This window comes from Cololabis saira, chromosome 12 (assembly GCF_033807715.1).
Source record: "Cololabis saira isolate AMF1-May2022 chromosome 12, fColSai1.1, whole genome shotgun sequence".
Taxonomy (NCBI): domain Eukaryota; kingdom Metazoa; phylum Chordata; class Actinopteri; order Beloniformes; family Belonidae; genus Cololabis; species Cololabis saira.
Genome location: NC_084598.1, coordinates 35,263,068 through 35,404,777, shown reverse-complemented (window position 1 = coordinate 35,404,777; position 141,710 = coordinate 35,263,068). Strand labels below are relative to the sequence as shown.

Here is a 141,710-nt window from a genome sequence, read left to right as displayed (position 1 = left end):
AACCTCTGATATAAACACAGCCCCATCATTTCGTTGCCTAAATCTAAAAATACATCACTCAGTCAAAGTAGATTAACTCAACTCCCCGAGCTTTATTTACACGTACATCGCGCGGTATTTGTTGCACCTGAGAAGTGGGTAGGACAAACACCAATTTGAAGGAAGTATATCTCAAGGAAGACGGAGGTGGAGTGGACTTTACATGCCGTCTCCAACCCACAGCGGAAGCTTCTATTAATAGAGGTGTGAAGATGTTTTAAAAAGGAAACGTTCCTCCCTTATCCCTCTGCTATTTCGGCCAAAACATGCCCCAGATATTTCAACAAGATCACAGGAGACTGAGTCAACTTCTAAAAAGGGGTAGGATATGTCTCCATTAGAAATATGCAATTCCTAAACCTCTTTTTTAATTTTGAATGTGTCAAATTCATAATCATAGTCAGTATTTTAAGCCTACTTTCAATATATTGTAACCGTGTCAGTCCATGAAAACCTCAAATCAATTAAGGTGTTGCCACAAAGTCAAAACAGAGCAACAGAATGATTCAGAGAAACTTAATTACAGTGATTGGGATTTGGAGGCGCGGGACAGCGACAAAGGGGGAGGAGGCAGGTTTAAGAGACTAGCGACATCATACTTGACTGAAATGGAGACGAACAAGCGGGAGGACAGTTACTATGAACGAGAGAAATTATGAGAAGCGACAGATGATGAATGCGGCGGAGGAAGAGAGAGAATACAGGTGTGATCCTCCACAGCTCTGGTGTTTGTTTGGTGAAGAGCCGCAGTGGGAGGGCTGGGACTTATTGGATTACGGGCAGATCATGTGAGTCGGCATGGTCGACACTGACCCTGCTTACCATCAATCAGCAAGGAGGCTTAACCTGGCTGTGAAGGTGAAGTCACACACACACACCAATACACACCCCTACCCGTGCTCCTCCGAATCTCCGGATAGGCCTTAAATGCCCCCTCTATCTCTCCTTGGCGTCCTTTCATACCAGTTTCTGCACCTTTCCTCCTTAGGTTTTTACCCTGTCTTACTCTCCTGATGCCTTTTTAATTCTCTTTTTAATTCTCTTGTCTATTTCTGTCCGTTTATCTCTTCCACTCCCTCCCTCTCTTTTCCTATCTGCCTCCTCCGGATGTCAGGAGCCTTTTGTTGCATGTTATACATGCACAGCTTATCCGTGCCCTCGCTAACCCAGCAGGAGTCCTTAAATTTTTCCATTGGAGAGGGTGTAGAATAAAATTGAAGACGGAAGAATACAATATCTGACTGCGAGAAACTTGAACCGCGTTGACCTTGCCCTACAAGCTAAATGCGAGGACCTTCGGTAAGTGTTACTACAGTGTTACTTAGTACAAACTACTACGAGCAAAAGCCAATGTAACATTGTGTCAAATGACAGTATTTTAGCGTAGTGTTAATATAGTGCAGGATTGAAAGTAATACTAATCTGTTTTAAAACATATAGACTGAACAGTACCCATTGTTGGATTGATGCTGTAGTAGCAGGGTCAAATTCTGTCTGCTAGTTTCATTCAAAAACAATTTAGATGTGGGCTGATATTTTATTGTGAAACCAGTCTCAAGTATGTTGTTGTGGAGTTAACGGTGCTTCAGCAGCCCACTTGCCTCCATTGTAGGCTCACAAAGGTCACGGTTGTACCGTATACATCACATAATAGTGAATCAGCACGGTTACGTACGCAGCAAAGGGGTAGTGGGAAAATAAATACCTATTTCTAGTGTGTCAGTTCAAGGGAAAGCCTGGATGTAGCATATGGAAAGCAAGCTTAAAGACTGGAGAGGGGGCTAAACTAATAGAGAGAATGAAATCCATGAATGAACTTAATAGGGGGAGCGGGAAGGAGCCAGGAAAAACAATAACAAAAGAGGGAGCAAACTGAGGCACATGCAGCGCAGAGATAAATAAAGAAAAAGACTGCAGCCAGGAAAAAGACACGACCCAACAGAGACAGAGGGAGGAACAGAAGGTCAACTCGGGAATGGTGAAGAGGTGAAAGCAATCAGGGAATAATAGATGTTGGAGAAAAGCAAAAACTGTAAGTAAACTAAAACAAGCAGGAATTTGTTCTTTCAGAATAAAACAGGGATCTGTTCAATTAAATTGTATTTATATAACATCTATCGAGCAAATATTAAAAGAAACAAGCACCAAACGGAGGCATTTTAAAATTCTTTCCTCCAATAAAAGCAATGCAACAAATGAAAAGAAAATGGTCTGAGAGATGTTGATTTCTTAAGAATAAATGTTTTGCATTAAAAAAATTAACAAAACAGTTACTTAAACATTTTTACTCAATGTAAATGAAGTCATAACAGCACTAGATTAAATACCAAACAATTATTTGTTGTTTATAATGCAGTTAGATATTTTGATTCATTTAGATTTTATGTGCAAAGTTTGATCAAAACTAAGTTTAACTGTGTAATTTTTGCCCCCGAGAATCTACCTTCACGTCAGTGAGCGATGAACGTATAACATTAGAAAACAGCCTTTAAACTTTCAACATATTTCTTTTGAAAATATTGTATTTATCGACGCATAGACCCCTGAATCAGAGCAGCAATTATCATTCTTATTGTTTAATTTTGTGTTTTTTATTTTCAGTGTATCATATAAAGGGCATATATTTCATAAGAAGTACAAATGTTCATTTGTGACTTTGGGAACTTTGTTATGGCTGACATAGTTTTGTCTCCAGATTACGTTTCATCCATATGCAGTGGTGTAGTGCACTTATTTATGGTCAGCGTTGACTATTTTCACATACAAATCCTCACTGGTGCACACAGTGTAATGCAAGGCAGAAGATATGATCCTGGCTTCTACCCTGTCTGGTTACTATTGTTTATGTGCCGATAAACCACTAGACAAATATGGAAGAACCTTTGGAATGATTTTCAGAAGAGTAACATACGACATCCTCCAACATCTAAAGATCTTAAAACTCATATTTAAGTCACAGTTTGAACTAAAGTAAGTTTTAAAGGGCAATGATGCTGCCATCGGTTGACACTGAATGCTTCATTGAATGACCACGATAATACATGTGCATGAAACAAGACTACGACTCTTTAAAACTCAAACTCCAACACGAATCTTTATGACTATGGAAATTTGTCTTCATATTCCTTCGTAAAATCCTGAAATGGGACGTCGACATTAGATGAGCCGGTTAGGTTTCGGCATCACAGTGTGTTCTCCTCAGGATAAGTCTATCACAGGGATGATGCTGCGTGCCTCATTTCATTTACCATCATTTTACAAAGCTTTTCTGGTTTTGCACGAATAATTTTTTGCAGAAAATGTGGCCTTTTATGTGTATTTTACAGATAAAATTAATAGGAAAGATGAGGTGAATGCATGCTGTCAAGAATGGCTTCATAATAAGTGTTTGATGTGCTAATAACTGTCGAAGGCACATAAAGAGGCTCAGTGTGACACAGCATGTTAGAATATGTCGTCCTCCAGCTGGAACATCAGCTGTTTGTTCTCCAGCTCTGCCATGTGTTGAGATGTTTGTGGGAAAACACTGAGCTTCAATACTTCTCCTGATTTCTTTATCGGTGTGGGAATTTGGAAACTACATAGAGTGCATATTTGCAGTATAATAATAAGCGCCGTTTGGATTAATGGTTCGTTGAGTGACTATTTTGCTATGTAAGTTCCTTTGTAGAATCTCAAGATAAGTTAAAAAAGGTATAAATATATATGAGTGCAGACTTTAAAACAGAGTATTTTCATAGTCTCTATTAGTTTAAACACTACTACTGTAAAAGTGTGTGAAAACCTAAAAATATGCATCCACCTTATGAATAACAGTGACCATTTACCAGCAACAAATGCATAAACAAAACTTTTATTTCTGTTTGCTTTTCAGGTTACGTAAACAAAGACAGATTGCCCACGGCAGATATGTCATGTCCACAGAAGAAGACAAGGATGCAGCAAGATGACGTGATTTAAACAACTTCAACTGCATCAGTAAGTGAAGCCAACTGTTGGAAAATATTTCCAGAAAGGAAAGAAAAGCTAAATGTAAAAGAAAAAAGAAAACGACTATACCTAATATAGATGCAAAATGTTTGCATCAAAAGAACAAAAAAACTTAGGAAAAACATTCCAAACAATCACAGGCTCCTCGGCTTATAAAGAGAAAGAGCTTTCCAATGTTTGTAGTTATACAACCTTCTAGTGCCTGGGCCAGAACTGTGAATGTTTACTCCCTGAAGACAGTAGACGTGGATGTGGAAATAACCTAAACCCATTTTTGAAAAACAATCACAACCGAAGGGATAAGCCACTTCTCCAGGGATCACGACACCATCGCACATATTTTCTGAAACTCGTATGATGTCCAGACCACCGTCTCTCTGCTTGTCCCTTTTCTAAGGACCGCCACAGCAGATTATGTGTACTGTACATTGATTTGGGAACCTGCAACACGATTGGCAGGTGCAGTTCTTATAATCTGGGGTCCAGTGGCCGGCCCGCTGACATTTCGGCACGTTACAGGGCTTGTGATCTACTGTATCTGGTAACTTTCTAGGTGGAGGACTATCTAGGTCTAACCCCCTGCACAAACTTATAAAAATGCCTCCTGGAGCCATAACCTCAACCCGGCACGAAGGCATCCATTAAAGATGTTCTCAGTCCCCACAGAGCTCCTGCAGATTCCCTTTGACTGAAACAGTTTCAAATGTATTTACACCAATATTGTCATCCTTAAACTCGTGAACACTGCTAATTTTCAATACTTCAGATTCAAAACGCAGTCTGTAATTTCTGCACAGCGGGGTTGAAATGATTCACCCACAAAGTGGCCAGAGCGACTCCATCAACTCAGTAATACTATACAGTGAAACTTCTCATTAAACAGTGTCAGGATGCCAATGTGGCTAATTTGTATTTACACTTTCAGGCATGTACTGAATTCATTTAATCAGACGGCAGCATAATGTCTTGGCGTAGTCTGAATAAATAAATGAATAACTAAAATACGTGACAGCAAAAGGAACAAATCAAATTCCCAGCATGTTAAATAAAAAGAAATTGTATTTTCTTGTGTAATTGTGTGGAAATGGAATAGCCTGGTGGCTTTCATTAGAGAGGAACAGGCACAGAAATATGCGTGATTAAAATAAGCAGCACAACAAAAACAAAATAATAATAATAAGTAATGCTGGTTTAATACTGGCAGCTAAAGGATTCCTTCTTGAGTGAAGGGTTTAATAATGAATGATTTGCCTTTTTTCCTCAAAGGTTGCCACAATATTCAATGGTACATAATATTGTTCATATTTTTAAGTCAAAGTATCAAATAAATACAGTTATTTTATACATTTTTAAAGCTTGCCTTTATAGTTCTGTTCATAACAGCCAGTTTTAGGGGGAGGCGTGAGACTCCACTTTGCTCCTTCCATCCTCTCCACATAACTGGTAATAAGGCAAGCTTCTGTCACGCCGCTCCTGAGGTACAACAAGTGCATGCGAGATGTGAAGCTGGATGGAGATAAGGATGGGGAAGATGAATAATTCAGCTCTGATGTGACTCTTTGATGTCATGGTACTCAAAAGAAATCTGAACAGCTTTTGGAATGACGGACGGATGAATGAATGATGGATCCAAAACAAAGTGTCGGGGTTGGAATTTGACACATAACACGAGTTCTTTGGAGGTCATTAAAATATATGTCCTCAGATACAGAAAGATAAACCTCAATAATATGGCCCCTATTAATGAAAAAAAATAATAATTTGGATTGTATAAAGAATGAATCAGTATAAATATCAGAGGTATTTAAATCTCAAATTCTTAGAAAGCTCAAATCTGACAGTCGCGTTAAACTCTGATTCTGAGACTCAGTATGGTGTAATGCGACGTGTTTTCCTTTGCTTTGAGCGGTGGAGGTGGCGGACACGGGATCAGCTTCAGCCTGAAGAGAAGAGTAAACACAGAGAAGAGGCTTATCCGGAACAGATTAGCCAGTCCTCACGTTTACCGCTCACTTTGAGCGGTAAGAGAGGGATTACATGCACTATGATGGGATTACAGATATTGGAATAAAAAAAAAATTAAATTTAAAAAAGCATTTCTGAAAAAGCAGGTGCTGCTGTGGATAAAGTGAGATGCTAATTTCTGATTCTCCAAAACCTTCAGACAGAATCAAACAGACCTACGACTGGTTTTAAATGTGACACCTCAAAGAGCATCTTTTAAAAGTGGTTTAAGTTTCTTTTTAGACAAAAGTCTCAACAACTAAAGGAAACAATAGTATTTGGGTCCTATATTACTCCCTATATACTTGTATATTTACCCAGAACATACTGAGTAATTAGAGTATGATGTCTGGCACAACGGCCATGAAGACAATTTTAAGAATAAAGAACGACACAAATACAAAAGTACTCTATCATTCTTTGAATTTTCACGATAGTTTCAATAAAAAAAGCCATATAAAGAAAAGGAAATAATTCAAATAATTCAAACTAAACACTTTAAACACCTGATGGATCATCTACAGACACAAACTCTTTGCCAGTTGTCAGTCTAAAATTTTAGAAGATATCTAACTCTGATGGTTCTTTAAGCGAGGAAAGAAATGTCACATCTTTTGCTTTTTCTACAAGAATGATTGAGAAAGAAAGAAGCATCTGCAAGACGTCGTGAACTTTGAGACCTCTGACGTCAGTGGAATTAGTAGCTTATAATGTTGGTAGGAAGTTTATTCAACACCTGTCAGCATCACTTAAATCCTTATAAAGGACCGAGTAGTACCGTCGTGGGTTACAAAAAGCAGGAAGTTGGTAATCTCCTAAACATCTATTTTCAAATAACACTTTCCTCAGAAATAACAAGACAAGTTGAACCCTTTAAGCTATTAAATGATGAGATAAAGTGGAAAAGGTTTTAAGTACAGATCGTTGGCACATGACCTTCCAGTAATTTCTTTGCTTGAATTTTTCCAACCAATATTTAATCAAACTGTTCATCATCATCTCTGAGTGAGGATATTTGTGCTGATGATGATTCAAAACAATCATTCGGGCATAGAAGGATTGGATTTACTGAATAAAAGCATGATGTGTAATGTTTCGATTGCAGACACTTGTATGCTAACACGGAAAAACTGCCCAGGGCAGAAATTCAGAGGATTTTCTCGTTTTCCTGTAAACTGAAACTGTTTATTTAAGTTAGTTAGATCGAGACTATGTGTTAAAAAGTAATAAGAGAGTTTTCAGTGAGAATGCAGAGCGAAGAATTGGTGGCTACTTTAGTTTTAGCTGTGGATAGTTTTACCGGAAGAGCAGGTGAAATCAATCAAAAGTAATTTAAACTCACCTCACTCCATCAGTAATTGCTCAAAAGACTTGACTGTCAGCCAAACCTCCCGCTGCTGTGTTTTCTTATGTTTTAATTATTTATTTCCCAGAACTAATCCACCCATCGAGTGATCTAACGAGCGGGATAATTAAAAACACCTGTAGAAAAATGTACAGAGAAATGAGAGCAAAGGTGCGCTCGGTTCCGCCTCCCTCGTCTATTTATACACGAGAACGGCAAGCTACGACAGTTAGTGACATTTAAAATTACAGCCACTGTTTCCTTTAGTACCACATCGTTGTGCATTTTCTTTTTTTAATGGCTCGTTAGGGAGCAGGCAGCTTTCTGCCCCCCGAGAACATGCTGCTAACAAGCAACGGCTGGGCGTTTGTCACAAAACATGTGACAATTTTCTGGAGACAAAAATGAGCTCGTGCACACCGAAATTTTGACTTTTTATGTGATTAGTTTGGAAAAATGTCACCAAAAACAGGATTTGAGAAAAAAAAAAAACAACTTCCAGTTATATTTCCATCCAAGAAGTCTCCCTTAATCCGAAGAAATATAGTTGCATTTAATGCAGTTCCATGTCTCAATGTGTCATATCTTGAGCTGGCTGCAGGACATTGTGCTATTTTTCAGTGTCACCGTGGGAAACAGCAGCTATTTCCCTTCTCTAGTAGGACAAACGCTTCTCTTCCTACTTCCTTGTAATAGATGAACTTCCCTCTGTACTGGTGTTAAATGACCTGAACTGAACTTCTGGCCTGATTACTTCCACTGCCACTGTCCTCCTAACGCCTGGTGTGCACATACGTGCAGGTCACATGTTTTTTAATGTCTATATCGCTATAGTGCTTAATTTCTTAACGCTGACCCAAAGCAAAAGGAAAAGCTAATTGCATCCACCGGAAAGGAACGGACCAAAAATCAGGCTCTTGTGCCAGCGGATGCTACGGGCCTTGCCGGCTTAACTAATTTGTTTACTCTTTGCTATTAGGGAATTAAGTCTGGTTCCAGGGAGACAGTACCGCTGGATGCAGAAGAAACTGCCTCTGAATGCCTCTGGATAGACTAACGACCTACCAGAGAAACGAAGCTGAGCTACACAACCAGAGGTGTCAAGTAACAAAGTACAAATACTTCGTTACCTTACTTAAGTAGAAATTTTGGCTATCTATACTATTTTTCAGACGACTTTTTACTTTTATTCCTTACATTTTCATGCAATTATCTGTACTTTTTACTCCTTACATTTTAAAAACAGCCTCGTTACTCTATTTCATTTCGGCCTTTAAAAAAAAACTATCCAGTAAAATTGCTCCATCCGGATAGAGTGAATTTGGTTGTGGTTGTTTCAGATGTTCTTGTCCAGTTTTGTTCTTACATCCGTTCCCTCAGATTCCTGCAACTAAACTTGGATGTACATTCCAATAAAGGTTAGGATAAATGATAACATGCCTCTGAAGTTTGACTTTTTGCACCATTACAATACTTATAGGCAACTAATCATCATATCTTCTGCTCTCTGAAACACATGTTAATGCTCAATAGTACACATATATGGTTCTTTAATATATTTGCATTATATTAAGATGCATTCATTTTCAATGGCTTTTGTCCTTAATGGCTTTTTTCCCCCTTATATTACTTTTACTTTTATACTTTAAGTAGTTTTTAAACCAGTACTTTATACTTTTACTTGAGTAAAAAACTTGAGTTGAGTATTTTTAAACTCTAGTATCTATACTTCTACCTGAGTAATGAATGTGAATACTTTTGACACCTCCGTCCACAACCAAACTGGTACTAACAAAAAGGGTGTGCAGTGGAGTAGACATGCTGGTGACAGTTTTCCAGTGAAAACCTGTTGATGCTGTTCTGCAGCCACCTTGGTGGTTTGAAACGGTCGCTCTTGGATGTTCGCATGTACAGTAGTCCGCCCCACCATCGTTATACGACTGGTTTAGTAGGTTCTGTGCCCATGGAAATAGCTGTGAATTAGAGAGGTACCAGACCCATTTCACCAAAGAGAGCTTTGGTGAAATTTACTGGAACGGCTAACAGGCCGACATCATCGTACAAAAAAAGACCTCAGCAAACATCAAATAAGCATACTAACCAGCCTGAACATAAATTAACAGAATTAAAGTTGCAAAGTGATCCGGTCACATGTTGGGATTTGTAATACTTCAAAAGTTTAGTTAATCTAGAGCAAAGAAGACTTACAACATCAAATAATTTGGTTTTAAATTTGAATTAGATTTTTCTGCATTCGAGAAAAGAGAAAACACACGTTTGTCTCAGTTTAGCTTGAAGTCACAGGCTACATTAAAGCATTCATCTGACCTTCGTTATGATGAAAAATAACTAATTTCCTCGATGGATAGAAGTCAAAATGAGAATCTTTGCAGTAATTGCAGTAATTTTAGAATTAAAGCTATAAATACGACAGTAACACTCAAACTCTCACAGTAAACAAGTCTCTTTTATTAACTGACCTCTTCACTGACACCAGTTCTTCATAATTATACTGATTATAAGAGAACAGTGCAAAACATTTTGCTCAATAAGTTGGGGTTTTGTCTGTGCTTATTTAATGAATTTATTTATTTTGTTGACAGTGATCAATTCTCTTTAAATTTCTGGTTTGTTGAGGAACCTTTTCTCAGAGAAAGAAGGCTTCTACTACAAATCAAGGTAGAAACTGGACATTTGGTCATTATAAAAGAGAAAAGAAACATTTATTTTTTCAGTTCAAAGGAGCTTGAGGCCGGATTGAGGCAGAATTTATGAAAAAAATCCGTATACATTTTAAGTTTTCTATTAATAATGTCAGATGAAGCGTTCCAAACCAAAAAGAATGAGCCCTCTAGTGTATCTCTCCGTTGCCTTGAACAGGCTGTGTGCTGCAAAATGTGCTGCAATTCGGGCCCGAATTTCCCGCGCTGTCCTGCGGATGTGACGTCACATGACGCTGCATGCGCTTTCTCCCCGTTCTCCCGTGCCGGCTTCACTGTTGGCTGCAGTACCCCCAACGGCCGTCGTGGTGAAGGGTGGCGCTAGAGAGTCTCATTTCTTAAAAGGAGCCTCATGCTCCTTTAACGTCTAAAAAAAACAGTTGTAATTTTTTTTTGATAAAAAACAAAAACAAAAAACAAACTTAAGTGGATATCAAGCATGATAAATATAGACAGGGTTTAAGCATTTAAAGCCCTACACAGCCAAACAAATTAGACCCACACTTTGAACCTGAGGTCAGACAAAAGCTGGGGGTTTAGATAAATCCCTGAGAGGGCCAGGTGGTCTTCCATATAAACAAACATCCTCTTTTTCTTTTACATTGAGTATAAATGGATGACCAGGATACTTCTGCTTCCTGATCAGGGTGATCATGACCTTGCTGAGTAACTCAACACTTTACAGACTTGTCAATGTTGGCTCCTGTGTTTTTCAGCAACATGATCGGCTATGAGGGCCTGAACGGGTGAGCGGCTTCAATGGCGTGGACAGAACCGCAGATCCATCCAGACCCACAGCTGCAACCGAAACGGACGTTTGGCAACCTGCTGTCGACGTTCTCCTCCGCCATCGTCCTGCTCACGTCGCTCGGTGCCTTCGCCGGCCCCTGTAGGGCCGGTCCACCTCAGCCTGCCCGCCCCCCTCTTCTGTCCGGACAGCCCTTCATCATCTTCTGGGGCGTCCTCGACTCCTCCTGCCCCGGCCGGCCGGATCCCACGTCCTTTGGGATGGAGCGCGAGGGCCGCGTGGCCATCTTTTATGAAGACACGCTCGGGGATTACCCTTATTTCATAGACAAGAACACCCCGGTCAACGGGGGGCTGCCGCAGAACACGCGCCTAGACGGCCACATCCAGAAGACGCAACAGGACCTGGAGACGGCCCTGACCGCCCCCCGGTACCTGGGCCTCGGGGTGCTGCGCTGGGCCGAGTGGGTGCCCCAGTGGGCCAGGAGCAGGGACAAACAGCCCATGTATCTGGAGGCCTCCAGGAACCTGATGAAGTCTTTCTTTCCCAACTGGACCCCAGAGGAAGTGGAGAAATGGTCACGGGTAAGGAAACTGCCCAGGGGGAGAGGATTAAAGTGATGAACAGAAATGTACTCTACTGGCACAAATTAGAAAACAAGAACTAAAATTAAAGCTGCAAGCAGCGATGAACGGGCCCTTGCGCATGCAATTTTCACCAATAAAAGGTCAAGGACTCAAAACTAAGTCCGATACTAAGTCCGACACCACCCACGAGTCTTTATGTCAAACCATTCAAAAAAATATGGCAGAAAATAGGAACTATCACATATCGATCAATCAGAAGAAGGGACGGGGCTAATTTGCACCAATTAAGGTAAAGGAGTCAAAACCGAGTCCAATGACACCACCCACGAGTCTCCATGTCAAACCATTCAAAAGTTATGGCAGGAAATAGGAACTATCAAATATGGACCAATCAGATGAAGGGGGGGGGTGCGCTTTTTGGCGTCTATCGTTGCCACGGTAACGCTTTTGACTGAGAAAAGTAATGCCCATCGTCGCAGGATCGAGGTGCACATTTTGATGTATAACACACCCGAAGAAGCGGCCGAAGAAATGGCATAAATTGCGCCAAAATGACACGATTAATTGAAAATGGCCGACTTCCTGTTCGGTTTGGGCCATGGCGCCAAGAGACTTTTCTTTAATTTGCGACATGATACAGGTGTGTACCGAATTTCGTGCATGTACGTTAAAAGGTATTGTGGGGCTTAAGGCACAAAGTTTTCTAGGGGGCGCTGTTGAGCCATTAGACCACGCCCATTAATGCAAACCATTAAATATCAAATTTTTTTGCCAGTGCATGCAAAAATTTGGTGACTTTTGGGGCACGTTTAGGGGGGCAAAAAGGCCCTCATTTCGTAGGAAGAAGGAAAATAAAAAAAAAAAACAGAAAAATTCCTACAGATACAATAGGGCCTTCGCACTTTAAGTGCTCGGGCCCTAATAAGGGAAGGATGAGTGAAGGAAAAGGCTGAAGGAGCATAAACAAACAAAAAATTATTAAACTTAAATAAACAGACACTTAGCAGTGGTTACAAGATAATTAAATTCTGTTTTCATTTCATTTCAATGTTAAAATGATGTTTAATTATTATCTTTGCAAGTCCTTGTTACTCCAGGCCATAGCCTGTACCCACACACTGGACTTTTTCCAACCTCTTTCTAACATGATATCCTAAATCCTGAGCGAGGTTTTTCTTGACACTCAGTTGTATCTATTGTGCAACATGACTCATGGTTACGGGTCTGCCGCTAACCCGGCTACTCGCAGAGTCATCGATCACTTCCCAGAAGGAGAGGCAGGTAATGACAGTGTTACATCTGACATCGCCCACTGGTGCGTCACCCGAGGGGTCGCTTCAGGTGGGTTGGCAAAAACAGAAAAAGGAAAAAAACTCTGGCCCTGTAAGGTCAACTAGATGTGGTGGATTAGTCGAGCATGTTTCCAGAAAGTGGTCGATGAGGTGACTCTGTTGATTGTTTTTTGCCACAATGTGACACCGTGTCATGCTGAGGTGTGCCGGTTTGCATACAGATGAGCACCAGCAGACATTTGAGAGGGCAAATTATGACTTGAGTATTTTTTTTTGCTAGAAAATAAATAAATAGATTTTTTAAAATCCTTTATAAAAAAAAGGCATTTATTCTGTGTCAAGAAGTGCTTATGACTCAGGATTTAGGTTTAGATAGGATGCGTTCCATTTAGCTTGGAAATCGGAACTTGGAATTAGGACACCCAGGTTAACACCATTGCAGTTTTAAAGTTGTCAAAACTGCAGACACCATAAACCTTTCCAAATGTCAGATTAGCCATTTAGCCTCTATAAGTTAACTCCCAACAAGGCTGTAAACCATATTTGGTACTCACAACAGCACTGAAACACATGTACTGATTAACAAACTGTGTATATGTGACTTCATGTGATTAAAAAAAGACAGAACTGGCATAAATAGAAAAACTAGGCAATTATTTACTGTTGTAATGTGAGAAGTGCCACTGGATTCTGACGCTGTGCTAGCTGAGGCTACTTCATCTTTCCAAGTATGAATTCCAACCTCAGATGAGGAAACCTCATTTCCATATGAAACTCTAAACTTCTGGGTACAAACAGAACTCACAGATATCACACCCTATCTTGTGAGCATAGTTAGAACTTGTGAGCCTTTCATGTGGTAATATGTGACAAACCCACCGTCACTGCAGGGACACGCCGACACACCGAGCCAACAGCTTGGAAAATTAGCCTTTTATTCAGTATAATGAACGTTTATGCAGATGATGAAGAGCACTTTTGGATATGTTTACGTTAAAATTTGTATATTTTTAAAAAAATGCATGCAAACAATAATGGCCGGGTTTCCCAGATCAGTTAAGTAGTTCTTAACAGCGAAAGACTTCTTTCAAACCTTCTTAAGGAGCCTGTGAAAGAAAATCGCGTTTCCCAGAGTCACTCTTAGCTTAAGTATCTCTTTCATTAAGAAGGAAATGAAAGATGCTGCTGACCCAGTCTTTACAACCATCTTAGTGAACAAAGACTCACAGATCCAGCCGCGTCAGGCAAATCAATATCACAGCAAGCAATGAGATATTAAAACAATTCACCCCGCACAAATTTTGATCTATTTTATACTTTAGATTTATATTGTTTAGCATTTATTGGTGACAGCAAAGGGAAAAAAAAAAAGAATAAGGAATAACAAGTGTGTTCCTGTATATGCTTTATGCATTACGCACAAATAAAACGATCATCATGAATATCATTTATTTGATAATTTGGCTGCTATACAGCATGTTCTCTCTGCAAATCAACCGCGTCGCCGTGCGCGAAGCAGAACTGTTTTTATGAACGCATTCGTGCGTCAGCACTTCAGTCCCCTGGACGTGCTGTCGGACCGGCTGTCCAGGCAGCCGGGACACCGATCCTCCTGCCCGAGCCCGAGCCCGAGCGCACCTATGTGTGTGATGAGAGGGAATCAGCAGCCGAAGAACGGAATCCTTTGATGAATCGTTCAGTCTCAAATATAATCAATGGTGTCGGTTTATATTAAAGAATATTTTTGCCCAGAAGAAAAAAGAGCGAAGACAACGACCCATAACTATTTTCTTCTCTTGAAAAAAACCCACCGCGGGGTTTAGGATAAAAAGACACGAGTCGGGATGCAGCGTCTCAGAAGAGGAGGAATACGTGCGAGGCGGTTCTGATCTCCGCAATTACAAAGCCCTCTATAATTGTAAAAAGAATTTCACTTATCACGGGTTCTTTTTGGAACATAACCCTGCGAAAAACCAGGGATTGCTGTAATTCCACGTTGCGATTTGCGAAACTCGCCTTCTCTTGGCTCATGTTTTTGAACGCACACACACGCCCACCACGTTTACTCCCGGTCTCTGCGTGTGGGGAAAAAAAGCCTCACTGTAGCCAGAAATAACGGAGTAACGCACCGTTTGGATGAAAAAGGGTCATTGAATTATATTTATCATCTTAATTTTTTATTATAACGCACAGGCAGCAGTGAATTAGTGCGTTAGGTAGCAGTGCTGCATGTGAAAATGCGCTGATAGTGATCGGTGATCGATTTGCCTGGCATCGATTATTTGGTTTCAGAACCGGACAGCTGCTCCAAAGAGCTTCTGAAAGAGCGAAACTAAAGAACGGTGTTAAGAAGTCATCTGGGAAACACCCATATCTTAGGGTTCTCTCTTAGTTCAAACCTTCTTTGAACCTCTCTTAAATCCTTAAGAGAGGTCGGATCTGGGAAACCCGGCCAATGTGGACACAACTTTTATAATGTCTCATTATCTGATTCGTCCCTTTTAAAATACTGTATTTTCCGCACTAGGCGCACCTAAAAGCCTTCAATTTTTTCAAAAGCTGACCATGCGCCTTATAATCCTGTGCGCCTTAGATATGGAAAAAGTTTTAAAATACGTCATTCATTGTTAAAATGACATTTGACCGTTTATTGTTAGACAGTTTTTCTCCACAAATTAGGCATACTGGTAGGCCACTCTCATCAGAGCTAAATGCAAATTAATCTGCCCAGGCATCATTGAATGTTCTATTTTCTTCAGATATTTTTCTTTTCTTACATTTCTCCATACTTGGCCTTGCTGGGGTTGAAAGTCGCCACGAATGGATGGCGTTTTGGCGGGTATACCGGCTTTCGCGAGTATGACGTTTATTTTGAGCGACGAAAAACAATAAAATATATTTATTCTAATATGTCAAGATCACAATAATCTTCCAATTTAGAACTAAAATATTAAAGAACTAACACAAATAAAATACACTTCAATTATTTATTCTCCCAAGCCACTCGGAGTCGCAGTATAAGGATGAAAGAGCCGCGGGTTGCCGACCCTTGGTCTAATGGATGCGTAACCCCAGCATCTTCTGTAGCGCCTTATAATGCGGTGCGCCTTATATATAGAAAAAGTTTTAAAATACGTCATTCATTGAATGTGCGCCTTATAGTGCGGAAAATACAGTAACTTAAATCTGAAAATTGTGTCATCTCACCACAGATAGACTTCGAAGCAGCCGCCCAGTCCGTCATGATGGAGACTCTCCGGGAGGTCAAAAGGTTGAGACCCAAAGCATTGTGGGGTTTTTCTCCGTACCCTACCTGCTACAACACCGACCCCACCCAAACCTCCTTAAGCAATTTCACCGGCCAGTGCCCCCCGGCTGACACGGCCCTGAACAACGAGCTGCTGTGGCTCTGGAAACGATGCTCGGCCCTCTACCCTCTCCTGACCCTGGAGAAGGTGCAGGTTGGTGCACCAGGCGTTCATCGTTTTCACACAGGAAGGCTAATAGTCCAGGGGCCAGAACCCAAAATTTCACTTGTCAGCACCACTCAAGGTGACCAAACTTACTCATGATTTTTGAAAAGATCCCTGTCTGTAGATGATATTTTGGTATGATAACCGTTCCTGAGTGGCAGCTGGATCATAGTTATCAGCTCATGAAGTTACCCACCCCCTTCAGAAAATTACATTTTAGATGCTGGTGCATATCCTGGTTTAGACTCATGTACAGGATATCTGTCAATATTTCACAATATTGTCTTTGGTATCATTTTAAAGGGGACCTTTTAAGCATTCATTCAAGCTATGATGTGAATCTTTCTGACCAACATAGAGGTCACTGCAGCTCTTTAAACTATAAACAACACACATTTTTACACAATTTTCGCCTAAATGATATACTATCTTTTAGCCCTGTGTCATCTAGGAACAACAGAGACACAAAATACAAAAATTGGAATACTCACAGGACCAAGGATTCAGGAAATGTATAATATACCCCATAATATATCACTGTTGCAGGTTATTGTGAGCCTTAAACTAGAAGAGCATCATTAGGCTCCTATGAAACTATAACAGTCACGGGGTTAATGTCACAAACTGGTCGTTATCATGCAAATACACAACATAGTCATAAAGGACACCAATGAGATAAAGAATTAGCTTAGTTTTATAAACATTAGAGACACAAAATACAAAAAATACAAAAAAAAATATATACAAAAACTGGAATACTCACAGGACCATAAGGATTCAGGAAATGTATAATATACCCAATTTAGAATCATCAATTAACCTGAAGGGGGTGGGTAACTTCATGAGCTGATAACTATGATATAGCTGCCACTCAGGAAAGGTTATCATACCAAAATATCATCTATAGTCATGGATCTTTTCAAAAATCACAAGTAAGTTTGGTCACCTTGAGTGGTGCTGATATCTGGTCTGGCCCATGGACTATAAGCAATATGACACGTACAGCTTTTATTGTTTAACAACATCCCTCTTTCATTAGGGTGGGACCTCTGGAGCTAGACTGTATCTATCCGGTGTGATAAAAGAAGCGCTACGAGTATCATCTCTTGCCGGAGCCGACTTTGACCTGCCTGTATTCCCTCTGATCAGGAGCGTCTACGCCTCAACTAAAACCTTTTTATCACAGGTAAGATGCTCGCTTGATCCAGCGCGCTGCATGCTTATTTAATCCGATTTTCAAAGTCAGCTGGATTAATATTTAACACATACAGTCATATAAATTGGAAAAAGTGCAGTTTGTCTTTCATAACTTGTAATATGATGTATCACAGGCTGACCTGGTCAACGCTATAGGAGAAAGTGCTGCCATGGGAACAGCAGGAGTCGTCATCTGGGATAGAAGTGAGACTAAAACAGAGGTATAAGAAATTACACTTGCATTAAATGTGCACATGTCCAGTCTCGGATATTTGGAGGAGTAAATAGACTAAATAAAAAGTTGTTTATTGTTAAACATGGACCCAAACATGATGTAGTAAACCAGGGGTCGGCAACCCGCGGCTCTTTAGCGCCGCCCTAGTAGCTTTTTCAAAAATGTTTTACCTTTTTTTCTTATTTTTTCCTTTTTTCCTTCTTTTTTTCCCTTTTTTCTTCCTTTTTCCTTTCCTTTTTAATCTCGACATTTTGACTTTTTTCTCGACATTTTGACTTTTTTCTCGACATTTTGACTTTTTTCTCGACATTTCGACTTTTTTCTCGAAGTGCATAATGAAAAAATAAAAATCTTCCCCCAGTTCTAACTAATATAGAAACATGCAGCATGTGTTGTCTTCATTCTAAGGCTTATACAAGACTTTTCATTTTTTGCAGCTCCAAACATATTTGTTTTTTGTGTTTTTGGTCCAATATGGCTCTTTCAGCATTTTGGGTTGCCGACCCCTGTAGTAAACCAACCTGAATGAAAACCCTCCTTAGATGACAGAATCTGCATCTATAAAAGATACAGGTTTAGGTCTCATTCCCACTTAGTACGAATGCATTTGGGAATGCCCCCCAACACACACATTTTTCTGTAGTGGTCTCAGTTGTAAACACCGTTTACCCGTCTGTTTTCCAGAGAGAGTGCCAGGACCTGGCGGAGTTTGTCCGCAAAGTCTTGGGACCATACTCCTCCAACGTCACCGCGGCAACTCAGCTCTGCTCAGCCTCCCTCTGCCAGGGAAAGGGTCGATGCGTTCGTCAGAACCCCAGCAGCTCGGCCTACCTCCATCTCCCACCGCCATCCACAGCGGCAGGCAAGGTGAGAACATTCCACCTTAACTCAATTTCAGTTTAACCTTTTTAGGCCAAAAGTGACCCGAGATAGGCTACAGCAGGGGTCGGCAACCCACGGCTCCAGAGCTGCATAGCTGCAGAGCTGCTCTTTAGCGCCGCCGTAGTGGCTCCTGGAGCTTTTTCAAAAATGTTTGACCTTTTTTTTCTTTTTTTCTTCTTTTTCTTCTTTTTTTCTTTTTCTTTTTTTCTTCTTTTTGTTCTTCCTTTTTCCCTTCCTTTTTAATCTCGACATTTCGACTATTTTCTTGAAATTTTGACTTTTTTTCTCGACATTTCGACTTTTTTCTCGAGATTGTACTTCAACATTAATCTCGAAATTCTGACTTTTTTCTCAATATTTTGACTTTTTTTCTCAACATTTCGACTTTTTTCTCGACATTTCGACTTTTTCCTTGAAGTGCATGATGAAAATTTTTTTTTTCCCCCAGTTATACAGTAACTATAGATACATGCAGCATGTGTTGTCTTCATTCTAAGGCTTATACAAGACTTTTCATTTTTTGCAGCTCCAGACACATTTGTTTTTTGTGTTTTTGGTCCAATATGGCTCTTTCAACCTTTTGGGTTGCAGACCCCTGGGCTACAGCATCCCTCAAGATGGATGGATGTGTGGATTTAAATTGACACGTATTATTACCAGACTTACAAAGCTGGTTCATGCATTGTATTTTCACTTATCACGATTACACAAATATACTGCATATCCAAATAGCCTACAATAAAATAAAAAACACCTAAAACAGTAGCTTTGAATACTCATTCCTCCTCCTCCCCCATCTAACAGTACGTTTACAGAGTCAACCGAAGCAAATGAAGGACAAAATCAAAGAAAAACAAGTAGAAATTCATGGTTGATGTGTGGGAAGTTGGCAGCAGAAACACTATTTTTAGACTAAGTTGATTAGGCTACTGGGTATGCTTTATTTTAAAAAAATAAACAATCATAAGCAGCAGGCAGATTAATTATCTGACTTTTCCTCCAGTAAGTAAAGCCTGAGAGAAAACAGTAACCAAGATGCAACCGGGGAGGAACAGATGGAGTCTGAACACGCATGATCCCTTTCAGCACATAGACGGGTCTTTGGAAATCCATTCAATAGAAACCACAGCATTCATGACATGGATTTCTGTGACTAAATTTAAAAGTAATATCACGATTGTTTTCTTTCCTCTTCAGGCGGAGGCAGCTAAAGCCACAGAACAGCCAGACACAGACACTAAAACAGTTGAACCAGATCCAGCTGAGATCTGGAAAAAAGACTTCCAGTGCCAGTGGTACAAGACCGCAGACGGGGACGTCTCGGACCGGCAGCCCCCCAAAGACGGGGTGGGAGGAACGACAGAGGGAAACTCTGAAGGTGCAGTGGGAAACGCTGAAGGTGCTGCAGGAAACTCTGAAGTTGCAGCAGGAAACTCTGAAGTTGCAGCAGGAAACTCTGAAGGTGCTGCACCTTCAGCAGGAACGACGACAGAACCCACGAGGAAAAGTTCCTCTGAGACCAAGTTTGCAGGAACTGGTTCACCTGGTACCGAAAGTCCAACGCCTTCACTGAAAGCGGCCACAGACACAGCTGGTATTAGTCCAGTCAGCGGCCCGAACTTGACTATTTTGCTGCTGGTGTTGGCTGCAAGTTTATGCCTGAGTCCTTAAACTCAAAAAAGAAAAAAAAAATACTCCCAGCGTTCACCTGGAAGCTCTGTGGTACATCTGCAAGTATGAGCTCCTCTCAAGTGCCCTTGGAAAAGACACTGAATACCTGATAGTTGAAGGTGTAGCTGAATATAATCCAGATATTACTTTAAAGTTGTTGTTTTTTTTAAAGAAGGGGGGGGACAAACTACTTCCAGAACTGGAATCCAGATCTGATCACTAGCTGTGCCTAGACACGAGGATACAAATACTAACATACTTCGGGGTTAAAGGGAAAGTTCCTGATATTTATAAATAGACAAATAAATAAAGATTTGAACAGGTTTCATAGATACTATTTAATTCAAGATTGTTGAGGGGGGGATGTGTGTACTACCTGAACTGATCCGGGCAATCACCCTTAGCGCACTGGAGTGACAGAAGAAATCTGAGCCAAATATTAAAACCCAAACTAACCCGATGAGAAACTAACGGATTTCACTGATAAATGTAAATAAGATGTGAAGTTCTGTTGTCATGCAGGTCAACTTTAATCCGCCTCACCATCATTTTACGTATGATGAAATTAACAGACTGAATTCATGCAGAGAGGATGAAGAATTGAATTGTTAAAGCCGAACATCTGGTGTCTCAGGACTTTCCTCTTTGCACATGAATCATACATTTTAAACCCAATTTGCTGGTTACAGGACACGTTTTCTCAGATCTCTGGCCTCCCCTGGCGGACATCTAGTGGAATTACAACACTTAACACATCACATTTAAAGGTTTAAATGGCTACATTCCATTAAACTGCTACATTTGGGGTATTTTTCTCATCATCACAGTCGGGAGAGCCACAGTATGTCTGCAGTGAAGACAAGTAAATGTTATTCATGTCTGCCTCTTCCACCTCCTCATCCCTCAGTGCCCCTTGATGCAGTACACTGTAAATAAAATCATTTAAAGAAAACATTGTTTTTTGCAGCTCATGTAAATTTGTTATTTATTTTTCATTAAAATATACACTCAAGACAATGACGGTATCTAAATCATCGTAGTTACAGAAAGAGATCTTATGTACACGGGCGCATCTGATTGTACAACAGAAAATGATCAATATTACATTTACATTTCGTGAACAAGACGATGACATCTCCTCTCGTGGGTCCATCTTCCCCAGAAAAGCCTTTTTATGTCCACGTTAAAAGCAGGAATGGGTCTCCTCACAGCGCTGGACGTGTGCGAGTCCATTTCAGCGTCACTGAGGGGATTCATCCACAACATTTAATGATGCTACTCTTCCCGTTTAAACGTCCACAGTGGTCGTGGAAAATAAGAGCCGATGTTGCACTAGCAGGGAGAAACGCTCGCTCTTATCGTGAATAAAGATTTTGCTCATTATACTGGAAAGACCTCGACGGGTGCAGAGCTGCAAGAAGAGGCGGTGGAGGCCGCGCACGGCAGCGCCTGCCGAGGCTTTTATAACGCGTCTGTAAACATCAGCACTATCCCTCAAGATTAAATCAGTAGTCACGTTGCTTGCACTATTGCTTTTATAACCTTTCCCAAAAATCTGCTCCAGTAATTGCTTTGAATAAATCAGAAACTACAACTGACAAAAAGAAGCAAACCCAATTGAAGAAAAATACATTATTCATGCCATATCAAGTAATGTTGCCATGACGAACAGCCCCATACTCAGTCCAAATATTACTGTGAAAACGTGGTACATGTACTACGATCTACTACAAGAATCCCACCAGTGCAACGACTAAATTACCTCCATATCGTCATTAAATCAAGTATGTTTCATGAGGTGACACTGCAATATTTCTTTAAATCATTGACTAAACAACTTTTGTAATCAACTAAACACGAGTTTGCCTTGCTTTACACTTCTGTTCGAGCTTGTCTTTTTCCAACATCCCAACGCAAATGGAACCAATCCAGAATCACAGCAGACGCTAAACACAATCCTCCATTTCACAAAGGTGAAACAGCAACGACCTCAAACTAATTTATTCATGACGTTAAGCAGCTAATTTAAAAACGGGCAAAGTATCAACAACCACATTTTCAGACCAAGTTAATGACACATTTGAGTCTTTTGAAACCTTATACTGTATCGTTTAAACCGACCGGCTGATCATTTATGCCTGAAAATGAATGAATGAAAATGAACAGCGACGGCTTCAAATTTCATGAAAACTCTTTAATGTGGATTAATTAAGCTTTTTTTCCATGAACTGGTTTCAATTCCTAAGTTCCTCAAGTTATTTATGTTTTCCTTATAGTTTTGCATGTATGCAAGGGTTAGTCGTGGTGAGTGATTCGATTCTAGGAAGTGTTATGTGCAAAATGTCCATGCAGAACTTGAGCAAATTGAATAATCGCTTTTGCAGACAAGACTGTTTGAAGACAGCTTAATTGTTATGAATCAGTTATTTGAAAGCAACACAGCAACCTGTAGACACAACGACAGTCTGTTTGTGGTTATTGGTGAAACGTTAAGACCGAAGAAAAAGGCGGACGTGGAAGTCGGGTCATCCCAGCGAACACTCCTCAGACATCAGGCGGATTTAGACAGAGATTTGTCAGAGACGAGTTTCGCTCACCTCTGGGCCCAAATTAACTTTGAACCTACTTAATAAGGAAAACTTTGCCTCACTTGGTTATCAATGATGTTTTGTTACACATACTCATGTGAACAGATGTGGGGCTTACTTGTTCACCATGAAGAAATTATGCTCCCATGACAGGATCTGGTGCAGCTGCGACATCAAAGTCAAATCAAGTTGAAATGTGGAATCTGGCATCCAGATGTGCAAAAATAATTAAATAAATTAAGTACCTGAAGCTTGTCACGATCTTATTGATTAAACAATACGTTTTAAAAAAGTTGTCTGGGATCACAAAGAAAGGGGATTTGGAGCTGAACTTTCACGTTTCCGTATCAGAAACTAATGTTTTTCAGGCCGACAGCCTCTTCTGAAAGATGTGAAAGCATCTGAGTGGATTAAGTGAAACATTTAGTAACAACCGAGCTCATTAGACGGCACGCAGTACCGTCTGAGCTGGATCCTGAAGAGACAGAGACGCGGCGTTTATGAACAAACGAGCATGCTGAGCCAACTGAATAAATAAAACACATTTAAAAAAAAGACAGACACCCACACTGCTTTAACTTGGCCTGCAGTGAAAGAATCTGCTTGTTGCATAAGGTCAAAAAATAGACTCTGTTCCTGTGCAAAAGTCACTGTCTTGTGAGCAGTTTTTTTTTTCCATCTCATGCCTCTCCAGAAGCAGAAATGCTGCCCCCGTCTGGGGAAGAGGCGCTAGTGCAATCTGAGCAATGCAGGCTGGACGGATAATATCGCACTCCCCGGAACGTGGAAAAGCAAAGCAATCCATCCCAGCGTCTTCACGCATCCGTTTGTGTCCGTCCAGGGAACAACTGCCTTCCAGAACAATATTAGTTGTGAGACTTTGTTTCTTGACGACTTGATTAGATGAAGAGAGAAGTAAAAGCTCACCCCCCAAGAGCCAAGTATGCACAAATCTTTAGAGATCTCACGACACGAACATTGTCATAATAAAACGGCAAACAGATAAAAGGATGAGTGACGATCGTCCAGCATGCCAAGTGGGGATGGCTCCCGGACTCCGGTGCTACCTGCGCAGGGCTGCGTTGCTTTCCGTCACCCTTGCCCAGGATGAGGTCGACTTTGAAGCTTGGATGGATATTTGGACCAGGCTGGCTGGCGTTTACTTGCAGATCCCCTCTAGAGCGTCCAGAGTGCGTTTGATGTCACGGATCTGAGCGGCCAGAGTGTGTATGGGCTGCATGGAGCGATCCAGCTCCTCGCAGCGAGCCATCAGCGTGTACATGCCCTACAGAAACCAAAATAACAGCAAAGAAAATGCTTTGAAATGAAGTTTTGGCGTATAAAAGAGAAGATAAGGTGATGAAAGTATAAATTATGAATAGGTTTCTCTCTGTGGCCTTGGTAGCTATTGATTTTCTTCTCCGAACAATGCTGATTAGCGCTAAAGCTATAAATCTACTGTGCTCCCCAGTTGACTAATGCTTTTCTCCCATAAGAATAAGACTTCCACATGTTGTACAAAATATCCCAAATACTGCTAAACTAAATCACAGCCCATCATGAAATGATAAGAGCTTTAAAAACAAACAAAACATCAGGAACTTTATTGCTTTATGTCAAAAGGAAACCCACAAAGACGCTGTCACCTTTATGCTCATGTCAACAGACTCTCCCAAGCTGTCGACGGAGTCTCTGTAGGTCTGGATGTAGCCCACGCTCAGCGCCGTCATCTGGAGGAGCAGGCAGAGACAAACAACAGGAAAACAAATGGGAGGTAAGGAGAGGGCGGAAACAGACCAAGTAGAGGCAAGCTGTCTGCAGATAAACATGTTTGTGGATGTAATGCATGTGTATGGGTCAATGACGTGACGCCTATATTTTCTGAAAAACGGATTTTTTTTCAATTCAAAAAAGGTCTAAATCGATAAAAAAAATACCATATATATGACCTACCTGTCCCACACATGGACTCACTTGAATTTTACAAAAAATACTAGTTATTTGGGATTTTGTTGTTGTTTTAAGCATCAAAATGTGGTGCGACCGTCCGAACATGACAAATGTGTTGACCATTACAACACATTTGTATTTATATTTCCATCATAATATACAAACAAAGTTTGACTGATGTCCATTTTATGAAATATCATGTGACGCAACCATTAAAAAAACAACAATTTTTGTATAATAGTGAAAACTTGTAAAAAAAAAAAAGATGTCAAGATGTTAAGGAAATTAATGTATTTTAATATGAAACATGGTTGCACCACATGACCTTTTTTAAGGCTAGTGCCAATTCATCTTGTCAAAAAACTCTGAAATCACTTAAAGGAGCATGAGGCTCCTTTTAAGAAATGAGACTCTCTAGCGCCACCCTTCGCCACGACGGCCGTTGGGGGTACTGCAGCCAACAGTGAAGCCGGCACGGGAGAACGGGGAGAACGTGCATGCAGCGTCATGTGACGTCACATCCTCAGGACAGCGCGGGAGATTCGGCCCCACAATTGCAGCACATTTTGCAGCACACAGCCTGTTCAAGGCAAAGGAGAGATACACTAGAGGGCTCATTCTTTTTGGTTTGGAACGCTTCATCTGACATTATTACTAGAAAACCTAAAACGTATACGAATTTTTTTCATAAATCCTGCCTCAAGCTCCTTTAATTTAAAATGTTTATATGATTTTATGTGTACAAAACGTTCTTAATGTTTGAACTACTGTAATTGATATTCTTTTTTTTATTATTTTAAAATTGACCTGTTGAAAATCCTTCCTTCGTCATTGACCCGTATACACTTTACAGGATGTTATCAAAATACTAAATAAATGCAATAAAATGGTAATAGATACATAAAATAACTCAAACTTGGCCCATTAAGCAAAAAAGGTCCAACACTCACATTCTGGATGGTTCCATTGAGGCTCTGCATCATCAGCTCCACACTGTGCGCCACGTCCTGGGCGTGTTTCTGCAGGTCCACTAGGACCGTAGGATCGATGGGTGGGATATCCGCCGGTCTCCGTGACAACCCCCGGTTTCGGTAGATGGGCCCCGAACAGTCCGCTGGTGAAAATTAAATAAGTTAGCTATAAACTCAAGCAGGGAAAAACAGAATAAAGTGAAGGGTAATTGCAGGTGTTACCCATGTGGAGGCAAATATTAAACTTAAAGATATACAAAACAAACTGAATTTAAACAGGTAAAGAATTCTAAATTAACCTTAAAAATGAACCTTAAAACACGTTAAGAGAAGCCTGCACCTCAACTCACTACAAAGGTATCAGTGGATGGGGGGAAAAAAAAGAAAGATCTATGAAAGGAGCTCAGTAATAAATCGTTCCAGTCCACGCGCGCGAGTCATCCATCTTAATTGAATCAGCACGTCAAAGTAATGAGCTGCCACAGCGGGCACGCCGGCTTGCTTTAAATTGAGTGAATTCAATACTTAGTGGAGGTTCTCGTTCAGGCGGGTTTGAGAGTGAACGGCTGCGTTTGAGGCTCTTTTTCCTGAGGAATAAAAACAGGACAAATGACTGCCGACGGCGAGGCTGGAACACCTCAACCTGTTAGCATCTAGAGTTTATTTAATTTCTGAAATAGCTTTATGTAATTCACCTTCTCATTGCTTTATTGTATTACCACAAAACACAATCAACTGAAAACCTTGGATATGTATCCTTGGTTTCTTTGGTTGCATCCACATTTTCTTTTTGAGACTGTTTTTGTCTTTTTAGGACTTTTAAACCAGATACGCCCATGTTTCTGTGCACGGTTGATTGATATCTGTTATTTCGAACCTAAGCGCAAAATAAATAAATAAAACAACAGAACAATAAATCAATAACACAAAAAAGAAAAATAATAATCACTAAATAATAAATGTACCATCAACAAAGTAGACGAGAATTAATAAATATTTTTTTTAATGTGTTATGCTCGAAAAAGTAGTAGGAAGAAGGAAAAAACCTTTTGAACTCAATACTATTTTTTTCAGTTTGACCCTCGTTATTAAATATGAAAAAAAAAAAACCTGACATAGTTAAAGGCTGCACAAATTAATAGTAAGATTTTCATAAATATTAATTGTGGTATTCCCCGAGTATTAATCACCATACATATATTTACACCGTATTTTCCGCACTATAAGGCGCACCTAAAGCGTTCAATTTTTTCAAAAGCTGACCATGCGTCTTATAATCCGGTGCGCCTTATATATGGATCAATATTGAGCCGCAACAGGTCTCGCAACTATGGACATATATGCGTAGACGCCTCATGACATGCTGGAACGTAATCCAGCGTGGCCGCCATATTGGATGGGTCTCCTACAGGCCACCGTTCTCGCACTCAGCAGGCACGCCGATTTTTCCCAGTGGCCAGCCGCGGTACTGCAACAAAAAATCCCATGGGGCCCAAAAAGCTTTTTTCCCATAGACCGCAATAGTAAAAGAGAAGCCTCTAAAACTGTTGACAGGACACCTCCAGCTGTAATCACAGTTAATTACTAATCTTTGTATTCTATATTTTTAAGTCATGGACTTTATATCCATCAGAAATGTTTTATAACAGCCAGAAAAGTCAAAGAAAAGTCTCTTTCTGGGCGTGACGTCACGGCTGTGTCCGTGCACTCCATGGATGTATTATATTAATACATATTATATAATTATATTATATTAATACATTAATAATATATGTAATAATATACATGTAATAATATACATTAATTAATATATTATATTAATACATATTATATTAATACTCGTTCTCATTGCCCCGGGGCATGATGGGAGGCCCCAGAGCATCATGGGAGGTGACTCAACTGCGCATCCTCTATGAGCCCCATAACGCGGAAGTAAACCCGGAAGTCAGGAACGTTTTCGGCGTATGCGACAGGCGAGCAACTTCCATTGAAATGAACGGCAGCCATTTTCCGGTCCAGTATCCAGGTTAATATAATACATCCGTGGTCTCCTCACTCCAGGCTAAATTAACTACACTGGAGTTACAGAGTGCCAGCACATGCAAGAAGCTGCAAAACAGTTCTTTTTCAAGGGTTTTAGCTCCCCAGCCACAGTTGCAAGCCTAACAGGGTAGTATAAGACCCTGGAATGACCTGGATTTATTTTATTTATTTTTTTTATAGATATATTTATTTATTTTGGTCTAATGGATGCATAACGTAACCCCAGCCTCTACTGTAGCGCCTTATAATGCGGTGCGCCTTATAGTGTGGAAAATACGGTGTGTATGTATATATATATATATATATATATATATATATATATATATATATATATACACATACATACATACATACATACATACATACATATATATATATATATATATATATATATATATATATATATATATATATATATATATATATATATATATATATATATATATATATATATATAGTTACATATAGTTATTTACCCTGAGCCCCTGTGTTCATTTATACGTAAATAGTGTGTGCACAGATAAGGGTACAAAGAAGTCCAATATCTCAATCTGTGTTTGTTATACAACATCGAGGGAACATTTGTCCCTGTTAGCTCATGAATTACACCACGCGCTGTCAGGACCACCAACCGGTCCAGGGGGACAGATGTCTGAGCAGGATGGAGTGAGTCTGGACGGACGAGGCAGAACTGATTCTTTGACTGAAATGAGCTCTTCACTTACAGTCACTGCAGTCCAGACTGGGCTTGGAGCTCATCTTGATTTTCTGCTCCAGGTTCTTGGTGATGAAGTGGGTCAGGTCTCCTTCGTGGCTGACTGTCCCCTCTAGCTCCAGAGCAGAGGAGATGGTGGCCCGTCGGCCCTCTGACTGTCCACTCCTGGCCCCTCCACGGGCCCCGGCACCACCTGTGAACGACAACCAAGGCAGGTTTTCTTTCAACTATTTCACGTCTGAAAACAGCAGCAGTCAGCAGCGTTACGAGTCAGACACAAATATGCAGAATGATATTCAGGTTGAGTTTGGCCCGGACGGTTAGAATAATCATTGCACTTTGGAAATTAATATTTAAACACAGACTTTGCTGAACTCTGGGAACCATATATGAACATTACGACAGATGAACGTGCAAGATTTGCCTGAAAATAACTTGTAAATGTTGTGGATTTTTTTTTTCTATTTATTTATTTTATTTATTTTATTTTTCCTCCCTGATTGGTTAATTCAATATATTATTTATATTTCAAATTTAAAATGGTGCAAGTTAAATGTATGCGTGTCTATGTAATGTATGTGTAAATGTTGTATGTCTGAAAAACAAAAAAATTACAATAAACATATTGTGAAAAAAAAAATGTAAACACAATTTAATAATGTATAAAAATACAAAAACTATATAAGTCATAAATACTAAGAAATTGGCTGATTGGTATGAAGATGCAGCAGGAGCCTGCAGTGCAGGCGCCGGTCGTGCGTGACACGAGGCAGCGGATTAAACGCTCGGGGAAACATTGAAGACGGGGGAATTGAAAACAAAAATAGAAAGATAGAAAAATAGAAGATAGAAAAAGTAAAGTCTGGAAAAAATTTGAGGAGATAGTAAACCAGGATGATGATGATGATGATACATGAGCTATGGTCCGATGACTCATCAATATTTGAACGTTTATGTTAAGACAGACCATGATTACTCCTAGCACACGGAAAAAAGATCATGTTGTTTTCTGTTCTTTTAAAATCAAATACCAAGGCCCTTTGCAGCTTTAATCTAGCCAAGCCTCCTCGATGGTCTTTTGTATTCTTATTTGCTATTTTTATCATTAATTCAGCTACAATTCATGTTTAATTTGTTGGAATGTATCATGTTTGAAAGTTCTGGTTAATAAAGACATTTCTCAACAATGGCTGATTTTATTTATGCATAACAGCAACAAAATATTTCAGATCTAGCCAAGAATTAGTCACAGATGGGAAACCCCTTATCAAATCTGGGAAATAGGCCCAAATGTTTGCACAAGCAGTAATGTCTTCCTTATGCGGTAAAATCTTGGACGGACATAGACTCTATCTGTAATGGCACATTAACATATCAACACTTGTGTTTGTTGTTCAAACAACCTTAAGGCAATGATTTATCAAGAGCTTACTTTTATTTCATTTTTGAAAGAAAGAAAAATGCTGCTCACGTAGCGGGTTTTATTCTGTGTTTATCAGAATTTGTGGTTCCACTTGTGGACGAGTTGGCTGAAAACGTCGGAGCGATCGCCGGTCATTCTTACATTTGGCAAGCTCTCTGGACAAAAAAATGACCTATTCCCAGAAAACAAGGCAGGCTCTCGGTGGTGACGGAAACAATAATATTCTGATTCAGCTTTCTGGACAGAAGAAGAACATTTGTTTCTCAGTTATTTTAAAACAGACCTATCAGTGATAGAGCCTGCTTTCCTTGCCTACTGTAGCCTCCCAGATGGCTATTATCTAGGGGTGTAACGATACACTAATCTCACGATACGGTACGATACACGGTATTGAGGTCACGATAACGATATGATATTATAGCAGTATTTTTTATATATATTGTTTGCCCTATTTTTACAGTTTGTAATGCTTTATAACTGTTTAAGTTTTAAAGAGAAAGCCAGGCCAACCATTTTCCAAGTAAATGTCAGGTTTGCATTATGCATCTTCATTTTCATACAAGTAAAAATATAGTTTCTGTCATGTATGATTTGACATTTTTCTTTTCCAGAAATTTAACAACTAAAATTAAATAAATAAAAGCAAATAAATACATACAATTTTACATCATAAAAAAGATTGATTCATGCTCACCGTAAGAGGAGATTTATTTTTGTTAAGAAGTTTATTTTGGTAATTCAGGGTTAATTATTTTATAAATATATTCTTTATATTCTGATGTAAATCAGGGACTATAATGACTCTAGTCAGTTTATCTGTAGTTGTTAAAATGTTTTAGATTGGGCGGAGTGATACAGCACTAGGTGCTGTGTTGATGTTCTAAAATCCTACACTGTTGAGGGACATTAAAGTACACTGGAACTCAGCAGAAGTTGTCCCCGTGTTTATCCTACTCACCCAAAAAAGGTTTAATTTAATAAGGTAAGGCTTAACTCTACACCAGCCTTACATAAGTAAAAGTTCAGAGCTCAAAACAGGACCGCAAAACGGTACTAGTTTCTTCTGAGCGGAGTAAGATTTTGGTCCGCGCGGTCGCGGTCGGATGTGCGTTACTAGTCAACACACAATAGATTAATATTAATAACCCAATATCGCGATACAGTTTCCCACCTCCACGACACGTATCGTGACGTTTTTGTATCGCAAAATTTCGTGGTGCGATATATTGTTACACCCCTACTATTATCTGTCTTACCTAGATGACTGGTTCAACTGTACATTTTCCTTTTAAAAACAGAAAACGTGCAAATTTCAATTACTTGAATGGGGCATGACTGGGGCGTGAGGTTCTAAGGTTATGCCACATTTTCTTCTTCCCGTCTTGTGATTTCAGTGTCTTTTGTACATCTCGTCTTATATGTTCCCAGCCCTGGCCTGGACCTTCTACTGGTGAATGGACTTTCAACCAAGACAGGCCACGAGGAATGTTTAAAACTAGCATTTAACCTGTCATGTCCCTCTCACACAGGATGCTGCAGGATGCCACGTTCACCATGGGGAAGAGGTTGACAGAATCCACTATTTCACTTAGCATCACCAATTAAAACTACTTCTAATCCAACCACTCTTGTTCTGTCAATTAACAGATTTGTAATTGGACTAAATGCAATTAAGTATAAAAGACACATTTGGATTTAGTGAATGAACATTCAAATCTTAAAATGGACATTTAACATACATGTAAACATATTTAAATATGTAAAATTAATAAATGAGACAGCCCTGGACTGGCATGTGTTTCAGAGAGATTTAGAGAAACTGGGTGGTGGGAAGAATAGGGAATGGAACAAGGGAGAGCAGTTTTGTCATCACTGTTGTGGCTATATCAGTAAAATATCATTTGAAAATAAATAAATAAAAAAATAAGAATAGCCATGACAAGCAGTTCTACTTTTGGGCCTAATAAAATGGTCTTTGATGCTGCTGTAAGCAGTTCAAGGCAAGGCAAGGCAACTTGGGCAAGCTTATCTGTATAACATATTTCAGCCACAAGGCAATTCAAGGCCCTTTACACATTGAAAATGTAAAAAGTTTAGAGAAAAAAATAAATATTATGAGCAGCGCAGTGGCATGATCAAGAAAAGTTACACTTTAGCTAGTGACGGGTTAGTATTGAAATAACATGGTTTACATTTAAAGTCAAAGTGGCTTAAATAATTCAGTCAAAGCAGCTGTAAACAAATGAGTTTTAATTAACTCAACCCAACCTCAAGAACATAAAGCTTACAAACTACTGCCAATAATATATTAATTTCCAAAGCAAATATGCAAATCCTTGAGTTGAGAGATCCAATCCTTGAGAGTTTTTCTGTTATTCCATATATCTACACCATCATAATGGATTTGAAATAAAATGATCAAGATGTGATCCAAGTGTAAACTGTCAGTCTTATTGTAATTTTACAAAAATGTAGCATTTAGGAATTGCGCCAATTAGGACCAACAGGAAACACCTAGAACTGACCTCCACACGCTTGGCTGATTTCGTCCAGGCTCTTGCTGTCCTGCATCCCCCGGACGTTGCGAACCCAAACCTGGGCCATAATGTGTGGGGGACACGGCACATCGTCGGAGGGAAGAAGAGCGGGCGGCGGAGAGGAAGAGGAGGACGCACTAGGACCAGGGGCGGAGGAGGAGTAGTGTCGTGAAGACTGGAAATATGAGCGAGGTGGAGGGTTGGAAACAAAGAAAATCAATAAAAGGGGAAGTGAAGAAAACAAGTAGAATAATCGTTAGACCAACTCAAGAGCTAAAAATGTCTCCAGTGGTTTGTTTCAGCCATCTCATTTTGAGGAAGTTTACTCTCTCAGTTTCAGGTTCATAGGCTAAACGCGACCATGATGACCTTTTTGAAATTCATTCTGACGAAAGCCTGAACAAAGAGTCTATTTAGAAGATAAAAGTTAACTCCCACTGACCGAGTGACATTGATTTTCAATTTTAGTTGAAATCAAGCTCAAAGTAAAAGTTTACTGTTATTGTAATTTGGTACTTTCATGATGTCATCCACTTCCTCTGGAACTGACAATTGAATAAACTTGAAAATAATCCAAGAGTCCACTCACCCCGGTTTCCGTTCTCCGTCCTGAATGTTTTTTCCTTCCCTTGTTTTTACTCTTTTCATTCTGCTTCTCCCTCTCTCCATACTCCTCCTCCTCTGGGCTGTCAGGGCAGCCCTCTCCCCTCTCCGGCTGCGTTTGCCATCTGTCTGCAGAGACAGGGCCTCCCTTCTGATAAGAGTCTCTGGACTCTCCGTCATGTGCTGAATCCCACATCAGATCTTCATCTGGTGTGTTTGCAGTCTTAGAGGCCTCGGGAGGGGCGACTGTGTCTTTGGATTCTCTTGTGCTTATCCCACGGGGCAAGGAGTGTATTGATAAACTGTGTGTTTTCTCGTTAATATTCGTCTCTGTTTCAAAGTGGCTTTTTCCATCATACGTTTTATTTTCCACATCGACATGATTCTCTGTGTGACGGTCCACCGATGCCTCCCCAGAACCAAGTATTGTGCTCCCCCCGCATTTCACAGAGGCTGGTACAAGAGGCCCATTCTCCACAGCGACAGGTGTTATCACCCCATTAGCTGTTTCTGGCACCTCTGTGCCGATGTCAGGGGAGAGACTCATCCCTCCACCTGCTGGAGAGGAAGAAACAATCTCATTGGAAACCTTTTAAAAGATGTGTTTCCAGTTCTCAATTCTCAAAGTAAAACTCCTTTTAGCAAACACTAATTCAGCATTCAATTATGTAACAACTGAAATCTCACATTCATTAGTGAACAAGCAGATGAATACACTTCTTTTTTACACATGTTTTTAAAATGGAGATTAGCTAAAGCAAATTCTTTTTGCTTTTTATGTTCTTTAAAATACATTTAGCCAGAAAGCATTCCTCTTCACAGAACACAATTATTTGGCAAAGACGTTTTCTGCCCAAATCATTAGTAATATGCACATATTTCGCCTCCTACTTAAAAATAACTTTGGACCTGGACTGCATCATTTGAACCCTTCCAATGAAATAATGGAAATTTCAAAATTTCAACTCAAGAGTGTTATTGGAGAGTATTAAAGGACCTCTATTGACCTCATCGTAACCTCTTTTAGTAATAACCACAGACTGTAGTTCTCCGGAAGTGGCCACACATGGTTATTTGCCCTGCAAGTCCCCTGCATGATACATTCCATTTCAATTGAATAAAACCTTATTAATCTTGAAGGAAAAATCATTTATTCGGATCGGCCACCAACAATCAGGTCTGCGGAGAGGATAATTGGGACTAACCTCCCATCTATCCAGGACCTGTACCGGTCCAGGACCAGGAAATGGGCAGGTAGCATCTCTGCAGACCCCTCACACCAGGACACCTGCTCTGTTTGAACTCCTCCCCTCTGGACGGCGCTACAGAGCTCTGTACGCCAAAACCTCCAGACTCAGAGACAGTTTCTTCCCCCAAGCTGTTGCTCTGATGAACTCTCATCACTCATAGAGTCTCAGAATAATCAACCACTGTGCAATAATAATAATAATAATAACCACAATCATATGCTGTAACAATGCACCTTTCAATAACCATGTCTACCTCATACTGCTGCACCTTTCACTTTTTTTTTTTTTTTTAAATTGTATATACAGGACTGTCTCAGAAAATTGGAATATTGTGATAAAGTTCTTTATTTTCTGTAATGCAATTTAAAAAAACAAAAATGTCATACATTCCGGATGCATTACAAATCAACTGTAATATTGCAAGCCTTTTATTATTTTAATATTGCTGATTATGGCTTACAGCTTAAGAAAACTTGAATATCCTATCTAGCGGGAACAGATGTTTAGAGGAACCTATGTATGTACCGGGTTAGAGGGGGAACATATAGGAGAACGCACCAGAAGAATATAGTGTGGATTTAAAATAAAAGTTAAGCACTGAGCTACATGTGTTTGTAGCTCAGTGCACATTGCAGACTGCCTGAGCATGGCATGTTACAAAAACCAAACATATCCGCCGCCTCTTTCTTCTTCCTTTAAGTGCGCGGCGTCAGCGCGCTATACCGTCAGCGCTTTGTGCCGCATTAAATGTAGTCCGGGCGAAATACCTTGCTTTGAGCTGCAAAATTAAACGATTCCTCGAGGCAGAGAAAATTCCTCGATCATTTTTTGTAATCGAATTACTCAAATTATTCGAGGAATCATTTCAGCCCTAATTGCATTACAGAAAATAAAGATCTTTATCACAATATTCTAATTTTCTGAGACAATCCTGTATGTTAATAAGAGCCATTTGTCTATTACTGTTGGCAACTATTTAAATCTGGGTTCGGTGAGCAAAACAACCGAAGACAAATTTCCTGCCTGGCATGTTCATACTTGCCAGGAAAGACTGAAAGCTTATTCTATAGAGAGTATGCATTGACGTCACTTTGCCATAGACCACGCCCCCTTACTCGAACTGAGTGGCAAAAATGGCTGCAACTAGTGGAGAAGACGGGATAACAGCCGATTATCGGCTTAAATTAAAGGCAGTTGGACTTGACACGTACAGTTACCCGAAGAACCAGTGGTCCATGGACATTAATATTTGTCCACAAATCGAGTTTCCTGATATTTATATGTACTTAATTTCTACGCCGGGGAAATACACGAAGCAAAGCTTGAAGGCTTACAAAAGTCTTGACGCTTGGTCCTACTTCAAGACAGGATTTGTTGGCGAAATTAAAGTGATGAGGACACTGAACTTTATGATTTAACCGTTTAACGTTAGCTACCCAAAAATCCAACATTACCTGATACCAAATGAGAAACGAGAAACGAGATGTGGATATGAAATGTTACCTAATAGATACGTGATTTTTTGTTTTTGTCTTATATTGGCAGTTTATTATATTTTTTAATATGAAATTGTTGTGACATTATGCAGTTTACAATAACTTTAAAATCCTGCCTTCTCATGGTTTAACAGTTGTCAACATGGAGTACACATCATCTTACGTTAGTATACTGATTTTAAGCGCTACCATTTTTAGAGATCTGTAATGTCGTAATTTTAAACAGAAAAAAAGCTGACTTTGTCATATGTTTTTTATTATATCATAAATGTGACATAACCTTGTTAAAACTGTTATTGTACAACTTCCTTCGGTTATTATATAACAGACTGAGAAAGTACAGGAGCGTGTTCAATGTATATTTTGAAATAGTCACTTTAGAATGTTCTTAAATATATATATATATATATATATATATATATATATATATACATATATGGCCAATAAAGCTTATGCCAACTGATGCCATATATAAAAAAGGGACAAAGTCAGCTACAGCTGCTAAGGAGACTGAGGTCGTTTGGGGTCTGTAGACCTCTTTTTAAACATCTTTTATGATAGTATTGTTGCATCAGTTGTTTTTCATTATGTTGTGTGTTGGAGAGGGGGGAGCTCAGAAAGGGACAAGAAAAAAATGAAGAACTACTTTAAAAAGCGACCAGGAGAAGCAAGAGTGCAGGTGAAACAGTAGTGCAAAAAGTAGTGCACAAATATGCATGAAAGGTGATAGCGAGAGTCAGAGTGCAGGACAGGACGAGCTGGTGAGGCGAGGGTAATGTTAGTCAGTTTCCAAGTTATTAGGAGCATATCAACGCGAAGCCAACGTGTACAGTACATGATTTAAACATCACTTTTTATTCATCTTCACAGATCGTCTCAAAAAGACAGAGCCAGTGGGTTTGACAAACGGTGGCTGAACCAATTTACCTGCTCAGGCTTACTGAGGAAGGTTTGGTCTGTTATTTATGCCAAGAGCACTGTGCTCCCATGCAGCAAGCACTATCACTATGTCTGTATCAAAAGAAATACAAAAATATACCGAACATGTATAAAAAACAAGAAAAAAGATTCCAAAAAGGCATTCCACCACATAAAGAAAAAAAAACAACATCAAAACACATATTTCAGTTACATGCTCGAAAAGGAGTGGGGGGAAGTATAAACTTATTTAATCCCACCCCCTTTCCACAACTAAACATAAATTATATGTCTGTATTTACTGAATTGTTTTGTTTAGGGTGAAGACACCTCTGCGCAGCAGACTGAAGGAGAGGCACTTGGATGTCTGTTGTAAGGAGGCCATCGATGGACCAGACCAGGACCATCCATGGACCAGAACAGGACCATCCATGGACCAGAACAGGACCATTGATGGACCAGAACAGGACCATTGATGGACCAAACCAGGAGGCCTTGGACTACAAGAAGTGCATGAGGACGTTCTACAGATAGAAAAATATGAGGCTGCTTGCTTGCGAGATTTGTCAGTAAATGTCTGAAACCCTACAAAAACTCGAAATCTTACCAAGACTACTTGTCTTATATCCAGTCAAAATGTTTTATTTCTAGTCCAAAAAAAATCATTACATTTAAAGGGGGCCTATTGTGGCATCTAATACCTATTTTAAACAGGCCTTGAATGTCTTAAAAACAAGCTTTTGATTGTTTTTGCTAAATAAATTAGAAATTCAGCCTCTAAACCATGTCTTTATCATCCCATTCTCTAACCTCATTCTCTATGTGGGATTCTGAGTGGGCGGGGCTATGATAATGAGGCTCTGTGCTGATTGGCTGCCTGAATGACGCGATACACTGCGACGAAAAAATGGCGGAAGCTCCGGCCGGCAGAGTTAGTTGTGGGCGTGGTTTCACGCATCGGAGGCCAACCTATGTAAATTTTACACCACTCACTGGGACGACACCGGCAGACAGGATAAAACCATACGGTTGCTCTGAGGCATTCAGTACACTTCTCGTCTTTTTCTCACAACTCTAACACACCACAGAACAAGGGCTTCTTCTCCGGTACTAACCAGCACTATCATGTTACTCACACAGTTGCTCTGCCCCCTACTGGCGTTATTTATTAACAGGCGCTACAATCCTCCCCTGCAAAATAAATATTGTCCTCAACATTAGCCTTTATAATACAACAATGGAAAAAGGATATGGTGCCTGAAACTTAACTTATAAGTGCTTATGAAGGTAACAATTTCACTTTAACAAGCTATAAAGAAAGAAATGGGTTTAAAGTGCATCACTGGATTATACCATACTTTACAATTGAATACTATGTGATGTCACCACACTCTACTCTTGAATAACACAACAGTTTCTTGGCTCATCAATAGCAGAATCTGAACGGCTCGTAGAAGTCACATCACACTGGATGGCTCATCCGGGCGGCTGTACAAACACTGCAGAATCTGGTTGCTTTCCTCCTTCTCTGAGTTGGCAGGCTGAGGGGAGACCACTTTATATATGTTAAAGCAAGAGAAAACCTGTTTTTCATAATAGGTCCCCTTTAAAATAAGACAGTCACCTAAAAAGTAACTCGTTCTAGAAAACCATTTTCACTCATTTCAGTGAAAATTTTCTCTTGTTCCATTGGCAGTTTTTTTTTTTACTTTTTATTTTTGGTAAGATTGAGTTTCTATATTTATATTTATATTTTTATGTTAATAAAATAATGCTTTAACATGATAATTGTCATATTTTTAATCATATATTAGAACTCCCAAAATACTTGTAAAAAGTGTTTTCTTGAGCCAGTTGAAGGCTCGGTTTACCCGCCCCAGTCAGCAGTTGGAGAAACTTATTGATCACACTTTTATTTTTCCATAACGGGATCGATGACGTCACATGACGTTGCCCAGCGACGCACTGACGTATGACGTCACTCGGGGCTGAGCAGATATCGCATTAAACAGCAAGAACAACAGTAAAGACTTGATTTTGTAACACGGAAGCTGAGATAAAAAGGTCACGGGACATTAGTATCTGCCTGTCGGCGTTGAGGAAGTTGCAGCTGTTGTTATTTAGCCGCCTGGCCAGTTCGTTGTTAACAGCGCTGCTAACGTTAGCGCCGAATCTCCAACTCTCACAGGAGAAACAAGCGTCTTCTGACGGTCTGACACACTTACACGAACACGCATTTGTAGATTAGACCCATATCCACCCCCTGTAAGAATCACAAAGTGTTTCTGCAAAGCTGAAATACTCAAAATAAAAATACTCACCAGAGCAGTTTCAATCCTGTAAAATACAAGCAACTGTTCAGTCCGATCAACATATCCTTCCCCACAATTCCCACAAGAATTGTTCCGCTTTGCTAAACCGAATTTTGCCAAACTTTTTTTTTAAATAAACTTCTTTTTTACCATCTATTTATCTATAAAGTAATTCTTGCAATATTTATTCAATTAATTACCACCATTCATTGTGCATCTACATTTTAGAGCAATAAAATACATAGAATACATAATAGAAAAGAAAAAACATAAAAAAAACTTAAAACAATCCAGTTTACATTAAAGCCTGTTTAAAATTACCAATTCTAGCTCTAATAATTATTCCTATCATTATCATTATATATTGTTTCATAGTGTATTATTATATTAAATTATGAAATCTAATGGGATGTTAAACTATAGTATTATTATATTGTTATATATTATAGTCCGGTGATATCATTTGGTTATATGTTATAATATTTTATAAAATTATGTTATATTAGGATATTACTATATTATTATGCTATATTTATATTATATCGTGCTACACCACTCTATATAATATTTATTTATGTGTTTACTTATTTACTCTCAAATTAATATTCTCAATTTATGTATCTACTTTCATCATCTTATTTACACGTACACACACACACACACACACACACACACACACACACACACACACACACACACACACAAACTGATGTCGTCTTTTGTCGTTGTTTGCACTGTATCTTAATAAATAAATTTAAAAAAATAAATAAATAAATAAAGCCTGTTTAAAAAGGTAGGTTTTTAGTTGGCTTTTAAAAGAGCTTACAGACTCAATAGATCTAAAAGGTGCAGGCAAAGCATTCCAAAATTTAGCGGCCATAACCTTGAAAGCTCAGTCACCACGAGTCTTAAGGCGGGTGCGAGGGATAGCCAGTTAGTTCTGCATATTAGATCTGAGCGGGCGAGCTGGTGAATACAGTTCCAGTAGGTTAGTTATATAAGGGGGAGCCTGACCATGCACTGCTCTGTGGGTGAGGGTGAGGATTTTAAACTGTATTCTAAATGAAACCGGGAGCCAGTGGAGAGATTTAAGTATGGGAGTGATGTGTGACCGTCTATTTTACCTGGTGAGTAGTCTTGTGGCAGCATTTTGGATTAACTGTAGGTGATCCAGAGCAGAAGAACTAAGTGCAGTGAAAAGTGCGTTGCAGTAGTCAATTCGGGACGAAATGAAAGCATGTATGAGCATTTCAATTTCAGTGGCGGAAACTATGGATCTCAATTTGCTGATGTTACGTAAGTGAAAGAAGCCAGTTCTGGTCAACTGTTTTATGTTGGAATCAAATGATAGTGATTGGTCAAATATTACCCCCAAATTGCGCAGGTTGGAGTGAGCAGCAGTGGAAAGGGTGCTGATGCTTTGAAGAACTAGTGGAGTGATCTTATCTGGAGCAATAACCAGAACCTCAGTTTTGCTGTCGTTTAGCTGGATGTAGTTGTCTGCCATCTAGTTTCTTATTGCACCAATACAATCTTAAAGTATGGATAGCTTTATAACTTCACCTGGCTTAACAGAAAAACGCAATCGGAGGTCATCAGCATATAAATGATAGGGGATGTTGCAACTGTTTATAATATGTCCCAGGGGTAGCAGGTACAGAGAAAATAAAACCGAACCTTGCGGGACACCACAGTACAGTGGAGAGGAGTCTGATATAAGGTCACCATTTGAAACTTAGAAGTTTCTGTCAGAGAGGTAAGATGTTGTCCAATCTAAGGCTATGCCTGATATGCCAGCACTGTCACGGAGTTGTTTGATCAGGATATGGTGGTCAACTTTATCAAAAGCAGAGCTGAGGTCAAGTAAGACTAGCACAGTGCAGTCACCTGCATCAGTAGATATTAAAATGTTTCAGTAGAGTGCATCTTTCTAAATCCCATCCATTTAGTAAACGCACGCGCATTTATCCGACACATTTTGACTGAGGTGAGCACAGTGTCATTATCAGCACAGGGGGATTTGGAGTTCAGTGTAATGTGACGAATTACCCGCTCACCGCGATGCTCCGGGCTATGAGTGGTGAGAACTTGGATGAGAACGTAGGTGGGTGATTGTGACTGGGATGTCCATCATAATGGGGACTGGCGAGGTAGCAGTAGTACACCCACCTAGCTACGAGGGGCGCTCGCATGAGCCGTAGAGGAGGGACAGATTTGTAGTTGAGGACCAGAAATGACCTGAGGTGGGCAGACGTTTGAGAGCAGTCAGGATGCACGAGAATTACAAACGTTGCAGAATAAATTGTCGGTTAAAGACTGTTGGCCCAGCCTATTTGGGTGAATGCCATCCTGACAGAAAAAAGATGGACGTTTCCAGAAGAGATCAAAAGTATCCACAAAGAAAATGAATACCTTGGAAAATATCACCTTTGTTTCCTTTAACCCTTGTGCTGTCTTTGGGTCAAAATGACCCAATTCTTCTATCCTTCTTTCCTCCTGCCAAGCTCTCTCCTTCCTTCTTCCTTTCCTCTTTTCCTCCTTTTTTACCCTCCTTTACTCCTTTTTCTTCCTACCTCCCTTTCGTCATTTGTTCCTTTATTACCTTCTTTGCTTTTCCTCCCTTCTTTCCTTCCTTTCTCCCTTCCTTCCTTCTTTCCTTTTTTTCTCCATTCCTTCCTTCTTCCCTCCCTTATTTCTTTCCTTTTCTCTATTCCTTCCTCCCTCCCTTCTTTCCTTTTCTCCTTTCTCCCTTCCTTCCATTCCTCCCTTCTTTCCTCCCTTCCATCTTTTCTCCGTTCCTTACTCCCTTTCCTACTTCCTTCCTTCTTTTCTCCTTTCTCCCTTCCTTCCATCTTTTCTCCCTTCCTTACTCCCTTTCCTACTTCCTTCCTTCCTTCCATTTCTCCCTTCTTTCCTCCCTTCCTTACTTCCCTTCCTACTTCCTTCCTTCTTTTCTCCTTTCTCCCTTCCTCCCTTCTTTCCTCCCTTCCTTACTCCCTTTCCTACTTCCTTCCTTCATTTCTCCTTTCTCCCTTCCTTCCATTCCTCCCTTCTTCCCTCCCTTCCATATTTTCTCCCTTCCTTACTCCCGTTCCTACTTCCTTCCTTATTTCCTCCTTTCTTCCTTCCTTCCTTCTTTCCTTCCTTCCTTCTTTTCTCCCTTCACCCTCCCTTGACCAAAAGACAGCACAAGGGTTAAATAGCAAAACACCTATTTGTGGCCAAAACCATCTCACTTTGATCAAGTCAGTTCAACTTCCTTAGACCTCTAACTGCACTTTGGAGCAGTTATGTTTACTGCACAAATAAAGTCATATTAAAATTATTTATTTATGACGTGGAAAGATAAAATGCACAGAACACTTGCAATAATGCTTTCATATGTTTATTGAAGGGAAAGAGACTTAGGAAATCAACTCATCTACAAGAAGCTAATGATTCAACATAAGTTGTTAGTATTTGTAACTTATCCTTTATACAGGATATGAAACATAGAAGTTATGACGCGCGTTCTCCGACACTTACGCCGTCATTTTGGAAATTTAGACACAAATTATGTCTTGTTTTCTGTGAGCACGTTGCCACCGATTTTGTAGTTCAGCGCCCTCCAGTTCAGCACATTCCCTGGAGTGAAGCCCTGGCTGTTCATGTAGTTCTGGATTTCGCAGGGGGACAGGATGTAGTCCCACATGTGGACATCAGACATCATGCCAACAAAAGACTGTGTAGTCTCAAACGCACCGCCGTGAGAATCTTGTTCCTGCAGATGAGATGGCAAGTAAAGGTTTCGTCATCCAATAATTCATCTTACATCTACACAGACGATTACATTATAAATCAAACTGATTTGTGGAAAGACAAGAGAGAGCGTTGTAGAGAACGTTACCTGTCCTAAAATAATGGAAGGTTGTCCACTGATCTTTGATCCAGAGCTGAGAAATCTCCGAACGGAAGGTTCTCCATCGAACCACACCTGCACCACTCCAGACGTAGAGTCCCATGTGGTGCACATGGAGTGCCAGGTGTTTGGGTCGTAGTCGAAACCTCTAAGCCCTACCCCTATATCCCTGCTATGGGCCTTAATCTCCTGTGTGGTTTCCTCCCAGTAAACCAGGAAGTCGTTAGCAGCAGAGGGGGTGGCCAAAGAAAACAGGGAGTGGTCTCTTTTGAGGTCTGTAATGGATCTTAAAAGATAATAAACAAAGTGTTTATTAGACAGTACATCAAAGTAATTAAGACATAGCGGGTTCTGGTTTCATACGGACCTGTGACAGACGGTTACAGCACCGAAATTCTGTTTCGTGGTGATCAACTTCACATGAGCGGAGTTTGTTTCCTCTGGGAAGGTGAACATCTTTCCTGACAGATCTGGAGAAATGATTAATGGTTAATACCAAGTTTAGTAAAACCTAAACTTTTGCATGTATGTGCATTTTAATCGTGAAACAAAGGGTTTTTTTGTGTGAATGTGTGCTGGAGTGTGTTTCCTTCACCAGCACTCTAGGCAGTCTACTATATTTTATTGTTGTTAGAATTAAAACCAGTTTTAGTGTTTAATTATTTAAAATTCAACTAAAATCTAATTCATTAAGTGAACTAACCGTTTATAATTATGATTATTAAGACATGTTGATTGGTAAGGAGTTTTTTCATGTTTTTCTCTTGTTATTGTGCAATTTTAATGAAAGCTAATGGTTAGTTTCTTTATTTTAAGATGGAACATAAAATAAAAACATATGATAGTGTCTTTAGAAATTAAAATGACAAGAAAGGACAAATAGTCCTTCAAAGTTCATGCACTTTCAAAGTTTCCTTTAGATCTCCTTCTAAGGTGAAACAGACAAAAGCACCACCTTCAAGAGCTGAAGCACACAGCACCAACATCGCCAGTAGAAGGAAACACCTCATCTGAAAATAAAGGATTAAACATGTTCACATTTGGTGCATAAAATACATTTTTTCACTAAATGTATACTACATTTACAGTTTATCACAATAAAATATGTGATGGGTGAAAAAAGAAAAGTATGCGAATAAAACTATTCAGTTTATAATTGAATTTGTGTTTAATTTTCTCACAAATTAAAGTTTGAAGTTTTCTTTTTTCAATCAATCTTCTCACAAATTGAACATCGTTATCTTACCTTGAAATCTGCGTTTGCCCTGATGAAGAGTCGTGTTCTCACAGTGTTCATGTGTTGCCTTTTATCCTCTTCTTCACCTCCCTGTTGCAACACACACACACACACACACACACACACACACACACACACACACACACACACACACACACACACGCACACACACACACACACACACGCACGCACACACACACACACACACGCACGCACACACACACACGCACAAACTCATACACTTCTTCACATTCAAATTTTATGTTTTGTTGACACTTCTTCAGTGTTTGCACTATTCATTAGTTAATGATATTAGTGATTCAGTTCTACATCTGTTGTTAACATCCTTGATCCTCTTCAGTAAATCCTCTTCAAATATACAAAAACACACATCATCTGATACTGTAGGTCATAAACGCTGACACTACACAGTTAGGTCACTATTCAGTCCCGAGTTTCTAACTTCAATATTCACTGTTTCTAACATCACTGTTTACGAAAGTCTATTTGAAAGGTTGCCTGCATCAAACCCTGCATTTACTGGTGTCACGCCATTTTGACACATGTGGACAGTTACTCTTAAAATTATGCACACTGTGGACTAGTCTGTTGTGGTGAAAAGAAACTTTGGGAGAGGTTACTTTGGGGGTCCAAGGATCCAAGGATCCAAGGCAGACCCACGATACACTGAAAAAAAAAAGAATTTCCATTTTTGCTCTGGGAACGCACTCCAGGAAAAGCTGATTGGAGGTTCATGGATAATAACTGTCTTTGAATCCTTATTAATCACCATTTTTAAACAGGCGGCAGTGGCTCAGGTGGTAGAGCGGGTCGCCAGTGATCAAAGGATTGGTGGTTCGAACCCCGTTCCCCCCCGTCATCTGTCGTCGTGTCTTTGGGCGCGACACTTCACCCTCCTTGTCTCCAGTGAGGGCATCGCTGGTGTGTGAATGTTCTGGTGATGGTTGGTGTGGATTGGACATTTTACATTTTGGTTTGGTTATGCATCTTACGGGTCACATTTTAACATACAGTATTATATGATGGGTTCCTATGTGAAATATGTATATGCAGGAGATGGTAATTGCACTTTCAAAAATCCCATGAATGCTTTTCTAGTGGTTAATCAGTTATCAATCTTTGGTTAATCGGAGAATTTTTACCCCCCATTTTTCTAAAATAAGAACAGTGGCACACAATCCACAATTATTTCCATCCATACACCTTTGTGGCCCATTTTTAAATTTCTTGCCAATGAATTATAATTTAGCATTCTTAGCTAAGAAGACAGCTATTTTATTTTCAGCTTACTCACTGAGTAAACAAGTTGATTGCAGATGTCCTTAATGTGACGCTAAACATTAGCAGGACAGACTGAGTGGCTCTGTGCTAATTTAGCTTATTTATCATCTGCATTATTTACCACTTTCTTGATGCTTTTTTTTCTTTATGTGAGAAGCAGTAAGAGCAAGAGGTAGAAGTGGAGCCTCTTTAAGCCGGGCATACACTGTGCGATTATCGGCTCGTTTTGAGCCGATTTTCCAGTCGTGCGACTATTTTTTGGATCGGGCCCGATTTCGACCCAATCGTTGCTCGTGCCTCGTGCAGTGTACGTGGGGTAACGACGAGAGATTAACACCTCACGACGAGCTCCCGATCACGAATCGTGTGCTCGCAAGAAAATCAAACGTGTTTGAAATCCTGGTCGCTCCTCAGAAAGGAATTGCACAGTTGAAGCAGCTACGACCCGAATTGCCTCATCCTTTCGCAGAGAGCATGCGCAATCTCTGATGTCACGTCAAAAACTATTATTTGTAGTTGTAAGTGTTGCAAATTCACATTACAAATCATGTTTTAATAGCAGAAAAAAAGAACGCATTTCCCACGTCTGCCCAGCCAGTCCTTGTCCAATCACGGCGTTGTCTAATTTTTTTTCATTTATCGCCACACAGAACGGCACAAATTGCTAAAGGCTGATTTATGGTTCCGCGCTACATGAACGCAGCGTACGGTGCGCGTCGCCGCATACCCTACGCCGTAGGCTCTGCGTTGGTGTAACGCGGAACCATAAATCAGCCTTTAGTGCGCGCTCTGCGCTGTTCTGAACACTTTTCTTCTTTGTTGTGCTCATTTTACTGGGACGCCGGGTCCCTCCGCCGAGACACAACTTATGCGGTATGCGTTCATTATTGTGTCTAAAAATGATGCGCAGTGCCCACCCAATCAGAAATGGTACAGATATTTTGTGATTTTATTTTATATATATATAAAAAATGGTTCCCCATAACCTTTGATCGGGTGGGCAGGACGCACGTTTGGGTGGACACAGCCCACCCCTGCCCCAAAACCGGCCTCGAGTTCCAGTACACAGAGGTCCGACGGGAGGATTATGATCGTATAGTGTGAGCAGACGGGTCGCATCAGAGCATCGGGTCGTACAGTGTGAGACCATAAATCGTGGGCTGTGAACTTTTTAACTCCGCGATCTAGTCGTGCAGTGTGAGATGGGGCAGTCTCAAAGGTTGGTCCACCCAAGATAATTACATCTGTTCATTTTCCTGATCAACTTGACGATCTGTTAACATCCTTGATCCTGTTCAGTAACACTCAAGTATACAAACACACACATCATCTGATACTAATAAAGCTATTGCTGATGTGACACCCCTGTGAGGGTGTGGTCCCAATAATGTGATTTAGATTTTTATGGGTACAAATGGGACACTTTCATTGAGATGTGTATTTTATTTTCATGTATTTTATTTGATGTCTAATAACCATTGTGAAGGGGAACGTTTTATACTGGGAAGCAGTGGGGTGGAACGTTGTGGTCGCTCCAGGGGTTCCGGGGTTCGGTAAAAGAGGTGCACCTGCCTCGGCCACTTCAGAAATTATCTGGTGGAGAACAGAGACGCATCGTGCTTTAATTGCTCCACACTCCACCTGCTTTTCACAGGTCAGTATACGGTTTGAGGACCGGAGAATGTGGTTTTATGTTGTTGTCTTTCTGTCTACAATAACGTAGAAAGTTAAAACTGTTTAGTTGTGTTATTTTTGGTAAAATGGTGTAAGAAACGGGAAAGTTCCCCGGGCAGCCGCCATTACACGCGGGCGGCCGCCATTACACGGCGAGCATGTTCAAGTCGAACGCTCGTTAAAGCACTTTTAATACCACCGAATGAACTGAGTTTTTTGTTTTGTATCTGTTTTATTTCCTATATGTTATTAAAATGTTTTGTAGCTGTTAACACAAGCAATTTGGGTAATCCTGTGTATGCCACAAAAGTATGTTAAGGGGTATTTCAACCCACTGGATTTTCTGTCACTATGTATAGTGATTTTTGACTAGTAAAATACTGGAGTAAAGTAAGGAGTACCGGTAATGTACTTACTACATTTTGGTTGTAGACAGTACTCGAGTTGAGGGGGGATGAGGGGGGATGGTCCAAATCATCCCCCCTGTAAAACTGACATCCCCCCTTTCCATCCCTTATGTCATTTCATCAATGAATGTGGTTTTACTGCTATTTCAACATTTAGAGTCATCACCAGAAAAATAACTTGTTATTTGACAATTTTCACCTGTTTCAAGTAAATTTTCACTTGAAATAAGTAGGAAAATCTGCCAGTGGGTCAAGATTTATCTTCTTATTACAAGCAAAAAAATCTTGTTCCACTGGCAGATTTTTCTACTTATTTCAAGTAAAAATCTATTTGAAACCGGTGAAAATTGTTGTTTTTTCCAGTGATGAGTCTTGTTTTAAGTGTAATGAGATTTTTTTTACGAAAAAGACATTTTAACTAGAAATAAGACAAATAATCTTAAGATTTTGAGTTTTTGCAGTGATCCATTTTACTTATCCTGTGAAGGAAAGAGGCATATTGATAAGTTCAGAAAAATGTTTTTTATTGTTGTGTTTTGATGTATTTGATGTAAGCCCAGTGGATATTTAAAGCTTACAGAAGGCTGCATTTAACTGCTGCTATGTCATTCCTGCAGTATTTCTGCAGGTGTTTTGGTCAGTGCTATTATTTGTAATATATTGTATTATTTGTAATCAGCACAAATGATCTGTCCCCATATGATAAAATCCACCATCCCCCCTGATTTTTTTTTTACAACTCGAGTACTGGTTGTAGATGACTGAGAAGTGAAGAGTATAATGGGATGTGATGTTGTAAAATGAAACCCATGTGTTAACTCTGACAGTTTTATTTTGTGTAAATAAAAAAGAAATGACCTGGCGGAGAACAAAGACGCATTGTGCTTTACAGTAATTGCTCCGCACTCCACCTGCTTTTTACAGGTACACATATTTGTTACCACGGTCCTCACCCTTGGCACCCGTAACACTGACACCACACAGTTCGGTCAATATTCAGCCTGGAGGTTAAAATGTCAATGACTTCAATCTTCACTGTTAAAGAACGTCTCTTCCCCCAACAATAACATATATTCTATAGTGACACTACGTGGTTGCTGGTTAAAGCAGCTGCAGTAGCTTAATGCTTGCACAGCTTCTATCTCTTTCATGTCCATTTTATAGCCTTCAGCTGAGATCACTTTCCCCACATAACGGACTTCATTTTTGAACAGGTCACACTTGTCTGGTCTCAACTTAATTCCACAAGCTTGCTCTTACTCTTGTTTGAGAACAGATCTCACATCTTCTACATGCTTTGTGAAAGTTTTACTATACACCAACACATCATCTAAGTACAGAATACATATTTTGTCTCTGAGACCTTCCAGACTTTCTTCCATACTGCGCTGGAAAGCTGAGGGGGCATTTGTGAGACCAAACGGGATCCTGTTCCATTCATACAGTCCCAACGGGGTGATGAAGGCTGTGAACCTTTTTTGAGTTTTCACCGACACTCCCTTGATGCTAGGCTTTGCCCTGGTCCAACACACTGAACCAAGTGTTTCCTCCAAGACCATTGTATGTTTAGCTACGGGGACCTCATCAGTTAAATTGATGTCCATTTTAAAGTTCTTTATGTAACCAGTACTGGAGATGAGGGGGGATGACATCCCCCCTGAAATAAAAAGGGTAATTTCATCAATGAATGTGGTTTTACTGCTATTTCAACATTTAGAGTCATCACCAGAAAAATAACACCAGAAAAATAACTTATTTGACAATTTTCACCTGTTTCAAGTAAATTTTCACTTGAAATAAGTAGGAAAAAAAAATCTGCCAGTGGGACAATATTTATCTTCTTATTACAAGCAAAATAATCTTGTTCCACTGGCAGATTTTTCTACTTATTTCAAGTGAAAATCTACTTGAAACAGGTGAAAATTGTTGTTTTTTCCAGTGATGAGTCTTGTTTTAAGTGTAATGAGATTTTTTTTACTAAAATGAGACATTTTAACTACAAATAAGACAAATAATATTCTTCTTAAGATTTTGAGTTTTTGCAGTGATCCATTTTACTCCTGTGAAGGACAGAGTCATATTGATAAGTTCAGAAAACTGTTTTTTATTGTTGTGTTTTGATGTATTTGATGTAAGCCCAGGGGATATTTAAAGCTTACAGAAGGCTGCATTTAACTGCTGCTATGTCATTCCTGCAGTATTTCTGCAGGTGTTTTGGTCAGTGCTATTATTTGTAATATATTATATTATTTGTAATCAGCACAAATTATCTGTCCCCGTATGATAAAATCCACCGTCCCCCCTGAATTTTTTTTTACAACTTGAGTACTGTATGTAACCAATGTCATCTTTGTGTCTAGCAAATGCTCCTGATTCCTCCCTGAGCATCTGCTTGGCCTCTGCTTGCTGTTCACTGGTAAAGGGATCTAGATTAACAGGTGGATCCAACAGTCTTTCAGAGGAATCACTCTGAGACGGTTCGGTGGGTGAACATGCTGGAGCCTGAGGGGTTTCAGCAGCTACAGACTTAACCTGTTGTGTTTCTGGCTGGACCAGATAACTGTCTGTTATTCTCTGTATGCTACCTATCACAGTTTTGCTTGGTATAGCAATGTCATGTTGTGTAGTATTCCTAACAGAGATGTTGACTTTGCGTTTGGTGCAGGAAACACTTAACAGCTGTCAGTTCATTTTGACTCCCTCATCCTCAGGTTCAAACAGCATTTCAGTTTCCACTTTCAGATCTGTTTTGCATAGACAGCTAATACACCTTATTTGTCCCCCTGGAACTACAGTAGATAACTTTCCTGATCCTAGCCTTAGTGAATTTCTGAGCACTGAAATGTTTTCACTAGGCAGACTCCGTTCATCTCTGTTTGATAACATCTCAACAATAGCATTAAATCCTATTATTGTCCTCTGAACAATGTCTTTACTCACTAACACTGGAACCATTATATCATCAGATACAGCTCCTTTAGCTTTTGGATCACACAGGCTGAAACTCACTGGTACCCAGCCCTGAAAAGGGATTTCTGAACATTTGCAGCCCTTACATCAAGCTGATCATCGTCACTTAACAGTTCACTGATGGGACAGATTTCTGCATCAGGTAGGTTTTGGGATTTCCACGCCTCACTCATGATGGACACCTGTTCTCCTGTGTCCCATAAGGCTTGAGTCTTTACAGTGTTCATTTTGCACCAGACAAGACATTTTTTGCCTACAAACTGTGCAACTCGCTTGCGTTTTGTATTGAAGCCAGATAAATCAGTGGATTTGATTGAAGTTTTTATTTACGTGTCATGTACATGAAGTGCCCAGCCCGAGTGGGCTTACAAGACACCAAAAAAAGAAAAAGGAACATAAAGCAAATGAAAGCCAGACAACAGACCCTTTACCAATTAAACATATAAACAATCCTGATGCTTTATCCAGGCTTCAGAAACAAAATGAGCCAACTTAAATACATTGAAGTTAAACAACCCGTCCATTCTATCATCATTAGAGCACCAGAACATTTCTGGGTTTTTAACAGACATTTCAGTAAATAATGGAGTTCTCAGTTCATCATACAGAGGGCAATATAACAGAAAATGTGATTCACTATCCACTTCGTTAAGTTCACATAATTCACACAACCTTTCATCTTCAGGAATGTTTTTAAACCTGCCGACTTCAAGATTCAAGGGAAGGATTCCTGTTCTCAGCTGAGCCATTAAAGACCTTTGATTTCTTGTTAGGTTTGCTTTAACATAAGGTTCAGGGCCATAATTTTGCTTGATTTGGATGTATGTTCGTAATTTGGGCTTAAACAAAATATAATTTAACCATTTTGTCTCAAATAAAGCAAATAACTTATCACTCATTGAAGTTATTGAACAGGTTAAGTTATTACTATACATATACTGTAATCCAACCTCTTCAAATAATGCAAATATTTCTTTAGCCCATGGCGAGCCATTTAATTTACCCCAAATAAAAACGTTCTTATTGACCCTGTCTTCTGGCATATTAAGTAAACGATTCCACAATCTAATCATCTCACATTTACGTCTTATGGAACCAGGAAGCCAACCCATGTCGCTTGAACGGCCAGAATCAGAGCAAATTTATGAACACCCAAGAAACAGCGAGCAGCTCTGTTCTCTATAGAATCTGCAATCTTAGACTCCTTATATCTCCAGAACACTGAAGCATCATTTAATACGGGGGAGACACAGGCATCATACACTTGTGAGTAGGTAGAGTATCCAAGAGTTTTACATATCCTAATCTTGCTGACCACAGACCCTAACGCACTCCCAGCTGAATCTGCCAACAACTTCCATTGTCATAAATTCATCAAAAGTAAATCCTAAATATTTATATGTAGATGTGTATTCCAATCTTACCTCCCCAAAAGTAATATTCTTATTACTTCTTGGAGTATGTTTTTTCCTGAAATGGACAATCTGTGTTTTACTTTGATTTATTAATAATCTCCATTTGTGACACCATATCATAAGTAAATTCAACATTTTCTGTAAGTCATCCTCCGATTCAGCTAGGAGAGTCATTTTCATCACCACTTTGTTCTACTGTGTTCAGGATATTTTTTTTGTGTCTGTCGCCATCAGCATGGCTCAGCTTGCGTTTACCCGTGTTGCCCCAATAGATGGAGACAAACACCATAAGCCCTCGGGCTATAGCGTCTCAGGCTGGGGAACATCATGCCAAATGTGGAGATGCAGAGCAGAGGTCTGGTGTATCTTTGGAGCTTTTTCATTTTGGGTGTTCTGCTTTGTTCTTTCACCCAATCTTTCACTCAAAAATGTTCAACCACAAATCAGGGAGAGATGGGACAAACTGTTCATTAAATTAGATTTTCATCCCAAGGTATTTCAGATCTTCAATCAAATGAAATGCCTTTGTTGTCATTGGACAGATGTACAGTGAAATTTGAATTTATCTCCTACAGTGGAATGCAACAACGATAAAAGAAAAGAAAACTGTAAAAACAGACCACAAAGGCAAACAAAAAAGAAGCAGGCAGTCCAGTATTTTTTTATCCTAAAGAAAAAAGGAAAAGATGTAATATCTAAAAACTATACTGCTAAAATTTAATTTAAACGATTCTAACAGATAGAAAACACCCTAACAGCTCAAAGCTATTGCATATGCACTCAGTTTTATTGCACCGAGTTTATCTGTTTGATAGCACAGGGGTAGAAGCTGTTTTGCAGTCTGGAGGTTTCAGGTCTTGATAGGCCTGTAGCGCCTCCCTGAGGGCAGCAGAGGGAATAGGTCTTTACCTGGGTGGGAAGTGTCCTGGGTAATCTCTGTAGCCGGCACAGACAACGCAGCAGGGAATCTTGGCAAGGGATGGTGGTGGTGTGTGTAGGACTTTGGCCCAATCCCAATACACCCCCTACTTTCTACCACTAGCCCTCCCTCACTACCACTACCCCTAAAAAAGAAGGGACAGATTTTAGGGCACTTGAAATCTTCCCAGGGGCCTGTCCCAATACTCCCACTACTCCTACTTTCAGCACCACCCCTAAAATCAGGAAGCTGGGAGCCAAAAGCTGTTTTAATTTCAGCTGTAGCGCTGTTAATATGCCACTTTATTACGTTTTAATATTTTTTCAGGCGTAAAAGTAATCGTTAAGATCCCCAACCTGGGCTCAGTTTATCCATTTGACCCGATGTTTTCGGAGATGATAAGAGCCGCCGGTCCGGGGCGCAGCAGCAGCCGGAGTACAGACGTGATCGCCAGGTCAACCTGCGCCGTCATCCCGGGGAGGAACCTGCAGCTCTGTGGAGAATTACAGCTGGCGGAAATAAATCGTTTAGGAAGATAAATGTTGGTTTAATAGATGAAATCTAACAGTTGTAGCTACGCCTGTTAAGAAATTTGCTCCGAAAATTTCTGCCTGCCGGCTCCGGAGCTGAATTTATGGTTCCGCGTTAAATCGACGCAGAGCCTACGGCGTAGGGTATGGTGTACGGCGCACGTCGCCGCGTAACATCGACGCAGAGCCTATGAATATTATGAAAGTAAAATATATATTTCTCGCTAGAAATGTAATCAAAACGCATTTTTATGCAGAAACTAACTCAAAATATTGATTTTATTCACTAAAAAATAAGAAATGTCTGCCATGTTGTTTTTTTTTTTTTTGATTCAGTCCCCAAATGGCGACAAAAAGCATTCTGGTAAATCTTTCTGTCCCTAGATCAACTATTGAGCATCGGAAATCCCTCGACCCGTAGGGACAGATTCATAGCCACTACACTACTTTTCTTCACTACCCCTAGGTGAAAAGAGGAATTGGGACACCACTACCCTCACGGGAACGCGCAAAATTTAGGGGTAGGGCTGAAAAGTAGGGGTAGTGGTAGTATTGGGACAGCACCAAAATGTCATGGCAGACGTTGCTCTCCACGGAGCACCTGCAGGAGGACAGTAGCAGCTGCTGGGACACATTTGCCCTCTTCAGTGTTCTTCAAAAGTACAGCCGCTACTGCACCTCTTTCACAAGAGAAGTGGTGTCAATTGTCCGTGTAACGTCCTGTGAAAATGTGTGTGCCCAGGAATTTGGAGCAGGTCGTACTCTCCACCACGTCTCCATTCATGAAGAGAGGAGCAGGCTCCACTCTCTTCCCGCTGAACTCCAGTATAAGCTCTTTTGTTTTGGTGGAGTTGAGTACAAAGTTGTTTGGCAGAACACCAGCAAACCGGCTCCAGACTTCGTTATCGTTGTTATCTTGCCTCTTCAGCTTCATTTCATTGGTGTTTATGCACTCATTTTGCATTTCATGTCTGCGACACATTCCAAAACAGTAAGGAAGGTAAAGCGTTTGCTCCTTGGTTGCCATTCCTTCTCACATCTTGTATGGACTGTGGAAAAGGTTAACATAAAGCTCTTTCTACGCTCTACAGGTTGTTTTTTTTTTTTTTGTGAAACTTACTTCATATTGTTGAGCTTCACAAAGACCTCAAAAAGTACTCCTTTGACCATGTATTAGCAGCGGTGTTGAGGGGTCACCTGAACACACCTGTAAAAGTTAAGGCTTGCACCTTTTCACCCTTTACACACCTCCAGATTACTTGAATTTTTTTGTAATAGAAGGCCAGAAGGCGAAATATACATGTCACTTTCAAATAGAAGTGTAAGTAAATCTGAAAATCATTGCATTAGTGGAACATTTGCACTGGTTCGCCTGCCTATAATTACCTAAAATATACAACGTTTTTATCTGTCTTATAACCACTAACTCACGAGATTAATGTGTTTGGTTTTATTTCAGCTGCAGGAGAAATAACATAACAGGAGGCTAAATAATAATGAGAAGACCTCGGTTTGGCTTTTTTGCCTCCACAGTGGAAGTAAAGCCAGTGTGTGTGGCTTTTTAAACCTTTAAATGTGGTAAGCAAATGACAGATACTGCGAAGGAGGAGAGAGGATTCGAAACCACAGTGTCACCACATCTAACAGCCTTGTAAAATGTCTAATCCAGCCCATCCAGCCAGCTGCGCCCCGTCTCTCGGTGCGGATTCAGCTGATTTATCCCAGTCCTTCCTTCTCCGCGTGCGACGCACATCAAAGCTGGACAAATTAACCTGAAGACTATTAGACTTCAGAAATGAAGTTTATTTCCCCAGTAGAGCATGCTATTAACAGATTTTATAGATACAACTGTCAGAAAGAAGCCGTTTCAACCGATGAGTGAATGCCACAACAAAGACACCAATTAGAAAAAATGGGTCATAGAAAGTAAATCAAGAGCATATGGCTTCGTACAGCTGTGGCTTTTTCTGGCTAAAAGCTGGAGACTGCACGTTCAACACTGGTGACCAAAATGACAATTAGAGCCAGTAAATTCAGTTCAAGGTCAGCCTCAAGGGCAAGTCTTCATTTGGCTAGAACTGAGCATATGCGATTCCAAATTAAACAGTCAAAGAAACACAGAGCGGTTGGATTTAACTGTAGCAGCACGCTGCTGTAGACTCATCAGGGTCGTGGTAACTCTCAAAGGCTTGAAACAAGGCAGCTGTAGTTCTTTTTCTATGGTTTTTAAAGATGTTTCACCTTCCTTTCAGCTTCCTCATCTCTAGTAAATTAAAGTAGTGTGGAGCTTTGAGCTTTTAAGCTACTGAGGTTTTACGCAAACATCTATTTCTCTCTTCAATTATGAGTGTTTCAGTCACATGAGTCAAAGCGCAAATGGGGACTCAAGGCGTATAGTAGGTGAAATCTGAGTCCTCCCCCTTCATTTAATGTTGGTTTTCAGGTTTTAATCGATGGCTTCTTTTTCTCCTCTTTCATTCTTAATAAAGGTGGGCCACTGAGTCTTAACCTGAAGGGCGTTGCACCGTGTTTGTAGAGTTGCTGGTCAGATTCTCCAATGTAAAGATCCGTACTCTTCTCCCTGCACTGGACGGCAAATACGATCCTGCTCAGATGCTTTTTGAATGTTGTCCTTTGGCTGAACCAGTTATAGTGTGAGGGTGGTAAAAGGTTGGAAGAGGACAGGGATGTTGTGTGGAGAAGATTGATCTGTTGAAGTGTTGAAGTGCACTGTCACTGAGACCGCCTTGTTTTATCTTGGAAGTTTCTTTGGATGAAATAATCTGCTAAATGAGTTTCATATGATGGAATACTGTTGAACATAGAAGGGGAGAGCTGTATCATATAATAAAAAAATAAAAAAATAATATAGATGTTTTTTAATAATGTTCGCAACATTTTTCACCCGACAAGTTGGATTCCCTTCAAAACCTCCTTTCACGTTAAAATGTTTGAACCCATTTACTCTTACAAATTGCCGTTAACTTATCATGTTTTAGTTACACTTTGCAGCAGTTTTGACCATTTACCACTGATTCCTGTATGTATTAACAGTTACACTACTTTCACTACTTCTAACTCCAAATAACTCACTGCATCGAGTTTCAGCTGCGCATCTCATCTGAGTTGTCTTTTTAAAACATCTTACTGGAGTTCACTCTGCAGTAAAAAAGTATTCTGTTATGTTTTCCTGTAAAACACTTTTTCAGTTGTAAAAAAAAATTCGTAACACGTCCACAATTACCAAAATACTAAAGTAGTAGATTAACATATTTAAGGAGGAACGTGTGTTAGCAATGCTGTTTGGTACTTCAGCTAACTTGAGCTCGCCGTGCTGTTGAGTAAGAGGACTACAATCTCAGATGACCATACTACACTGTATTATTATGTATTTAACCAACACTAAAGTCATGATTTTACCATACGCTACCATTGGGCTCATTGTGCAGGAATTTCGGCCCTCGGTGTTGCTTCAGCAGCTAACTGAAGACGTAGGGAATAAACCTTCTCACTATAGAATACTCCCTGAGCTCAGCTCAGTGAGTATGGAGTCCGGGGCCCTCTACTAAGGGCTGTCCGGTCTCTGTATGATCGGAGCAGGAGTTTGGTTCACATTGCCGGCAGTAGATCAGACTTGTTCCCAGTGCATGTTGGACTCCGGCAGGGCTGCCCTTTGTCACCGGTCCTGTTCATAATCTTTATGGACAGGATTTCTAGGCGTAGCCAGGGGCCGGAGGGGATCCGGTTTGGGAACCTCAGGATTTCATCTCTGCTTTTTGCAGATGATGTTGTCCTGTTGGCTTCATCGGACCGGGACCTTCAGCATGTGCTGGGGCGGTTTGAGGCCGAGTGCCACGCGGCAGGGATGAGAATCAGCACCTCCAAAACCGAGGCCATGGTTCTCCATCGGGAAAGGGTGGCATGCCTTCTCCGGGTGGGTGGAGAAGTCCTGCCTCAGGTGGAGGAGTTCAAGTATCTCGGGATCTTGTTCACGAGTGAGGGAACGATGGAGCGTGAGATTGACAGACGGATTGGTGCAGCGTCCGCAGTTATGCGGTCGATGTACTGGACCGTCGTGGTGTAGAAGGAGCTGAGTCGAAAGGCGAAGCTCTCGATTTACCGGTCAATCTACGCACCTACCCTCACCTATGGTCACGAACTTTGGGTAGTGACCGAAAGGACAAGATCGCGGATACAAGCGCCCGAGATGAGTTTCCTCCGCAGGGTGGCTGGACGCTCCCTTAGAGATAGGGTGAGGAGTTCGGTCACCCGGGAGGAGCTCGGAGTCGAGCCGCTGCTCCTTCACATTGAGAGGAGTCAGCTGAGGTGGCTTGGGCATCTGTATCGATGCCTCCTGAACGCCTCCCTAGGGAGGTGTTCCAGGCATGTCCCTCCTCCCTAGGGAGGTGTTCCAGGCATGTCCCTCCTCCCTAGGGAGGTGTTCCAGGCATGTCCCTCCTCCCTAGGGAGGTGTTCCAGGCATGTCCCTCCTCCCTAGGGAGGTGTTCCAGGCATGTCCCACCGGGAGGAGACCCCGGGGAAGTCCCAGGACACGCTGGAGATACTATGTCTCTCGGCTGGCCTGGGAACGCCAAGGACTCCCCTCGGCAGAGCTGGAGGAAGTGTCTGGGGTGAAGGAAGTCTGGGCATCCCTGCTGAGACTGCTGCCCCCACGACCTGGGAACGGATAAGCGGAAGAAGATGGATGGATGGACTATAGAATAATGGGCTTTAAATGGTTTGGAAACAACGTCAAATCCTTTTCCAGATTGATTAGAGAAGCAGTTGCTCCCTTGATTTCTTTCCTGCGTGGGATTGGGTTAAGGACGCGCACCTGAATGCATCAGACGTACTAACTGCCAAAAACTGCTTCGGACAGAGATGCTCAGACTTCCTGGTGAGTCATTTAGAAAGGGCATTTGATTAGCAGCATCTGGCAGCACCCTGCCCTCTTAATTAGTGTTGGGGCTGTTTTTACCTCATTTTAAGACCTGGCAAGGAAAAGCATCACTTTTATTATGTCCTGCTACATAAAACCTTGAAACTGGAAAAGGGTGTACAATATGTTTCATGCAAGTCCTGCTCTTTAAACCATTTATTCTTTTTCTGTTATTTTCCTATCACGTTTTTCACTCATATATGAATCCCCTGGCGTTATTTGTTCAATGTTACTTCTGGTAATTGATGTTTCAATTCAACGAACGGAAATGGAAATCTCCACAATTTCGGGAAAAGCGAGTACATACATTTTTTGCTGGATCTCACACATACTACAGTATGTATTTTGAAAGGTGCTCAGATATTTATGAAAATATACTTGAATTAATAACGAGGTGTTTCAAAACCAAGACAAGGTTTTGCCTCTTGTGCTTTCGGGGGGAAAATAACAGGCTTGAAAAGGAAATTTGGAGGCCTTTTTTTAAAGGTTAAGGGAAATTAAGAGTACAGATCCACTGGTTACAAGGAAGTGGGACTATTAAATATCTTTATTTTTTTTTCTGCAACCGTAATGGCCTTCAACTACCAAGAGAATTAGTCCAAGAGTGTGAAACAACAATTTTAAAGCAGCCACAATTAAAAATGAGAGCATACCGTTTTATTCCCCCACGAGCTCTTTACTGACAGGGGTACAGTGGCAACGCGCTCAAACTACTTATTATATCTCCAAGTCATTTTTATGAGCAAAATGGTGAAGTGAAGTCATGATTGATGCTTCGGGGGTGGGGAAAAATTGAAAGGAGACATGAGTCATCGTGTGCAGCAAATGCCAAAACCCTCTAAGTGATCCTTTCATGAGCCAAAATGTTCTGAAGCGGTGATATTTTTGGTGCATTTCCCAGCCGCGCAGTGCACTTCGAGCCTCACGTAGGACATAACACATTTCAATAGATATAATATTGGTCTCTCGCCCTGCTGTCAGGTTTGGTAGCCGACTATGTCACGGTTTTGGTCGTCCCACAAAGCAGTTATCCCCAGATTAAGGAATTTGGGATTAGACGTCTTCTTTTACGCTGATCCACTCAATTTTGCGCTTTGGGCTTGGATTTTATTTATCCATTTAAAAAAATGTCAGGGTGTGGAGCTGTGAAGTTTCCATACACGCAAATTGGAGTTCAGCATCTGGCTGGTGTGAAAACTGATCCAGCAGCAGAGGCTTGATTCGTTAATGACACATTACGGCGCCGCAATACAGAGATCCACCTTAAAGTTATGTTTTTCTCTTCAGTATGACATCCCGCTCCTCAGAGTGAATTATGGTTACAAGAAAAAGACAAAGAGGCCACTGTAGCTTGTGCTTTTGCCACAGTTCGATGTTGATGTCAGGGTAGAAGTGTGAAGTCTGCAAGATCACATGAAAGCCGGCAGCCTGCAACAATGAACTGTTGGTGACCTGAATGTTTGACAGTAAATCACGGACAGTGAACAATGTCGGGCGTCTGGCATGACTGGAACGTATCATTCAGCCTTCCACTGCTCAGCATACCACTTGTATGACACTGACTGATAAAGCACTGCAGCGGTCGGCCTGGCAGGGACACGGCGGTTCTGTGGTCCGTGGTTGTTTCGGACTGAAGGCAGCGATGCACAGTCGACGTGAACAATAGTACCAACGGAGTGGAATGAACAGGCTTTTCAAAGATAGCTATGAACTTTCATGAAAAATCGCTTACGAATCTGAATGTAGACCAAGGTCAAAGTATCACTGCAGCTACAGCAGAGGAAGTTTGTACGACAGTAAGTTTGTATGACAAACTTACGACGGAGTATTAGGGCCAAACTAAGACAAAAAAAATGGAAATTACGAGAATAAAGTTATAATATTACGAGAATAAAGTCGTAATATTTTGAGAATAAAGTCGTAATATTACGAGAATAAAGTCGTAATATTAAATATATTATATATAAATATAACTTCACAAGATGCTCAATATTCCTCATTTTAACACAGGGAGAAGACTGCTCTTCCTGTTAAAGTTCTCATAAATTATATTCTCATAATATTACGACTTTATTCTCATAATATAACGACTTTATTCTCATAAATTACGACATTATTCTCGTAATGTTACGACTTTATTCTGGTAATGTTATGACTTTATTCTCGTATTATTACGACTTTATTCTCGTAATATTAGGACTTTATTCTCATAATATAACGACTTTATTCTATTACAACTTTATTCTCATAATATTACGACTTTATTCTCATAATATTACGACTTTATTCTTATAATATTACGACTTTATTCTCATAATCTTACGACTTTATTCTCATAATCTTACGACTTTATTCTCATAATATAACGACTTTATTCTATTACAACTTTATTCTCATAATATTACGACTTTATTCTCATAATATTACGACTTTATTCTTATAATATTACGACTTTATTCTCATAATCTTACGACTTTATTCTCATAATCTTACGACTTTATTCTCATAATATTACGACTCATAAATTACGACTTTATTCTCGTATTATTACGGCTTTATTCTCGTAATATTACGACCTTATGCTCATAATATAACGACTTTATTCTATTACGACTTTATTCTCGCAACATTATGACTTTATTCTCATTATATTATGACTTTATTCTCGTAATTTCCATTTTTTTTTGTCTTAGTTTGGCCCTAATACTCCGTCGTAAGTTTGCCATACTGATAAAAGAAAAAAAAATCATCAGCGTTATGTTTTCACTTGACACTGATGAGTGCTATAATTATTGTGCACAAGTGTGGTTGGGTGTAGTTCAGACTGAAGGTATATTTATTAAAGGCACACTAAACCACAAAACACAAACATTTCAGAGCAGACCTCTATACATATTTACAAAAAAGAGAAACAAAGCGTCTGCCTTTGAGAGGAGATCATTTCATGACAGCTTCATTCCGACTGCTAAGAAGTCATTTTGGAGGAAAAAAAAATCACACAAGACGAGAGTTGGCACCGAGACGTAAATACAGCGGAGAGAAACACAGACGGACCTCGTAACGGGCGAGGAGCGGCCCCACGCCACATTTTTCAGGGAAAAACAAAATGTTTAGAAGTCTCCAAAAGTAAAAAACGTCTCTCCGGAGTCCCACCGCCTACTTGCTCGATGTTTGGACTCGACAAATATTCCACGTTACACACTCATGTACACACAAGATTCACAAGCCAAGGCCAATACAAGCACATTGAATTTTTAAGTTGTTCCATCTGACGAATGTTTACTGAAAGGAGAAATATCACACCCTGTTTTTCAAATGTTGACACATTTTCCTAAGAGTTTAATGTTATTTCTGTGACAACAATTTGGTTAAAACACCACAGGAACACAGTATAAAAGCAACCTTTCCAACCACGTCTTTACACCTTTGTTCCTAGCAGCGGGTTTCTTCTGAAATGAGTGTTGCAGCTGTGAGCTACCTCCTTCCATGATAGAGAAAAGACGGGATGGTATGAAGGTGGGTGGAGATAAACATGAGGAGTATGGATAAACTAACAAAGCTGTGTTATTTTAAGGGTTTTTGGTTTGGATGCCACTTCAGACATTCAAATATATGCTCTCAGGCTAAGAAAAAGTGAAAAATTTTATTCGTATGTTTAAGGTTACTGGCGGAGCATTTTTAATAAAGAGGCAGTGTTTAGTTTGGGTGCAAACACAGGATTTAAGAGCTAAAAGATGAGTCACATTGTTTTGCTCTCTGCGTGCAAGATAAGCTCCCCTTTATTTCACCTTTTCAACAGATAGTCGCCTAACTGCTTGTGTACTTGGGAGGTGAAGTCCTGCCACATCTTTATCATGCCTGGAGAACAGCACATCCATTCAATATGCTGCTAGGTTCACAACTATTGGTTTTTAGATTCGCGTTCTGGAGACACAAGCGACACCCATGACACAACCGTGTCAGTCAAACAGTGGCATCAATTCAGTGGAAGCTAAGGTATGGCAAGGTTATGAGTCACAGAACTTAACTAGAGTATCAATCAACACGTCCACCAAATACTCATCACAGAAGTCTGCTATGTAGCTTATCTGTGTGATCAAGAAAATTGGAACTTTTTCAAATGCAGTCTCACTCACTGCAAAAACTCAAAATCTTACCAGGAATATTTGTCTTATTTCTAGGTAAAATGTCTCATTTTTAGTCAAAAAATCTCATTACACTTAAAACAAGAGTCATCACCAGAGAAAATAACTTGTTATTTGACAATTTTCACCTGTTTCAAGTAAATTTTCACTTGAAATAAGTAGAAAAATTTGCCAGTGGGACAAGATTTATCTTCTCATTACAAGCAAAAAAATCTTGTTCCACTGGCAGATTTTTCCACTTATTTTAAGTGAAAATCTACTTGAAACAGGTGAAAATTGTTGTTTTTGAGTCTTGTCTTAAATGACTAAAAATTAGACATTTTAACTAGAAATAAGACAAATATTCTTGTTAAGATTTTCAGTTTTTGCAGTGTATAATAACTAGTGAAATCGATCATGTTGTTCTGATTTGCATTTGTAGTTATTCTATATGTAATAGAATAATCAATACAAATAGACACAGAGTAATTCCATAAATGTATTTAAAAAACAAACATTTACATTTTCCCTTGAAGCCAAGGTGTGGCAGCTGCCGTACCTTGCCAAACCCAATTGACGCCCCTGCAGTCAAAGCATCCACGTATGAGATTCTGCATGACTTTCAGAACTGATATCATTTCACAGACAAGTGGAAGTTCATCTGCTGCACTTTGGATTTTTCAGTGTTGGCTTTATTTTTCAGACCTTGAGGTCTGAGGTGTTACCGTTTTGACACTTGAAAGCCCAATCAAGCTGGAAACCAAGGAGGTAAGGTGATTATAAAAAAATGATAATAGGATAATGAAAGTTATATTCGATCCATCTGCTAATGCCGTTGACGTATTACTGTAGAACGTACGGAGTGACCTCTGATTAGATCTCCAGCTTCATACTCACCCACACGCAGACGTTTCAGTCTGTGTTTTTATGACATTTACACAGCTTCAACTTATAAATTCCCTCTGGTTTCTTCGCCAAATTCATTTTCAGAAGTAGGTCTGCGCTGGTGGGTTCTTTCATGTGGCTGTAGCCAAGAAGGAAAAACCCACGAAGCTCAAAGCCAAGCCCACGTCAACTTTCCTTGCTCTCTGCTTTGGGTTGTTTTGGTTTATTTTTCCTGAAGCATCAAAAGTTCCTTCAATCCAATCCCGAATTCCTAATTTGGCAGATTTACTGGCTCGGGCCACTGCACGTTTTGCTTGAGTCCCTCTCACTCATGAATGCCGAACACATAAAAACTCTACTCTACTTTATACTCTACCCTACTGTGCAGAAAAGGCTATGGAAATCCCGCTGGACTTAAAAAGGGACATAGTACAGGCTGCCTTGCCCCCTATCATCTAATAGGATCAAATTAAATATGCAATGCTGTTATTGGCTCTCGCCGTGTGGATGGGGCACAAGAATTATTGATTTAATTTTGTTGGCCTTCTATCACACACTTAGTTATCTCACGTGAATATTCCAATCTTTAATGCGGTATTTTCTTCAAACAGCAGCAGCAATTCTGGGTTCTGTTCTAGTGAGCAGTGATGAAATACAGGAAAACAGAATACACATCGTGCTCCTCCTGCTTCCCAGGGAAGCAGATTTTAATTTTAGATGCAAACAGGATGGGGACAGTCTTCTGAAAAAAAAGAAAGGTAAAAAAATACATACAAACATACATATATACACACACACACACACACACACACACACACACACACACACACACACACACACACATATATATATATATATATATATATATATATATATATATATATATACACACATATACATATACATATACATACACACACGCACACACATACATACATACATATATCTATATATATATACATACATACATACATATACAAATACATATGTATGTATATATATGTATTTATACACAAAAATACAAACAAAAAAATACAAAATAAAACACAATAATGTTTCACAAATGGTATACAAAGGACGATGTATCAACAGATGGAAATTCTAAGAAATGAACACTGAATATAGACAAAAAAACAACATAACAGCATGTAAAACAAGTGTTTTCTGACCTGATGAGGAGCTTATCTCACACTTTATGAACCTAGCTGCTGCCTCCGTGTTAGAATAATAAATACCACTTGGAAGATACATAGACGTGTGGAAGAAGCCGTGTCGGTCTCAACAATAGGAGTTAATCAGAGTTCACTGCTTTAAAGTCAATGACGTCCCTCAGATCCCACAGGCTGGACCATCATCTCCAGTTTCTGCTTCGTGTAATAACATCTTTCTTGTTCACTGGACCTGTGTCTTCATTTGTAGTCGGATGTTGTTCCCAGCTGGAGCTGCAGAATCACCGCGTTACGTTTGTTTCTCACTCAAAGTCACCGAAAGCCCAAGGTTTTGAGAAATATTTGATTTGTGTATGAAGTCTCTTCTAAATACATGTTGCCTTGCTCATATTGTAGCAAATTTGAAAGGAAAACATTTTAAATTCATCTGGATGTTTTTTTAGAAGTTAAATATCAGAAAAACTAATTATTTCAGATAGAGCTCCAAAAATGTCGGATTCTATGAGCTAAATGTGATTCAATTTCCTACCAATAAAAATGTGCCTTTGCTTTCACATGTCCGGCAGTTGCCATCCCAGTTATGACCCTCGTTAAAGCCATTTAAAATACATTCAATTAAGAATGTCACATTTGTTTTTCCTAACAAAACAGCATGTTCATTAATTTGTGCAATGCTAAACACTCAAACTGCAATGACGCATTTTGTCGTTTGCTTTTTCTTTGTTCTCACTTGGCACTAGGCGAGTGCCAGCAGCGCATCTGAACGCTACCAGATAACATTACAGAACCAAACAAAAGAGGACGGCATAATGGACCGGGTGAGCAGAGCGCTGCTGTCCTGGGAAAGCTGATCTGCAGCCCCGTCAGAGCTGTCAGCGTGTCGTTTCTCCGCCTTTCATCTCTGCGGTTCGCTCAGTCATCTCGTGGTCCGACCGCACCTTTCTGAAGAAACTAACAAAGCCTCTCAGTGTGGCTTGGACTGTTTGAGCGATTGTGTTATTTGTTCCATTTCTATTGAACTGAAATCTCTGAAATCGTCATCGCTGTGTCCTTGTCATCAGAAAAGATCGAATTTGTTATTCTGGCAGATGCTGCCGAGTTCAACTGATACCTGAACAGCTGATAACAAAGCAGCTCATTGCTGATGCCCTTGATGTCAGACTGACACCTTTTCATTTAACTGCACATCTGATATTTGATACCCTTCGCTTCTTTTGTCTCACGTTTGTAATCTTTCAGGAATGCTTTCAAGCAGCTGACTCTAAGTTTGCAGACATTTGAAGATTTAGTGTCCTTGAGACTTGAGCACTGCACAAACAAAAGATGCATCTTGCAGCTATGAGGACTTCTCTCTCTCAGGCGTCTTGATTTAAAAACCCACTGAAAGAACTATTTGTTTAAAACGCAGGAAAGCAATGTTAAAACATCTGTGGAGTTTTGAAGAACAATTGAAACTCTGATTTGTAATTATTGGGCATAAAAAACATGCAAGGCCCCTGATGGGTTCCCTTAAGATGTGTATTTTTTTCAAATGTAATGTTCTGCTTGTAGAAACAAGACTCCAAATCCAGAAATGTCCTCTCAAGACGTGAAGTCGGTCAAACAGAGTCAGAGATCTGGCGCCGCCGTTCATCCTTCATTCAACATGCTACGCAGCTTCTGCTATCCTACGTTTGCTTCTTTTTAATTATTCTTATTTACAGTCATTTGTCCCAGTGAAACAGTCTTTTTCTGTCCAGATACTCCAGTTCGTCCTCCAGATGAATATGTGTAGCTTAAATTGAACGTTTGTCACTATAAATACAGGATGCTTTCTTTTCTGTTTGTTTGTAAGTGCATGCGCATGAAGTAGTCTCTGTACATACAGTATGCGTGTGTCTCGATGTATAAGTTAAGTGTGTGCAGATGATACACGAACTGTGTGCGTGCTGGAGTCTCTGTGTACGCCTAAGCGCTCCTCGGCGCCCTCTGCTGAGGTTTGCTCCTGCTCTTCCTCCCCGCCGTGCGGCCTCCCCCTCCTCCTCCTCCTCCTCCTCTTCCTCCACCGCGCTTCAGCTTCTCTCCCCTCTCTTTCTCCTTGTGCAGCATGGTCAGGTCGCCCATGCGGCGGTGGTTGCGCGGCGGGCGGTAGCCCAGGGCCTTGCAGTGCTGGCCCAGGTTGGCCGGGTGAATCAGCGCCATCACGTCCTGGTACCAGGGCTGGCTGCCCGGGCTCTGGTAGGGCGAGCTGGACAGGGAGGCCAGCAGGCGGCTGGTGGACGGGCTCCAGACGGCCAGCCGGACGGTCACAGCGGTCCAGTGGTAGCCGTGCTCCTCCACGTGGCAGTGGTAGACGCCGCCGTGGGACAGCTCGGCCTGTCGGATCAGGATGCCGCGCTCGATCACCACCAGCTGGTCCCCGGTTATTATCTGGAGAGACACGAGCGTCGGGTGAGATTACACTCGCCTGCCTGGCAGAGGTGGGTAGTAACGAGTTACATTTACTCCGTTACTTTTACTTGAGTAAGTTTTGGGAAATTTTGTACTTTTAGGAGTAGTTTTGAATCACTATACTTTTTACTTTTACTTGAGTAGATTTGTGAAGAAGAAACTGTTCCTCTTACTCCGCTACATTAGGCTACGTTGAGCTGTTACTTTTCTTTTATCCCTTTTATCCACGTACGCGTCAATCTCATGACATCACTGAGTGATTCTTTGGGAAAAATGTTTGTTTTTGCATGTTTTGTCACATTTACACAGACTCAAACAAACAGAGTTTCTATGAGTTCATGAGCTTGTTCTAGTTCTGCCTGGTTAAAAAAGAAAAGTACAAAGGCTTGAAATTTTGTGCTACTTGTGCTTAATTTATTTTTTTATTCTGTTATTATTTTAAGTACTTGAATTTACTTTAAGATTATTTTAATTTAAGCTATTTTTTTTATTAATTTTAATTTATTTTATTGATTTAATTTGCCTGAAGATGATTCTTTTGTACTTTTGTCTGTTTGAATGGTTGTGTTAAAAAAAAATCAGCCATTACTCAACAGTTACTCAGTACTTGAGTAGGTTTTTCACCAAGTACTTTTTTACTTTTACTCAAGTAATTATTTGGATGACTACTTTTTACTTCTACTTGAGTCATATTATTCTGAAGTAACAGTACTTTTACTTGAGTACAATTTTTGGCTACTCTACCCAGCTCTGCTGCCTGCTAACTGTGAAAACCTTTGTGCTGTCTGGTTTTGAAAACAGAAAAGGTGAGCAGGTACCTGGTTCAGCTCAGCACTGTTCTCCCCGGCCTGTTTGTACCAGGTCACGGCGGCGTGTCTGGATCGAGGCAGACACTCCAGGTAGGTGCTGTTGCCCTCGGCAACCATCATCACCCTCTGCTCCGCCTCTACCTGCAACCCAGCTGAATAAATGGAGGAACGAAAGCGGCAGGTTAGAGATTTGGTCAGTGTTTTCAGGAATCCCCGTTCTGTTGGACGTGATCACAATGATGTCTCGTTACCATGGAGATAAGATTATAAAATACATCATAGCGCTTGATTCATCAAGCATGACCAACTCTATAAAAGCAGACAGTTCAGCAGTTTGTTGATCTTGGGCATTCAAGTGTGTGCTGACACAATGCCAAAGGGGAAAGACGTCAGGAATGCTGTTAGAGAAGCAACTTTTGCTTCCCGTAAACTGGACAAGATTGCGACACAGTTTCCAAACAATTTAAAATCAATCACCCTCCAATGCTAAGGATTATTAAAAGGTGGAAGGAATTCTTGACCGTTTCCAATCCTCCTCCCAGCTGGTGGAGCTGATGTAAGAGCAAGTTCACGTAAAGGTGAAACCATCCAATCCCCAGAGCAATTTAAAAAAAAGTCCGGAACAACATCAAAGACTGCACAGACCTCAGCTGACACGTTAAAAGCTGAAGTTCATGTTGGGGCGGCTAGAAAAAGTCGTATAGCACTATAACACGTTTGAAAGGGCAAGTCGTTCTAAAAAGAACGACTTGGGTTTTCAAATGTGTTCATGTGAGGTTGCATTTACTTGTTTTGGGGTTTTCAAATACGTATATACTGTATTTACTTTACAAAATGGAAAATGTTGAAAACCCTGAGGAATTTGACTCATGGGCAGCTTTTTGCATAGTTCTGACGTTTTTTTCCAGCTTTTAGGGTTTGTTATGTAAACAGTAATTAAATGGAAAGGCCAGATGATTCTCACTCAAACTCTTGTACTCTTGATGTAACTATATATTTCTATTTAAAATACTTTCCATTTTCTGAATCCTACTGACAGGAGACATCATACTGTATGTTGGCCCATATTAAAAATTAAACTAACTTTGAACCTATTAATTACAAAATCAACACACATTCTGCTATTATGGGATATATACTGCAACTAAATGTCCAACTTTAAGGCCTCTGTAAACAACAACCTCTAAAACAAATATAATGTAGTGCAAACATGATTGGGACCAATGAGCTTCTTCCTCACCTCCCTGTCTGACACACTGAGTCAGGGGATCTTCATCTTCCCCTAAATGACGAGCATTTCTCCTGCAGGAAACACATAATAGTATTATATTAAAAAAAAACATAAATACCAAAGTGGAACCTCAGAATACTGAGATGATCTCAATCATTATAATTTACACAGCAGGATTACAGTGTAATGTCTGTCCCTGTGGTGGTGCTGCAGGAAAGGTCACGGTGCAATCAAAATTGAAAGGAATTGTCCAATAAACTGAATCAGTTTGTTCACTGGAATCACTGGAGAAAAGGTCACTGGGCCATCAGAAACATTGGCATTAATAGCCTTAATTTTATGGAAAAAAAGGTACCGTATTTTCTGGACAATAAGCCGCACCTGCATATAAGCAGCATCCGCTCTATTTTTTAAAAAATAATTAAAAAAAAGATATACAAGCCGCACCTGCATACAAGCCGCATCCGCTCTAGTTACAAAGAAATGTATGCAAGCCGCAGATATTTATGTTGTTAGATTAGATATTTACTACATGTACAGAACAATTTTGAACTGTAAATGATGTACATGTTTGTACCTAAATAGATCCTTTCCTTACAGTGTCTTTTAACACGGCAGCAACTTGCTGATTAAAACGGGACAGAACCAAGAGAAAATAACTAAATTATAAATAATAATAAATAATAAGTAGCGTATTTCTTCTTTGCATTTATTTTGTCTTAGTTTTGATTGTAATTCCGGTTAGAGCGCCCCGAGCGGTGGAAGAAAAATCCACAGAATAGCCACACCTTTGTATAAGCCGCATGGTTCAAAAACTATGAAAAAAGTAGCGGGTTATAGTCCAGAAAATACGGTAATTGGATCTGCATTAATATATGCTTCAATCCACATTATAACAGTTTCACGATTTATTCGATGATGATTCCTTCCGTGTGTAAAGAAAGGTTTAAAGAAAAATAAAGTCCAGGGAGACATTGAGTACACTGTAATGGAGTTTGAACAGGCAGACGTAGTTTCCAGTGTCCCTACCGGCGCACGGTGGGCATGAAGGGGCTGCAAGCGTGGCCGTCCCAGGTGCAGTAGGGATCTCTGGCCAGGCAGCACTCTGCGCAGGCCTGGCCGTACAGCTCACACTGGTACAAGGCCAGCTGGGACACGCCCTCCCTGGAGCCCACAAACAACCACTGCTGGAGGAGGAGGAGGAGGAGGAGGAGGAACAATGGGACGGGGGGTGAAGTACGGTCAGGGAAAAGAGAGGGAGGAATGAAGAGGGAAGAACTCCAGATGATCAACAGTAAAACCACATTCATCTCGCTCCTCTGAGCCACACAAGCAAGTCACATTGCAAAACTGCGAGTGTGTTTGTGTGTCAGAGCAAAAAAAAAACATGTTTCAATGTGTTGACGCTTGCTTTTTCTAATCTGGATATGCATGTCGGGTACTGTGAGTGAGCTGTGGATTTTCTTTTTCAAAAAGGTCCCGGAGTATTTTAATAATGCAAGGTGCATGCATGTGTGTGTGTGTGTGTGTGTGTGTGTGTGGTATCGCTTCATCATTGCTCTGACTGAGGTGGGGTAACCATAGCAACTGGTGATGAAGTTGTCCTTGGAGGCGCGTGGTGGAGCGATGAGTGATAAGTGTGATGTTGTGCATGCTAGTGTGGGTAGTTTGGAAGTTTGACAGCCAGTTTTCGCATCTCTCGTGGCTCACCTTTTTCTTTGAGAGTGCCATTGCTGTCACGGGTGATTTGTGCTGCGAAGAGACGACAAGAGAGATGAGAAACATGCTGAGCGACTGGGTTTACACGGAGACAAAGGACAGGAGGGTGTCCTAGATAACAGACAGACAGACAGACAAACAGATAGATACCACTGTATATAAACTAAACACAGCTTCAGCAACTTTGTGTTGAATATTTTCATCATCCTGCTGCAGTGATTGCGTTTCACTTAAGGTGTTTACTTCATTTAAAAGAATACGCAGCTGCTGTGGTGTATTGAACTTTATTGAACATGATGGCGGTTATGTTGCAGGCACAACAGAAGTGCAGAGAGGGGTTTTTATATTAATCAGAGCACAGCAGTGTTTTTGTAGCTGGCAGAAATCACGCACACGTCATCTTACTGCTCATCATTTCCAACACAAACAAGACAAGCTGTGGTTTTAAAGCCAGGCGTTGTCATGCGGTAGGAAAAGATATTGGATTCATCACATCATCACTTGATTTTGTGTTTCGTTGCCCTGACTGATTTGAGGCTTTTGTGTTTCATTATGTCTCCACAATAACTCACAGATTGAGTTGAAGGGTTCAAATAAATAAAACAAACACAAAAGAAGCTGAAAGTGTGTCAAACAAGCTGAGATCTTAACCTTTTTTAATGTTAACCACTAGGGCTGAGCGATTAATTGCATTTGCGATAATATCGCAATGTGATAAAATTAGATTTTCTAACCGCAAAGGCTGCGATTTGACCAGTCACGTGATCTGGTCACGTTGCCGGCAGGGAAAAAAAGTCAACAGTGCCGCGTGTCTGCATATAACCTAAATCTACCATGGCCTCAGTGTTAGGGCTCGGCCAGACGGGGCTTTATAAATATATGGGCTTTATAAATGTATTAAATATATGAGCGCAGAGTCGGCGTGGCGAGGAGCCAGAGTTATTTGTGAAGAAGTTCTGAGTTTCCTGTGAGGAAGGTTTTTTTGTTCCGTGTGGGAGTTTTTTGGTGTTTTTCTATTAAACTACGCCTCGTTTTGGCTAAAGTTTAACCCGGTTTGGTGTTGTGCGTTTGGGTTTAGAGAATGACCCATAACACTCGTGTGTACAGACGTGTGAAGACGTGTTAAAGAGGTAAAGCCACAGATTTGTTTTCTTTATTGTTGTAATCTGTGCTTTACATAAATCTGACATTGTTTATTATGAAACAGACCGATTTTTTGCTTGTGTAGTTGAAAAATACATGAGAACAGGACCTTAAAAAATAATCGCATATTAAATCGCAATCGCAATATTGAGGAAAAAAATCGCAATTAGATTATTTTCAAAAATCGTTCAGCCCTATTAACCACCACACCATCATGCTGGAGGTTTCCTGTACCTGAAAGACCTGCAGCTGCTCCAGCGTGACCTCCTGACTCTGGCCGTGCTCTCTGGGGATGTGGATGGCCTTCAGCACGAGTCCTGAGTCTGAACAGCAAACATGTGACGCACGGAAACAACATTTAGAATTCAAAAAGGACCTCAGAAGTTTAGAGAAAAACGGAAAAAGTCCACTGCACAAACCTGTGCCGATGAACAGGACGTCGTAAGTGCCGTCCACGGCCTCCACTCGGTCCACCAGCAGCTTGCTGAACTTGTAGTGGACGCCCACCCTCACCAGGAGCGGCCGCTCTCCCAACGGAAGCACGTTTTCCTGAAACAGTGTCATTTAGAGAATGCGTCACATTAAGTATAAAGTGTTAGACTGCTATTTTCCCAGAGTATTTGTCCAGCCAACCTCCACCTTGCTCATCATTAATACGATCGAATTTCATGTCCTTTTATCTAATGGTTCGACTGTACTAATTTAATTTCCTAATTTCATTTAAGACTTTGGACAAAAATAGAGAGAAAAATGACTCGACCCGGCATGAAATAAGCAAGAGTCTAATCAAGTTATATTGATGTAATAATAAAGTGAAATATCAGCGGAACCTGCAGCAGTGGGTGGGTCCGGCTGAAGAAAATGACGTCGTCAGGATATTCTCTGGTGGAGCTGTAGCTGCCATATGTGCTGCTGGGACACTGGGAGAGGGAGACAGATAAATGCACATTTTTATAAGCTTGGATTTATCCTATCATAAACTTTTTTACTGCCTATATAAAAATAAGAGAGACTATTTTGCTGAAATGGCTTACTCCAAACCACAAAGTTGCTACCGCAGCGGCCACCTCATTAGTCTGATAAGGTGTTTACTAATTAAGAAAATGTAAATATGTGTGGAAAAGACATTTTTAAAAGGCGGGACTTACAGTTCCTGGCCGTGGATAAGGCACCGAGCCTGTAAACTCTGCCCATTTATACTGGGGCCCCTCTTTATGCAGGAAGTTTCCTTTAAAAGCTCGGACGACGTCCTCCATGCGGTAGACGCACACCGCCGAGCCGTTCAGGATGTCGCTGAGGACCAAGCAGCACAGCAGCGTCACATATCATTCCTCACTCTCCTAGCTCACCAGAGTAACAACATCAGTTGAGCGTGTCTTTGATTATTATTATTTTCTTTCTTTATGAGATGCTGTGGTTACAAGGATGTAAGTGGGATTCAAGGGGGGAAAAAAAAGAAATGATGGAGTGTATGAAGAGTTGTGACTCATTGTGGCTTTTTCAGCTTGAATGCAGGAATTCCCTGAATGCGCTCCAACCCAAAAGTCCAGCTCGGATGAATGTGCTGCTTTGAGAAGAATCAGGTCCTACTGTACCACAACACATGCCAACAACTACAGTTGACATCCTGATTTCTGGAGGAGTTGGAGCAAAGCGCCTTTCAGTTAAACACTCCAGCAAAGTGGAAACAGAACTGATAGAAGGGCCAACTTCCGACGCCTGGGTGGTTTCCCTCACTTCATCTAGTATGAAGTAGGTGCTCGTTTATTCCTCCTCACTGAACAGTCTTGATGCTCAACAATTCAATTCAATTCAATTTCATTTTATTATCCCCCAGAGGGGAAATTCGCTTTACGGGGGGGGATAAAACCAAGAAACATAGAACATAAAAGGCACAAAAACACAGAGCACATTCACACAGCTAGGACATCAGGGAGGGCAACACCAATAATTTCGCTGGCAACTTTAACAATATGTTCCAGCCTCTTTTTATCTCCTAGTATATATGTATATATATGTATCAGAGCATGTGAGCGGAGCGGAGCGTGAGCGAGCGGCGGAGCGGAGCGGCGAATTTTGAAAGGAGCGCAGAGCGGGATTTTTTTTTCTAGGATGATTGGCTGGAGCGGGGCGTCATCCCGCTCCAGTTTCGCTCCGTTACCCCTCATATCACGGCCCCGATGCGTGTCCAAACATATCCCACCTCTCCACAAACTACCTGTTACCTTTCTTCTTTTCCAGTCCTATCTCTGAACCGTAGTTGGGAGAGCTGGTATTTTAATTCGGTCTCTGGCTCGTAACCGGCGTTAGGAGTCCGGGGAAAGTGAAGGGAAAAAAGGACGGAGGAAAAATGCTGTCCCTGCAACCTCGCACATTTATTACAAACATGTAATAAGAGCAAACAAAACGCGTGAGGGCCGACGACTGAAACTAACGGAGGACACACTGAAAAGTAACTGAACACGTGTACCGGTCTTCCACACGCGCACACCTGCATCTCCCTCTCTCTCCTCCGCTGCACCCACACGTCTCACACACACACACACCCGAACACACAGTGAATGAAACATTGTTTCGGGAAAGGTTAATAAACAAAAGTGTATTAAACCAGATAATTCCATTAGGTGAAATTATTTTCTTATTTTTTCTTGTCAGTAAATAGGCCTATCTATTTTTTGGACTTTAAAACTATGTCGGCTCTGCGTAATTGTCCCTCTCGGCTCCGTGACTGGCTGCAAGGAACGTAACTTTGCTGAGTCTCTCTCTCTCTCTCTCATCCACCTCTGGTTAGATCTAAGGCTTCAGGTAAACATGTGCATTTTATACGCATGCAAACATTTTTGGAGCGCAGCGTGGAGCGCTGCGCGGAGCGGAGCGGGTTGCAGTGTACTGGAGCGCGGAGCGGTTATGGCTGGAGCGGCATTTTGCGACTTTGAGGGCGGAGCGGAGCGGTGACAACCTTTGTGAGCGAGGAGCGGAAATTCTCGCCGCTCCACTCCGCTCACATGCTCTGATATGTATATATGTATATTTATATATTTTTTCTTTTGTTAATTATTATTTATTTATATGTTGTCAGCACAATTAAGAAATATAACGAAAAAAGAGTGTATGTGTGTGTATGTATGTATGTGTACTTGTATGTTTGTGTGTATATGTATATTATGTACGTATAGTATGTATGTGTGTGCGTGTGTGTGTGTGTGTGTATGTATATATTTATATATAATTAAGAAAAGAGTAATGTAAAAATAAGAAGGACATAAATAAATATTGTTAATATTTTATGGAGAAGGGGCGGGATTAAATAAATTATACTTCTTCCCACCCCTTTTCGGACATGCAAGTGAAATTACTGTGCTGTTTTTTTGTTTTATTTTGTTTTGTTTTGTAAAATTGTCTTGATCGGCCATTTTGTATTATTATTTCTGTTTTACTTGTTCATATTTACGTTATATATCATTTGCATGTTCGGAATAAATCACTAACTAACTAACTAACTAACTAACTAACTAGTGAGAGGCTACCAAACCAGGAGATAATGGCGAACGTCAGGACAGCTTCAATCACAGAGTGGTAGAACATGATCATTAATTTGTTGCACATTCCGAACCGGTTAAGCATCTGGAGAAAGTGCAAGCGCTGTTGTGATTTGTCATACACAGCATCTGTGTTCTCATTAAAAGACAACTTGTTGTCGATGAACACACCCAAGTACTTAAAAGTTGTTAAAACAAGGAGGTGAAATCAATGTCAAATCATTTAGCTTGCAGAAATGAGCGACCAAACTGAAATCAAACTGAAGTCCATCTTGCACTTCTTAACATAAAGCATCTGTTCACAAAACAATAAATCAATAATAAGCCATTCGATACAGTTAAATGAGGAAATAGAACAATAAAAGAACAGATGAGAGCCGTCCCGACTGCAGCAGAAAGACACGTCTCCGTTCTGCAGAAGTGACCCCGCTTCACCCGCAGCTCTGTGGTGGGGACCCCGCCCTGAGTGATGCATCGCATTTCTCTCCAGTCCCCACTGGGATTCCAGACACTTTCCAAATCCTCCCAAACAGGGGCCAACACCCCACTCGGCCGTGCCAGCAGTTACCATACTAGTGCTGCTACCGTTCAGCCCTGACCTCTACCCGGGACCCGCCGGTTTCTCTCCAAGCATGTGTCACTCGGAGAAAATGAGCAAATGCAGGTGTTTTAATTGGCTGCTCCGCCACTCTGGCTTTTCTAAAAATGTTTCCCACATGTTTTATTACACCAGCCTTTCAAGCTTCTCTCTGACTGTAACCTTTTGTTCTTTGGATCTCACTTTCATCCTGAACCGTGGACTGTTTTTCAAACCATTTCAGTGCTTATTCATAATCATTTCATTATTGAAGCATTTTAATGGTAGAGCCCGGTGTATATTTGCAGGAGGAAAAAGTGCACACACACACACACACACACACACACACACACACACACACACACACACACACACACACACACACACACACCACTGGAGTCAGAGTCGATGCCCTGATGACCCTGTGATGATGCAGGTTCTCATGAGCTCCGTGATGTTAAAACTTGGCTGAATGAGTTTCATTCATGAGTAACGGTGACATAAATGAAAGTGGGCGAGTCTTTGTCACAGAGCATCACATCTGTGTGACGCATCGCCGTGTGACATGAGGGACTCATATCCTGCCTCGTCATGTTTCATACGCAGGACGACACTGATGCTGACGAACTCAGTGAAATACTTTTTTTTTATATACAGGACTGTCTCAGAAAATTAGAATATTGTGATAAAGTCCTTTATTTTCTGTAATGCAAAAATGTCATACATTCTGGATTCATTACAAATCAACTGAAATATTGCAAGCCTTTTATTATTTTAATATTGCTGATCATGGCTTACAGCTTAAGAAAACTCAAATATCCTATCTAAAAAAAATTGAATATTCTGGGAATCTTAATCTTAAACTGTAAGCCATAATCCGCAATATTAAAATAATAAAAGGCTTGCAATATTTCAGTTGATTTGTAATGAATCCAGAATGTATGACATTTTTGTTTTTTTAATTGCATTACAGAAAATAAAGAACACAATATTCTAATTTTCTGAGAGAGTCCTGTACACACTAAAATACTGCTTCGAAGAAGCTATGACATCCTAATATTTAAACAGTGATTATTGTAATTTTGTTGTCATTTCAGGAACCACAAGTGTTAATAGTTACCGAGAATAGTGGGAAACCTTATACACACATTTCCTGAGTGATACCAGAGAACTTTCTGTATACATCCACTGTCACGTGTGGCTCAACTTACGACCATGAACTTATTATTAAAAATGTACAAGGACTGTTAAAAGAGAAAACTAAGAAAACATTTAGTCCGTAGATTTCCAAACCATGTTTTGTGTTTTTTCCACTTGAAAGTTTCACTCCCCTGAACCGATCAAGACGAGCCAAATCTAAATTTAGAGCATCTGACTGGAGGAATTCATAAATACCTTCAAGTCCATGTTTTTTTTAGTACAAATTCCCTGTGAAGGAGGAAGAATTTGCTCTCCCAGTGGAAATTACAGACTGTTTTTTTCACCAGCGTACTGGCATTTTAGACATATAAACGGGGACACACATAGTTTACAAATTATATATCATTCCTTTCCCATGCTTTCTGTATTACAGAGGCAAATACCTTGAAGTGGTAAACAGGCCATAGATGAGCGGGTTCTTCTTGTCTTTCCCATGGAGAATGAAGATGTCCTCTGCATGGATGACATCCACAGATAAATGGGGAGAGATGGGGAGAAGGAGCAGGGAAAAAAGGAGAAATATCAGTTCAACTGCAGCAACAATCATAACAGCAACTGTATCATTCCAGCGGTTTCAGGTCAGTGTTCGGCTTCTGCACGTTGTATTTACTAAGCGTACGTGCACGTGTGTGTCTGAGTGCATGTATCCATCAGTCTGGGCCGTGTGGCTGAACGGTTGGCTGTGCAGAACCTGCAGCCGTTAATAACCAGCCGCCGTGCAACAGCACCTGCTGTCACGCACACGTTGACGCCGCGCCTCGGTCTTAGCTCTGTATTTCAAAACACAGCAGTTCACAACATTTGCTGTGTTTTTCTCACTTCGGGGTGTTTGGGGCTGTGGCCTCTCATGCAATCAGGTGGAGATTTCTCTCTCTCTCTCGCTCTCGCTCCATCTGTCAGCATGTAAAAGCTGATAATTCACTCATCATTTTTGGCTCCTTTTTGATTTCCTGTTTTTAATGGAGTTTTGAGTGTTGAAATTAGGCATGTGTTGAAAAAATCGATTTCCCAATTCTAAATCAATTCTCATATTAATTCCTAAAAATCGATTCAAATGTCTAAAGATTTATGTATTTTTTTTTTTCATCATTACATTACAACTTTTGGTTATTTTTTTGTTTATCCCCAAAAAAGGAATGTTTTATTGGACACGAGAATAACTGGTGCCATGTTTTTGCCTTTAAATATGTTTAAAGGTATGAAAACATTAAAGTGTTAGGTTATAATTGCATAAATTGTCTATATTTCATTACTTTATATACTGTCTTGGGGTTACATTTGCAAAAAATTCTAAAAACCAAATGCTCAAAAATTAAAAAAACAAAATAGACCGAAAATGGAACAAATAAAAACGGAATGTGGGAAAAAATAAAACCGATTTCATCCGTCTCTGTTTGCCCTGGATCTGTTTGGTAATTCTGACCCACATGATGTTTCTGAAAGCAGTTCTATCAGCATTCTGGGAGCTGATTGGTCCTTACAGCATCATTAGCTGCCAATACTTGCTGTTTAATCTCAATATAATACTAGTAGTAATATTTTGCATAACTACAGTCATATAATTCATGCAACAGCTCAAAAAACAGTTTTAATAACACTAACCCAAATCAATATCGGATCGAATCAAATCTTGATAATCGATTCTGAATCTTAAGAATCGGAATCGAATCGATTCTTGACAATTGAATCGATCCCCAGCCCTAGTTGAAATATCCATTTTACATTTCATTAGAAGCAATGTTCGATTACTTTCAGGTTTTGTCAGAGTCTTGCAGTTTCCCATCCTTGCTATCACGATGTCTCTTGAAATCACTTTACGGCAGATCAGCGACCACAGAGTCGTCATACAGAGGCGATTAAGATAACGATGCACTAAGTGACTGAGCAAGCGATGAAGAGTAAATCTTAGACAGTGTCGTAACACTTAACGTTCACTCCAATAGGAAGATCCAATGAACTAAAAATAGCAAAAGTTCCTTCGTGCCACTTTGAAGCAACAAAGAATATTTTTGTTCCTTTTTAAAATTGTTAAGATATCCGTTTAAATGTCATTTGAAGGAATGTTTTTACTTTTAGAGGATTCGTCCGCTTCGTTACCTTCAGATCTTGTGTTCTCCCGTGAATACATTCAACAAAAACCAGCCAAAAAAGTTCCCTTCTGGGGCTTTTACCGAAATAAACTCAAAGCTCAAAAATACTAAGGTGTTAAATAATGGTCTTATGCAAAGGAGTCGACGCGTGGTGCAGAAATCCACTGTACTGTTTTGCTAAAACTGCTATTAATTTAAATCTTTATCAGGTTTGGCTCTTTTCAGATGATAAAGGAACACCGGCTGCTCAGCGATGACAAACTGGAGACTCCTGTTCACAATCATATTCTTAAGAAATGTATGCAACCTCCCTTTAAATAAATAAATATACATTATCATTATCAACACACTTTCAAAAACGTTGACATGTTGATATTTGGCCTTTGAAAATGTCCAATTTTCTTGAAGTCCATTTCTGACAATTTTCTCCTCTTATTCCGAGGTAATTTCTCACATTTCTTTCTCTCTCACAGCTGTATTATTTAGTTGTTTGGTCTCACAGCTTCTACCAGGCTTCGGTTTTCACAGTTTATTTAAATCACAGTAACTCAAAGGTTTTCCTGTTTTGCACTTCTGTCTCAGATAAGAGCTGGGAATGTTTTATCCTTCCATCACGGCAGCAGACAACAGAGCGCTTTGTCTTCTGGGTGGCATGCTGTGATAATCTATAAATAAATGACTCGATTCAGCTCCGAGAGTTGGTTCGGCAAACATTTCGAAAGGTCTTAAAATCTCACGGCGCTCGCAACCAAGATTTGAGATAAATAAAAGTAAACGGTGGACGCTGCATTTGCTCTTGGTGTGTCTGCTGTCTTCTCCACGCTCACGCTGAGGAGAAACGGCGAAGCGAATCACTGTTCCCACATTCCTGCCGTTCCTGCAGCTTCAGGTGGCCTCTCCGTGGAGCGGCGACCCTGCAGGAGGAGGACGGATCTCGTCTCTCGTCTCCACCTCACGTGCCCGCTAGGGATGGGCGGTATGGATTAAAAAATGTTTCATGATAATTTCTGGCATTTATCCCGATAACGATAAAAATGACGATAAAATAAATACCAATTCAACTCCAGCTTTGTAACTATAAATCTATCACCACATTCAGTCTTTGGAGCCCCCAAAACACTGCTCTAAAAGATACTAAATGCTACTAAACTACACCAATTACATTTAATTGATAAAAACCAATTAAATGAGTTACACCTGTACTGCAAAACTGGAATGACTCAGATCCGCCATGCTTTCTTTCTTTCTTTCTTTCTTTCTTTCTTTCTTTCTTTCTTTCTTTCTTTCTTTCTTTCTTTCTTTCTTTCTTTCTTTCTTTCTTTCAGGCTCATATCTTTCTTTCTTTCTTTCTTTCTTTCTTTCTTTCTTTCTTTCTTTCTTTCTTTCTTTCTTTCAGGCTCATTTCTTTCTTTCTTTCTTTCTTTCAGGCTCATTTCTTTCTTTCTTTCTTTCTTTCTTTCTTTCTTTCTTTCTTTCTTTCTTTCTTTCTTTCTTTCTTTCTTTCTTTCTTTCTTTCTTTCTTTCTTTCAGGCTCATATCTTTCTTTCTTTCTTTCTTTCTTTCTTTCTTTCTTTCTTTCTTTCTTTCTTTCTTTCTTTCTTTCTTTCTTTCAGGCTCATATCTTTCTTTCTTTCTTTCTTTCTTTCTTTCTTTCTTTCTTTCTTTCTTTCTTTCTTTCTTTCTTTCTGGATTTAACTCAGAACCATAAATCAGCTTTACACAAAAACATCATCAACGGGAATTTATCGTTTTTACCACAAGATGACAAATTCTTAATTAAGGAATTTTTTTTGACGGTATATCGTGAACGGTAAAAAATCGCCCATTCCTAGTGCCCGCTGACAGATTTAGGAGCAATCACACTTGAAAGACAGCAAGAGCAGCATGTATGACCACGAGCATGCACACACACACCATAATTGCAAAACTGCGAGCGGGAGAAGCAGCCGGACGCACGTTCGGAGCCGTCTACGAAAACCCACAAGCAGCGGCCCCAAAGAGACGACTGTGGGAGGACGTTTAGTCCCTCAATGCATCATTACTTCATTTCTGTAATATTCCTGCTTATAAACCAGAACGTAGACGAGTTGTTTTTTCTTATCTTCTTCTGTACTTATAGGAGAATATCACTCCATCATGTTTCCCACATCGTCTCCACTCTCCCATCATTTCTCGTTAGTTGTCTTTTCCGGTTCACATCTCCCAAAGAATGCCCCTCTCTGCTCAACTCCTTTCATCAATCAAAACCGTTATCATCTCTCAGATTCCTTTAGTACCCCCCCCCCTTCCACTTGTCTTGGTTTCTTTTCTTTCTGTTTTCTTTTTAATGTATTTTTATGGCAGGTTGGCTTTATTAGTCTGGATGATATATCTGCCGTGTTCTCTCTGAATCCATCTACACCTCCTCCAAAGTTTTTCTTCTTCCGAGCAGAGGATAAGCCATCTTCATAAGAGGGGCATGGGAGATTTACGGACTTTTATTGCCCCACGACCAGACTGCTGGATCCTATTTGAGCGCTTTGACACACGATATCTCACTAAACACGGTGAGGACATTGACGATCAGGCATCTTAGAGGGCAGATAAAACCCATTTATGATGCGTCCAAGTGGACGTTTAACCCGCAGTTAACCAGAGCGGATCTACCAACGTGGACCTTACTGTATTTGCCCATTTGAACAATTGATGCCGGCTGCTGGGACACATGTTTGACATGTGGAACGTTAAAAAAAACCAAAAAAAACGTTCTTTTGAGATGAAAAGGAGGGAATAAAGCTCCTGACTGGCAGACAGTTTAGACAGAAACCTGTTACTGTAAAACCTCTGGAGCACGTTTGATCTCAGTCAGGGCTGATTTCTATTTCTGGACATATAGGTAAAACGTGTTAAAAAGATATAGAGAATTATATTTCTAATGCAATGTTTCCATTTGACAAATTTGTCAAATGTATTTATTTATTTATCACTCATTTATATATTTGTATGAAGCACGGTGTGTACAGTTCATAGCCCAGACATATTTATTCATAATATAGCGTGTGCACTTTTAGATCTGTACATGTACTTGTGTTTTGTGTGACTCATTGCTCTGGCACTTTAAAACCAACATGTTGTACATTTTTTCTTTTTACTTTATATTTTATATCTCACTTAAGATTATTTGTTCTTTTGTATTACACCAAATCACCACAACAAATCCCTTGTGTCTGTTAAAAAACTACTTGGCAATAAACTTCTTTCTGATTCTGATTGTGGGGGTTATACAACCTGTGCAGATGTGTGGTACTGTATATCTTTCTTATGCTTTAGTATAATTCGTCCAAACCTTGCCGCTGTAACACTTAAATATCCCCAACTTGGGTTAATTAAAGTGCATCTATCTATCGAGGCTTCAGTACAGTCATGTCTGTAGAGAAACCGATGTCTTTTGAAACGAGAGAGGATTTTTGATTCCGCGACAGTGAAGACAGACTTTTTCTCATTTCTTCTCACATGGTTGTAATGTTTTTGCTTATTTTAATTGTGGAACCTGTCATGCTTCGCACTTACAGTTTAAGGCTACTAATTTTACCTATCTAAAAGTATGTTCTCTAATCAGTTTAAACTTTTTAAAAATCTTATTTTTGCTTTCATCAAATCAAACATTCAGTAACTCTATAAACTATATGGATGTACACGTGTCTCTGCCTTTAAGTTTCCTTCAGCTTTCTTTCCAGCCAGATGCTGAAACTGAATTTTGAACTGAGCATTGATTTTGAATCAAAACGCAACCTCTAGAACTACACTCAAAATGTGCGTTAGCTAAAGATTTACTGATCAAAAAAATCAAAAGATAGGCAAAGGTTATCATTTGCATGTGAACATTGTATCAATGATGCTGAATTTACCATCTTTCATTATACATTTAATGTGTTAACATTTGCCAGTAACTGTAGTGGCTCTGCCGACTGTTTTACGCTAAATATCAATAAACGAGTGAAACAGCAGAGGGATCTGTTCAGATAAGCCACAAGCTGGAAACTCAACCCACATCTGATGATGATTTGTTCTCAAATCCTGCAGAAATCCTTGTTGAAGGACAGCACAGATTAGAAATCCTCTCAAACTGACAACTATTCATGAAACAAAGTCAAAACATGCCATGAATGTCTAAAGAAATGAGGGCTGGCGAGAGAAAGGGAAAACTATTTTCTGTGCATAATAAAGTCTTGCATTTGAGAGGCGGGTGGAAAGCACGCGCTGTAACGTGCAAAACGAAATGAGAGAAAACTAAGTAGTGAAAAAGTCATATGCAGAGTTAATACAAACTTTGGTAATCCCCGAAGGGTGAAACTGTGAATCCATGTCTTCTGCTTCAAAGTTGCTCTCTGGGCTCTCATCGCTCCAGTGAGCGCTCGTCTCCACGTGAAGACGTTGTTAACAGTTGGAGGATGCAGCCAGCACATTTTTCCTTTGACACCCTTTGAAGAAGACGTCTCACTTATTTACAGCTGAGTTCTGGCAAAACTCCGCTCTTATCTCCCCGTGACAAGTGTAAATCACTCCAGATTGAGCGTCTCCTCTGCCTCACTTCATTGCTCACCTACCTGATTTATTAAACTGGAGGAAAGTTATTGTCGTTAATCTCAAATGGCGGAGGAAAAACCAAACACACATGCATTAATTAGACTCGCCGAGGGAATGAAATATTAGGTCGGCCTGCTTCTGTTTGTCCGTCGTGACCTGACTGTGTGTGACCAGGTGAGTCCAGGGGAGTTTTTAATGAAACAGAAAGGAGTTCAATCATACAGCAGTGATATGAAAAAGCTTTACTACCTTTTCTATCTTTTTAACCACGTTCTGTTTCCTTTCAAAACAGAAATTCTTTCTGCACTACAATGACTACGTTTAAATGCAGTCAAAATTCGGGTTATTACTAATATTCCGGTTACTGAAACATTCGGAATATTCCGTTTACATGGTAATCAATCATTCGGGATATCTCGATCAATATCTTGATGCAATTCCCGTCATTTCTGCTTCTTCTTCCTGTATCCAAATTCCAAACAAATGCTGCTTCGCGCAACTTTTCGCTCACCTTCTTGTAAATCTCACTATCCCGTCTTTCTAAAGTCTTTCTACCGTCTACAAATGCCAAATTGTTCATATCCTTCATTACATTTATGAAGTGATTAGTCTCCTCACTCCAAAAGTGTGGCATGGTCTTGCGTTTCGGCGTGTTTATAAGAACTTCCTGGACTCAAAAGACCAGGATTCCTTGCGAATAGAGAGAGTTTACATGACCGAATATTCGGGTTTTAAAAGGAGTAACCCAGGGGTCATATTCAGGTTTTTAAAAACCCGAATATGATCAAATTCGGGTTATTCAAAGGGGTTATTAGTGTTTACATGGCCGTGCAAATTCGTGTTATTGCCAATATTCGGGTTTTAAAAGGCTTATTGACTGCATGTAAACGCAGTCAATTTCTTTTCATCATGCACCTCCTTCCACAGCCTCTTTGTCTCTCACTTTCACTACCCCTTCTCGTTTCCATCCCTCCCTCTTGTGCTCTATTTTTCCCCTCCGTCTCCCCATCCATCCATCCATCCATCCATCCATCCATCCATCTGTCTGTCTGTGTGGCCCATTTTCTCTGGAGCATTGTTCTTGTGTCTTTTTCTCCCTAAACAAAACAAGGCGGTTTCCCCTGAGGGGAGATAGTCTTGTCTGGCCCGCAGACCTGCAGCCCCAGCCCCCTATCTTCCTCCTCTTCCTCCTCTTCCTCCTCTCCCTTACCCTCATTGTTTAGCCCCCCCCCCCCCCCCCCCCCCCCCAAGGCAGACACCCCTATTCTCCTCATTTCACCACTCTGTCCAGCCATCCTTAATACCAACAATCACCCCTCGTTGCCTCTTCCTCCTCTTTGTCACTTTTCCGTGGAAGCACCATTTTACAGTAATTTGTTAATAACAGTCTTCACTCCATCTCCTCTGCTCCTTTAACCCCCTTAACCGCCTCAGGCTACTGACCCCAATCCTCTGGTATTCCATATTTTTTTATCTCGGACACGTTTTGTCCTGAATTAACTGTGACCTTTGCGTCGATGTCTCACTCAGGTTTGACAGTTTTATCCAGACCGAGGGCTCTTCCGTGGTCAGGATGAGTTTCACTTGGCCGCCTTTTCATGGCATCAAAGGGTCATCAGGAAACATTTACCCCTCAGATTTGCAGACCAAACACACAGCACTCCACTTCTTCACGAAACCTTATATTACATAGTCTTTTCATCATTTTCTCATTTTACGTCTTCCCTTCCTGCACTCACCACATTGCCGTCTTCCCCATCCTGTCCAAACAACACAAAGTTCCTACTTCCTTCTCCTCAATCACCATCTTCAAAGATCTCTTTTGCCTGGCCAACAGCATCTCCTTCATTTCCTATTTCATCTTGCTAATCAGTCCCTCTTCTGCAGCTCATATACGTTTCCATAAATCAGCCATGCACTACAGGCTTAGTTAAACTCTATAATCACATTCTCTCCTGGTTTCTTTTTCACTTCCTGTGAATATTTAGATCCCCGTCAGTCCACTTTACCTCTGGTGGAACATAAACTGACGCTAAAGCGCGTAAGTAGAGACTGCTAATATAAAACTAAATGATTTGAATCCTTTTTGTGCGTGACATCTTATTTCTTTTGGCAAAACCTCTTCTTCTCCTTTCTTGATCATCCACTTTGTCTTCCTTTCCTCATTTTCCTTATTCGTACCCTGAAGCCACATTTGTTTTCCAGCGCTCTTTCTAATGAGCTACATTTCCGCTCTCTCACTCATTCTCCTCCTTCACCTTCTCCATCATAATTTAAAAGCAATAACACTTCGACAACAACTTCTTCACTAATCACCATCATCTCCTCCGCGCCGCCTCCGACTCTCCATCTCTTTCTCCCGTGTTGTCCTCCTGTCTGGTCAACACCTCCTGCTACAACGCCTCATTCCACCTTGCTAATCTTTTTATCGTCCGTCTGATACGATGTGCTCCAGTACTTTCACTCCAGCGGCTCCGTGGATGCACTAGGGCTGGGCGATATATCGAGATTTTAATATATATCGATATATTTTCAAACGCGATATGGTACAAGACAATATTGTTTATATCGATTTAAAAATATATATATATATATATATTTTTTTTTTTTATTATTTTGATATAGCTTATTTTGTGACAAATTGACTTGAATGTTTTATTTGAGATTTGCACAAATGTTTTGTTATTTGCACAACTGTCAACCTCAGTGGAAAAGTCTGCCTGTTACTGTCTACATTGTATTAATTGCACAGTGTATTTTAATTTAATTGTTATGCAGGAAAGGGATATTTGTTTTATTTTATTCAAGAAGCATTTTTATTCTATATATGCAGGCAGTTTATTTTTATTTCATTTGTTTTATACATTTTGATATTGTGCAGACCTCTGTTAATAAATGTACCTGTGTGAAATTTGGCACGAGGCTTTGTATTAAAACTGACTGTTTTTTTAAGGGTTTGCCTCAGAAATAAATGAAGCTAACAGAGATGCTATGCTATAATGCTTTGGGGGAAACCCCAATTATGGCACAGAAAAAATATCGATATATATCGAGTATCGCCATTCAGCTAGAAAATATCGAGATATGACTTTTGGTCCATATCGCCCAGCTCTAGGATGCAGCCAGGCCTCGTGTGAAAACACGTCACCGGCACGTTTGTCCACATGTCATAAACATTACAGCGTCTCAATCCAGGCTTAGAATTAGCAACAGGACAACATATGTTTATGCTGTTTATGTGTGAGGGGAGCAGCTCTGTGAGGCCGTACCAGCCGCCGTCCACACACTCACAATCGCTAACCATGAATCTTTCATCTTTTTTTTTTTTAACCATCTAATTTCAACTCCCAACCAGGAGGGAAGGAAGTAGAGAAGTGGAGGAACTGTGGAAAGCTTTGTGCCAGATCAGACTCAATTGCAGGTCTCTGGCACCGGAGTCAGCAGACCAAATCAAATTAAAAAAAGACTTTCAAAAGAGTGAACACACTCAACACAGTGAGAACTCTGATGTCATGTCGTGGGATTTTGATTTAGTTATTTATGTCTAGCTCGGTTGTCCTGTTTTGTTAGAGTTGATTCGTGGTTTACTGGTGTGTTTTCTTGCTTTGGGACTTCTGTTTAAAGTTCCTCCCTGGTGCGTGACTCAACACCTGTGTCTTGTTAGTCATACTAAACTCTGTTAAGTCTTTCTTTTAGCATTGAAACACTTCTTTGAGTATTAGAGACACTCTGATAGCCAGTCCTTCCTATATACTTCTGTCTTGCAGCCGGTTGTACATCCGAGTGGTGCTTTCATGTCTCAGGTCCTGAACCTCGTTTCACTGACGCCCTACTGACAACTGAAGCCAGAGCTTTTCAGTTCTTTACTCACAAAAACATAATCTATTCCTGCAACCCTGGGGCCGGATTCACAAAACATTCTTAAGAAAAAAAATCTTCTTAAGTGTCATTTTTTTTCTTAAGTTCAGTCTTAAGAAGAAAAAAGAGAGTCATATTCTCCAAAAAAGTTCTTAAGTATTTTCTCAACTTTCTTCTTAAGTTTCTTCTTAAGAAAAAACTTAAGAATAAATGGTATTCTTGAAATAAAAGTTCTCAAATTTGTTCTTGACTTTTTTCTGTCTTAAAATTTCTTCTGTGAAAAGGTAATATATCCTTTTTCAACACGTTTTAGACAAGTTTAGACTAGTAGGTCATAGTTTGAAAATATACTTTGTAATTAATTACACAAAGAGCCTGTTAACTGTTAGTTAGCTTGTTACTTAGCATGTAAGTTAGCATGTTAGTTAGCGTGGTAATTAATTATTATTAATTTTCCCCAATAGTAATTTTTTCTGCACATTAATCTCATCCACCATAACCTTGAAAAGTTCCTGCATCTCTTTTTCTCCTTCTCCATGTTTAGTGAGTGACTGACGGTTAAGACACAAACTACCTGTATTTTATATATTGTTTGTTGGCGCGTGCAATGCAATGACATATTTTAAGAAGTTCTTAAGTAGGAAAAATAAGAAATTCGTAAGAAATGACAGTTCTTAAGACGGTTTTTAAGAAAATATTGAGGAATTGCACTTAAGAACTTTCTTATGAACTTCTTAATTTTAGATCTTAAGACATTTCTTAAGATCGTTCTTAAGAACATATGGTGAATCCGGCCCCTGGTTTCCTGCATTTGGATCCTTCACACCAGTCATGACCACTGATAACGGCATGTGGCAACAGATGCCACAATTATTAAGTAAAGCAATAACAGAACAGCTGTGGTCTGCATTTTACACTGTAATGACAAAAGAAAATATAGTTGTTACACAAATTTTGAGTGTTTTTTTTTGGTGAAATTGAAATAATTCGTGGTCAGGGCAGGTGAAGTTATTATATAGTCTAGTATGAAATTGGGTTGGTCCGGGAGTCAAAACAAAATGAAGCTTGCATCATCAAGCAAAGTAGGTGGGGTGATGACTCATTCATCCGACAGAAATACACTGAACTGCTGCATCCTCACTTCTTTTCTTAGAAAGAATATAAATGTCCTCCCCAGCCTCGCTTTAAAGCTTTTGGCTTCTCACATCAATTTCTTCAGTATGCCTAGCAAGAACAAAAGATACAACTGACCTAAAGAAAGAATATGTTTCTGAAAAGAAAGAAAGAAGGGCTTTTGGATAAGAGAGGGAGAAAAGGATTGCCCTTAAAACATCAATCTCACAAATGTCACACCTGCTGTTCCTGGTATTTAGCTGCCATCAGTCATGGTCGCAGGGTCAATAACTGGAGCAAAAGACTTCTGCAGGGTGTATTTTTCCTCCCTCGCCTACTTAAATTTGCTTTTTAAGACATAATAATAAAATTGTTTGATTTAGAAGAAAATCCTCAATAATTCCTTGGAAAACAAATGTGTTAAAGTGCCGATGAGTAAATAAGTAAAAAGCTCAAAAAGGCTGGTTTAATGACAAATGTGTAATTGTTGCAGGGATTCATTGACCCGGTACTAATTTCTGCTTGTTTGAATGCTCTCACCATGAGCAAAAAACTAACAAAGGTTAAAAAAAACTGTCTATATCAGTCAAAGCCTCTCACCTGGGAGTCTCCAAAACTGGAGCAACAACAGGTGGATAAAAAGTGGTGTGACAGGTCCATTTGACCTGTCTACACAGTAGCAGCAGCTCACGCTCATATCTAACTACAGAAATCTACCACAGCTTGAGAAACAACTACCATCTCTGCAGGGTTACCCCGATACTAATGAATGTGCAACCAGCAAACTGAGGACAACCACACTCCTTCAAACGAGGATGTGCTCTTAATGTGGTTGCTTTGTTTTTACTTGTTCATTTCAAAAGAATTTTGATCCACATACATACTTACAAATAAACTTACAGCTACTTTTCACGTAAATCAGAAGATAAACAGATAGTGTCCAGTTCACCTGCTAACCATCATCACTCTTGAAAGCCTTTACTAATCTAATAAGTAAAGCCTTAGCCTAATCTCAGGTTGTTTTTTTTAATACTTTTTATTTTGTCTTTTTCAAGTTACACAGAAAGGAAAGAGAAAAAAAAAATATTAATAATAGAAATAAAAAATGATAGTAACAATCATAACATAACTTCCTGGGGTAGATGTAATATTTTGCCATTCTTTTCTTTCCCTTCTTTAGGGGCATGGCTGGTATTTGACCTTAAATGTCGACCATTTTTGCCACTTTTGAGCAAAATCCCTTCCTCTTATTCTCAAACAAAAAGTCAATGTTTCCATGGCGTATATTTCTTCAACAATGTCGAGCCATTGTCTCAGCCCTGGGGGATCGCTTCTCATCCAGAGTCTTGTCAGGGCCTTCTTAGCAGCAACAGTCAATATTTTGAAGAGGTAGATGTCTCTCTTTCCAATTACTTCAACAGGCATAAGTCCCAGATATACAGTCCTTGGGTCTTTAGGTATTCCTAATCTCAGGTTTATGTTCTTAAATGACATGAGCCCCCTGTACCGGGGGCTCCCGGGTATAAGGAGTTCACTTACTTCCTCTTTAGAATAGTTTAGATTCAACTTTATGGTCATTTACAGAGCACAGAGCCAGTGAAATACAGCTGACATCCAACCACAAGTGCAAAGAAGCATTAAGTAGCGAGAGTATGGTTGTGTACGACAGAGATTAATAATGTACCACATGTACTTCACAAACTGTACCAGTCATGTTCCGTGTGTCCTTTTTATGGAAAGAGCATGGGTTCTGTCTAATGTCTGGAACGCCGAATCTTACACACCCAGACAAAAATAGATGATGAAAATGTCTGAAAATATCTGGATGTGTCAGTCATCACCGTGATTCCGGCCACAGAGGCTCGTCTGTCTCCAGCTCTGAAACCTCATCGCATGACTGTTCTTCATAAACGCTCCACAACAGCAGTAAACAGCTGGGAATCTTTTCCTGTGATGCCGACGCGAACCTTTTAACTCCCACTTGACAGACCCTTTTTTTGATCGTTACGATTTAGAGACGGTTGACTTGTTTCTCGCTAGGAGCATCAACAAAAAGAGCCAGAAGAGTGACAGCGAGAGTCATGAGAGTGAGCACCGCCAGACACGCAAAAACAACACAACGGTGAACCCAAAGTGATGCAGTCTTGTGAATCAGTCCATGTGGCAACGGCAAACCAGATCCTTTTGTTAAAAAACTGTGTGAAAAAAAGTCAAGTATGATAAAATACTGGATAAACTACACACAGTGCAACAAGTCCACTACTCGTTCCTTTGAACACGTTCACCGTGAAATTGTTTTGATGAGCTTACGCAATGTTAAAACATTTATCTTCTTTCTTTTTTTCACCCAGATTTATTATGGATGATGGGAGAGCTGGACCGTTGCCTAACTTTTCTCCAGTACATCCCAGAAATGATTAGTGGGATTAAAGTTTGTGTTGGACAGCTCCTGACCCAGTTTGACTGTTTTTAGCCTCGTTAGGTGTTTCCTGCAATAATATGACTCCTGAAACAAAGTACCATCGTCACCAAAAACAGAATGGTGGTTTTGGAAAGACACTACTCGCTGGATCAGTTAGGCTTAAATAAGTTCTTATCAGCTTAAACATATCCAAAAAAGCATGCCCTCACACATGTGTTTCAATGAATCCAGTTGTTGTATAAACATAACTGTATAAAACTGCTCTGCACAACACAGACCAATGATTTCTGATCTAATTAACTCTCTTGGTTTCGTTAACCCTTGTGCTGTCTTTGGGTGAAGGGAGGGTGAAGGGAGAAAAGAAGGAATGAAGGAAGGGAGAAAAGATGGAAGGAATGAGAGAAGAAAGTAAGGATGAAAGGAGAAAAGAAGGAAAGAAGGAAGGAAGTAGGAAAGGGAATAAGGAAGGGAGAAAAGATGGAAGGAAGGAAAGAAGGGAGAAAAGATGGAAGGAATGGAGAAAGGAAGGAAAGAAGGGAGAAAAGATGGAAGGAAGGGAGAAAGGAAGGAAAGAAGGGAGAAAAGGAAAGAACGGAGGGAGGAAGGAATGGAGAAAAGGAAAGTAAGAAGGGAGGGAAGAAGGAAGGAAGGGAGGAAAGGAAGGAAAGAAGGGAGAAAAGGAAAGAAGGGAGGGAGAGAAGAAGGAAGGAATGGAGAAAATAAGGAAAGAAGGAAGGAAAAGCTAAGAAGGTAATAAAGGAACGAATGATGAAAGGGAGGTAGGAAGAAAAAGAAGTAAAGGATGGTAAAAAAGGATGAAAAGAGGAAAGGAAGAAGGAAGGAGAGAGCATGGCAGGAGGAAAGAAGGTAATTTTGACCCAAAGACAGCACAAGGGTTAAAGCCACACTATGTAGTAACAACTCTTCTGCATCTGTAATACCTCTTTGTTGCATGGGGGGGGTACCTTTCGTTTTAGCTCACAGGTTAGAGACAAGAAAAGAGTGACGGTCTCACTAGATGACACTCAAGTAAGGAATTTTCTAATCCTTCACATTGTGGCTTTAAGCATTCAGGTTACTGCTATATACTTGTGATTATTAAAAAAAAAAAAAAAAAAAAACAGTAGGAAAGCAGAATGGAGTTGAACCCAAACACAGCTGCTGTGTGTGTCATTTTGTGCCACTAGAGGCAGCAGTCTGCAGGAAAGTGACACCTTTGTATACGCAGTGTTTCCTGTGAACGGGTCTGATTGATTTCTCTCATGTTGGCCCAAGGCAGCACCTGCAAAAACCTTACATGCATTTGAATGACTTGAGGTTCTCATGAATGCAGACACTGGAGTGGTGTCTCCCGACTGTGCTGCAGTGAGGGACCCACAGACCCTCAAGGATTTATGGGATTTGTAGTGTTTCTGTGTGGCGGAGCGTGGCGTAAACACAACACTGACAGCATTCTTGACCCGATGCGTTAATCTCCTGGATATGGGGTTTGTGGTTTAGCGTATGTGTGTGTGTGGGGCTGCTGAGGTGTATTCACAAACAAATTAGTATGCAGCCTTATCAGATGTGTAAAGCATAGCCACAGGCACGCTGCGTAAAAAAAATGTTTATGCTCCCGACAAGTCTGAATTGTTTTGTGTACACAGACAGGTTGAGGCTTGCAAATGTGTGTCAACAAGTGAAAAGCAGCGTGTATGTGTGTGTGTGTTTGCAGATGCCTTCCCTGGTTTATTACTATCACATATGAGTGTGTAAGAGCTGGACAACATCAGAGAGTGTATCCTTTACTGTATATGTCCATGTTCTGTATAAAGAGATTATAATTCTAGCTGTTTCTCTCCGTTTACTCTGGACATCCTCCGTTTACATGAAGCACGATAAGAAAGTAATTCCAGCTAACTGCATGTGTTCTGTTTTTTTTTTTTCCATAAACCTCATCCTCCAAGGAGCAATTAGAAAAAACTCAGAGGGATAAATGAGCAAGTGTTGTGAGGAAGCATGATATTCCCTAATCTTTATGTCTATATCTGCACAGGTTCCCCCCTTCGGCTTACTTTTCTATTATTCTAACTGCTTTGTGTTGCTGTATGTGCAGCGTGTTGTTCATATTCCCCTCTATCTGAAGTCCTGTCAAAACCCCCAGCGGCCTCGGAGGCCAGAGATGGTGAGTCTGAGTCTCATCCTCCTTCGCTGACAGTACAAATATACAATCCTCCAAGGTTGTAGAAAAGTGTTTAGGAAAAGACAAAGTAGATATTAATTTTTTGACTACTCAGCCATTACTCATCCTTTTTTTTTATATATATATATATATATATATATATATATATGTTTTTATTGGCAGATTGTTTCCCCAATACAGAGCAAAACAGATGAACATACCTTTTTTTTTTTTCTCCCTCTCCCCATCCCTCCCCCCACGGTTATCATCATTAATTTTCCTTTCGGAATAGCAAAAAAATAATAATAATAAAATAAAAATAAAAAATAAAACAAATAATAATAAAAATTAAAAAAAATAGTAAATAAATAAAAAATAAAAAGATACTAATATAGTGACATAACAAAAAAGTAGTAGTAGTGCAATGAATGTAAACTTAAATAAGAAAATAAAATGAGAACGAAACCGAAATGGGTTATCTAGAGATTAATAATTATTTCTTAGATCAATAATTAGCAATTCCAGTAGTAGTCACAAGTTATACTAGCAAACACTTGAGTCGGAATGTTGTCATATATCACCCCCAGAGTTATATACCAATATTACTCATCCTTTAGTGATGCTCAGCTCAGGGCTGATATATTCAATCACCATGCAACATATGGAATATGACATAGTGTTTTGCCCACAGTGTTTGATCTCAAAGCCCTTTTACACCACATCTTCAAATTTGGGATGCACACAGCTAGAGGGTGTCACCAGAGCCGGACCTTTAACCCAGAGGTCAAAGCGACCGCTGGGCGCCGGCATTGACATTTCATGACATCACTGCTGTCAGCGCTCTAGATTATCAAGCCTTTTCTTTGCAGTCCCTTCACATCGTCTCTGAACTGCAACTGAAGCTTTAGGTTTTCGTCAGTGGATTAAACGTCGTCAGGAAACACTGCACATGTTCATTTGTACTGCCTGACACACACACACACCACGATGCATCTGCTTCCAGCGTAGCTGGGTGTTTGGAGATGTTGTGGGAAGGTGGCTCACTGCTCCATTATCCACGCCTGCCGTTGCTGGCATGGTTAATGGAGCGGTGCTCCGTGCCAATGAGGTGGAAGCCGGCGATCAGCAGAACTACAAAATGTCAGGCATTCGTCATTTGGATTTTGCAGCTGCCTTCCTCATGTTCCAGTTGGCATTCCACAACCATGATTAACCATTGTTTCCATTTTAAAAAAACTTCCTGAACAGGCTACGGTTAACCTTGTATTCATTGCCTTGAACAAAAGCAAAATATCAGTTTTTCAGCCATTTTTATAATCCATTTTTACTGATGAATTATTAGTTCTGCTAATAGTTCTGTGCCTTGGTAGGTGTTAACCATCAAAAATAACAGCAGCTAAGAAGCATACGATCATTACACGGATGTGATGAGATTAATATGTATTTGTGTATATGTATATATATATATATATATATATATATATATATATATATATATATATATATATATATATATATATACACATATATATACATATATATATATATATATATATATACACACACACACATACATAACAGAAAAGGGTCTTAGTTCTGCTCATAATTTAAATTTTTGCTCTCCGTGGCTTCACAACATGAATTTTAAACTTATGGACAAAAATTTAGATCTTGATACTTAATTAAGGAGTTTTTTAGAATCCACAGAACTACAGTAACATCTTGGTTTATTAAAGCACTAACTAAAAGCACGAGTGGACGGACCCGTTCCTCAACACAAACACACTCAACCACTTGATTAGCATCGTTGCGGATCCTCCATAATGAATAAAAATCAACCCAATGTTGGGCCCAGTTGCCGTGACAACCGAAGCTGAAGCACAAAGGCAAACCCAAGGTGACCGGCTGCTGGTCACCGTGGTAACGACGGAGCTATGCAGACATACAGTACACTGAGGCGGCGCTTAAGCCTTTTTTTAATATTTCTTCTGCTCAGTTCGTGAACCTTTGCCATCTCAAACAAACACGCACGCACACACGCAGGTACGCACGCACGCACACACACACACACACACACACACACACACACACACACACACACACACACACACACGCACACACACAGAAACTGGTAAAATTTATGAAGAAAAAAAAAAGACCCCTCTTTTATGAAACATTTAGAGCTCCAGCTGTTGCTGCTACCAGCAGCTGAGGCGTGATTATGCGTGTAATGCACTTGGCAGTCGTGCGTGGGTGCGTGTGTGTGTGTGTGTGTGTGTGTGTGTGTGTGTGTGTGTGTGTGTGTCTGTCTGTGTGTGTGTGTGTACTCACGCAGCTGGTCAAAATGTGTCTGTATGCCGTCGGCTCCTGGAACTGAACACACCATGCGAGCCTTCTGGAAGGTGCTCCACTTGTTGACTAAACTCCTCTGGCCTCCGATGTCGTTCTGCACAAGAGTTCAAACAATCCAATCAAATGATGCTTCACATGTGGGCGTCTATAATCTATCATTTTCAGTGAACCTCGTTCTGACGGCTGTTGAAAATAAACTTTCTGTCAAAATAACTCTAACACAGAACACGTAAAAATATACAAACTAGCGTGCATAAATGTGTCCACGTATTTTTACGTGAAGAGACACAACGCTAAAAACCTTCACTGCTTATCACTGTGGAGCAGAAGACAGCGATAGTGACGAACATAAACAGTTCATAAAACACACAAACAAACCAGCAAGAACATGACAGCGGACACACACACACACGTCGCCTTTTCACCAGAGGTGGGTAGTATCGAGTTACATTTACTCCGTTACATTTACTTGAGTAAGTTTTGGGAAATTTTGTACTTTTAGGAGTAGTTATGAATCACTATACTTTATACTTTTACTTGAGTGGATTTGTGAAGAAGAAACTGTTACTCTTACTCCGCTACATTAGGCTACGTTGAGCTGTTACTTTTCTTTTATCCCTTTTATCCACGTACGCGTCAATCTCATGACATCACTGAGTGATTCTTTGGGAAAAATGTTTGTTTTTGCATGTTTTGTCACATATACAGACTCAAACACACACAGAGTTTCTATGAGTTAATGGGCCTGTTCTAGTTCTGCCTGGTTAAAAAAGAAAAGCACAAAGGCTTGAAATTTTGTGCTACTTGTGCTTATTTTCTTAAGTTATTATTTATTAATTTAGTTTAGTTTAGTTTTATTTAGCACATAACATAAAAAAATAACATTACACAAATAAGTGCAGTTAAAAGAAACTGTGCAGGGAGGAGCGAGCAAGCCAGTAGGCTTATGAGGAGCCCCCACCTAATAACATTTAACAAAATAGTTATGAGGATACAAAATAAAAAAAAATAAAAAATAATAATATATCATAAAAATTGCATGTAGAACATGAATGAAAATAGAATTAAAAAAAGAAAAGAAAAAAGAAAAGAAAAAAGTACTTGAATTTACTTTTCATTTAAACTATTTTTTACTTTTTATTAATTTTAATTTATTTTATTATTTTATTGATTTAATTTGCCTGAAGATGATTATTTTGTACTTTTGTCTGTTTGAATGGTTGTGTTTAAAAAAAAAAAATCAGAGTACTTTTTTACTTTTACTCAAGTAATTATTTGGATGACTACTTTTTACTTCTACTTGAGTCATATTATTCTGAAGTAACAGTACTTTTACTTGAGTACAATTTTTGGCTCCTCTACCCACCTCTGACAGGAACACACACACACCTTGAGTGGCACATACATGCTCCGCCCTGCAGGCAAGCTCCTTTACGTAAACTACGTCCAGACAGGTTGGAGATGTCACTATCTTGGCTCAACAAACACAGCCCGTACCTTGCAGACACGTGCCACTCTGGAGTGGAGCACCTTGCCAGCGGCCCCCTCTGCCTCCTGAGCACGCTCGGTGAAGAACACGTAGACTTTATCGTCCTCTGGGTTATCAGTTTCAGACAGTGGCGCTACCCGCACAAACTGGGCACCTGGAGACATGCAGAAGAACACACAGGCAGGCAGGTCAATACCAGCCAATCAAATGTCACACTGTATATCTACAGCGATACGCAGGTAACATGTATGTTAGACTGAGGCGGCGCACAGAGACCATGAAGTTTAGACAGAGCAGCGAGAGTGAGCACGTATCATGTTGTTGTGAGCAGCAGACGTCGACACGTCGGCCTGATAAACTAAAAAAACCCCGTCGGGCATGTGGGATGATTTTAGAGATGCTGATTTAGAGATGTCCTAGTGTACACCTTTCAGTTTCGTATATCTAGTTTACAAAATCATAAATAAAGGGAGAGCTGGGTTGTGTATAAATGCTTAAACTAATAGGAATTTAATCAGTATGGCACTTTCCAAATATACAGATATGTTCAAATGTCTCCCATCAGGTTCAAACAAGCTGGATCGAGATCCAGATACCTCTGTGTTTTGCTCGATAACAAAACAAACTACATGTAATACATATGTTGTTTACAGTTTTCAATAGCCAATTGTTCAACAAGCATGATATTCTTTACTGAAACCAACAGTAAAGGTGGTCTGCTTGCAGTATGTGATGGTTCATATACGGCAGACTTTAATGGTGGATTCGATCCACCTTGAAAGGGGGAAGTTAAAATTTAAAAGCATCTTTCTCAGCCTCCTCAACTTTACTGCAGAAACAAGGAATGCTGGGGTTTCTGCATCATTTCTCTCTGCACTCACCCTGCAGCCAGGTGGAATCGTACTGCTCAGTGCGGATGACGTGGCGGTTGCCGAGACTTCGGAAGAAAGCTGAGTCCCGGCTCATGAAGTCTGACGTGATGCCTGCGTACAGCTCTCCATCTGCACATTGTACCCAAAAAAACACACATTCGATTAATATTTCATTCAGAAAAATGCAGAAATGCTGCAAATAATTCCCACACGTGTCAACAAATTACTCCCAACAGACAGAAACAACTAGGGCTGGGGATCGATTCAAATATCAAGAATCGATTCGATTCCGATTCTTAAGATTCAGAATCGATTATCAAGATTTGATTCGATCCGATATTGATTTGGGTTACTGTTATTAAAACTGTTTTTTCAGCTGTTGCATAAATTATATGACTGTCTAGTTATGCAATATATTGATACTAGTATTATATTGAGATTCAACAGCAAGTATCGGCAGCTAATGATGCTGTAAGGACCAATCACCTCCCAGAATGCTGATAGAACTGCTTTCAGAAACATCGTGTGGGGCAGAATTACCAAACAGATCCAGGGGGGAAACAGAGGACGAAAGAAATCGCTTTTATTTTTTCCCCATTTATGAGAATTTGGTTTTTAGCATTTATACAAATGTAACCCCAAGGCAGTATATAAAGCAAAGAAATGTATGCAATTATTACTGAAAACTCTAATGTTTTCATACCTTTAAACATATTTAAAGGCAAAAACATGGCACCAGTTATTCTCGTGGCCAACAAAATATTCCTTTTTTGGGCATAAACAAAAAAGTATCAAAAGTTGTAATGTAATGATGAAAAAAAAAACAAAAAAAAAAACAAAAAATATATATATATATTTTTTTTTTTAAATCGATCTTTAGACATATGAATCGATTTTTAGGAATTAATATGAGAATCGATTTAAAATCGGAGAATCGATCTTTTCAACACAGGCCTAGAAACAACTACAAGTGTAACTTCTGCGCTGCAGGTTGTGTTCTGCTGATGAGAAACTGGAGATTTGATCATCCACGCACAGCCAAACGTTTTGAGTCATAAACTTCTTGCACCTGACATTTCACTTGGGTTGAGCTTTGAAGAAACATCTTACCAACGACGGCAGAAGCGGTTTTCTGAAATGGGTCGTAGGGGCATTTCCCCTTCCCACACTCGGTCTGGCTGTAGGAGAGAGTCTGGTGCTCGGACTGGCAAAGAAAAGCAGACACAGATGTCAGATCGGAAGAAAAAGCAGCAGAGCAGAAAGATGGATGACAGACTCATTCAGAGCGGGTGAAATTAATAACCCTATACATCCACTAATGTACAAAACAGAAAAAAGCCGTAAAGAACACAAATCCACACAGAGAACAGTTAATTGAGGCCAACAGGTTAAACAGAGGGATTGTAAAGTCTGTGAAGTCTTAAAGCAGTCTGCACCGCCGGCTCCTCTAAGAACCGCGTCTGAACCTCTGCGGTGAACTCACGAGGCCTTTAAAGGAATTAGCGGGTCTCCGACACACATAAATACACACATGTACATGCTGCTGCAACACTAATGCAGGAATGCTTATAACCAGACTCCTGTAAAAACCCTAAAAATCGCTCATTTCACACCAACGCAAATGCTGGGGGTTTGAATTTCATTTCCAAAACATTCAGTCTCACGCACAAACAGCCAGACTCCCATAACTGAAACGGGACACCCTGCATAACTTACACAAACGGGAGACACTCTCGTTCTCTGGAATTACACTGTATTTGACTTTGAAACGTCAAATAAATCTAAAGTCCCTGCTGGCCCCCGCAGGACAGCCATAGTGACGAATGAGTATCTCTTCATATTCTGGACAGATGGCAGAATATGAACTCTGGCAGGTATGTGGGCATAGGGGCAGACGCCACATGTGATATTTCAGCTGCTCGCAGAGCTAGGTATAGGGGCTGGGAGCCTGGACACACACGGAGGATGCTGGGCGGCGGGAGTAGAACATTCATAAAACATTGTAGTCAGCCTGTTCAAATCTCATCAGTTTGTGTTTATACTTTTATTTATGATGCAACTTTCAAAAACCTGCAGCTTGAAGCTTGTAAACGAGCGTGTTAACAGCTGTATGGATGCGATGCAGTCATGCGGAGTAGAAAAAGGTACAACTCCCGAGATTTGTCTGACTTTTTCCACAAAGTTAAACAAGATAAACACACAAACTATCTGGGAACCAGTCAAGACTTCAGTTTTGCACCTGCTTTTTACAATCTGTCTTTTTGGTCCATTTTACCTTCAAGCCAAACAACTTTTTATTACTTCTTGGTCAAATTCATTGCCGGCAGATCATTAAAATCACAAAATATGGCAGGTGAGAATGTTTCACATCTGTAAATGTAAGGCATTTGCTATAAAAAAATAAAAATAAATAAATAAATCCCATTTCGGGGAACCAGACAGTTACTGTGTGTGGAAGACTATCATCCTCACGCAAGATAACCAGGTCTAAGTCTCTGCCTGTGAGGCAGCTAGAGCCACAAAATCTTAAATAAATACAATAATTCACATTTGACACACTGATTACCACGTCTAGTTGTAACTGAGAGAGTGATTTTTAGCTGAATGCTGGTTAAAAGTTCATATATGCGTTGCATGACTGGGGTATTACCTGGTGGAAGATGCTGGTAGCGATGAAAGTGCAGCGGGGGTTGAAGGCTCCGGTACCACACACGTACAGGTGAGTCTGATTAAAAGGCTGCAGGACTCGCAGGAAGTTAGCGCACTCCAACTGCCCAGAGAGAAACGTGCACGCAGAGAGACCACAGTGTGAGAAGTCATAGCTTTTTTCTACCACTTTCTTATGAGTCTGTGTCATTTTTTATTATTTGCATTATTGCAAGTCACTCTTCATTTTGTACTTCCTCAACCTGGATCTTTATTTCCCAACCAGGTTATGAGATTCTGTTTGTTTACAGTTCCCACATGAATCAGCATCATTCAGCTTTAGTTCCGCTTGGAGATTGTCATCGGTCGTACAACTGTTTGGTTTTGTTGTTGAGCGTTTTAGACAGAACTGGTTTGGTAGTATAACGCTGCAACAGAGTAAATGGTGGCAAAAAAAAACAAAACAAAAGATCTGATATATCCTGACCTGTAGGTCACTGATTCATATCTGTTGCAGTTTTGTCTGGAGGCGCTTCTTTTTCTGTGTGACTCAAGTGCCTCTTGCCTACATTCATGGTAACGCAAAGGTTTAGCATGCCGCCGTCCTTACATTACAGTGTTTGCATGTACATCTGTGTGTGTGTGCGTGTGTCTTGAATCACCTCTGGGTCTTTTCCAGCCATGAGGCATTCCTGAACGCGGTCCGGACTGGCGGGCCAGTACAGCTGCAGAGAGCATGGAGGGAAGAGAACAGATAGAGATGGAAGAGATTTAAAAATAATAACGTCTTCCTTGCTCACACAACATTTCCCATAAAACGACTTTTGGGGATTGGCAGGAGCTCTGCAAGGAAGCCGGGCCGGAGCGTCGACAGAACATGACTAATCCCGATCAAAGAAAAAGAAGAAAAAAAAAGTTTGTCTCATGTCTAAGCAGAGGCAGCTTCAGGGAGATAATAAAAACCAAATATCGGCTTGTTAAAAGGTTAAACTCTCAAACCAGAAGCGATGGTGGACACATGTCTAATCAATAGGGGTGTAACGATACACTAATCTCACGATACGGTGCGATACACGATATTGAGGTAACGATAACGATACGATACGATATTATAGCAGTATTTTTTAACAACCTTGCATGAGGAACATATGACTGGAAAAAATGGTCTTTTATTTGAAAGACACAAAATACAAAACAATGCTGTGCATTTGCCCTATTGTTACAGTTTGTAATGCTTTATAACTGTTTAAGTTTTAAAGAGAAAGGCAGGCCAACCATTTTCCACAAACTGAACTAAAAGTAAATGTCAGGTTTGCATTATGCATCTTCAGTTTCATACAATAAAAATATTTTGCCACAAACTGAATAGTTTCTCTCATGTATGATTTGACTTTTTTCTTTTTTCGGATGCGTGTTACTAGTCAACACAATAGATTAATATTAATATTCCAATATCGCAATACACTTTGTCACCTCCACGACACGTATTGTGACGTTTTTGTATCACGAAATTTTGTGGCACGATATATTGTTACACCCCTACTAATCAACAACCGACTTTTTCCCAAAACTCCATTTTCAGACTGAAATTGATTCATTGACTGAACCTTTAAATAACTGTGTCGTCACTGAGCGTCTTTATTGTATTAAGAAAATACCAAAAATCTACAATTTGATGGCAAAAACCCTCAGAAAAGTTGTGAGAGATGCACGTTTACTGTTGTGTTACATCATCCTTCAATTTAACTCCACTTTTGTTTGGGGGCTGAGGACGCTCGTTATTGCAGATTCGGGGGAAGGAATGTGCGTCAGCTGTTGCCGAATACTCGATTTCCGCGTCTGTGTCAGTCCATGGTTGTACTTGTCTGGTTCTCCCCTTCATGATGCAACATACATTTTCAATAGGAAGCAGCTCTAGACGGCAGCCGGCTTTGTGTCTATGAAGCCGTGCAGAATGATGAGTGAATGAGTCGGTGCAGCCATCGGCGCTGATGCTGCAACACGCCATCACAAATGCTAGCTTTGGCCCCTTTTTGATAACAACCTGGATAGTCTTTTTTTTTTTATCTTTTGCACGTAGAACAAAAGATAAGACTTGTGTTTTCCTCAAACTCTGAAAGTAAAACGTGGACTGTGACCACGGCACACGTACCCATAATCTCTCTGCCCATCTGAGACGGGCTCGTGTGCCGTGTTTCTGCACCTACTTGCACAACATTGTTTCATGTTAGACTGTCCTGAGCGATTATGGATTACAGAGGTTGATTACAGAGAACGAGAGTTTCTCATGCAGACATCCAGCCGTGGTTTCCAACCTTTGCTTATGCACTGAAATCTCCCCAAATTCTCTGAATATTCTCATAATCTAAGACGACCAAACCAATTTGCAATTTAACAGTGGGAAGCATTTTTTCTTTCTTCTTTAATTTAACATTTACTCCCTTTTGAAAATGCTAAACTTTTAAACCATAACAATGTTACGAACATGTTCCATAAACTTCTCTTTCTTTGCTCTTTTGTGTCTTTCATAGGGATCGAATTTGAAATCTGTTCATCGTTTGCTCTGCGAAAACACTGAAAAACATTTAATCCGTGCTTGTGTTTGTTAAATAGAGGCTAAACTGGATTAACAAATTACAGATTTCGGTTTTGCTTCATTTTAGAAATCTGTTTTTTATAAAGCTTTATAATAAACATCATTATTTCTGTTGTTGTACCAGTTATAGTTTTGTTTTTCAGCTGAGTTGGACTCCAGGTCAAAGCAGCCAGTTCTTACGTTTATTTGCGACTCCATGGTTGTAACACTGTCATCAACAAAGGAGCCGAACCTGGAGCAATAAAGGCCTTTAACCACCAGACAGTTTTTGTACTTAAAGCTACATTTTAACGAGACAGCCCTTTGAACACATCTCCTCCCTACAATGTTGAAATAAAACCACTGAAACGTCTGTGGCACATCTGCTCCGCAGAGGAGATACGCGACGGAGCAGAGCGAGTGTTGGCGGCGAGGTGGAGCTGATCCAGCCAGGGTTCGGGGCCAGGTACGCAGAAGATTATCAAACACCAGAATTACTGACCTGATCTAAAAAAAGAGACAAAGGCTGTTTCTCGTTTCAGATGTGCTTTGGTTTGATCGTGAGCTTATTCTGGATTCATGTGAGATTCTAACTCTTGATAACAACGTTTTTGTTGTGAGTAAACACATTGGCAACACCAGTTCACCAATTTCTTCAAAACTTACAAAGCATACTGGAACTAATTTAATCTAAACGACAGGAACATTGGACTGGCTGGCCCTTCATCTGTGGGTTAAAAACTCCAAAACTGCAATTATTTCACTGCTTTTATGTGAATCCAAGAAGAGAGGAAGTAACACAAGTAAAGATAATGTGCAGGAGGGTGAATTGAGGCAGCTACATGACTAATCTAAATGTTTCCCTGAGTCGGTCATTCCCTCAGAGACCCGAGTCAAGACGCAGAGATGGGACTGATATGATGGACAGCCACACTTAGAAAACAGAAATGACACATATCTGAAGAAACACAGGACAATATTTCACCGCGCATCAAAATCAATCAGAGTAAAATCAAATAAAACAATCTATCATAGATCCTTAACAATTAAAGACGTAGGAAACATGCTTATCAGTGATATCCAAACGCGCCACTACTCTGGAAGTCTCTCCTCAATCCAGAAACTGCAAAATTAACTTGTACCAAGTGATTAGTGATAAATGTTGGCGGTTTTAGGAAAGTATTTCTGGATGTCCAGTAATTGTTCCCGTATGCAGTTGTTCCCGCAGAGCCCAGAGCAGCGCTGAGACCATCAGATTAGATTAGAGGCCACGCTCTCCCTAATCTCCAAATACCACACACTGACAGGAACACGGACCACCGCTGAAGGAGAACCAGCAGGTAAAGACTGCGGTTAATGGGGATCGGCCTCGCTGTGTGAAAAGCATGCCGGCTGCCACTTTGTCCAACGTACAAGGAGAGCCCGGGCGCATAAATCAGACTAGAAAAAAGGATAAAGTGATGAAAATGAGAATTTTTTGCGTTGCAGAGGGCAAGACGAAAGTGGCAAAAGAGCAAAAACACATGCACAAACAATGTGTGTAATAACAATTGCCAGCTGCAGACTCACGTAAAAAGAATGCCCTTTTTTTTTCTCTGGTTAGTGACTAAATATGACTAAAAGCAACAGCCGGAACCGTGGGGACTGATTATTTGTCAGTTTTCCATAAAATGCTCGGCATTTAAATGCACCGATTTAAAGTTCTGCAGGAAAAGATACCCATCTGGACGTCTGTGGAGAAAATGGACAGAAATGTTGAGAATATGGCTCAGAGAGGGGGGGGCTTTAACACCACCAGGGGAAAAAACTGCACACAAGCTGGAAGGGTATAAACAGCCGACGAGTACTGTATGCATAAATACATAACTCGACAGCTCGCATGGAGCTGAATTACGAGTTAACTGTGATTATCTCTGCTTTTTGCTGGCTGGCTGCCCGGCTGAGTGGGTGGCTGGCCAGCTCCGCCGCTCTCTGTCTGTCTTGTCTACCTGTCCGCTCCCCTGATTGCTCGCATGCGCATGTGACTGATGAGGGTATTGATTTGATGCGACAGGTCACAGTTATGAGAAAGCCCGCCGTCGCTGTCTCCGCCGTGACCCTGAACTCAGTCAGCCATTAACGTGTCGGTCTGGCGCTCTGAAGCTGTAATACGGCCGCGGTGAAACAGGATACTGTAACAAGCCGTTACTGTAGTTGTTTTTTTCTTCCGATGATTTCCCCACGGATTTATAATCCTCTGAATCTGAAGGTTGCTTTATTTATTTTCTTCTGCAAACCTTGGTTTTTGATCTCCTACGAGAATGAATATTATCCCGATTGATGCTGGGTGTGTTTGGATGCACCAGTGCTCGCAGGCTGGGAACTAGACCAGCTGCACCATGGAAAAAAAAATGAAAAAAACAGTTTACAGTACACTTCCTGCCTCAGGGATATAAGCTCCATATTACTAAGCTTCTTCTTCATGAAGCTTAACAAAGCATCATGTGAAAATCCCTTTCTTTAAGTGTTGATCACCACTTAAAAAGATGCAACAACTGGACAAGGTTCATACCAGAATATCAAATCAGGTAATTAAATATTGCTTTTTGTGGACGGGACACAGGTAGCAGCCTTTTCTGCTGATTTATATACATGTAATGTGAGGGAAAATGATAGCTGACTCGTTAGCTGCTGAGATAAAAACGCAGTCGAGCCGTTTAGTCCACAAGCTCCTTCCTGGAGGTCTGGATCTTCACCACATTTCACTCCTCACTTTCATGATTTTCTCTACTAAGACCATCTAGTTTAAGGTAAATACAGTATAAAAAATAGACAACAGCAGTTCATTTCTTCCAGATTTCAGATGTTCTTGTTTGAGGAATAATGGATCCTCCACGCCGACCCAGAGCGGATCAGAAGTAAACAGAAAACTGAGGACGAAAAAAATGCAAGAAATGTATGTAAAAGGACTTGTGGCCTGACTGGAACTCATTATTTCAATGTCTTTTCAGGGTTTGTTTTTTTCTTTATTTTGGCAAGCTGCTAAGAATAACATGATAAATGGTTTTCCAGGCTAAACGAAAGCCGCCCGTCCCCTGAAAGCTACAGTAACATGTAAAAGATGTTTTTTCAGCATCAGTGGAGGACCAACTAGAAAGACGTGGAAAGATGACACAGTAGTTGTGTTTCCATCTGTCTGCCAAATGGATCTTCATGAAAAATGGACATTAGCCTTTTTATAAACCATTACCTGCTTTGGGGTGAATAAATTATGCTGTATAATCCCATTAACCGGTGGTGATATGGACTTTATCCCTGCTTAATGGCTGTAATAAACAGCAGAATAATTACTAAACGAAAACAAAACTTCAAGGTGAAAGACACAAAAAACAGTCACTTTGGCCAGATACACAGGAAAAATCTCTTTGGGATATTGTTTTTCTAGATGGATTTCAGTTCTTTTTTCATTTATAATATCTGAATTTTTGTAATTTTTAGTCAGTGAAAGCTGAAACAGGTGATAATTCATATGTTCAGTCATGCAAGTCACATAATCTCTAAGAAAAACTAATTCAAGACATCAATTCTTTCCATCGTCTTAAATACACATGAACTCCTTTGAAAAAGGCAAAAAACAACTCAAGCATCTTCTTTTTTTGTGTCAGGGGGGTTGAAATACTATTATTGAACCTTAACTAGCGTCAAAATTTAAAATCCGGTCCTAGTTTCACTGAAACTGAATGAGCTAATGAAGGTAAGAGCAAGAAAAAAAAAGGTAATAAAGAAAAAGAAACAAAGATTTTTGTAACAACAGCACATGATACTTGAAGACAGATAAGAATGCAGACAGGATATTAGTCAGCAGGGGTGTGGCTCTCATTAAACCGCCGGTCCTCGGCTCCGTCGAGCCTCATCAGTTTTCTTAATCTTTTCTGATTTGGTGATGCGTCCGCGTATCGCCAATCATCAATAATGAATGTTTGTATTGCACCACGGCTCCTCTAACCTGTCGCGGGTTCTGCGTGATGTCATCCAGACTGGTGGAGAGCAGGCTGTCTTTCATGGCCACGTAGAGACGTCGCCTGTCTTCGTCCGGCAGCAGGGAGTGCAGGTCTCCGGCCACCAGGGGCAGCGTCAGCAGCCGGCCGTTCTGCACCAGATCTACAACAGAGGAGGAAAAAAATAATAACTTTGAGTTCGAAGAAGTACAAGGAAAAGCGAAGCGGCTGCTTGACCTTAACTAGCTGAAGAAGGCCTGAGGCTTTGTATTTTTATCTTTTTGTCAAATAAACATTCTCCTCAAACCACTAACAACCAGAGGTGTCAAAAGTATTCACATTCATTACTCAGGTAGAAGTATAGATACTAGAGTTTAAATATACTCCTGTAGAAGTTGAAGTATCAACTCAAGTTTTTTACTCAAGTAAAAGTATAAAAGTACTGGTTTCAAAACTACTTAAAGTATAAAAGTAAAAGTAATGTAAGGGGGAAAAAAGCCCTTAAGGACAAAAGCCATTGAAAATGAATGCATCTTAGTATAATGCAAATATATTAAAGAACCATATATGTGTACTATTGAGCATTAACATGTGATTCAGAGAGCAGAAGATATGATGACTAGTTGCCTATAAGTATTGTTATGGTGCAAAACGTCAAACTCAGAGGCATGTTATCATTTATCCTAACCTTTATTGGAATGTACATCCAAGTTTAGTTGCAGGAATCTGAGGGAACGGATGTAAGAACAAAACTGGACAAGAACATCTGAAACAACCACAACCAAATTCACTCTATCTGGATGGAGCAATTTAACTGGATAGTTTTTTTTTAAAGGCCGAAATGAAATAGAGTAACGAGGCTGTTTTTAAAATGTAGGGAGTAAAAAGTACAGATAATTGCGTGAAAATGTAAGGAGTAAAAGTAAAAAGTCGTCTGAAAAATAATTACTCCAGTGAAGTATAGATAACCTAAATTTCTACTTAAGTAAGGTAACAAAGTATTTGTACTTCGTTACTTGACACCTCTGCTAACAACCAACTCTTGATGAAACTGTCATGCTAAGCCATAAAACAATGATGTAACACTGAGCTTAACTTAGTTTGTTGTCAATCTGGGAGCTAAAATGTTTATTTCCCACGGTGAAATAAACAAATCAAATATCTGGCCGGCATAACAATGGCCCGGTTTTGACGTAAAATATTATCTTGAGCGATAAACGCTGAGATAAAGCGACAAAACCTTCCCACACCTGTGCCATCTGGGACACGTAGCCGTCTGCTGTTTGTCTTACTGCCTCATTTCTCTTATCTGGCTGGACACTCATATCAGACAAAGAAACTGTAATGTATCTTTTGTGGACAAACAAACAGGCTCACGCACCCGTACACACACACACACACACCAACGCACCGAGCCCGAAGCTGCATCTGCAGACAAGCTGTACAATAACAAGAGATTGCGAAAGCGCAGATAATGAACGCAGACGTTACATTTTTTTTAAATGATCAGTCCGCTGCACCGAGTAAACTATGAGAACTATGGTGCGGGAGATGCTCTGATTATATCGGAACGAGGACAGAAATTGCACGTCCGTCCGTCTCAAAACTGACGTTGGTGTTTTATCAGCCAGGTGCTCCTCACTTTTGGAGTCCGAGTGATGGAGAAGCAGAAAAGCTTCGACACAGGAGCGTTGAAGCGGCAGCGGCAGGCACGGCTTCACACGTCGTCAGCTCTAAATAGCAGTGTGAAGTAAAAACCACTCAGAAAACATGCTTGAACCTAAAAAGCAGAGTATGTAACTCTGAGCATACTCCAAACAGACGAGATGAGAACATTTTCCAACCACTGAGATCAGATCCAAAGCTGAATCGTTATATTTACGATAATCCAGCTTCACAATTTAAATGCTGCCCAGTTAAACATAAATGTTTAACTTCAGGATTTATCACCTTTGACAACGGCGGTCAAGTCAATTTCATGTTTTGGCTTTGGGCCGTTTCTCCACACTGAGGGATACCGCCTCCCGAACACGCAGTTTGTTTCTTTAAGCTGTTAAATCTGAGCTGGCGCTGAGTTCTGAGGTGTATCACGCTCAGTATAATCAAGGTAATGTCTCTGAAAGTATCACAACAACCTGGACTTCCTGCATGGAAAACCTCTGGGGAAATCAAACCTGGCGGCGTTTAACTGAATTAGAAAAGAACAATAATATCAGTTTTCACATTTCATGGGAATCCAGTGCAATTCCAATTATGATAAGGGCTTGGTATAGGTATAAAGTTATAGTGCACGATTGTTTGTCATACAAATTACTGCAGTTAAAGCCACAGTTATGCAATAACATATAATAATACCTTTTAAATCCACCTTATTATTATGAAGAAAGGAATGTGGTTATCCGTACTATAGTCTGTCAACTCCGTAAAATGGTAAAAAAGAGAAAAAGCATCAAGTCCAATGCAAATATCCCTGCTGCTTTCATACAGTTAATAAAAATGATTAAGGGGATTAAAACCTCAAGTAAGTGATTATCTCGAATAATTGCGATCACACGACTAAAAGCTAAATGAATATTCTGGAGATAACCCAACTCTAGGTTTATTATTAAATTGTAAGAAATGTAAACTTTTGTTGAACTTTTGTTCAAAACAAGATAATGCAAAATAATGTGGAATTAGAAGAATATGTTTGCAGCAACATGGCAGTTAATGTTGGCGCTGGTTGCAATAAAGCAATCCCTACAAACCATGGCCATTTTAACTTTGCATTTGTACAAAAGGTTTACAAAAAGGGCCGTTTGTGCAGGAATCTTTGTCTTGACGCTTTCATCGGCATGTATGGTGGAAGTAGAGGCCGTGAACTTTCCTTCTTTCACAGCTACACACACAAAGTGGCAGCAACCGGACAGATGTCTGTACAAAACCTTTAAAAATGGACCATTCCAGAGTTTAAACAACCCTAGGTCTAAACTTGGATGGTTAAAAAATATAAACTTAACAAAACCTTATGAATCAAAAGGAGTTTTGGTCCCTGATGGAGGTTTTTAACTCCTCACTATAAACAATAATAAAAGGCCGAGGGTTGTTTTAACTCTAGATGGTTCCTTTAATTTCTTTACAGGTCTATTTGTGATAAAGAACTAACATTTGTCTTCCTGCTTGTACAGACAGGGATGTTGACGAATCTGTCTTGATCAGATTTCATTGCTTTATGATAAAGTTCAAACCTGTTCAGCTTCTTCTCTAAATGCTGAGTCGTCACTGTGTTTTGCCAGTTTGGTTTAGTCCCAGTTTGACTCAGAAATGTCAAAAATACCTGTAACAAGTGGAGGACATGCAAACCAACTACACAAAAATAAAGCATGCCTTTAATTCACCTTTGATTACCGCTTATACACCAAACAAACAGATATCTATACATCAAATCTAAGCACGTTGCTGTGGCTGACTGTTTTTTATTTCTTTTTGCTCAAACAGCAATGTCAAAACGGAGCTTAAAAAGCAATCTAACATCAAAGCCATCGATGATTGTCAGTATCTCCAATATTTCGCTGCATGTGTTCTTTCAAATACTCTCTTAGTTTAATCTCTTGAAGTGTTTCAAGTTAATGAAAATGAACTCGTGAAGCGTGAGGTCAAAAGAAAACCACGAAAGCAGGAAAAAGACAAAACCGATGCGGTCATGGAAAAGTCACAGTCTTTCAGTGTTGTGTGACAGCCTGGAAATGTGACAGACTGTGTGTCATGTGCAACAAAAGTCTCAGATTTGCCAACTAGCAGAGCGACGTGAGAGGAAGGTCGTTGTCAGCTGCAGCATATTTGCAGAAGCTCGGGTGAATACTTATTTGTTTAGGTGACAACGAGACTTTAAACACCTAAAGATGCGCGGCGTCTGCCCTCTGCAGAAAATAATCTGAAGTTTGGAGCTCGATGTTCATCACAGCTAATGTGCAATGTGATTTTAGGTTCACAACGGTGTGCAGGATGGAGAAATTAATACTAAAAGTGCATAAAGAAGTTGCTTAAAACCTTGTATCTTATGCAAAAAAAGAGACCTGAGGGAAAATAAGTCTCTCAGAAATTCTCCCAGTCTACAATGTTTATTTATTGATCTATTTTTATTGAACAGGGCACAGATATCCTTGAGCAGATGAAGAACATGCTGGAAGGATAACAGATTCAGTCGGATATGAAAATAACTGTGTTTTTCAGGACCAACATCCCTCCACTTACCACACCCCGTGTTTTACAATTAGGTTCCAATATGAGTTTGTTTTTCTTTTCATCGTACTTAAGCAGATTCAACTATTTTCCCCCGCCGCCACTCCCTCTGAGCATGTTTCTTCTCTTTCTTTTTCATTTTCAGTGCAATTAAAAAACAAAAGGTCTGAAGGAATACCCTGCAGAGTTGCTCAATTAACGTCTCTTCAGATGCAACACACAGCTCCCGTCAATAAGGATTTTCTCCTAACTAGAGTTTCTTATCAGCAGGACGTCGTCATGAAACGTGTTTTTACACGTGCTTCGTTCATAAATGGGTTTTCCAGGAATGAAAATTAGTTAACGGGTATTTCTTTATGTTCTTATGGCTGTTAGGAGACAAAAAAAAGATGATGTGGAACCCCGTGATGCTTCGTTACATTTACAGGAGGTTGAATCTGATTTGTTTTGACCCTTTACAGATTCATCAAAAAGGCGAGCTGACAGTTTTCCACAACTCAGCCCAATTAAGAAGTCTCCCGCCGTGAGCCGTGTGACTTTTCTATACAGTTCTTTAGTTGGTATGTACTGTATCGTCACATGGAACCGTAAGTGTATCCAGGGAAAACTCGACTTTTTTCATCATCTTTGGGCATCTTTGTCTGAACCAGCCGACAGATAAAATACTCCGACACATAGAACCTAATAACTGACCTTATGTTTTCATTTACATTATCACATTACATTAAAGAGGTTAGAAAGACCTCTGACTCTTGACTTAACCCATTGATGAGTGGATGTCCTTTCCATCACCACAAGCACAGCCAGGTGAAATGTATTATTTCACTTTGCGGGATAATCTAGAGGGAACTCTGCAGCTGCTGGTGTCAAAGTGTTCGCATCTGCAATCGGAAACATTTTGCAAGCAATTGACCTGCAGGGGCGACTCACCGAAAAAAAGTCTTTAAAGTCCAAACAGAGCATTAGCTTGGCAACAGTAACAGATTTATTTGGTGCTCACCAAAAGCAGGTTTTCAGGAAAAGTATCTCCAACTAACAGTACGCAAGGTGGTAGACATGGGAGTTTGGGAACTGAACAGTTTGCTAAAAATTCAGTTATGAATTCTGCAAGAGCGCTTGAACATCACGAAGGTCATGTGTCTTAAAGTAGAAGCTGAAAAGGATGATTTTGACAGCAAAATGTTCCTGAGCACATTAAAAAAGCAAATATGACTGAATCAAAAGGCACATTTACATTTTATGCAGTAGATTTATTACATCTGCTGAGATTTCTCTTCATTAAATGGTTGAAATATGTTTCTTTGAGTTAAAAGTCTGTTATCAATTAAATATAAATTGTTTGTGATCCTTCGTTTTCTTGCATTGGTTTACCATTTTAAACTCTGCACAGAAAATGCAAAAGTGGACAAGTCTGAAGTGAGGATGAGGAGGTGATAGAGATGAGGAACAGCTGGAGGAGAGAGGAGAGAAATTATGTGACAAAAAAAAAGGACAATGAGATGAAAAACGGTTTGATGGAGGGAGACAGTTGCGAGATGAGAATGGGAAAAATGTCAAAATACCACGAGATGATGGACAGATTAGAAAAGGGGAAAACAGGAGGGGGCAAAAGGAGGCAAACGCACTGGAGGGAATTGTGACGGAAGAAATGAATAAATAATGATGGATAAGGATGAGGATCAGCAGGAAGACGAGGGATAAGATGAGACAGGGAGGGATTGGGTGAGATGGGTGGAACGGGGTGGAGGGGGGTGTTCCAGTAAAGAAAAAAAGAAAAGAATCATGTTTCAGTGACGCTGTGGGGCAAATGATGGACACGGGGCTGGATTGAGGAGGAAGTTGAATCGAACAAAAGAACAGTGTGAAGGGGAATAGTAGCCGAGGGCAAGATGGAGAATCGTAGGTCGATGGCAGCCTGGAAATTACTGCATAGATAGTTGGATAAGGTGGGAGAAGATGGGGTGGAAAGGCTGATAAAAAAAAGAAGTGAAAGATAAGAGATGGCAAAACTCCCATGAAGACAAGGTGAAAAATGATGATTGGATGGATAATGAGTGAGGAAAGCAGCAGGGGAAGACAAAAAAACGGATTACGAAGTAAGAGAGGTGGAGAAAAGGTTGAGAAAACAGGGTGACAAAAAAAGGAGAACACGGAGGAGTGAAAGATTGAAGTTAGAGGAACCGCAACATGCTGACAGTTGGGCAAAAACACAAGTGATGGATGAGCAGGGAGGAAATTAGTTCATAGAAAAAGTGAGAAAGACATGACTCCGTGGAAATGGCGAAACAATCGGCGACGGAGAAACAGCCGCGGCAGGGGAGAAATGGTTCTGCAACACAACAAACAAGATAGCAGAAACTCACGTTTAGCGCAGCGTGAAATCTTACCGGGTGCTTTGTTGTTACCCAGCAAAGCGTCGGTAAGGTAAATTGTTTTGTTCCCCCACTGATCTGGGCTTCATTAAGCCCAGAGGGGGACACCGGCACGGACAGCTCAAACAAATCTTGTTTGCTTTGGGACAAAGTTTGGATTCAGTCGGCCTCGAGTACAAACTATTCAAGTGGAACTTCCTGCCAAATCAACCATGAACAATGTGAAGTTAACGAACTTATAAATCTTTTAGTAGTAAACACCTGTTCAATTGATTCGGGGAAAGATGAACCAGAAGAGCATCAGTGACATCTCTCCTTCGTTTCCTGGGAGGCTAAAGCTAAAGGATAAAGCAATAAAATCAACTACATATAGGATACAGGATATATTTCCATGGATCACAGAGCTCCAGAGCATCAAAAGGGAGGTGATATGCTAATAATAGAAACCCTCCGCTCCCTATAGCCCTGAGATACCCTATACATCCTCTGCAACTGTACAACATCTGCAATTCAATTAAAATGACACATTTGTCTGTTTGTGACCTCAACTCTAATGTTTTTCTGAACAGATTTGACTTAAAATGAGAAAAGAAATTAAAAAAAACGTTCATTTAGTCTGTAAGTTACCAATAGTTTTTTTTTTTTTTTGTAAGGCGAGAGAGTCATTCACAGGGTCGGCATCAGAGAACCATCAAATACATTATTTATTTCGGCAGGTTTGTTGAAAATGGCGGATATAGTTGAACTTCAAACTTTAAAAATAATGTTTAAAGCAAAAAATAGATCGTTACCAGAACAGTTACAAAATTTGTTCAGATTGGAGGATGAGGACAACAGACTTAAACTTGATTTCAAACATACTTTTGCAAGGCTAAACATAAAACAAATGTGTATTTCTGTTACAGGTGTAAAATTATGGCATGGACAAAGCAAGGAACTGAAAAGTTGCACAAGTTTGTATCAGCTTAAGAAAATGTTTAAAAAAGAAAAGATAAGTGCCTACAAAAAAGAAGAAGGAGAAAGAGAAAAAAATAGATAGAAGAGTGGTATTTTTGTTCGTTTTCTTGTTATAAATATGTGTATAGATAGATTGGTGTTCAGTAAGTCAACGTAATTGTATTAACAGAGTTTTCTTCTTCCTGCTCCTTTTCTTTCATGGTGATAATGTGTACTTCATGGAATTTTGTACAACATTATTAAGAATATATACCATGAATGGAATAAATGAAATGAAAAGGCATCAGTAACTTGAATGACAATAATATATTCTATATTTCATTTTGACAGCTTCCTTGTGAAAGACGCGTGTTTCTGGGAGCCGCCCCCTCCACGGGAAGCTGCCTTGCCTCTGCCTCCCCAAGCAGCCAGAACTTCACCCAAATTACAGTGCGCGCACCGCAGGAGTCGGGAGCAGCATGACCTCGTTTGATTCGACATGAGGGGAAAAACTCGGCTTAATTGAATGTGAAACCACCTCTGCAGCGAGAACGCCGGCAGGATTCGGCGTCCGTAGCCATGGCGGGTTCCCGTTGGGGGCGGACGGGCTGAAGTGCAGCTCCCCGACTCATTTTGGAGCTCATTAAGTCAGCGTTACAGTGCGGAGGATGCCACAAGACGGAGCCCACGCTCACACCGAAATAAACACGATATCTTCTCCAAGTTGCTGAGCGTCCGCCTGAGTCAGCATCACATGTTCAATGCCGAAAACCAATTTAGATTTTGCATCCACACATGCCTGTGTGATTACAACTCTGTCTTGTTTTCTTTACTTTGCACAAACCGATTTGCACACACACACACACACACACACACACAGGCATAGCCAGAATACTTGGAAAACTTTCCCCTGTCCGTTTTCTCCCATTTTGACCTCACAAAGATGAATGGCTTGTATTCAGTATGAAAAAAAGGGTAAATCTTTACCGTGCATGCACACAGACACTCACCTCTTAGTCATTAAAAACCAGCTGCACCCACTCCACCCTAACTCTTGGGACAGTTGCCGTGGTTACAGCAGCCATGCCGACATAATTGGGAGTGGGTGGGGATGTGGGGGATATCTGAGGGGGTCTCTCAGCCTTCCTCCCTAATCCTCCACCGACCATCACCCATGTTTCACACACACAGCTTAAGCATTCAGCCGATACTTATCGTCAACACTTGCGCTGCTGCACACGGGAACGTTTGGAGTAATGGAGTGTTTCTAAGAGATCAAAGCTGCAGCACGGGCGAACACATACGGATCAGCGCAAGCCACTAACCACACACATATTTACCCGCACATAAAGCATCATCTGTGTCCCCAGGCTCGTTTCTTTTTTAACCTTCAACAGGCTGTCAACACACACAGACACACACACACACACTCCTGCCAAGGCTGGAATCTTCAGCCATTATCAAACCAGCACAGCCATGAAAGGTCAGCCCACTCTCCTCTCTCTCCCCTCAATAACTTCTGAATGGATGCTTTGAGATGCCGCAGTGAAATCTGTTGAGAGGGAAAGTTGCAGCATTTGTCGGTGGCACTTTTTCTGATGACTTGATCGACCCAGAGGCAATCCATTCTCCAACTCTGCACGCTTTTTTCAAAAACTCTGGATTGAAATTGATTTTCTTTCTTCTTTTTTTTCCTCTAAACAACTCGCATCTCCTAAAATGGCATGAAATCACGTTGAAAGCTGGAAGAACCATTAGATTTTTAAAAATCAGAGGATATAGATAAAAACATAGACAGCTGTATACTTTGGTAAAGTGCTTTTCGAAGAGAGAGTGGTTAAAAGGGCCAACTGCGGAGAGGCTGGGTAATATATGTTTAGATTTCTTCAAACCAGATCACTTCTCTCCCCGGCTGACGTGCAGCCTGTAATTTTATTGAGTGGCCATATAATGGCTTCTACAATGGTCACCGACGTCCGTGCTCCTTCCAGAACCCACGATGCAGATGTCCGTCTCATGAAAAAAAATGTTTTTTAACCTTTATTTACTCAGGCAAGCAATTTAAGAACAAATTCTTATTTACAAATGCAGCCTGAACAAAGAGCATAAGCACTTTGAGGGGAGAGGGGAAGGGGAGTGCTAGAAATAAAAAACAACTTTATATAAAATTGCATGATAATACAATAAATATGTACAATAAATATAAATACAAAAACATTGAAAAACATTAAGACATTGGGATGTGGCAAGTCGGCCCGATCAACAGGTGCAAGAGTCAACTGTAACAAAATGGTCACAATCTGAAGCTCCGATGGGCAGAGGTGTCAAGTAACGAAGTACAAATACTTCGTTACCTTAATTAAGTAGACTTTTTACTTTTACTCCTTACATTTTCACGCAATTATCTGTACTATTTACTCCTTACATTTTAAAAACAACCTTGTTACTCTATTTCATTTCGGCCTTTAAAAAAAAAACTATCCAGTTAAATTGCTCCATCCGGATAGAGTGAATTTGGTTGTGGTTGTTTCAGATGTTCTTGTCCAGTTTTGTTCTTACATCTGTTCCCTCAGATTCCTGCAACTAAACTTGGATGTACATTCCAATAAAGGTTAGGATAAATGATAACATGCCTCTGAAGTTTGACTTTTTGCACCATTACAATACTTATAGGCAACTAGTCATCATATCTCCTGCTCTCTGAAACACATGTTAATGCTCAATAGTACACATATATGGTTCTTTAATATATTTGTATTATACTAAGATGCATTCATTTTCAATGGCTTTTGTCCTTAATTTTTTTCCCCTTACATTACTTTTACTTTTATACTTTAAGTAGTTTTCAAACCAGTACTTTCATACTTTTACTCAAGTAAAAAACTTGAGATGATACTTCAACTTCTACAAGAGTATTTTTAAACTCTAGTATCTATACTTCTACCTGAGTAATGAATGTGAATACTTTTGACACCTCTGCCGATGGGTTTCTCTACTGCTGTATCCTTCTAAGTGAAACTGCACTTTCATGTGACTGTGGCGGCTACCAGTTAGCTCAGGATCGATGCTCAAGGCCGTCCTTTTTCAGGAGATAGGAGTTGTTAAATAGTTGTGTAATGGCATGTGACGATAAGATGAAGGGAGGCAATTAAGGTAAAGGTTTTTGTATCAAAAAAGAAAGAAACGTGCTTGTATGATTCAGGGGAGGCAGCTGAAATAATTGCAGGTACACACACACACACACACACACACACACACACACACACACACACACACACACACACACACACACACACACACACACACATATGCATGCTTGCAGGGTGCAGCTGCTCTTATCAACATCAAGTTGACAGGGGTCAATGAGAGTATTGACCTCTGATCGGAACCAATTGGCCTCTGACCCCTGTCACTGGGAATCAAAGGCACCAAATGTTACGATGTAAAGGACCAGACATACTAAGGCATAATCCAACAGGTCCGTGCACGCACACACACAGAAAATGTCTGTTGCATGAATGGCTCCTTTATATTAGTGCAAGTGTCTGCCTGTCCAAGTTTTCCTCTATAAGTGTTTTGTTTACTTAGTGTTCGTTTATGTGAGTTCCTGCGAGTGTGTGTGTGTGTGTGTGTGTGTGTGTGTGTGTATGTGTGTGTTTGCCAGTCGGTAGATATTTCTGTCCTTGGTGAACATTAGATTAAAGGCTGCTGGTCATGGGAGCTCTGATGGACCTCGATGTGATTAGAGCAAATGTGTGGCTTGTGATACAGCTAAAAACATTCCTGCATTGCACAATATTCACTCAGTCACTTGTGCGACCGTGCTCACACACACACACACACACACACACACACACACACACACACACACACACACACACACACACACACACACACACACACACACACACACACACACACACACACACACACACACAAACACACTGCACAGCATCTGTGTTCTGGTATGTTCATGAACAAAGACACCTGCATTCAAGCAAACGCCCCAAATGAACATTTTTGTCTGATTTCAGACTTGAAAACAATCCTGGATGGAACTCTTTTGTTTTGCAATGACCTTTTATTAATTTGTTTATTGTATAACTAGCTGCAAAATCTGTTTTTAGACATAGCTGTTACTTCAGATGTGGTAAAAGGTCTAAATACCAGCCACACTTGCAGTAAACAGAGCTTGGCCAACATCGTTTGATCATCACAAACATTCATTATCAGCATTTAAATAGAAGTTAAATGTAAAACCTGCAGTAAATCTGTTTCACATTTCTTCTCAGCAGTTTACCCTGACAGATCTTGATTTACTCATCCAGCTAAATGCAGTTTCTTTTACATAACACTAATTCACATAGAGAATCCACTTACATGTGCATATAGAAACCCAATAATGTCATCATCCTCTTGGCAAGGGCTCTTTGTCTCCAGTCAGGGACCGGCTCTGGGCTCCGTGGTGTGCAGCGCAGACACCAATCATATGATATAAAGAAGGGACTTTCAAATCGGTTCAGCATGCTCTAATTTGATTTCTGTAAACAGTTATGCAGCGGTTCAGACAGAGAAGTCCCAGTCGGGATGGATTAATGTGAGGTAACGGATCTAAAAACAAGCTGAGTTGCTTCTAATCAGCCAGCAGGTGTTTGCTTCAGCTCTTCAAGATGTTTTATGGTTACAGTAGATCCAGACTACAGCTTTCATTCTCATTCTCTGTGAAAGCCTCATTTTTTTAAATTGAAAGAAAATAGTCTGGAAACTTTGATGGTTTCTTTCTTCCCCCATGCTGCATCTCTCTATAATGATACCTCAGATGCTTCCTTCGCATGGTGGATGAATCAGGGCTCCATCTGCTCAAAGTTTTAAATAACTATACTGGCTGAAAGGTGACTATTGGCGTAGGAATACCACAAAAAAGGGAATAATCACAGAAGTACTGCACAATCTTTCGCTTAATGAGATCCGTACTCTCATCAGCTGCAGCCCACGTTATCTGTATTACATCTGCATCAGCCCAATCATAACTTCAGCGCCTCGGGGTTCTGATCTTTCTCTTGTTTTCTTATCTATTATTGCATTTGTTTTGAAAATACTGAGCATTTAACTCTTGTGCATTCATGTTTGAGCCCCTATTCCTGATATGGACACGTCACTAACAGTCCAGGTGAGCCAGGAGGGACAACAGGGGAAAGCTGTGTGACAGGAAAGAATCCATTTTGCACACACAGCTCGGCCAACGCCAGCGCGGGTTTTCCATGCTGGCTACGTCGGAGCCCGAGGCGGCTGGAAGGACGTCCGGCGCCGTACACTGAAGGGCAGGTTGAATTTGCACCGATTTCATCACCAAACAGGCAGAGCTGGATAACCTCACACTTTATAAACGCTGACAACTTTCAAGGAGGAAGGTTCCAAGCAAGTCCTTGCAACATATTACAGAAGAATACCTTCCCAAGCTTTGCTCATGCAGAGAAATACGAGTGAAAAAAAAGAACAAAAATGAAGTTATTTCTCTCTCATGAGAGTCCAACTTTGCTTTGTTCATTTTCAGTTTCTACATCAAAACACTATTTTTCTTTCTTCGCTGCGTACACACAAAAGCTAGAGTCCTAACATTAATCTTTCCAATTATTGTCACAGTCTACAGCGTGGTCCGTCTGAAAGCTGCACGTGTTTGTGTGTCTTCATAAGCATCTGTCTGTCTGCTCTCGGAGCCCCAGGGAGCGTTAGCTGTCTGCTGCAACGTTCCCAAAGGGAGGACGTTGCTGGCTGCGCCACCAGAGGGGGGTAGCGGTGGAGGGGGGGGGGGGCAGGCGAGGAAACCGGGGCACATTTCCTGTGGAAATGGGGTTATCACTTCACCAATTACTGGTACAATTACAGCGGGAAGCCTGCAGAGGCCTGGGAACGAAGCCCGTAGGCGCGCAGATGGGCACTCGTGTGGAGACATGCGAACACAGAAAATCATTTCTAACACCCAGGTCCTAAATAGCTGCTATAAAACATCACCATCCCACTGTGCTGCGTCTTTAGCGAGGCGGCCGACTGCGCTGGAGTGGGTGTCTTGATGTCTTAACCTCCTGCTGTGACAAAGTGACAGAATCCACTCTCCTCCGGGGCGCTGGAAGCTTTTCCCAGATGCAGGATTAGCCGTCTCCAGTGGAAATCCAGTGCTCACTTTTGTTTCCGACCACTAAGGCTTCACGTTTCACCACTTAGAGTCTGATGATTAAATCACCTCAACTTGTTTTCTATACGCTGGGAATGAGTTTGCGACCAAATGCATCACTTTTTTTGTGCAAGTCCTGACCCCAGCTCTCATTTTTCCCCGTAAAATAAAAGATTACACATTCTAGTTGCCTTTTACTGTTCCAGTTAATGTCTCTGAGACACACATTCACACACACACACTCGCACAGACGCACATACCAGAGCAGAATTATGGCTGAAACAGACACACTACGTCTGGACTGTGTCACCAACACACCAGACCCACGTGGACTGCTTGACCTTTGACCTCGAGACAAATGATTATTCATCATCGTCAGGCTGTTCAGGTCCAGGTCATCGTGCTACAATATAAACACAATACAGTCCATTCACTGTTTGCTTTTAATCTAATTTTTTTTTTCAGACTTCTTTTTGTCTGAGAGAATGTTCACTGGCTGTTTTTTCTCATTGCTTCATATTCACGCAGTTGCCTGCAGTCTGGCATGTGAGCCGCCCCACTACCCAGCAATGATGCTTCAATGTTTTCAGTTAGAGGTGAAAGCTGCTCTTCTCTTTCATCTTAAATCGCTTGGATCAGTTTTATTATTTGACATCGCTGCAATCATGTCCTAATCTTAAAAAGAAAAGCTTACAGTTGGGGTTTGAAACAATGTTGGTTTACTTATACCCTTGAAAAGTAATGTGGAACAAAGAACAGAGCAAAATTAACCTCATATACTGTTCAAGGGTTATGAAATCAAGCCTTAATAAAACTCAGTCTTGAAGTCATAACTCAAGAATCAAATGGAATTAAGGCTCAAACATCAGGATACATTTACATTTTTGGAGTTATTATCAAATGCTTCATCATCTACATCATCATCATCCTCCCTCTGACTCTGTCCATGAAGTTCCAGCACTATCTTGATGGTTATGGTCTGAACCACTGAGACAGGGACACGTTTTCACAGTTTTCCCACAATGATAATGAGAGATAAAAACAGATGGAGCATGGCTGCAAATGAAACTTAAACTCCATTTTAATTCAATTACATCTTTTCTACAGACTCACTCCATTGTGGGTAAAAAAAAAAAATCTTGAATTAGTAAATTGGCAGGCGTTAATTTGCGATCCCAGGATTTGCTTGCAAACAATAACCATGCCGGCTAAAAGCAAATTCAAAAATATCATATCAGCACACATCTCAAACATTTTACATCAATGTTTCAACAATGCAAACTATTTTTCAGCGTGCATTAGTGATTCTGTGTCCATTTCTGCTTGCTGTGTTACTGATTGTGATTCAAAGGAGTTTGCTTGTTTTGATGCTGAGTCTGGGATTTATGCATTCAAATCAAAGTTATATTATTTCACAAATGTTCGCACTCAAGTTAGAAGAAAAAAAAACACTGCAGTCTTTAAGGCCTCTACTTCTTGGCTCAGCTTCAAAGCATGTTAAACATACTGTCCCACTTATGAAAATGGGTGATAAAAATATCCATGAATTTCATAAATAGGGAGCGAGGGAAGATACGGCCCTTCTGCGATAGTTATGAACAGTCATGATGTCTACAGTTGACTTTCAAGGTCAATTTCATGAGGAATCTCAGCTTTAAAGCCAGGCCAGATGATCAAACCCCCTATCTCTTACTCTACATCCTCTATTTTTTAAACAGGAAAAGGAAGTCCAACTTTGAACCTTTTGTGGCAGTTGTCTGATCTTTCCATCACTGACAAGAGACAGAATCAGATTCTTGTGGTTTCTTCTTCTGCATGCAGCCATGGGAACATCAATTTGGTCACATCAAAAGGTTACGCATCAAATATTTTTGCTCTGGTTGGGCTTGTAGCGCATGTAGTATTCCCAAGCAGATTTATACTCTTGCTCAAGAAAGCCACCATCTTCCCACTCAAGTTCGGAGTTTATTTGGTTTTAAAGAGAAAAGACATTTATTTAGTCTGCGGTGCCCTTCAGCAAGACGTTGCAGAGGCCGAGATCATGACTTGTGAACATCTACTTTGCATAAAATACTTTGAAATGAGAGAAAACTGGAGGATAAACATATTCATTACTGGGAACAATTCCACATGAACCTCTGAGTATCGGCTCCATCTCCACACACCCTCATATCCTGCGTCTCCGGGCTCTAATCTACAGATAATGAGGTAAACTAATGGTCAGAGTTAGTCTAGCGCCGTTGATCCCATCTCCTGGTTTCCCGCTGGCCAGCAAGTCAAGTGTGCCTTTGTGGATTAAACTCCCCAGCGCTGCTAAAGTGAAAGGAATGCTGTGAGAATTGTATGTCCGCATAAGGATGGGGGGGGGGGGTTATTTTCGGCAAACAGCAGCATAAAGCTAAACTCCCTTGTCACTTGTAAACAGCGGTTGACGTAAAGTAAGAGGACCAGCACGTTACACGTCTCTAGATTGTTAAAGGCAGGAGTTTTACTTAATTACAGGCTTGAGGCTAAACATAGCCGCTGATATTAAACACCAAATACCTCTCGAGGGGAAATTTACTAAATGTCCGCTGTTGTCAGGGGTTGTTGTTGCCAAAGCAAGGTTGCCATTAGACTCCAGAGAAAACCCTCAAGCATTGAGGTCCTTAATGTCTTAGAAACTACTTGAGAAAGACATTTAGCACTACTCTGGAGAATCGTTTCAAACAGCACAGAAGGATGAAGTCCTTTTCTTTTTTTGATGTAAAAAAAACAAGGCTTGTGGCTAAACTTAATATTTTGCAGGCGGCAGGCAAATCGAGTGTCTGTCCTAACTTTAAACTTAAGTTTAAGCTTTCAGCGGCTGTCTGACTTGACGAGTGATGAGGAAAGGATGGTGCCACCGCTGGAGATTGGTCCCACTACGATTAATAATACAGAATATCCGGATTGTGTGCCACATAAATGTCCCAGAGAAATCAACATTTCAGCAACATATCCAGCCCAGAGCTTGGAAAGCACTGGCCTAGATAGAAATAGATCTGAAAGAATAAATTAATAATGAAGTGTGTCTTGATTTTTAATAGTTCTCTGAAGGCTTTTGTGCTTCATCACAGAACTGCACCCAGAAAAGAGAAAGGTGAAGGAAGATGTGCAACCGTGCACTGAGCAGTGGAAAAAGGAAAAGTTTTCACCTGTTAAGTTATAATGTGTTTCCTGTGATACTTGCAGGCAGCTGCACTTTCATGAAACACGGCGGCATCGCAGCTGACAGCAAGCAGAACAAAGTGAGCGGCTCTATCTGCCGTCTCCGTGTTGCTGTTTACACCGTCATTAAAGCTGGTCTCTGGGTTGTTATAGTTACATAATACGGGCTTGAAGATCAGGAAAGGTCACGTATGACCCGGAGGAGCCAATCCTGAAGCATTTATGGCTCAGCTGCATCATCGTTTCCAAATGTTTACGTATTTATCCTGCAGATTACAAACAGAAACGGGTGCCGCAGCTGATCAAAAATGAACTTATAAACGTGCAGCGTGAAGTGCAGCGTGAAGTGTAACCTGCTTACTTGATCTTTGAAAACAGGCTGAGATCTGTTCTGCAGTGTTTTCAATAATTCAGATAAAATCTCGTCATTCTTATGTGGGTTTAAAAGCAATACCTGAAGCTTTTTTGTTCCTTTTTCCGACAGTTATTTTGAAGCCAAAAGGTAAGACAACTCAGCTGGTAAAGCAGCACAATTGCGTAATAATGCTTAGCCAATTAGATCACTGTTGCATCCAGACAACGATTAACTAATTCATTGCATAGTGCCTCTAATAACCAACCAATTTGCATGGAAATTCAACATTTCCATAAAATCACATTTAATTTTGTCCAAACTGTCCAGAAAGAGACGGTAGCCGGTAGTTTAAACAGCCAAGAGAAGCAGCCGGCAGCATGTGGGTGAAACATCGACGTCTCCATTGAAACCAACACAGATTTGATCCCGGTGTCCGCCAGCGACTGATTATCAGTAATTGTGAATGTGACATGTGAGTAAAACATGATGCCGCCTCTGCGTGAGTTCAGAGGTTCAAATTAGTTCAATAAAGCAGCCGCGCAGTTTTGTGATTCTACTGAGCTGGTGGTTTTATTCCCATGAACTTGAAAGCTGGTGTTAATGGAGTACTTGACTGTACTCACGTCCATGTGGCGGACATGGCATTGGATTGACTTGAATGTGTCCATAATATCATACATTTACATCTCCCAAGTAAAATCTAGGACTGGTTTTTATGTGTATCTGCAGCTGTAGTTTTTTTCATGTCCTCTATTGTGTTTAACTGTGCAAAATAGATGGAATAGATGGAAGTGCATCCCTGCACGTCCAGCAGACACATTTCAACAACCACTGGGTGCAAAAATGTCTCAACTACATGTTTTTGCATGTGCGAGCGGTAGAGAGAGAAGCTATCTCTAGCTGCCATCTATCATCGAGAAAATCACGCAAGCATCCACTGAATGGATCATCTAGTGATCTCATTAAACACTAGCGTGTGTGCTTTGGCCCAGGCGTTTGACAGCATAACTGGAATACTGAGTTATTAGGAAATAAGTGTGGGTTGGACAGGAAACAAGGAAAGTATTTAGTACTTCACATGCACAGAGTTGTCTGATCAATCTGTTTGGCTACACGTCATCAGTCAAAAGATGAGCACAAACTATTTCCTGTGACCAGTGACACAGAAACACACTTCTGTGTCCACGACTCAAGAGTCCTGCAGCATTGTTGCTTCATGACATCACTGTTTCTGCCTCTCGGCCCGATGTTTTCATTGTTTTTCATTCCCGTTTTCGGTGTCTGCATGCTTTATGTGCCATGTTCCTGTCATTGTCAGGAATACCTTCCCAACACCAGGGTCCAGCAGCCCCAGTGGCCTAATGGATAAGGCACTGGCCTCCTAAGCCAGGGATTGTGGGTTCAAGTCCCATCTGGGGTGTTCACTTATACTGTTACTGACAACCAGAGGTGTCAAAAGTATTCACATTCATTACTCAGGTAGAAGTATAGATACTAGAGTTTAAAAATACTCCTGAAGAAGTTGAAGTATCAACTCAAGTTTTTTACTCAAGCAAAAGTATAAAAGTACTGGTTTCAAAACTACTTAAAGTATAAAAGTAATGTAAGGGGGAAAAAAGCCATTAAGGACAAAAGCCATTGAAAATGAATGTATCTTAGTATAATGCAATATATTAAAGAACCATATATGTGTACTATTGAGCATTAACATGTATTGTAATGGTGCAAAAACATACTTCAGAGGCATGTTATCATTTATCCTAACCTTTATTGGAATGTACATCCAAGTTTAGTTGCAGGAATCTGAGGACAAAGGATGTAAGAACAAAACTGGACAAGAACATCTGAAACAACCACAACCAAATTCTCTCTATCCGGATGGAGCAATTTAACTGGATAGTTTTTTTTTAAAGGCCAAAATGAAATAGAGTAACGAGGCTGTTTTTAAAATGTAAGGAGTAAAAAGTACAGATAATTGCGTGAAAATGTAAGGAGTAAAAGTAAAAAGTCGTCTGAAAAATAATTACTCCAGGGAAGTATAGATAACCAAAATTTCTACTTAAGTAAGGTAACGAAGTATTTGTACTTCGTTACTTGACACCTCTGCTGACAACTGACCCTTTAGCAGAAACAATGTTCTGAATATTCTTCTACAGTATATGTCTATAGATTATGATTCACCTACACTACCAGAGACATGTGTGGTGAAGTCCTCAACTACCTGGTTCAAGCTTCACTTCAGCCACTGCAGCTGATATCAACAAGAACTTTTGAAAGTATGCTCCATTTTTCTTTTTTGGCAATACTGCAACATCTTGCATTCAGATCTCTACGCCAATCTTTTTGCATCATGTCAACATTTTTGTTAATGTTTATGAAAACAAACTTTTGAATACGCAAGCTCAAGCACGCTCTCTAACTCAATCATATGTTGCAATTGTGAATCATGTTTTAATGAGAATAACTGGATGATTTTCAGAAGAAATGACGCCGTATAAACTGCTGGTCCGAGGTTCTATTCATCCATCCATCATCTATACCCGCTTATTCCTAACGTCATTTTATACATGACTAATGCTGTTGAGTAACATTACCACTGCAAACAGCATGACAGAAACTGACAAAGTGGGTCTGACAAGAAAAGAATGCGAGAGAGAGAAAAGTGGAATCCAGACAAGTCAATGTGAAGGATTTAATAAACGGTTGTGAGCAGCGTAACGGGCCGAGAGCACACGCACTCAGGTCCTGAGATGAACCGTCTACGATGAGCTGCTCTCACCGGCCTGGTTCTCATATGCGTCACAGTCAGATGAAGCATGTTCGGATCTGTTTCAGTACACCCACGCCTGAGTTTTTCACACGTAGACGATGGTCTGGTTTATTCTTAGTTATTCTTAGTCTGAGGGGGCAAAACATTTCATTTCGTCGCATCTCCTGAAGTGATTTCTTTCATTTTCTGCTGAAATGAGCTTGTGTTCTTCTAATATTTATTGTGAGATTGAGCTGCGTGTCAGTTGGTCACTGCTGGTTATTACAGTTCACTGAGTCAGAAATAAGAGGAAAACATGATGCAGAGTTGACGTAAACTTTATATTATGCTGCATTTTCATGAATTCATACATCACTGATAGCCACAAGTCTTTAGATGACAGTAATGTCAGCTCTAATTATGAAGAGGAGAGGGGTCCCCACATTGCTGCACATCAATAACACGTGTATTCTTCCACTAAGAGACCCAGTGTGGTAAGAAAAAAACCATCTTTGCAGACTTTATATTACCAAAACTGCTCTATAATTTAGAAATTTCCAGTATATAATGTAACCAAAGGGCATATTTTTGGTAAACCGTCCCCGCCACTGTGGAACTCAATATCTCAAATTTATAAATCAGTCTTGATTAAAAGAATATAGAAATAAATAAAAAAAAGTGGTCTTCAGCCAAAACATAGTGGTTTTGAGGCCCAACTGGGGCGGCTGATGTCAGAGATGTGCAGCAGGAGAGAAAGTGACAGATAGGACGGTGGAACACCCACGGCACGACAAACTTCACGTTTCCAGTTGAAATCCCAGATATTTTTCTGTTTCTTTGTCTGCCTTAGTTGCAATATATAAACTTTAGTCAAAGGGATGACCAGAGATTGAGGGTTTAAGTCTCATCGGGGGTATATGAAACCAAAGAGCTTCATTTCATTTTTGCTTTGACTTCAGAGAACCAATGAGGGATTTAGAGGCAAATTCTAAGCACGATGAGAGGGTAGTGCTGACGCATGAACGCAATAAAGTCCAGTCGGTTTGTGTTTTCATTGTCTCACAATAAGCCCTTTTATATCTGCGTATCGGAGCTGGCCACGCCGGGAAGACTCCATGTGGAGTTCAGGGCACCGCAGGTCTCTTGTGGCCATTTCACATCCACTCCAATTGGGTACACATGGGTCCACATGAGGTAAATTATATCATTACAGCATCACTCAGCAGGGTTCTACAAGGACGGGGCTTGCAGCTCCAAATGTGTGATCCTACACAGCTTTCAAGCGACTACGCCGGAGCCAGGGAGACAAAACAGTGGTGGCTAGGATGTCGTTTAGGCTCTGAAAGTGCATGCATCTGCTTCAAGGGGAGAATATGCAAGGACAGTCACCATTATCCACACATTTATCATTCAACATAGCTCACAGATTCATTTTTTTTTTAACATCTGATCTTCTGCTTGTGTTTTTTTGCTTTTTTTTTCATAAAAAGGTGCCATTTTCTTTCTCCTCTGACAGGAATACAGCTAAACCCACATCAAAACTCTGCCTGGATAAAGTCAATGACACATTTACAAAGCTGTAATCAGTCCCTGCATTGCACATGTGGAACCATGAACTCTTCTTAAGGGTAGAAACTCACCGGTGGGTTCTGGTCAGCTCTGGCTTCTTGGTTTTATTTTCCCCCAATGGAAACCAGAACATCCACTCACCACATGTAGTGATTTAAATTGCTGCCCTAAAAAAGGAATTAGGATCCCTAACCATCATCACAATGGCTTGATGGAAAAAACATTCAGTCCGTTTAACATATTTTCAGGCTTTTACAACAAAAACATTTTATATGCTGGGGACAAAACAACCACGCATAACTCATATCTGTTGCTGGGCGGGAAGGCAATGTGGCCCCTAAGGAAGAACCGAGGGAGAGTTCTTCTGGTTTTATCATCCAATCTCTTTCTGCTAATTGGTTTGGGATGGCAGTTAATGTGGCAAAAGGTCCATGTGGAAATGCTAAATGACAGAGAAAGGGTCGTTCAGTTTCTCCATTTTTAACAATGAGCCTTTTTTTCGGCGTAAACCCCGTTTTCTCTCCCCGCAAGCAAAAGGATCTTTGGACTGAGTCAGAATGTTGATGAGTGTCACCAAAGACGGGCAGCATCCACTTCTGCGTGATGCTCAAATCAATATGAAGTGAACCCTGAAGTGAAAATCCGATAATCCACTTCATGTAGTGTTTTTGGCATATATGTGTTGCACATGCACAACATGCAGGTATGTGACATATAGGGATGGGCGGTATGGACTAAAAAATGTATCACGATAATTTCTGGCATTTATCCCGATAACGATAAAAATTATGATAAAAAAAATACCAATTCAACTCCATCTTTGTAACTATAAATCTATCTCACTCTCAGATCCGCCATGTTTGTTACACAAAAATGTCATCAAGGGGAATTGATCCTTTTTTCTTTCGTTCTTTCTTTCTTTCTTTCTTTCTTTCAGGCTAATTTCTTTCTTTCTTTCTTTCTTTCTTTCAAGCTAATTTCTTTCTTTCTTTCTTTCTGGCTCATATCTTTCTTTCTTTCTTTCTTTCTGGCTCCTTCCTTCCTTCCTTCCTTCCTTCCTTCCTTCCTTCCTTCCTTCCTTCCTTCCTTCCTTCCTTCCTTCCTTCCTTCCTTCCTTCCTTCCTTCCTTCCTTCACATATGTTGTGCGTGGATTTAACTCAAACAAAAACGTCATCAACGGGAATTTATTGTTTTTACCGCGAGATGACAAATTCTTATCGTGGGGAATTTTTTTGGCGGTTTATCGTGAACGGTAAAATATCGCCCATGCCTAGTGATATACATACATTTAATTAAACTTTGAATTGAAAAGCACGATAAGTCTTCATGGAAAGGGGAGGACAAGCTGAATATAGGAGTGAGAGGGGGATAATGTCACCAGCAGAGTGGCGCAGCGGAAGCGTGCTGGGCCCATAACCCAGAGGTCGATGGATCGAAACCATCCTCTGCTAGCTTTATTGCTTTGGAGGAGAATGTGCAGTGTCATTTATCCCGATAACGATAAATATGACGATTAAAAAAAATACCAATTCAACTCCACCTTTGTAACTATGAATCTATCTCGCTCTCAGATCCACCATGTTTGTTACACAAACATGTCATCAAGGGGAATTGATCCTTTTTTCTTTCTTTTCTTTCTTTCTTTCTTTCTTTCTTTCTTTCTTTCTTTCTTTCTTTCTTTCTTTCTTTCTTTCTTTCTTTCTTTCTTTCTTTCTTTCTTTCTTTCTTTCTTTCTTTCTTTCTTTCTTTCTTTCTGGCTCATATCTTTCTTTCTTTCTGGCTCATTTCCTTCCTTCCTTCCTTCCTTCCTTCCTTCCTTCCTTCCTTCCTTCCTTCCTTCCTTCCTTCCTTCCTTCCTTCCTTCCTTCCTTCCTTCCTTCCTTCCTTCCTTCCTTCCTTCCTTCCTTCCTTCACGTACGTTGTTCGTGGATTTAACTCAAAACCATAAATCAGCTTTACACAAAAACGTCATCAATGGGAATTTGTCGTTTTTACCACGAGATGACAAATTCTTATAAAATAAAATAAAATAAAATATCGCCCATGCCTAGTGACATACATACATTTAATTAAACTTTGAATTGAAAAGCAGGATAAGGCTTCATGGAAAGGGGAGGACCAGCTGAATACAGGAGTGAGAGGAGGATAATGTCATGAGCAGAGTGGCGCAGCGGAAGCGTGCTGGGCCCATAACCCAGAGGTCGATGGATCGAAACCATCCTCTGCTAGCTTTATTGCTTTGGAGGAGAATCTGCAGTGTCACTGAAATACCAAACAGCATCACAGCTGAAGTGAGAAATTACATCCTTTTTTCATAATTACCGCAATTTTGTAACATAAAAAACCCCCACCCTCTGTGTCAGGAAGACCTCTCTGGTGATGACGAGGGAAATGACCGCACTACAGAGCTCCCACAGAGAGAGGAAGAGTATAAACTCACACATATGACGCTAGTTTCCTCTCTGAAGACGAACATATTGGCCACTTTGGGATATAAAACCCCAAAAAAGGATTCGCCACAGCAGGAAACACAACAAAGAGTGAAGTGGGCAGACATCCTGAAAATGAACGGGCTGTGTTTACGGACAAAAGCTTTTATCTTCAAACACTTTTGTATAAACACATTCACGTCCAAGCACGCAGCCACACACATCCACAAACCCACACTCAGGGACAGCCAGGCACATGTGTGACTTCACACCCCCACACCCAGCTACTTTGGCAATTGTTCACATTCAGATCTCATTAAAGCTAAATTCCCACCTGAGAGACCTTCAACAAGTCTCCTCTTCTCCCATTTATCAGTCCTTTCTAGGTCAGAACTGGTCGTCTCCATCTCCATCTTATCCGCAACATGATGTAATCATTTGGTGTCTCGCTCCACGCAGGATCTGGTAAACATGATTAAAGTGAGTTTACCTTCCCTGGCGTAACAACGGGCAACCCTGGATGATTCAAAAGTCCTTTTAATTTGAAGGAGATTTGGCATAAATAGAGCTAGGATGGCAAATAATCACGTTCCAAATCCTGTTTTAATTACAAGACGCAGCTCTTTGCTTTGTCATTACTTGTGAACGTCACGTTTGTGGTCCCCAAACATCCAACATGGGTCAAAGTGTTAAGTCCTGCTCAGTTTGGTGGAGCAGTAAGCTTCAGGACAATTCCTCCCATCACCTAATCCACACTGCCTCGCGCATACATCATGTTGAGATCCTCCTATTCCCCCGCTGAGGCCAACCCAGTCCTGCTGTCGCTCTCGTGAAAGGTTGAGACATCCAGCTTAATCACTGACAGTTGATGCAGCACCACAGCAACCTTTGATGGTCAAAATCAACCCAAACCCTGCCCTAATCATGAAACGCTTTGCAAATATTCTGCGCCGGATACAACGGCGTGCAAAAAGAGGCCAAACAAACAGTATATAAATCCCATAATTATGAACTTCTACACCATGTGAATTTTACACCGACACACTGTAGAAATTTTGGCTTTTCTTTTCTTTTTTTTTATATGAAGTTCATGCAATCCAACTGCAGAGATTGCATGTTGGTTAACAGAACAGCCTGAAGCTTCAAAATTATTTATTTGGTGGTGACATTCTTCATAAGGCATGACAGAAACTATCGGACACAGAGCTCAGATCTTCTTGTGTGTGTGTGTGTGTGTGTGTGTGTGTGTGTGTGTGTGTGTGTGTGTGTGTGTGTGTGTGTGTGTGTGTGTGTGTGTGTGTGTGTGTGTGTGTGTGATTGTGTGTGTGTGTGTGTGTGTGTGTGTGTGTGTGTGTGTGTGTGTGTGTGTGTGTGTGTGTGTGTGTGTGTGTGTGTGTGTGTGTGCGGGTGCGTGTGCGTGTGCGTGTGTGTGTGTGTGTTTGTGTGTGTGGTGATGGTGGTGAGGCCTGACAAGGAGTTAATTTATGACAGGGAGGATATATTTGGTTATGAAACTTAATTTCTAAATTGTTTCCAAAACGTTGGCAGAAGACCAAGACCAAAGTATATTTTAAAAGGCAATAAACTGGTTTCCGATCTGAATTCCTTGTCGTTTCCATTTTTTTGTCCCGCAAAAGTTTTGCCACAGATACTGATAAAATTTTGAATTTAATCCTTCGGTGCATAAACGTCTGTCAGAGACTTAAGCCTAAAACATCCTTTCTACTTGAGTTTTATCTGCTGTTTATAATTCTGTTAGTCATGTTCGTTCTCACCACTTGTCTCTGCAATAAGGTGTTATCTTTTTCAGCTAATAAGTACTCAGTAAATCTTCAGATACTTGCTATATTATTGGGTTGTTAACAGCCTGAATCATGTTTGTTGTCCCACTGATGCCTCCATGTCTGGAGGTTGAAGGAATCCTCGTTCGTATTGACACATTAAACATTAAATTTGAAGGAAACAATGCACTGAAGTGCTTCAGTGAGAAAGGATTTCTTTTTAAGGGGTCTCAAAACTCTTCATACGCTGTCAATATTTTAAATCCTCTTTACATAACGTGGGAGTGCAATGTTGAAAAGAGCTCCTGATGCGACGGAGAAAGTGATGTAGATAAAGGCTTTTATACCCCACTAGGCTACAAGAAGATGATTAACTTGTTTAAGGACAAAAAAGTCCGGTGGAAAAACAGAGGTATATTGTGCACAGACCGCACAATGAAAGATTAAGAGGTATTTCATTCCACTTGCGTCTGTGTGTGCGAGAGTGACAGAGTGACTAATGTATGAGACAGTCGGAGGAACGCTGAGAGCACATGTTGCCTCTTACCAGAATACGTAAGCTGCAGTCGTGGTTGAGACGTTCTCCACGCTCCCGTCAAAGTGGCTCCCAAGTGGCCGAGCAACACCGCTGTCACCAGCCAATGCATCCTTCTCCTCGTCAGGCGTGCAGATGTTCGGACCTGCTGTAGATTCAGCCTCGTTCTCAAGACTTCAAGTCCCACTCTGAGATTCGGATTAAAAAACTGCGTTAAAAAACACAGTTTGAATCCTTTCAGAGATGCTGAATCCAAACACTCGCCACAGTCCAAGTTTGTCAAGTGCTGATCCTCAGAGTACTTCCCTGCTTCTTCTATGAGAACACACACACACACACTTTAGCATCAGTGTGCTCGGGAGTTTATAAGTGCATGTGGTGCTTCAGAGAGGGAGAGGAGAATGTATTCCAAGAAACGCCGAGCCGCTCTCTCCGCTGCCTCCTCGCAGCTTGACAGCTTTCTACTGTTTTGAGTGTCGTCCCAGCTCCGCTCCGCGTGTGCTTCCTCTCTTTCTCTCTGGAAGGCGGAGAGAGAGAAGAGATCCCAGATCTTTGTGTCCACTCCACACCCACACACACACACACACACACACACACACACACACACACACACACACAAACACAGACGGGTTTGCCTATTCATCGCTCAGAGGAAACCGAGTTAAAGTGGAAATGAGAAAGACAAATCAGCTTTCGTGTTTAATAACATCTCTCTATCAATCATTCTTCAGGCTCTCATTTACTAATTTCATTTACTCTTTGCTGTTTATAATAAAAGTTTTAATGCTACACACACACAAAACCTCCATAAAACAATGTCAGTTAAGCTCAGTGTGTGAACTTTGTTAATAGTCTGAAAACAGTCTGAAATATTTAAATACAATTTATCAGTCTAGAAAGTTGTGAGACAGGAGGCTCGGAGACAGTTTAGAGCGAGACCTCAGGGTCATGTTGTCCAGCTTTATCCTTGTAAGTAAAGAGATCTTGTCTCCTGCGTGAGTCTGTGCAGGTGGAGGAGTGGAGAGCAGCTCAGTCCGTTCACTACAATCAGCCAAGAAGTACATTAAAAGATGCAGAGCAAGAACTCCCGATCCACTTAAAAACAAACCCTCTCCTCCTGTCTCCTCGTTTCCACCCTTAACCCAAATGCATCATTAAATCCTTTTGGGTTTTTTTTTCTCCCTTTCTCTGTTATTTTTATTAGACACCAGCTCACCAGAGTGCACCCGCGCAGGCTGAATTTTTCACTAGCTCAAGTTCATTCACGGGCTAGCCGAGACAATTTATTCACTCCCAGGGATAAATAATGGATTTAGGTTGCGCACAAATGAAAAAGTAGATGCTCCCTCCGAGGATTTTAGATTTGTAAATTATTTATTCTCCACCCTTGTTTGTTTTGGTATAATTAGTGCAGGTTTTTCTTTTTTAATTTTTTTAAAACAACCCACCAGTTAAATTGTATAATTAACGCGATCAGCTATCAACTATGTCCATGTTTAAACAACCTCGTGCAGCTTCCAATTTGCTTTGGGTAAATGTGATCAACCCTGCCTGTTAATGGAGTTATCTAATAGGTGAACAATATAGAAGTCAGTCTGTGGTAACGCTGACTGACTCACCACCCCCACCCCGGCCCCGGGACGCCACTTGTCACTACTGATGTGAACTTCAACGGGATCTTTCTGCAGCTGCATGTCTAAGAAAGGATGATTACATAATTCTGTTGACAGAAATGGAAAAGTACATCATCTAAATCAATCATTCCTGTAAGCTTGTCTGTAGCCTTGCATAATCAAATGAGCAACACTTCCACTTTTAGTCATTTTAGGATTCCTTACCACTCTCTCTTTGACGCAGTGTCCTCTCGTCAGAACCAGTCATCTTTTAATAAAACGGGAACGCCTGTCAATCAAAGAAGAAAGAAAGTGCTTTACTTCAGACAGCTTTTGATTTTTGTTGCCGTGGGTAACGCGAACCAGTCAGTCAGCTCTTATAAAGTATTCTAGGACAAATCGTCAAGGAAAAAGAAAAACACTTGTTTTTGACAAGTCAGATCACTGTCGCTCAATCAGATAGAGAAACTCAAAATTTTCACTGTTGCATCAATTTTTTTTAAAAAAGGAGAAATTCTGGAAATGTTAAAAAAAAATGACTGTAAAGTGCAAAGGTTAGCTCTGAAATGACATTTTGCAATAAGAAAAAACTGCAGTAGCAACTAGGAATGGGCGATATTTTACCATTCACGATAAACCGTCAAAAAAATTCCCCACGGTAAGAATTTGTCATCTTGCGGTAAAAACGATAAATTCCCGTTGATGACGTTTTTGTGTAAATCCTGATTTATGGTTCTGTGTTAAATCCACGCACAACGTACGTGAAGGAAGGAAGGAAGGAAGGAAGGAAGGAAGGAAGGAAGGAAGGAAGAAAGAAAGAAAGAAAGAAAGAAAGAAAGAAAGAAAGAAAGAAAGAAAGAAAGAAAGAAAGAAAGAAAGAAAGAAAGAAAGAAAGAAAGAAAGAAAGAAAGAAAGAAAGAAAGAAAGAAAGAAAGAAAGAAAGAAAGAAAGAAAGAAAGAAAGAAAGAAAGAAAGAAAGAAAGAAAGAAAGAAAGAAAGAAAGAAATAAAGAAAGAAAGAATTTAATTGGTGTAATTTAGTAGTATTTAGTATCTTTTAGAGCAGTGATTTGGGGGCTCCAAAGACTGAATGTGGTGATAGATTTATAGTTACAAAGGTGGAGTTGAATTGGTATTTTTTTTTATCGTCATTTTTATCATTATCGGGATAAATGCCAGAAATGATCGTGATACATTTTTTAGTCCATACAGCCCATCCCTAGTAGCGATGCAAGAAATACCAGATGCAGCACAGATCACTTAAGCATGTGAGTCCGTGACTCACCACACAAGACTTTTTGGACCTGTGTTCTTCCGGTTCTCAAACGTTTATCAAGTAGAACCTCCCGAGTAGTGGATTATTATTCATCCTTCGGGGGCTTGTATTGCTGAATCTCTTGTATCTCTAAAGGAGAAAAGGTGTGTGGTTGTGGATGTAAAAACCTCCACATCTCATCAACCTTTGTCTAACTTCATCGGCCTCCACTAACACAGACAGACTGAGACCTCCTGCACTTCCAGACCGTTGACTTGGGATAATTTGATGTCACTTTGTTGCCAGCCTCATCAGTCGGCCTGTTAATTACAACATGTGAACGCCCGGTTAACTTGAACAAAAAGCCTCTGATTTTTGCCTAAGGAGTGACCTAAATTAGTCAATTAGGGTCTGAGGTCTGGCTGCTGCTGGCCTTGTTGCTGGTCTCAGATCCCACCGCTGTTATTCTCTATGAAGCACATAAACACAGACACACACTTCAATTAACTCATGTACATTCCCTGTGTTTCATGAAGTGAGGGTTAATGAGCCCTCAATTTCATCTTGTCGTTAATTTGACCTAACACGACCAATTCACAGCAGTCAATTAGGGAGAACTATGAACCTTAATAGTTATATTTGTGCAAATATATATGCACACACACTTTTATACATACTGTGAGTATGCTAGTTGTTTTTTGTTGTTTTTTTCATTAGAGCTTAGACAGCATTTCCACTTACTAAACTTGCCCAATAAGAGTTTTTGATAGGTCAAAATGGTTATATATGGTTAAATGTTGGGATTTTTAAAATCAAAAATCCAGTTTGCAGTGTATAAATGACATTTGACGTAATATAAATGTAAGAAAAAAAAATGCCCTTACTGGACCGGCTGTGAACTTATATAGGTTAGCTGGAGCAGTAGGGGGGTTACTATTTTGTTATTTCAATGCCATAGTAAAGACTGTGAAAGATATATTTTAGTTATCTGAAAACCATTTTAAAAGTTAGGAAAAACATAACCTTACCAAAAGGTGGTTTTGACATGAAATGTGTGATGACGCCATGACAGGTAAGACTCTGCTGCCATCTCATGTTTTTTATACCAGCTGAAATTACACTTGTTCACCTGAATTGGACTCGAAGTCTCGCGAGAAGACTAGGAGCGAGAGTGGTGGTTTAGGTTTTGAAGCTGAAAAATACAAAACAATAATAAAGATAAAATGGAAAACTTTTCAAATCAAGACGAATTGTACTAAGTTGTTACCTTTTCCAAACGATTTACCTGACTTATCTAAAAACACTTGTTTTGTAATGACAAATTTCCACCACTAGATGTCAGACTGAAACTGTTCATCTATGAGAGGGAAACGCTGATTTACTGTCTGTTACTGAATTCAATTAAAAATGTACATGCCTGATGACCAGAGATCAATGGGGCTGAATATAAAAACATTTTAGATATATTTTATGACCAAATTGTCTGTATCGACTGGAAAAAAAATAATAACCGACCTCAAAATTGCACTTAAAAAAAGTCACAAGTTATTTTCCCCAAGAACTATTGCCTTTCCTGATTTAACGAGATATACTTATAATAGTACTTACAATATTCCTTGATATTTTAGACTACAAGGCAGAAAAATGTACAGAGTTAGAAGCTTTTTTGTGATTTTTTTCATGATGCCTGCAATGATGTTAGGTTTCTAAGGGTTAAATATTTCTAAATGTGACCAAATAGGTTTAGTATTGTGGAAACGTTTTGAATTAACTTCTTAACCAGATGTGATGGAGTTTATGAAGGGTGGAGCAGGTATTTTGAGAGGATTGGATTGTAACGCGCTCGTCCTGCGCGCTCCCGCTGTGATGTGTTGGAACCTCTGGCGCGGGGGCGCGCCTGTCGGGAGCGCGCACGGAGGGCCAGCAGCCACTAAGGGGAAAAAATAATAATTTTGAATCTATTCGCTTTTTTTTTAACCACAACGCATGTGATGATGTGCTTGTTTATGTTTTTGTGCTTTTCTTTGTGGTTTGGTTTTAATAACAATTAATGTGTAATTTAAAAAAGCTCTTGTCCCACCACAGGAAGAGAGGCAGATGGGTCAGTGCCCTTGTGTTTCCATGTGGAGGGTCTAAAAATAAAACCTTGGGAAATAACAGAATAGGTGGGTGTATTGATGACTCACAGCCACCGGGCAACCCTTGTCATAGTCTCCGTCCCGAGTCATAATAAAAATATACTCTGGGCCTGGGACTGAACAGGGAATGAACAGGGAGTCCTACCAGTTCAAAGTTATAGCAAAGATCGTATATTTCATTGATGTTAATATAAGCACCAGCGAGGGATGACCTAATAAAAAAATCAAGTGAGTGTTGCTTGAGAATTGAATGTCTTTTATATTTTATAATCACTTGAAGGGTCTTTTTTGTCTTTTTTATACTGATGCTAACGGGGCATTGGTAAAAATATAAATAAATAGAAAATAAAAATCCCCCTTTTGAGAATAGTCTAAGTTGTCACATATTCTATTCTTTATACTGTATATTCTCATGTTTATAGTCTCAGCATAATTTACTACTTTACTGTATTGTACATATCTTTCATACTGTATATATCCTTTCATAGTTTGTCACAGTTTACAAAACTGCTGCTCAGGGGGGGATGGTATACCCCCTGAAATAAAAATGGTCAAAATCATTCCCCCTGTAAAACTGCCATCCCCCTTTCCATCCCTTATGTCATTTCATCAATGAATGTGGTATTACTGCTATTTCAACATTTAGAGTCATCACCAGAATAATAACACGAGAAAAATAACTTATTTGACAATTTTCACCTGTTTCAAGTAAATTTTCACTTGAAATAAGTAGGAAAATCTGCCAGTGGGACAAGATTTATCTTCTCATTACAAGCAAAACAATCTTGTTCCACTGGCAGATTTTTTTACTTATTTCAAGTGAAAATCTACTTGAAACAGGTGAAAATTGTTGTTTTTTCCAGTGATGAGTCTTGTTTTAAGTTTAATGATATTTTTTTTTACTAAAATGAGACATTTTGACTAGAAATAAGACAATATTCTTGTTAAGATTTTGAGTTTTTGCAGTGATCCATTTTACTTATCCTGTGAAGGACAGCGTCATATTGATAAGTTCAGAAAACTGTTTTTTATTGTTGTGTTTTGATGTATTTGATGTAAGCCCAGTGGATATTTAAAGCTTACAGAAGGCTGCATTTAACTGCTGCTATGTCATTCCTGCAGTATTTCTGCAGGTGTTTTGGTCACTGCTATTATTTGTAATATATTATATTATAATCAGCACAAATTATCTGTCCCCATATGATAAAATCCACCATCCCCCCTGATCTTTTTTTACAACTCGAGTACTGGATAGATAGATGTAAATAGATGTAAATGACAAAGCACTTAAAGGAAAAAGCCAGGGGAAATCCTTTCCCCTTAAGATATAAAGTGTTAATCTTCAATAATTAAGGTTCAAAGAAGTATTGAAAGTTGCCTTGGCTTACTTTGTAATCAACCAAATGTGGTCTCTTAGAAAAGTGTCAGAGTGGCACATCTTCGGTTTTTTTCCTCGCTGCCGCTTTTTGCTGCAGATAATGTGCTCTTGTGTAACCCCGCCCCCTTTTCCTCTCCCCGCCTCCCATTGGACGGCCCCCTCGCTCGCGCTCGCACGCCATTGGCCAGGTCGGACGAGTGGTGAGCTCATATTGGTTAAAAATAGTCCGGGTCGCAGGGGGCTAAAAATAGACCAGTATATAAAGACAGTGGCCGCTCCGCTCTGCGCGCTAGTCCTTACCGGAGGAGCTGGAGGGAGGCTGAGAGACGGACAGACAGCAGCAGAAAAAAGATAGAAAAGAAAGAAAGAAAGAAAGAAAGAGCAGTGTCGCACAGCACCCTCCCTCCTGCTCACTCTTTCACAAGTGTTGCAGCAGAAGCAGTTATGTCTCACACAGGCCGGCCGCCTCTTCTTGGTGGAGCAGGCAGTGACGAACTTCCTTCCTTCCTTCCCCATTGACTCTTGGCCTCAGTTTTGTCTTTTCTTTTTGTTTCTGTAGAGAGCAACAGCCATTTCCCCAAGCAGAGACTAGATTTTTCTCAATTGCTGAAACATATTAAACAAAAATATGCCATTTCCAAAAAAACATAGAAACACAACTGACCTTACAACTAAAATGTCTTAACTTCTCTGAAAATCAAACAGTGACTGCGTTTACATGCAGTCAATAAGGCCCCGTTTACACGGAGCAAAAACTGAGGCGTTTTCATGCGTTTTGGCCGTTCGTTTACACGAAAACGGAGCTCAAAGTCACCAAAAACGATCATTTCTGAAAACTCCGGCCAAAGTGGATATTTTCGAAAACTCCGTCTTCACGTTTGCGTCTAAACAGGAAAACGGAGATTTAGGCTTCAGAACGTCACATTATGCAACAGAAACCAGCGTCATGTGTGCGACCTGTGTTTACAATTAGTTTGGCCACCGTCAATATTTTCTTGTGTTTTACCTGTTTTATATTCTAAAGTCACACTTAAAAGTAACTCCACTTCTCTGTCACTCCAAACGAAAGACTCTCGTTCCGTCTTGGAAGTAAAGCCTGAATTATGGTCCCGCGTTAAATCGACGCAGAGCCTACGGCGTAAGGTACGCGGCGATGCGCGCCGTATGGTGTGCGTCGCCGCGTACCCTACGCTGTAGGCTCTGCGTTGGTGTAACGCGGAACCATAAATCAGCCTTAACTGGAAGTTACACGTGTCATTTGTTGATGTTTTTTCCAGGATTCTGATTGGCTGGCATGATGTTAACAGCCTATTTATGCAGATTTGTGTAAACGAAGAGATTTTGAAAACGATCTCATGTAAACGTTGGGATTTTTCAAAACTTAGAGGGGGAAATATCAGTTTTTGTAAATACCCGGCTATGTGTAAACAGGGCCTAACCCTTTTAAAACCTGAATATTGGCAATAACCCGAATTTGCACGGCCATGTAAACACCAATAACCCCTTTGAATAACCCGAATTTGCTCATATTCCGGTTTTTAAAAACCTGAATATGACCCCTGGGTTACTGACTATGACTAATATTCGGTCATGTAAACGCCAAACAGAATATCCCCATCAAACGGAACATTAATTTGTTTTCTGCACATGCTCTGTTCACAAGGAATCCTGGTCTTTTGAGTCCAGGAAGTTCTTCTAAACACGGAAAAACCCAAGACCACGCCACACTTTTGGAGTGAGGAGGAGACTAATCACTTCATAAATGTAATGAAGGATATGAACATTTTGGCA

General features: G+C 40.3%; 4 protein-coding genes and 1 non-coding gene across 9 annotated transcripts; 2 read left to right on the top strand and 3 right to left on the bottom strand.

Moving 5' to 3' along the window:
• Positions 1-338: 338 nt before the first annotated feature.
• si:dkey-72l14.3 (Glyco_hydro_56 domain-containing protein) lies at positions 339-21,135 on the top strand. 4 transcript variants are annotated; one of them, XM_061736709.1, is made up of 9 exons: positions 339-360; positions 1,154-1,338; positions 3,914-4,017; positions 10,815-11,430; positions 15,938-16,186; positions 17,238-17,384; positions 17,530-17,616; positions 18,315-18,497; positions 19,710-21,135. In XM_061736709.1, the coding sequence occupies exons 4-9, from the start codon at positions 10,858-10,860 to the stop codon at positions 20,181-20,183; spliced, it is 1,713 nt and encodes a 570-aa protein (XP_061592693.1). In that variant the 5' UTR covers positions 339-360; positions 1,154-1,338; positions 3,914-4,017; positions 10,815-10,857; the 3' UTR covers positions 20,184-21,135. The 4 variants fall into 4 exon arrangements, with proteins under 4 accessions (XP_061592693.1, XP_061592692.1, XP_061592691.1 ...); XM_061736708.1 differs by lacking the exon at positions 339-360 and adding an exon at positions 859-897; XM_061736707.1 differs by lacking the exon at positions 339-360 and having other exon boundaries at positions 968-1,338.
• Positions 20,526-39,062, bottom strand: borcs6 (BLOC-1 related complex subunit 6). The gene is made up of 7 exons (XM_061736711.1): positions 38,999-39,062; positions 33,000-33,571; positions 32,399-32,585; positions 28,461-28,643; positions 25,672-25,835; positions 24,418-24,501; positions 20,526-24,056 (listed from the first exon to the last, which is right to left on the bottom strand). The coding sequence occupies exons 2-7, from the start codon at positions 33,558-33,560 to the stop codon at positions 23,931-23,933; spliced, it is 1,305 nt and encodes a 434-aa protein (XP_061592695.1). The 5' UTR covers positions 33,561-33,571; positions 38,999-39,062; the 3' UTR covers positions 20,526-23,930.
• A 3,296-nt stretch (positions 39,063-42,358) lies between these two features.
• On the bottom strand, positions 42,359-44,200 carry LOC133456567 (C-reactive protein-like). The gene is made up of 5 exons (XM_061735062.1): positions 44,134-44,200; positions 43,843-43,897; positions 43,255-43,357; positions 42,876-43,173; positions 42,359-42,749 (listed from the first exon to the last, which is right to left on the bottom strand). Exons 1-5 carry the CDS (start codon positions 44,182-44,184, stop codon positions 42,543-42,545), a joined length of 714 nt encoding a protein of 237 aa, XP_061591046.1. The 5' UTR covers positions 44,185-44,200; the 3' UTR covers positions 42,359-42,542.
• Positions 44,201-65,751: 21,551 nt separating this feature from the next.
• sema3h (sema domain, immunoglobulin domain (Ig), short basic domain, secreted, (semaphorin) 3H) lies at positions 65,752-134,067 on the bottom strand. Of its 2 annotated transcripts, none has more exons than XM_061736705.1 (18): positions 133,549-134,067; positions 107,236-107,390; positions 101,338-101,400; positions 100,680-100,799; positions 99,140-99,233; positions 98,039-98,158; positions 97,166-97,311; positions 95,648-95,762; positions 77,490-77,559; positions 72,939-73,083; positions 72,621-72,710; positions 72,210-72,339; positions 72,025-72,113; positions 70,639-70,680; positions 69,958-70,115; positions 68,938-68,999; positions 67,707-67,849; positions 65,752-66,867 (listed from the first exon to the last, which is right to left on the bottom strand). In XM_061736705.1, exons 1-18 carry the CDS (start codon positions 133,646-133,648, stop codon positions 66,406-66,408), a joined length of 2,304 nt encoding a protein of 767 aa, XP_061592689.1. In that variant the 5' UTR covers positions 133,649-134,067; the 3' UTR covers positions 65,752-66,405. The 2 variants fall into 2 exon arrangements, with proteins under 2 accessions (XP_061592689.1, XP_061592690.1); XM_061736706.1 differs by having other exon boundaries at positions 69,958-70,112; positions 133,549-134,066.
• trnar-ccu (transfer RNA arginine (anticodon CCU)) lies at positions 125,820-125,892 on the top strand. The gene has a single exon. It is a non-coding gene; the product is annotated as a tRNA-Arg (tRNA).
• Positions 134,068-141,710: the final 7,643 nt, after the last annotated feature.

What these genes read in the sequence shown, in the direction of transcription:
- si:dkey-72l14.3 (XM_061736709.1), top strand. Translation starts at nt 10,858, where the DNA reads ATGGCGTGGACAGAACCGCAGATCCATCCAGACCCACAGCTGCAACCG. An exon ending in AAGTGGAGAAATGGTCACGG is followed by an intron (nt 11,431 to 15,937) that starts GTAAGGAAACTG and finishes ATCTCACCACAG; the next exon opens with ATAGACTTCGAAGCAGCCGC. An exon ending in CTAAAACCTTTTTATCACAG is followed by an intron (nt 17,385 to 17,529) that starts GTAAGATGCTCG and finishes GATGTATCACAG; the next exon opens with GCTGACCTGGTCAACGCTAT.
- borcs6 (XM_061736711.1), bottom strand. Translation starts at nt 33,560, where the DNA reads ATGAGTCTCTCCCCTGACATCGGCACAGAGGTGCCAGAAACAGCTAAT. An exon ending in AATCAGCCAAGCGTGTGGAG is followed by an intron (nt 28,644 to 32,398) that starts GTCAGTTCTAGG and finishes TGTCGTTCACAG; the next exon opens with GTGGTGCCGGGGCCCGTGGA. An exon ending in CTGTTGACATGAGCATAAAG is followed by an intron (nt 24,057 to 24,417) that starts GTGACAGCGTCT and finishes TGGTTTCTGTAG; the next exon opens with GGCATGTACACGCTGATGGC.
- LOC133456567 (XM_061735062.1), bottom strand. Translation starts at nt 44,184, where the DNA reads ATGAACACTGTGAGAACACGACTCTTCATCAGGGCAAACGCAGATTTC. An exon ending in GTGTGCTTCAGCTCTTGAAG is followed by an intron (nt 43,358 to 43,842) that starts GTGGTGCTTTTG and finishes TCATTTCTCCAG; the next exon opens with ATCTGTCAGGAAAGATGTTC. An exon ending in GCTGTAACCGTCTGTCACAG is followed by an intron (nt 43,174 to 43,254) that starts GTCCGTATGAAA and finishes TTATCTTTTAAG; the next exon opens with ATCCATTACAGACCTCAAAA.
- sema3h (XM_061736705.1), bottom strand. Translation starts at nt 133,648, where the DNA reads ATGCATTGGCTGGTGACAGCGGTGTTGCTCGGCCACTTGGGAGCCACT. An exon ending in AACCGCTTCTGCCGTCGTTG is followed by an intron (nt 98,159 to 99,139) that starts GTAAGATGTTTC and finishes TACAATGTGCAG; the next exon opens with ATGGAGAGCTGTACGCAGGC. An exon ending in GAGTGGCACGTGTCTGCAAG is followed by an intron (nt 95,763 to 97,165) that starts GTACGGGCTGTG and finishes ACTCTTGTGCAG; the next exon opens with AACGACATCGGAGGCCAGAG.